This window comes from Pongo abelii, chromosome 19 (assembly GCF_028885655.2).
Source record: "Pongo abelii isolate AG06213 chromosome 19, NHGRI_mPonAbe1-v2.0_pri, whole genome shotgun sequence".
Classification (NCBI taxonomy): domain Eukaryota; kingdom Metazoa; phylum Chordata; class Mammalia; order Primates; family Hominidae; genus Pongo; species Pongo abelii.
In genome coordinates this window covers 74028770-74167627 of record NC_072004.2, presented here as the reverse complement: position 1 = coordinate 74167627, position 138858 = coordinate 74028770, and the positions used below count along the sequence as shown (strand labels likewise).

At 47.7% G+C, this 138858-nt stretch overlaps 5 protein-coding genes across 11 annotated transcripts in view; 3 read left to right on the top strand and 2 right to left on the bottom strand.

Moving 5' to 3' along the window:
• Window positions 1-9416, bottom strand: part of CD300LG (CD300 molecule like family member g) — an 11039-nt gene extending 1623 nt beyond the window's left edge. The window contains exons 1-5 of one of the 3 annotated variants that reach the window (XM_009251681.4): window positions 9325-9416; window positions 7705-8040; window positions 3605-3706; window positions 2574-2811; window positions 1294-1406 (exon numbers count right to left, since the gene is read on the bottom strand). In XM_009251681.4, the coding sequence (XP_009249956.2) occupies window positions 1294-1406; window positions 2574-2811; window positions 3605-3706; window positions 7705-8040; window positions 9325-9367 (832 nt within the window). In that variant the 5' untranslated portion in view covers window positions 9368-9416. The remainder of the gene's footprint in view (window positions 1-1293; window positions 1407-2573; window positions 2812-3604; window positions 3707-7704; window positions 8041-9324) is intronic. The other 2 variants (XM_024235197.3, XM_024235198.2) reach the window with 2 other exon arrangements.
• A 16657-nt stretch (window positions 9417-26073) lies between these two features.
• Window positions 26074-58797, top strand: MPP3 (MAGUK p55 scaffold protein 3). 3 transcript variants are annotated; one of them, XM_054537051.2, is made up of 20 exons: window positions 26074-26180; window positions 26471-26529; window positions 27341-27402; window positions 27607-27725; window positions 27963-28040; window positions 29173-29253; window positions 29492-29629; window positions 31449-31530; window positions 33457-33542; window positions 35296-35370; window positions 38224-38420; window positions 41171-41235; window positions 42598-42618; window positions 43216-43257; window positions 44941-45105; window positions 45211-45291; window positions 48087-48180; window positions 48377-48485; window positions 50219-50341; window positions 57437-58797. In XM_054537051.2, the coding sequence occupies exons 3-20, from the start codon at window positions 27378-27380 to the stop codon at window positions 57611-57613; spliced, it is 1758 nt and encodes a 585-aa protein (XP_054393026.2). In that variant the 5' UTR covers window positions 26074-26180; window positions 26471-26529; window positions 27341-27377; the 3' UTR covers window positions 57614-58797. The 3 variants fall into 3 exon arrangements, with proteins under 3 accessions (XP_054393026.2, XP_054393025.2, XP_063574906.1); XM_054537050.2 differs by lacking the exon at window positions 26074-26180 and adding an exon at window positions 27096-27208 and having other exon boundaries at window positions 26465-26529; XM_063718836.1 differs by lacking the exons at window positions 26074-26180; window positions 50219-50341 and having other exon boundaries at window positions 26474-26529.
• A 22478-nt stretch (window positions 58798-81275) lies between these two features.
• Window positions 81276-85897, bottom strand: CFAP97D1 (CFAP97 domain containing 1). 2 transcript variants are annotated; one of them, XM_002827466.4, is made up of 6 exons: window positions 85567-85876; window positions 84964-85034; window positions 84252-84370; window positions 82826-82949; window positions 82236-82292; window positions 81615-81747 (listed from the first exon to the last, which is right to left on the bottom strand). In XM_002827466.4, the coding sequence occupies exons 1-5, from the start codon at window positions 85688-85690 to the stop codon at window positions 82236-82238; spliced, it is 495 nt and encodes a 164-aa protein (XP_002827512.1). In that variant the 5' UTR covers window positions 85691-85876; the 3' UTR covers window positions 81615-81747. The 2 variants fall into 2 exon arrangements, with proteins under 2 accessions (XP_024090480.1, XP_002827512.1); XM_024234712.3 differs by lacking the exon at window positions 82826-82949 and having other exon boundaries at window positions 81276-81747; window positions 85567-85897.
• A 1232-nt stretch (window positions 85898-87129) lies between these two features.
• Window positions 87130-99981, top strand: DUSP3 (dual specificity phosphatase 3). 2 transcript variants are annotated; one of them, XR_008514920.2, is made up of 4 exons: window positions 87130-87362; window positions 91239-91465; window positions 96293-98432; window positions 99321-99979. XR_008514920.2 is itself a non-coding variant. In NM_001131657.1 (3 exon segments), coding segments are annotated over 3 exon segments (558 nt in total). In that variant the 5' UTR covers window positions 87174-87237; the 3' UTR covers window positions 96499-99981.
• A 7333-nt stretch (window positions 99982-107314) lies between these two features.
• On the top strand, window positions 107315-112125 carry SOST (sclerostin). Its single transcript, XM_002827467.4, has 2 exons — window positions 107315-107584; window positions 110340-112125. The coding sequence occupies exons 1-2, from the start codon at window positions 107365-107367 to the stop codon at window positions 110759-110761; spliced, it is 642 nt and encodes a 213-aa protein (XP_002827513.1). The 5' UTR covers window positions 107315-107364; the 3' UTR covers window positions 110762-112125.
• The last annotated feature ends 26733 nt before the right edge of the window (window positions 112126-138858 follow it).

Genomic DNA, 138858 nt, shown 5'->3' with positions numbered 1-138858 from the left:
CCCACATTTCCTCCTAGGAGCCACACACGGAAGAGACAGAAAGCTGGCCCAGGATTCCCCCGTGGCCGCCTCCATGGGGACGACATTGTGATTATCTTTCTGGCTCCACCACTTCTTAGCTATGCAAACAAAGGGCAAGCTGCTTAACCACTCTGTGCCTCAGTTTCTCCCCCTGGAAAATGGGTGTACTCCACAGTGTGGAGGAGATTAAAGGGGATAAGCAAGATAAGCTGGGGATAGTGGCTGGCACATGGTAGCTCTTATTACTGAGATTTTGGTTAATCCTTTTAGTCTTTGCCATCCAGTACAGGAGCCGGGAGCCGCACATGGCCATCAGGCACTGAAATGTGACTACTTCACATTAGACTGGGTTTTGATGGCTCAATATGAAAAACATGAAAGTAGAATATGTATCATTGATATTTTCATATTGATTCCATATCAAAATGATAATGTTTTGGATATGTTGGGTTAAATAAAGTACATTATTAAAATTAACTTCACTAGATTGGGCGTAGTGGCTCATGCCTGTAGTCCTAGTTACTCGGGAGGCTGAGGCAGGAGGATCGCTTGAGTCCTGGAGTTCAAGGCTGCAGTGAGCCATGATCACACCACTGCACTCCAGTCTGGGCAACAGAGTGGAACCTTATCTCTAAAAAATAAGTAATTAAAATAAAGTAAAATACACTTAACTGCACTCATTTCTTTTTACTTTTCTTCATGTGGCTATTCAAAAGTCTTAAATTACATTTGTGGCTTGTATTCTATTTCTGTTTGATGTATATCTGTGATTTGAGGTAAATGAGGCTTAGGGCAGTTAGGTGACTTGCCTGAGGTCACACAGTTAAAAAGTGGCAGAGCTGGGATTTGAGCCCCAGCCTATGGAAGGGACTGAGCAGCTCTAGAGACCCAGTGGCAGGAGTGGGGTTACAATGTCTGTCCTGCTCAAATTCAAGTGCTTGGTCCTGCATTGCCCCTGGCAGTTGGTTCCCACACAGGGAGCTGGCAATGAATTCCCTGGGATCAATAGGTAGAGAAGTGCTTGATCAGTTCAGACAGGCAGGAAGCAGCTGAGAACCCTTCATTCTCCCATTTCCCCTTGCGAATTGCTTTCCTAATGTTGACTACCTCGTGGCCCCTTCAGAAGGGAGGCCACAGCTCCTGATGCTCATATCTCAGACAGACACGATGAGACCCACAGGGTCTTTCCAGGGCTGGATGGGGAGCTGCAGGTCTCAGTGAGGTCCCTGGCCCAGTGAGCCTCCCGCCTTCCTGCCACCCACCTTTGCTCACCTTCCTTTCTCCACAGGAGCAGGTGGCTGCTGAAGGCGATCAGGCCTGCGGCCGACAGAAGGCTCAGCAGCACCAGGACTGGGGCCAGTATGCGGACCATTGGGATGGACACCCTGGAGACAAGACGCAAGGAGCCTAGTGGCTGTTACCAGATAAGCCAGAGTCTATGTCCTTTGGGGGTCCCAGGCACAGGCTGAGAAAGCCAATCCCTAGTGTGGAATCCAATTCAATGCAGCAGAGACTTGTGGGGGATTGTGGTGCCGGGGGGTGGTATTTAGTGCTATTGCCTCTTGACAAACGTGATTTAATTAGCGCAGACCCTGAAGTCAGGCTGTCTGGGTTCAAACTCTAGCTCCACCACCTTTCTATACCTTGGATAAGTGACTAAACCACCCAGGGTGTCAATTTCCTCCTTTGTAAAATGGCTGTGGTGGGGATAAAATGGGTCAGGATGTGTAAAGTGCATAGTTCAGTGCCAGACACATGCCAGGCACCACGTCAATGTTAGCTGTTAAATTCCACAATCCCTGTGTAACTAGGTAGGAGTGGCCCAATTCCACACTGGAGAAACTGGCACCTGAAGCAATGAGCAACTCGCTAGGTCACGCAGTGGTGTGCAGGGAAGTTCCCGGTGGCCTGTATCTGGGCTGGTGTCACTGGCACAGGCATGTGGGGCATCCTGGCATTCTTACTGTGAGTCAAGCCATGTCCTTTCCCTCTCCGAAGAAGATCAGAGGGCACTAGGGACCATGAGTCCCATCAGCCCTGTCTGGTGTGGAAGGGATCCCTGCCCCCATTGCCAACCCAGGATTCACTTTCAGCAGGGCCTGAACCTGCCAGCAGCTGTCTGGATGTCAGTAGCCAAGTGCATTTACAACTCCCAAGAACCAATCCTTCAGGCTGGGACTCCAGTTGTAAGGAAAAAAATTGTTTTCTTTTGGATTCTGAATTTTCATGCTTGGCACAGGGCTTAGTGCACAGTATACAGGCAAAAGCCCCAGAACTGGGGTGGCCGTCCCTGAGGCTGGGGCAGGGAGAGAGGTCAGGACTGGGACCCTGGTGGACCCTTCACACTGGACAGGCAGCAGAGCTGCTGGCTCCTATAGTGCAAGATGTCCACTGCTCAAGGGCCCCTGTGAGTGACCCTCTGTGCTACAGGCTGTGGCCATGACAAGAGGATGTGTCTGCTTAGAGGAAAGAGCGTTGAGTTCCTATTTTCTCAAAGGCACCTTGTGGTTTAGTGATGGCCTGAAAGGAGATGTTGGTCACCTGGGGCTCACCTGGGCTTAGAGCTGCCACTGCTGAGAGCTGGACTGGTGTCCTCTGCTGAGGTGGAGTCCAGCTGCATGGGGGGGCGGGAGCTCCCTGCAGGAGGAGAGGTCGCTGCATGAGGAGAGGTTCCTGTGTACTGAGAAGTCTTTTCGTGCCCGTACTGGGAGGTCCCTGGGAATGGAGTGGCCTCAGCCCCTGTCTTCCCCTGCTTGGCTGTGGTGATTGCCAGGTAGAGCCCAGGAGAAGCTACAAGTCCAAAAGCAATGCCTCAGCATCCTTGCTGACCCTTGCATCCCAGCATCCCTGACTTCTGACCCTTGACCCCTGAACCCTAGTCTCACTGGGACCCATTTCTCAGAACATCCCCAGCTAAAGGATACCCCAGTAAGCAAACAGATCTAGATGAAGCCATTTTGAGGAAGGAGACCGTAGATCAGGCACACCCCACAGCTGTGCGCGATGTTCAGTCTCTTTCTGTGCCCACAGCCTGTTCCCTCTGTGAGGAGGTATAAGCACTCCCCTTCCCTGCCTCCATGACCCTTTCCAGTGACCGTTCAGTGGGCACCTTCCTGCCCTCCCCTACAGTCCCAGTCAATTGTCACCTCCTTCCTCACCAGAAGGGCAGGTCCTCCCCTCACCACCATGTGCCCCCTCCCCAACCACCTGTGCCTCAGTAAGGCCTTGACTTCCTTCTGCAGCCATGAGACCAGGAAGGGCAGGGTGGCAGGGATGAGTCCAGAGGTCAGGTCCCAAGGCCTGGCCTTTCTGGCTTGCCCCCGAGACTCTGGATGGCACAGACAGAATACGAGCTTTGGGGTCAGGCTGTGACCACTTCCGGACTCTGGCACTTCCTGCGTGACCCTGAGCGAGTGACCTAACCCTGCTGAGCCTCCACTTCCACAGCTGGACAACCCAGCTCCCAGGCTTGTGGGGACATCTAGGTGGCCATAAACTATCGTGTCTGGTACCAGGCAGGCACTCACTGGCTGCTTGTGTAAGAAGGGTGGCAAGGGGCAGGGCGGAATCGCCATTCACTCACTCAATCCTGGGGGCTGGGTTTGCTGAGCCTTTGCCTTGGGTTGCAGGCGTGTTGTAGCCAGAGGCTGGAAGGTGGGAGAAGGGGAGGGAGGACAGCAGGGTCCTAGAGGAAAGGGAGAGGCTGCTCTCAGGGGCGGCACCGCTCTGAACCCCTTTTCCTTCCTTGGGAGCAGCTGGCAGCTTTCCTACCCCCCACCTCAGCACAGAGCACTGCCATCTTTCGCCTTGGCCAACCAGGAGCCATGTGGCATGTTCCAGCAGATCCCTGGTCTTCTCCTTCTGTAGCCCCCTGGCCTCCCGCCTAGCTCAGACCCTCAGCTTCCCCACCTGCCTCTCAGCCTGTTTCTTCCCTGCCACCCTTCACACTACTCCAGTTTTGTCTCAAAAGTCGGTGTTGGATCCCATCCCTCTCTGCCTTAGAACAGTCAGTGGCTCTCCACTGCCTAAAAGCCAAAGTTCAAACTTTTTAGTATGCCTTTCGAGGACTCTTAAACTCAGGCTTCAGGCCAGGCGTGGTGGCTCACACTTGTAATCCCAGCATTTTGGGAGGCCAAGGCTGGTGGATCATCTGAGGTCAGGAGTTCGAGACCAGCCTGGCCAACACGGTGAAACCCCCGTCTACTAAAAATACAAAATTAGCTGGACATGGTGGTGTATGCCTGTAATCCCAGCTACTTGGGAGGCTGAGGCAGGAGAATTGCTTGAACCTGGGAGGGAGACGTTGCAGTGAGCCAAGATTGCGCCACTGCACTCCAGCCTGGGCAACAAGAGCAAAACTTTGTCTCTTAAAAAAAAAAAAAAAAAAAGCAAAGAACAAAACTCAGGCTTTGAGGCTTTGAACCACCTTGTCAGCCTCGCCTCTTTCCCTGTTCGGTGCTCCAGCCATAGAGTCATTCTCTATTCCCGACTAAACCAGTGTCCTGCGCACCTCCGTGCCTTGGACATGCTGTTCCTCTGTGTGCGATGCCTTTCCTTTCCATCTCTGCCTAAAGCACTTCTTTCTGTCCTTCAGCACAAACTCAAGGTCAGCTCCTCTGTAATGTCTTCCCCGGAAGCAGCGAATCTCTTTTTCCTCTGTGCACTCACAGTCCCCTGTGCGTGCCTCCAGTGGCGCTAATGCTCACTTACACTGCAATTTCTTGTGTACTGGGTCTCCCTGCTAGGCTGAGACTCCTTAAGGGCAAGATGCCTATCCTTTTGGGAGGCCAAGGCAGGCGGATCACGAGGTCAGGAGATCGAGACCATCCTGACTAACACGGTGAAACCCCGTCTCTACTAAAAATACAAAAAATTAGCTGAGATCGTGCCACTGCACTCCAGCCTGGGCGACAGAGCGAGACTCCGTCTCAAAAAAAAAAAAAAAAAATGCCTATCCTCTGTGCCCAGCACAGTGGGCAGAAGCCTGATGCAACCAAACCCCCAGGAGCTACTCCGGTCTCCACTTCCCCAAGTCTATCTGTCACCTCCCCAGTCCTTGCTGACTGTGTGCCATCCTGGACTCTCCCTCTTTCTCCACCACTTTCTCTTCTACAGATTGAGCATCCCCTATCCAAAATGCTTGGGAACAGAAGTGTTTCAGATTTCAGAATATTTGCATTATATCTGCTGATTCAGCATCCCTAATCCAGAAATCTGAAATCCAAAATGCCCCAATGAGCATTTCCTTTGTGTGTGTCATGCTGGCACACAAAAAATTTCGGACTTTGGAGTATTTTGCATTTTTGGGTTAGGAATACTCAATCTGTAACACTAGGTCAGTCTATTCTTGGATTTTTCTAAGTAGATGATCAAATCTTTTGCAAATACAGAGTATTTATCTTTTCCTTTCCAACATTTATACTTCTTTTTTTTTTTTTTTTGAGACTGAGTCTCGCTCTGTCGACCAGGCTGGAGTGCAGTGGCACGATCTCAGCTCACTGCAACTTCCGCCTCCCGGGTTCAAGCAATTCTCTGCCTCAGTCTCCTGAGTAGCTGGGATTACATGCACCTGCCACTACGCCTGGTTAATTTTTGTATTTTTAGTAGAGACAGGGTTTCACCATTTTGGCCAGGCTGGTCTTGAACTCCTGACCTCGTGATCCACCCGCCTTGACCTTCTAAAATGCTGGGATTACAGGCGTGAGCCACCATGCCCAGCCTTACACTTCTTAATGTTGCATATTTCATTGCCTAGGGCCTTCAGGCAAAGATGAATAAAAGAAAATGATAGTAGGCTTGCTGGGCACAGTGGCTCATGCCAGTAATCTCAGCACTTTGAGAGGCTGAGGTGGGCAGATGGCTTGAGTCCAGGAGTTTGAGACCAGACAGGCCAATATGGCAAAACCACATCTAAAAAAAAAACAAAAAAACAAAATGTAGCCAGGCATAGTGACTTGTGCCTGTGGTCCCAGCTACTCTGGAGGCTGAGGTGGGAGGATTACTTGAGCTAGGGAGGCAGAGGTTGTAATGAGCCAAGATTGTGTCACTGCACTCCAGTCTGGATGACAGAGTGAGACCCCATCTCAGAAAAATGAATGAATGAATGAATGAATAAAAAATAAATAAATAAATAAAAAGAAAAGAAATGATAGTGGGTACATTTGTCTTTTTCTGACTTTCTTAGAAATTCTTCTCATGGTTCACCATACTCGATGGTGTGCTGGAGATGGCTCGCACTGGCTCACAAGAGCTCATTGTTAACTTTCCAGGAGTTGGTGAGATCGTTGTTAAACTGTCGATGGCTGGAAATTGGCCATGGGAATTGGACCACAGAAATGGACACCACAGAAATTGGAAAACACCACACAATGACAGCATCCCCAGCCTGTTAAACATTTACCAGCACACCACTGTCGTGAGTCTTCTTCATTTTCAACATCCCAACGGCCATCAGAGAGAGGCCAACAGAGTCCGATATAGGAGGATAATATAGCAATACACATGTCATACACAAATAAAGAATTACAAATGAGGGTAAACCTAAAACACAGGCGAACTTGATCATAACTGGTAGAAATGACATGTGAACACTGATAAGAATTGGAAGAGATGAGAATCTTGTAAATAATGAAGAACAGATTCAATGTGGTTCGATGCTGCTGCTATTTGGCAAGTTTAACTTTATTTCCCCAAATTAAAGCTCCATGGATAAAGGAATAAAAAAAAAATAGGGGCTATGGTGGTAGGGATGGGCCTGGGATTGGGATAGGTCCCAGCTATGGGGCTAGGAGAGGAATTAAAGCAGACATCAAAGCTGGAAACGACTTGTGTTTGAATCCCAGTTCCATCACTTCCTGCTGTGAGATCTTGGGCAAATCACTTAGTCTCTTGGAGCCTCAGTCCCTCATCTGTGAAACGGGGATACAAAGATGTACCTCACCCACACTGGCCAGCAGACCAAGGCTCCCACTCCCCTGGGCCCTCTCTGGCTTCTTTCTCCTTAGCTCAGCAAGTCCACTTGGGGTTCTGGGCTCCCAGAGAGGTGCTCTATCCCCTACCCAGGCCCCATAGCTCCAGCCCCAGCCCCCTAGTGTCCCTGCATTTAATGATCCCTCCTTCAGGCACCCTACCCAGAGGCTGGTTCCCAGGCACTCTAGCACCTACGGCTGGACTTCAATATCTGGGGAGGTGGAGGCCAGGAGGGGAGAGTTCAGGGCACAAGCAGGGTGAGGCCAGCATGGCCAGGGCTCAGGTGATGCTGTGGGCTGGGTCTGGAATGCAGCAATGGTTGGCCCAGCCTCGGGAGGCCTCAGGAATATCTCTGACACCAGGCGAGGAGTCTTCTTTATCCCCTGATATGTCTATCCTGTACCCAGCCTATGGAAATCTCCCTCCAGCACACCTGGGCAGAAAGGAAAGGCGCCGAGCCCAGCCCTGGACAGATCTGGGTCCAGTCCTGCTCTGACATCTACTATTGCTGTGATCTTGGGCAGCAAGAGTGAAACAATGGCCAAGACTCATGCAGCTCCTTCTGTGCCCCAAGCCTTGCTCAGCGCTTGACCCGCATGATCTCCCTGAGGACTCAGTGCCCATAAGGTTGGTACCAGGATTATGCCCCACCACCCCTCCCTCTTCCCTCTGCAGCTCCTGTCCCCAGCCTGGGGAAGGAGAGATATTTGTTACCTGGAAAGACGAACAGAGAGATCAGTAAAGACTCATCGAGGCCCCGTTTGTCGACCCCACACCAGTACTTCCCAGCGTCTTGCAGGGTGAGGTTCCACAGGGTCACAATGAGCGAGAGCTCCTGGTGGCTGTCACGGATGGACACCCTGCCCTTCGTTGTCTCCTGGCCTTCTTCTCCTGCATAGATGGTGCCAGAGCAGCGAGAGAGGAGGAACCCACCCTTCCTGCACCAGTACTTCCGGTGGTCCCTCAGCTCTTCCCTGTAGGTGCACTGCAGGGACACAGTGTCCCCTTCGAACCCGCTGATTTCCTTTGGGCCCTCCAGGGCTTCATAACCTAAAATCAGAGCAGGAGTGGAGGTTGGAATAAAAAGGCTCCATGTACCAAGGTCAAGGCCAGAGCTTCCATTGTAGGAGGAGGAAGGAAGGCTTTTCTCAGTCATCCCTTCTGGGGACAGCCTTGGAAGAGCCATTACTTCCCTCCCACTCTGGGGGAACTTGGGGCAGGGCTGTTGCTGTTTCCCTAACCCTGGCCCATTGAGGAATTGGGGTTGGGGGTGGCGTTCTAGATTCAGATAGAATCTGACAGCCAGATAGCCAGCAGGGTTTCTGGGTGTTTTGTTTTGTTTGTTTGTTTTTGAGGTGGAGTCTCACTTTGCCACCTAGGCTGGAGTGCAGTGGCCCGATGTCTGCTCACTGAAACTTCTGCCTCCCAGGTTCAAGTGATTCTCCTGCCTCAGCCTCCTGAGTAGCTGGGACTACAGCCACGTGCTACCATGCCCGGCTAATTTTTTGTATTTTTAGTAGAGATGGGGTTTCACCGTGTTAGCCAGGATGGTCTTGATCTCAGGACCTTGTGATCCGCCCGCCTCAGCCTCCCAAAGAGCTGGGATTACAGGCGTGAGCCACTGCGCCTGGCTTTGTTTTGTTTTTAGACATGATCTCACTCTGTTGCCCAGGCTGGAGGGCAATGGTACTCATGGCTCACTGTAGCCTTGACCTCTGGGGCTCAAGCGATCCTCCCACCTTAGCCTCCCACTAGCTAGGACTACAGGTGTGCACATCCATGCCTGGATAATTTTTTTGTTTGTTTGTTTGTTTGTAGAGATGGGGTCTCACTATTGCCAACTGAACAACTGACATCAGTTGTAGGATGCATACATACTGATTTTAAGTATTAGAAGGTAAAGAAAAAGAAAGCAAAAGAATTGATGAGACGTGATAATTCTTCATCTCTCAGGGTTGTGGGGAGAGGCGTAGCCGAGGTTCAACAAATATTTGCTGAGTTTAACCGGGCAACCAGATGGGATGTCTTGCCCGCCTCCAGGCTTGGCACAGGGTAGAAAAATTAAGATTAGAGAGGCAAAGCAACTCTCACAGCCACATTGCCATGAGGGGAAACCCACAGGTCTGGAGAAAACCTGACTCTAGATTCCAGAAACAGCAAGTGCGGCCCCGGCGCCACCCCCACCTCCCCCTACCCCCACCCGGCCCCGCTCCCCTAGGGCTGAGGAGGCTGAGGATAGGTGGGGTGGGGCTATCAGGCAGTCAGGAGGTCCTTTCCCTGCAGACCCCAAGGGTGAGCCCCACATCCCTCCCAAGACCCCCCTCCCCATCTCACCTGGGAGCAGCAGGCAACCCCATAGCAGGACCAGAAGCCGCATTCTGGGCGCTGGACACCGCGGGAGCAGACGCTGGGAACTGTGAGCTCCTCTTCAGTCACACGGGTCTTTAACTTCCTCTAGTAGCGTGAAACCAGGCCAAGGAAGCGAGGGGAGGGGGGTGTGGGTCATCCCTCCGCAGGCCCAGCCGGGGAGGCGCCTCTGCCTTCCCTTTTCTGAGTGCCCACGCGTGCCTACCCCGGGGCTCACCTTCCAGGACTGAAAACCCACACCAGAGCTTCTCCTAAACTCGTGCCCCTTCAAGGGGGCCTTAACATGCGGTCCGTGCGCCCTAAGGGGTCTGTAAGTCGAATTCGCATGGGAAAAAGTTACATGTTGACTTTCACCAACTTCTAATATTTAGCTTTTCCTCTTATTAAGAGTGTACTGTTAGCAGTACCTGCAACTTTGTTACCAATTACAATCACAGACACTGGCACATCAGGTTGTGGATATCTCGAAACGTCGTGTATACCCCTCACTGCTTGGAAAATAATGAGTTCCTAGACCTGCCCCTAGAGCTGGTTATTTACAATAATGAAACGGCTATTATTATATTACACATTTATAAAGAGTTTTAAGAATCATCTCACCAGTATTAGTTTTCTTTCCAGCATATGTATTTTATTTATATATTTACCCGCCATTATACTGAGAGAGGGGTCCATAAACTTCACCAGACTGCCATGTGGTCAGTGGGACAGAAAGAAGCTTGCCCCTGGGGCAAGGCCCCTGGCCCCTCCTCCGCCCTTGCCTTTTGGAGGGCGCAGTACTGCCCTTGGCCACGGGGCGGCGGTGCAGACGAGGCTGAGCAAAGCCGTAGGGCTGAGCTGGGCCGGATTCCCTGGCGCATTGGGCCTACAGCGCTGCAAGATAGGTCTCCTCCACGCCTGCAGAGTTGTTCTGGCGTTTGAAAAAGTGAATTGGTGGTTTCTCCATCGCAGACTTGAATCCTCCTTGAAAGGACCAAAACAAACATGCACACTATTGGGAGCTCTGACACACTGGCTTCAAAAATGACTCTTTTTTTTTCTTGGTTTGGTTGCAAAGTTCATACAGGTTGTAAGCAAAATTTTACACAATACAGAACGTAAAAAGGAAAGAAAGAAAAAAGGGAGTGCTTCTTGTAATTCACCTTCTGCTTTAGAAAAGCACCATTAATATTTTGGCATATATCCTTCCAAATGTTCAGTTGGAATTTTACTGACTTGTCAGGTTAATATTTGAAGCATTAAGTCAGTGGTTCTGGGAGGGGAGATTGTGTGTGTGTGAGTCTAGTAACGTGGGGAGAAATGTTTTAATTTCACAATGACTGCGAAGCACTGCTGCCATTTAGTGGGCAGGGACAGCTGTTCACGCTGGTGAAAACTCTGTTACTGTGATCTCAGCCCGTGACTCCCTTTTACATGTACAGACTACAAAAGGTGATCTGTTTTTGCAGTTTAAAAAACAACAACACAGATTAAAAAATATTTATGGCCCAGCACGGTGGCTCACGCCTGTCATCCCAGCACTTTGGGAGGCTGAGGAGGGTGGATCACCTGAAGTCGGGAGTTTGAGACCAGCCTGACCAACATGGAGAAACCCAGTCTCTACCAAAAATATTAAATTAGCCAGGCGTGGTGGCACATGCCTGTAATCCCAGCTACTCAGGGAGGCTGAGGCAGAAGAATCGCTTGAATCCAGAAGGTGGAGGTTGCAGTGAGCTGAGATCATGCCATTGCACTCCAGCCTGGGCAACAAGAGCAAAACTCCATCTAAAAAAAGAAAAAAAAGTATTTATTTACTTATTTTTGAGACAGGTCTCACTCTTGTTGCCCAAACTGGAGTGCAGTGGCGTCATCACAGCTCACTGCAGCATTAAACTCCCAGGCTCAAGTGATCCTCCCACCTCAGCCTCCCAAGTAGCTGGCACTACAGGCGTGCACCACCATGCCTGGCTAATTTTTCATTTTTAGTAGAGACAGGGTCTTGTTATGTTGTCCAGGCTGTTCTCAAACTCCTGGCTTCATGCGATCCTCCCACATTGGTCTCCCAAAGTGCTGGGATTACAGGCACGAGCCACCACGCCTGGCCTTAAAATAATACTTATTCTAGCATTTGATAGCGTATCTTTGCTCTTTTATTTATTTATTTTTGTCCTCACACAGAATAATTTCTGATCCTCTACATTTCTTAAATTCAGACTTATTTATTATATGCAAGGACAAGCATCTGACACTTCATTATGCTTTCTAGTGTCATGGGACCTGAGCACTGACAGATTGAAATATGTGTTATTTGGTTAAAAATTGCTTTCCTTTTATTTTTTCTCCCTAGTATAGCTCAGGCACTATAGTGTGATTTTAAAGAAGTAAGTGCTTGTGAAGGCATATTATTTATGATTGTCATTTTAGGAGAGTAAGCGAGGTGTTATCAAATGTCTATTTACATAAAGAGGGTGTTGAGTGGGTCCCTGCCCTCTTCCTGCATATTTGAAGGTCCTTCCCCTCCATTTCCCAGCCCCACACCTAGCCCAGGAGGCTGGCTCGAGAACTCCATTAGAAACAGATTCACCAGACTGGGAAGTGGAGCAAGGGCTGGGGAGAAGGGTGAAAGTGAGGTGCTGGCATGAGCCTCACACCTAGTTCTACCCTTAGGCCACACTCTGGGGTAGATGGGGCCAACAGACAGACCTCTGTGGTGGGCTGGGGATCTGAGAAGAGAGGACATTTTTGTCCTGCTTCCCACCAGAAGCATGGGGAGGTGCCCCACCATCACTGCACCTGGGAGAGGCAATGGGGCACAAGGGCTCCTGGACAGATCACTGGGCTCGTGGCAGCCTCATCGCCTCCTCAGGAAGGGCTCTGTGTACCCAAGAGGTGCAGTGGCAGGGATGAGGGGACTGAGCTGCTTGGTCTTCGATGGCCACCCTGGTCCAATTCCTCTCGGTTTGGACTTGGACTAAATCACTTCAGCTGCTCCAAGAGGGTCACTTGCTCCTCTTAGATCAAGGTTTCCCCAACCTCAGTACTGTTGACATTTTGGGTTAGATAATTCTTTGTTGTGGGAGACTGTCCTGTGAATTATAGGATGTTTAGCAGCATCTCCAGCTGTACCCCCTAGATGCCAGTAGTCCCTTCCCAGTTGTGACAATCAAAAATGTCTCCAGGTTGGGTGAGGTGGCTCATGCTTATAATCCCAGCACTTTGGGAGGCCAAGGTGAGTGGATCACTTGAGCCTAGGAGTTTGAGATCAGCCTGGGCAACATGACAAAGCCCCGTCTCTGCAAAAAATACAGAAAATTAGCCAGGCATGGCGGTGTGCACCTGTGGTCCCAGCTACTCAGGAGGCTGAGGTGACAGAATCACCTGAGCATGGGAGGTCGAGGCTGTAGTGAGTTGAGATCCCACCACTGCACTCCAGCCTGGGCAATGGGAGTGAGACCTTGTCTCAAAAAAAAAAAAAAAAAAAAAAAAGCCTCCAGGCATTGTCAAACATCCCACTGAGAGGCAAAAATACCCTGGGTTGAGAACAGCTGTCTTAGATGATGAATAACTCTATGGAACAAATAAGTGCACTTTTGCGTAAGTGATGTTTATTGTTCATGTAGGTCAGGGTGTTCCATCTTTTGGCTTCCCTGGGCCACGTTGGAAGGAGAAGGATTGTCTTGGACCACACATAAAATACAGTAACACCAATGATAGCTGATGAGTTAAAAAAAAATCTCATAATGTTTTAAGAAAGCTTACGAGTTTGTTTTGGGCTGCATTTAAAGCCATCCTGGGCTGCATGCAGCCTGTGGGCCGCAGGTGGATAAGCTTGATGTAGGCATAGTAACAAGGTTTTGGAAACAGGACAGTGGGCAGAACCTAATGCTGAACCCCAGAATTAGGTAAAACTGCATCCCTCTTCCCTCAGTGGAGCGGGGCCATCCTCGTAATACTCAGGGTGAGGTGTGGTGTATCAGTTTAGAACACACACTTTTTGCAGGTGGGCCAGCTCACCAGAGAAAAGGAAGAAGGGGGCCGGGTTACACACGCCTTGTTCCTCCTTCAACATTCATCAATCAAATCAGCAGAGGCATGGAGAAAGGTGTGGAGAGGCGTGGAGAGAGGCGTGGAGAGGTGTGGAGAGAGGGGTGCAGAGGTGTGGAGAGGCGTAGAGAGAGGCGTGGAGAGGCGTGGAGAGAGGCGTGGAGAGGTGTGGAGAGAGGCGTGGAGAGGTGTGGAGAGAGGGGTGCAGAGGTGTGGAGAGAGGGGTGCAGAGGTGTGGAGAGGCGTAGAGAGAGGCGTGGAGAGGTGTGGAGAGAGGCGTGGAGAGGTGTGGAGAGAGGGGTGCAGAGGTGTGGAGAGGCGTAGAGAGAGGCGTGGAGAGGCGTGGAGAGAGGCGTGGAGAGGTGTGGAGAGGCGTAGAGAGAGGCGTAGAAAGAGGCATGGAGAGACGTAAAGAGAGGCGTGGAGAGGTGTAGAGAGAGGCGTAGAGAGGCGTGGAGAGAGGCCTGGAGAGAGGCGTGGAGAGGCATGGAGAGAAGTGTGGAGAGGCGTGGAGAGGCATAGAGAGAGGCGTGGAGAGGTGTGGAGAGAGAGGCGTGGAGAGGCATAGAGAGAGGCGTGGAGAGGCGTAGAGAGAGAGGCGTGGAGAGGCGTGGAGAGAGGCGTGGAGAGGCGTGGAGAGGCGTGGAGAGAGGCGTGGAGAGGCATAGAGAGAGGCGTGGAGAGGCGTAGAGAGAGAGGCGTGGAGAGGCGTGGAGAGAGGCGTGGAGAGGTGTGGAGAGGCATAGAGAGAGGCGTGGAGAGGCGTAGAGAGAGAGGCGTGGAGAGGCGTGGAGAGAGGCGTGGAGAGGCGTGGAGAGGTGTGGAGAGAGGCATGGAGAGGCGTGGAGAGGCGTGGAGAGAGGCGTGGAGAGGCGTGGAGAGAAGTGTGGAGAGGCGTGGAGAGGCGTAGAGAGAGAGGCGTGGAGAGGCGTGGAGAGAGGCATAGAGAGGCGTGGACAGGCGTGGAGAGGCGTGGACAGGCGTGGAGAGGTGTAGAGAGAGGCGTGGAGAGGCGTGGAGAGGCGTGGAGAGGCATGGAGAGAAGTGTGGAGAGGCGTGGAGAGGCGTAGAGAGAGGCATGGAGAGGTGGAGAGAGGCGTGGAGAGGCGTAGAGAGAGGCGTGGAGAGAGACTAAGAGTTTTGTGCCAGTGGGGTTCTCTGCTTATGGAAGGAAACATCGGGAGTGGGGAAGACGTGTCCCCGGCAAAGACAAATGAGCCACAAGACAGGAAGATTTGGATTCCTGAGCTACCACTTGGAAGACAGCTGCCCTGGACAGCCACCAAGCGTGCGGCGGACTTGGAGTGAGCAAGAGTTAGACTTTTCTGTGTTTAGCCACAGAGATCTTGCAGTTTGCTGGTTGCTGTAGCACAGTGTAAACCACCACCATGCTTTTTGTTTTCTGTCATACATTCATCCTCTAGTCTCCTCGCAGCTTCCCTACCCTAGCTGGTTGCAAACTCGATTTTTCAACTTTCTCCATCAAACAAATCTGAAAACTCCCTTTCATTTTTTTTTTTTTTTTTTTGAGACAGCAGGGTCTCACTCTGTCACCCAGGCTGGAGTGCAGTGGCGCGATCTCGGCTCACTGCAACCTCCGCCTCCTGGGTCCAAGCCATTCTCGTGCCTCAGCCTCCTGAGTAGCTGGGATTACAGGCGCGCGCCACCATGCCCAGCTCATTTTCTGGTATTTTTAGTAGAGACAGGGCTTCACCATGTTGGCCAAGCTGGTCTCAAACTCTTGACCTCAAATGATCTGCCTGCTTTGGTCTCCCAAAGTGCTGGGATTACAGGTGTGAGCCACCGCACCCGGCCCCTTTCAAATTTTTTATGTTAACCAATGTAAGGTGTGAGCCACCGCACCCAGCCCCTTTCAAATTTTTTATGTTGACCAATTACTTCTGGGAATGACAGGGAAAATGATGGAGGAGGGCAGTAATGGGAGACTGGTAATGCCTCAGAAGCTGAATCAGTAAATGCCCATGTTTACTGATAGGTAAATTTCAAATCTTCTCAGAAACTTTGAAGGCTAACTGCAATGTGTTATCTTGGACTGGATCCCAGAACAGAGAAAGGATATTAGTGGAAAAACTAGTGAAAGATTAATAAAGTCTGGAATTTCCTTAATAATAACATTCCAATGTTCATGTCTTAGTTTTGACAAATGTATCATGATTATGTAAGATGCTAACATTAGAGAAAACAGGGGAGGGGGTGTTCAGGAACTCTTTGTACTATCTTTGCAACTTTTCTGTAAATCTAAAATTATTCCAAAATATAAAGTTTATTAAGAAAAAAGAAAGTATACTGGGGAGGCTGAGGTGGGAGGATCACGTGAGCCTGAGAGGTCGAGGCTGCAGTCAGCCGTGAGCATGTCACTGCACTCCAGCCTGGGTGACAGAGCGAGACTATCTCAAAAAAAAAAAAAAAAAGCTGTGAAAAGCTAAAAAGAGCATGGGGGTTCCCAGGCATAAGTCTGCATGCAAGTAGGCAGGAAGCCAGCAAGATAAGCTCAGTGTATGTGCTTGTTTTCCCTGTGGGCATTTACTGATTCCAAAGCAGCAGCTAAGAGGATGAACTAGGAGTCTAGGGCCCTCTGGGGGCAGGGAATGGAATCTGGCATATTTTTGGTCACATTAGGCTGGGACCCCAAAAGGCTGTACAAACCAGGCCACCGTGGACTTCTACCCAGCTTTCTGTCATTTAGGTGTCCCAAGAAACTTCAAGCTTTGAACTTGAATTAAAAGTGGCTCTCGTCTGGTAGCACCTTCCCCATCCGTACCCTCGGGTACCTTAAAGATATCAGTGAAAAATCCTTTCTGGAGGAAAACAGCATCAGCCTAAGTTGATCATTTTTACAAGTAATTTTTTCAAATACCATCTAATATATAATAAAAGATAACCAAATCTATGAGAAGACTCAATAAGCAAGAATATGCAGAAACAACAAAACAGACCTGTGGGGACTCCATATACTGTAAATAGCAGGATCAGCCTTAACACAACTATTCTTACTGTGCTCAAGGAGGTAAAAGTCAAGCTTGACATTTTTGGCAGGGAACTGGAAAGAATAAAAAGTGACAGCAGATTTGAAAACAGAACAACATAAGAATTCTAGGACTGGCTGGGAATGGTGGTGCATGCCTGTAGTCCCAGCAACTTGGGAGGCTGAGGCTGGAGGATCGCTTGAACCTGGGAGGCGGAGGTTGCAATGAGCCGAGATCCTGCCATTGCATTCCAGCCTGGGTGACAGAGCAAGACTCTGTCTCAAAAAAATAAAATAAAAATAAAAATAAGAGAAATAGGTAACAAAAGCCACAAACAATAGGAAAAGTTATCAGAAATCTCAAAAAACAAAACAAAACAAAAAAATCCCCAAAACCCCAGTACAGTAATTTCCCTTCTCATTGAGAAGTAAATGGAGCTGAGCCTGCTCTTTCTCCACCCGCTTCTGACTTGCGCTCTTGCTGCATGCCTGGGCACCAGCCCACTGCTCCTCTTGGAATTATTTCTGGTTCCCTGTGGTGTCTGGGCTGAATGCCAAATGCAATGACAATGCACACCTGTAGCCTGAAGCAGATTCTCTCTGTCACCTCTTCAAGGATCGTTGGCATTCTCTTTTTTTCCAGAGCATGCTTGGTAAACTCTCTTCTCCCTGTCCAGATGGACCCGAAGTCATTCATTCCTCTGGCATTGAGCTCATCTTCCTGTTCCCTGTGCAGCTGCTCTAAACGAGCACCTTGACCGAGCCCCGGATGTGTGAGGCGACTCCTGCCCTGAGCATCCGGCCATCTGGGCCAACTCCGCCCTGGCTGCACCTGCCCTATCCTAGGATGCAGCCTCTCCCAGCACTCCTGCTCCAAGCTCTTATCCACCCAAACATCTCTCTCTGCTTCTCTTTTCTTCCATTCTGCTTGCCCAAATATCCTCTGGACTAAAGGACATGTACATATAATATTTTAACAAATATTACCAGATCGTGTCCCAGAAAGTTTGCACCAAATAATATTCCTTCCAAATGTGTAAATGTGTTTTTTCCCCACATCCTTGACAGCACTGGATGTCAACAGACTTAAACATTTTTGTCTTAACAAGGGACATCGCCTCCTATTTTGGCTTAGAATTCTTTGATTATGAGTGAGGTTGTGCATCTTTTGGATGTTTTTTCCTTTTTTTTTTTAAATGGGAGATCTAGCATCAGTTTTCTGTGTTTATTGGCTATATATTTTTTGTATTAGACTATTTTCTTTGACAGTTTTAAATTTTTTCATCTTTTCTCATTTATTTATGTAAACTCTTTTAAATTGAGGAATTTAACTTTATCTTATTGCATATGATATCGTATGTTGCAAATAATATTTTTACCTATAAAAATGTTTACCCTTTTTTTAGTCACACAATCCACCTTTTCCTTTATAGATTTGGATTTGGAATTAACTTAGAAATGTTTCCCTCACTGCGGGCACGGTGGCTCACGCCTGTAATCCCAACACTTTGGGAGGCCAAAGCGGGCGGATCGCGAGGTCAAGAGATCGAGACCATCCTGGCTAACACGGTGAAACCCCGTCTCTACTAAAACTACAAAAAATTAGCCGGGCATGGTGGCGGGCACCTGTAGTCCCAGCTACTCGGGAGGCTGAGGCGGGAGAGTGGTGTGAACCCGGGAGGCGGAGCTTGCAGTGAGCCGAGATCGCACCACTGCACTCCAGCCTGAGTGACAGGGCGAGACTCCGTCTCAAACAACAACAACAACAACAACAACAACAACAACAAAATTAGCTGGGTGTGGTGGCGGGTGCCTGTAATCCCAGCTACTCAGGAGGCTGAGGCAGGAGAATCACTTGAATCCGGGAGGCGGAGCTTGCAGTGAGACGAGATCTCGACTGCACTCCCGCCTAGCGACAGAGCAAGACCCCATCTCAAAACAAAAGCGAAAGAAAGCTGTATCCCTACCTCACTTCTCACATCAAAATATTTTCTCAGTAGATTTATTTTTATAATCTTGCAGAGGAGGGCAGGTGATCTGCCCGTCTCCACCTCCCAAAGTGCTGGGATTACAGGCATGAACCACTGCGCCCAGCCTTTTTTCCTCTCTTTTTTTTTCATAAAGAGTAGCTAGTTGTAATTGTCGCCATACTTTATTTTATTTTGAGACAGGGTCTTGCTCTGATGCCCGAGCTGGAGTGCAGTGGCATGATCACGGCTCATTGCAACCTCTATCTCCTGAGCTCAAGCGATCCTCCCACCTCAGCCTCCTGAGTAGCTGGGTCTACTTGCACATGCATCAGTTTTTTTAAATTTTTTTAGTTTTAGTAGAGACGAGGTCTTGCTATGTTGCCCAAACTGGTCTTGAATTCCTGGGCTCAAGAGATCCTCCCGCCTCAGCCTCCCAAAGTGCTGCAATTACAGGTGTGAGCCACTGCACCTGGCCTGTCCCCACATTAAAAAAAATAAATAAAAATAAATAAATAAAAATTCCTCTCCTTTCACTTAAATGTCACCTTTCTCAAATATTAAAAGACAGTATACATGAGGACTATTTCTGTTCTTTCAGTTCTGTTCTATTTGTCTAGCTGTTGATTGCCTCTTTAGTACTAAACTTTATTCATTTTTTTTTGAGACAAGGTCTTGCTGTGTCACCCAGACTTGAGTGCAGTGGCGTGGTCATGGCTCACTGCAGCCTCGACCTCCTGGGTTCAGGCAATTCTGCTTCAGCCTCCTGAGCATCTGGGACTACAGGTGAGCACCACTACACCCAGCTAATTTTTGCATTTTTTGTGGAGATGGGGTTTTGCCGTGTTGCCCAGGCTATTCTTGAACTCCTGGGCTCAAGTGATCTACCTGCTTCGGCCTCCCAGAGTCCTGGGACTATAGCCTCAGTACTAAACTTTAAAAATTGTTTTCATATTTTTAAATCCCACCTCCCCTGGTCCCATAACTCTTTTTTTCCCAGAACTTTCCTATTATTCACCAATGTTTATTTTTCCTGATGAATTGTGGTAGCATTTAATAAATTCTCTGTGAAAAATACTTCTTATATTTTAATTGGAATTGCATTGGGTATAAAGATTATTTCAGAATGAATTAATATAATTGCACTATTGAACTGTTCTTTCCCTAGCCATTTGAGGTACATTTTATCTTTTATGTCCTTCACTAGAATTTTAAAGTTTTTTCCCCCAAATATCAATAGGTCTTTCATTTTTCCTATTGTTTATAAATTGGTATTTAATCTTTCTTGATATCTTAGTTTGGATTTTTTCTTTCATTATACTTTATAATTATTTTTGTTCATAGGAAAGTCATAATTTTTTTTTTTTTTTTAAGGCAGAGTCTCACTCTGTCACCAGGCTGGAGTGCAGTGGTGCGATCTCGGCTCACTGCAACTTCTGACTCCCTGATTCAAGCTATTCTCCTGCCTCAGCCTCCTGAGTGGCTGGGATTACAGGCACGTGCCACCAAGCCCAGCTAATTTTTGTATTTTTAGTAGAGATGGAGTTTCACTATGTTGGCCAGGATGGTCTCGATCTCCTGACCTTGTGATCCGCCCGCCTCGGCCTCCCAAAGTGCTGGGATTACAGGTGTTAGCCACCGTGCCTGGCCAGAAAGTCATAAATTTTTAATATCAATTGTATACTCTGCCATCTTAAATTTTTTCATCATTTCTACTAGCTTTTCAGTCAATTTCTTTGAGTTTCTAGGTATACCTGTGTATAACCTGTGCTGCCTCCTTTTTTCTAATATCTATGTCTATTGTTTCTTTTTCTCATCTGCTGATATTGGCCGACATTCAGAGTGATATTAAATGATTCATATTGGTAGGCACTTTGAGGCTTGATTATTAGATTCATACCCCCTTAGGGATTCATATTGGATTCATACACATAAGATATGCCCTCTTGATCAACTGATCACTTATCATTATGAAATATCCCCCTTTATTCCTAGTAATATTCCTTGTTTTGAGGTCTACTTTGTCATATATATTTTTTATTTATTTATTTTTTGAGACAGAGTCTTGCTCCATCGCCTAGGCTGGAGTGCAATGGCGCAATCTCGGCTCACTGCAACCTCCACCTCCCAGGTTCAAGCGATTCTCCTGACTCAGCCTCCCAAGTAGCTGGGAATACAGGCGCATGCCACCACGCCTGGCTAATTTTTCTATTTTTAGTAAAGGCAAGGTTTCACCACTTTGGTCAGGCTGGTCTCAAACTCCTGACTTTGTGATCCACCTGCCTCGGCCTCCCAAAGTGCTGGGATTACAGACATGAGCCATCGTGCCCGGCTTGCTTTGCCTTATATTAATGTAGTCATTCCAACTTATTAATTAGTGTTTCCATGGTAAATCTTTTTTTAATTCATTTTCTTTTAGGATATCTGTGTCTTTATTTTTCAAGTGAGTTTATTCTAGAAAGCACATTAAGTCTTGCTTTTTAATCTAGTCTGACAATTCTTGCCTTATAATTGGAGGATTTAGACCGTTTTCTTTCGTTTTGTTTTTGTTTTTTAGAGATGAGGTCTCACTCCGATGCCCAGGCTGGAGTGCAGTGGCATGATCATGGCTTATTGCAGCCTCCATCTCCAGGGCTCAAGCAGTCCTCCCACCTCAGCCTCCTGAGTAGCTGGGACCACAGATGAGTGTCACCACACCTGGTTCGTTTTGTTTATTATTATTATTTTTTTTAGAGATGAGGTCTCACGATATTGCCCAGGCTGGAACTCCTGATCTCAGGTTATCCTCCCCCCTTGGCCTCCCGAAGTGCTGGAATTTACACGTGTGAGCCACTGCACCTGGTCTAGACCATTTACTTTTAATAAGAACAATTTTTTTTTTTTTTGAGACAGAGTCTTGCTCTGTTGACCAGACTGGAGTACAGTGGCATGATCTCTACTCACTGCAACCTCCACCTCCCAGGTTCAAGCAATTCTTTTGCCTCAGCCTCCCAAGTAGCTGTGGTGGTGTGTGCCACTATGCCCAGATAATTTTTGTATTTTTAGTACAGATGGGGTTTCACCATGTTGGCCAGGCTGGTCTCAAACTCCTGACCTCAAGTGATCCGCCTGCCTCTGCCTCCCAAAGTGTTGGGATTACAGGTGTGAGTCATTGTGCCCCACCTAACTTTTTATCCTATTAATAGATTGTCTTACATGGAGTTATAGTAATAGCTTTCCAAATATTAAAAAATTTAATTTCCAAATATTAAATCATTTTTAGAATACACTCTACTTATTCATAGGGTGTTATTCTTTTTAGGTTCTGGTGAATTTGTTAGCTGATAAAGTTTTTAGGATTTTTGCACCAATATTTATAAATGTGACTCATTTGCAGGGTTTTTTTTTTTGGACTTTTCTGACAGGTTTTAGTATCAATGCTATTATAAAAAGAATTTTGAAGATTTCTTTCTATTTCTACCTTCTAGAAGAATTAAAATAAGTGTTTCTTCCTTAAATGTTTGGTGAAATTATCCTGCAGAACTAGCAGGACTTAATGCTTTTTGAGGGAGCAGTTGACAGTTCTACTCTATTAACATTGCTCTATTAATATTTTATCTTTCTTTTGAGGTAGTTTTGGTAATTTTTTATAATAATAAAGTGGGTTTCTGACCTAATGAAGGCTTCTGACCTCAGTCATGGCATCAAGATCACAACACCCCAGTAATCATACAGTATGTACTTTTTTTATGTTTGCCTTCTTTCATTCAGTCTGTCTGTCTGTCTGTCTATCTATCTATCTATCTATCTATCTAATTTTTGAGATGGATTCTTGTTCTGTCGCCCAGGCTGGAGTGCAGTGGTGTGATCTCAGCTCACTGCAACCTCCACCTCCCAGGTTCAAGTGATTCTCGTGTCTCAGCTTCCCGAGTAGCTGGAATTACAGGTGCCCACCACCACACCTGGCTAATTTTTGTATTTTTTTTTTACTAGAAATGGGGTTTCACCATGTTGGGCAGGCCAGGCTGGTCCTGAACTTCTGACCTCAAGTGATCCGCCCAGCTTGGCCTCCCAAAGTGCTGGGATTACAGGCGTGAGCCACTGTGCCTGGCCCAGTCAATCTATTTTGACGTTCATCCATGTTGTTGCATGGTAGGGATAGTCTTTGAGTTGTAATTTGTTTCTTTTTCTTGGTGAGTAAATATACCATTGTATGGATATACCACAAGTGAATGAATATTTATCCATTCACTTGTTGATGGACACTTGAATGGGATTAATGCCCTTATAAGAGAACTTGAAGGGAGCACCCTAGTCCCTTTGGCCCTACCGCCACATGAGGACACAGCGTTCATCCCTTTATGCCTGTCTTTCTTTCTTTTTTTTTTTTGAGATGGAGTCTCGCTCTATCGCCCAGGCTGGAGCGCAGTGGCACCATCTCAGCTCACTGCAAGCTCCGCCTTCCGGGTTCATGCCATTCTCCTGCCTCAGCCTCCCAAGTAGCTGGGACTACAGGTGCCTGCCACCACGCCCGGCTATTTTTTTGTATTTTTAGTAGAGACGGGGTTTCGCCATGTTGGCCAGGGTGGTCTTGATCTCTTGACCTTGTGATCCACCCGCCTTGGCCTCCCAAGGTGCTGGCATTACAGGTGTGAGCCACTGGGCCCGGCCTATGCCTGTCTTTCTCTTCCACCATGTGAGGATACCTATCCAATGCCATCAGTGAGGAACAGGCCGTCACCAACACTGAACCGGCTGGCCCCTTGATCTTGGACTTTCTGGCCTCTAGAACTGTAAGCAATAAATTTCTATTACTTATAAATTACTGTGGTATTTTGTTATAGCAGCAGGAACTGACTATGACAGGTTTTAATTTGCATTTCCCTGATGACAAATGATGTTGGATGAGTGCTTTCTCATATGCTTATTGGTTATTTGTATATCTTCTTTTGTGAAGTGGATGTTCATATCTTTTGCCTGTTTTTTGATTGGGTGGTTTGTCTTTTTATTGAGTTACAGGAGTTCTTTATTCTGGATACAATTTCTTTGTCAGATATATTTCTTCCTAGTCTCCCAGTCTGTGGCTTGCCTCTTTTCTTTTCCTTTCCTTTTCTTTCTTTTTTCTTTTCTTTTTTTTTTAAAGACAGGGTCTTACTCTGTCACCCAGCCTGGAGTGCAGTGGCACAATCATGGCTCACTGTAACCTCTGCTTCCCAGGCTCAAGTGATCCTCCTGCCTCAGTCTCCTGAGCAGCTGGGACTACTGGCACAAGCCAACACGCCTGGCTAGTTTTTGTAATTTTAGTAGATACCGACGGTTTTGCCGTGTTGCCCAGGCTGGTCTCAAACTCCTGGGCTCAAGCCATTCACCCGCCTTGAACTCTTAAAGTGCTTGAAGGGATTACGGGTGTGGGCCACTGCACCTGGTCCCTGGTCCTATTTTCTTAATAGTGGTTTTTTTTTTTTTTTTTTTTTTGAGACGGAGTCTCACCCTGTCGACCAGGCTGGAGTGCAGTAGCGCGATCTCCACTCCCTGCAACCTCTGCCACCACGCCTGGCTAATTTTTTGTATTTTTAGTAGAGACAGGGTTTAACCATGTTAGCTAGAATGGTCTCCATCTCCTGACCTCGTGATCTGCCCGCCTTGGCCTTCCAAAGTGCTAGGATTACAGACGTGAGCCACCACGCCCAGTCTTTTTATTTTTGAGATGGAGTCTCACTCTGTCACCCAGGCTGGAGTGCAGTGGCCTGATATTGGCTCACTGCAACCTCTGCCTCCCAGGTTCAAGCAATTCTCCTGCCTCAGCCTCCTGAGTAGCTGGAACTACAGGTGTGTGCCACCATGACTGGCTAATTTTTTGTATTTTTAGTAGAGATGGGGTTTCACTGTGTTAGCCAGGATGGTCTCAATATCCTGACCTCAGGTGATCCACCCACCTCGGCCTCCCAAAGTGCTGGAATTACAGGCATGAGCCACTGCACCTGGCCAATAGTGTTTTTTGATGAGCAGGAGTTTTAAATTTTGATGAGGTCCATTTATCAATTGTTTTCAGGGTCTATGCTTTTTTTTTTATTTTTTCTTTTTTTAGAGATGGTGTCTGTCACCCAAGCTGAAGTGCAGTGGACCGATCATAGTTCACTGCAGCCTTGAACTCCTGGGCTCAAGCAATTCTCCTGCCTCAGCCTCCTGAGTATGTGGGATACAGGCTCATGCCACCATGCCTGGCTTTTTTGTATCCTTTCTAGGAAATCTTTGCATACCCCAAGATTTAAAAGATACCCTCCTGTTTTCTTCTAGTAGCTTTATCAATTTGCTTTACGTTTAGTCCAATGATCTCTCTTAAATTGTGTTTTGAATATGGTGTGAGGTAGGGATTGGGTCCCTTCAGGCACATAAATATCTACTTGTTCCAACACCACTTCCTGGTGTTCTTGTCCAAAATCATTTGACCCCATATCAGATGGTTCTCATTATCTTTCCAACAGTAAGCATTGCAGCTAAAAATGTGTCTCATGCAGTCTCTCTCCACTCAAAAAGTGTGGTCTGTAGACCAGTGGCATCACATCACCTGGGAGCTTGTCAGAAATTCAAAATCTGGCACCACTCCAGCATTACACAACCCCCTAGTGAGTCTCAGGCATGTTACATTTTGAGGAGCAATAGTGTAGATATTTTTTGAAGTATGAGGATAATTTTTGAGGAATGAGGGGAAACGTCATCATGCCTTTTGCTGCCTCTCACAGCTCCCCATGCACTACAGCCTGTGGGGCCTGCCAACCCATTTTCCCTGGTTCCTGTGCAGGGCTAGATTTACTTCCAGACTTAACCTCTGGGTCCACCTCTCCTGACATGTGCTGTGCTGTTCTTTGCTGCTGGGATTGAGGGAAGGGGGTCCACTCACTCACCCACTCCTCACCTTTTAATTCCCACAACCACCTGCTCACTCGCCCAGCAGTTCCTATGCTCTCCCCTATACACACTCTTTCACCCGGAACCTCAGTTTCCTCAATTGCAGAACCAAAATAAGAATGGTCTTGATATCAGGAACTACTGTGAAGGGAAGTGATCTGAGGAGTACCTGGGCATGGAGACAGCACAATAGAAGTCAGTTATCGTCATGGCCATTTCAGAGCTCTTTTTCCAGTAAAGCCCCTGGATGCTGCTCGCCTCTGCTATGTAGCCTCACTCCCCTGCAGCCGGGCAGAATGGAGTCCCCCTTCTCTCCAGCCTGACTTATCCTCCCCTGCTCCGCGCCCCCAAGGCAGCGTGCACCGATAAATCTTTCCCAGCGCGTTGCATTGTTACAGCGAGTTGCCCTCGCATCCGACCGGCCCCCCCACCCCAGCTCTGGAGATCTTCAAACCCAGGATCTCCGCCTTGGTCGTCTTTGAAGCCCCGGCCCCTGACACAGCGCCTGGCACCTGGAGGGCGCTCAATAAATGTTTGCAAAATCGAATTTTCTGTTGAGCAGGTGTCCACCCCTCCACTCGCGGAGGGTGGGTTGCGCGGGCGGAAGGGAAGGTTGGCTGTGTGCCAGGGTGCGGGGGGACACAGACAGGGGGCTCAGGGAGCGGGAGAGCGGGAGAGCGGGAGAGCGGGAGAGCGGGAGGGGGTACCACGCTGGCTAGCGGAGCCCGGCCCGGAGGGTGCGGCTGTGCCACACGCGGAGGGCGGCCTCCGCTCCTCCCCGCGCCGCGCCTCCTCCTCGCGCCGCACCTCCTCCCCGCGCCGCGCCTCCTCAGGCTCCGCCACCCCCGCCCGGCGCGGCAGCCGCAGGGAGGGGTCCGGGAAGGCGGAGCCAGCAGCGGCCCTGGCTCGGGGCACTCGCGCGGCTCCCGTTCGCGGAGCACACATCCCGGCGCGACGAGGTAGGAGGCGGCGAGGGGAACGGACGAGGGAGCTGGGCGCCGCGGCGGGAGGGGCGGGAGGGGCGGGAGGCCGGGCCGAGACCCTCCTCTCGTGCTCCCCGGCAGCCTAGCGGCCCACCGAGCCCACCGCGGGAGTCTCAGCCCCGCCCCTCGGCCCCCGCCTCCCTCTTCCCGCGCCGGCCCCGCCGCGCGCCCCCCGCTCCCTGCTGCTCCGCGTCCTTCGGGACCGCCCTCCGAGGTCCCCCGGGGTCGCTGCTCCTGCGGCCAGTGCGCTCCTTGTTCTCCCACAGGTTCCTTCGGAGAGCGAGCGGGAGTCGGTGCTCGGCCTCCTGCGGGGAGCAGCCCGAGGGTGAGTCCGGCGTGGCGTGGCGGGGCGGGGCGGGGCGGAGGCTGGAGGGCCCGGGGCCGCTCTTACGCCTCTTAGTGGCACCGGGGCTCGGCGCTGCGGGCTGGCTCCATGTTTGCGGAATGAATCAATCATGACTCTCCTTCTCCTTTTCCTAAGGAGGACTTTTTGAGGTCCACGTGCTGCAGAGCACCTTTGGAGGGCCTCCTGAGATAGGGGTCCCCCCTCCTGCATAGTGGAAGCCCGACTCCCATTTTTCCCCCTCCTCTCTGCACTCCAGTCTGGAGGCTCTCTTTGGGTTGGGTCTTGGAGGTTCGGGGAGAGGGGGCTTGTAGGCCCAGCCAGGTAGTTGTGGAAGGTGTGTCCCAGCAGGAGACTTGAGCCAGGGCTCTTACAAGGTTACAGTGGAGGGGGCGCGCTGCGGAGGACAGCAGACACTGTCAGGCAGGGTCACTTGGCACCTCCAAGGCCAGCCTGGAAGAGCCTGCTTGAATATGGATTTTGACCCACAACTTACTGAACCCTTCCACGCCGCTGTTTCTTCATCAATAAAATGGGAACATTCGCAGTCATTTCTCAGGACTTTGTGCAGACAAAAAGTTGATCATAGAAATCACCCCACACAATGCCTGGCACATTGAGGACACTCAGCACATCTTAATTTCCTTCCTCTCTGAAAAAAGTAAGCAGAGTTATTTGTTCCCATACTCTCTGTCCACAGCTTGGTCTCAGAGAACACAGTAGATGTGTAGTCAGTTTGTTGAATAAATATGCTTGTTGGAGCTTCAATACCCACCTCCACCCCTTCTCTCAGAATCTGCAGGGAGTGGTCGGGAGGTGACAACGCCAGCATGCCAGTGCTATCGGAGGACTCTGGTAAGTACCTCCCCCGGGCTGGACCTGCCACAGCCCTGAAGACAAGAGCCTGCCTGGCAGCCACCAGGCCCTGGCAGTGAGAGCCTGGGGAGAGAACGTCCTCATGGCAGGACTGAAGTGCTGTTTGAGGCCTCACTCGGGCTCCTCCGGGGCAGGGAGCACCGACTGCATTTGCTATCCTTTGTTTTTCTCACCTCTCCCCAGGTTTGCATGAAACCCTGGCCCTGCTGACCTCCCAGCTCAGACCTGACTCCAACCACAAGGAGGAGATGGGCTTCCTGAGGGATGTTTTCAGTGAAAAAAGCCTCAGTTACTTAATGAAGGTGAAGTCCCACGTCATCCTGCCTGGAAGGGTGTCTAGAGGTCTTTCTAGCTGTCTGTGGCCGTCTGAGGTCATCCTAGTCATCTCCGTGCCCCAGGAAGGCCTTCACTTACGCACTACACAGGACTTTCTCTTATGGTGCCTTGTCAGTGGCCCAGTCTGCTGCCCCAAATGTCCCCACAGCCGTGGGTGGGATGTGTGGTGTCCAGGGTGCATCTGAAATACTCTGTCTTTGCAGATTCATGAGAAGCTTCGCTATTATGAAAGGCAAAGTCCAACCCCAGTTCTGCACAGCGCTGTGGCCCTCGCTGAGGACGTAAGCCCCAGGTTTCTCCTTACAGTGTCCGCCCCACTCCCCACCCTGTAGGGCTCCTTCATCTTGCCTCGTTTGCTTAGTGTGGGGACACCGGGAATCAGGAGCCCAAAGGTGAAGAGGTGTTTTCTTCCCCTGTCCTCCTCCTTCTCTTCCTCTCTCTGGGTTCCCCGAAAGGTGGGGAGGAACCCGTGAGCCTTGGACTGGGCTGGGAGACACTGTGACATGGAGCTGTCCACTTACTGTGTGTTCTTTAGCAAGTCTGTTTTCTCTGCTGTAAAGGAGAGCATTGGATTGGCTCAGCAGTTCCCAAACTGCCCTGAGGACTGGTGATTTGAATAGGTCAATAAGACATTGTATCTGTGCTTTCCTGAAGTCAAGGGACCTACAGTGTGTCCCCGCATACTGGCTCAGGCTTCTCATTTTTTAAAGGAACGCTTCTTAATTTCTTGTAGACCTAGTCGTCTGTGTTGTGTGGTTGGGGAAAACCCATTCTGGTTGATTACTAAGATCAGTTCCTGAATAAACTCACCTAACCCCAGGAGACTGGGGAGGGATGAGTGCAGCCTGTGGGTGCAGAGCCCTGGGCCCTTCTCCACTGTGGAATGTGATTAGGGGCACATTAGATTGCCTGGCTCCCAGGCTCAGCGCTGCCTGTCCCACCAGCTCTGTGATGTTAAGTAGGCCACTCAGCCTCTCTGAGCTCCCATTTCCTCATTCATAAAATAGCATCTGAGAGCCAGGTAAGCCCAGTTTCAAATCCTAGCTGTGCTGTATATGAGCTCTGTGACTTCGGGCAAAATATTTAATCTCTTTGAGTCTCAGGATTCTCATCTGTAAAATGGCAAAGTAACAAGACCCTCTGCATCAAGTTGGTTGCCAGGGTTCAGTGAGAAGATCCACATAAAGCAGAAAGCACTTAGGGCTTAAAACAGTGGCTCCTTAGATGATGGCCCCATAGAGCTGCTCCTGACCCCTGGTGTGATGTTCCCAGGATCATCGTCGTCGGGTGGCTGAGGGTCTGGTGTGCCCCTGGGGGCTGCAGCTGGGTGGGCCTTTCCAAAGAGGAAGGACCCAGCAGATGTGGGGCAGGGTCACCTCCAGCCATCAGTGGCGCCTGTCTCATTCTCTGCAGGTGATGGAGGAGTTGCAGGCCGCCTCTGTGCACAGTGATGAGAGGGAGCTGCTCCAGCTGCTGTCCACCCCGCACCTGAGGGTAGTCACACACAGCCCCTGCCCAGCCATGCCTCTGGGTCTCCTGGGATGGGGGCGGAGGGAGCTCTCCTTGTGAGGCTGAGGAGTGGAGACTTCTGAGGGAGCGATCCTCAGCACTAGTGTCTGGGCAGTTGTCTCTCTGGCATGGCGTCTGCCACCCTCCAGACCACCGGCCAGCTGCGGCCTGCTGACCCTGTGAGAGGCGGGCCAGCCTTCCTTTTCTCTGACTTTCCCGGCAGGCTGTGCTCATGGTACATGACACGGTTGCCCAGAAGAATTTTGACCCTATTCTCCCGCCTCTGCCTGACAATATCGATGAGGATTTTGATGAGGAATCGGTGAAGATCATCCGCTTGGTGAAGAACAAGGAACCCCTGGTAGGTTCTGCTGTCTGCCTCTCTCTAACCCACTCTTCCCCTGCCTCTCACCCCCACCCAGAACACTGGACAAGACCCTCCCCGAAGTCTTCAGAGTGAGTGACGGCAGCTTTGCCGGGGCTGCTGCTCATCCCTGTGGTGCCTCTGTGTGCAGGGCACCCCTTTCTCTAGGTGGATACAGCCTCTCTCAACTGTGGCCAACCCCCTTTGTGTAGTTAATAACCTGCACAATTGTACAGGGTGACCCTGATCATGCTTTAAGCCAGAAATGGACAAACTACAGCCCAAGGGCCAAACCCAACCCACAGCTTATTTTTTAAAATAAAGCTTTTTTGGAGCACAACCAGGCCCATTCACTTACAGATTGGCTGTGGCTGCCTTTATAGTGTAATGGCAGAGTTGAGTCGTTGTGACAGAGACTGTGTGGCCGGCCTAAAATATTTACATGTGGCCCCTTATAGAAAACGTGTGACAATGCCTGCTCTGAATGTTGAGGAAGCACAGGGCATTCCTCTCCCCAGCAGACAGATTGCTATCACTTTGGTCCTGGTTCAGCATTGATTTACCGAGCAAAGGGACAGCGTTGTTTATGAGATGCACAGAAGTGGTGGAAGCCCAGAGAATTGAGATTGGCTCCAGAGGATCCCACAGCTGGCATTCTCTATTTCCAACTTTCCCCAAATGACCTCCGACGAGCCTCTTCTGCAAACGGACGAGGATCTCTCCTCTGCCTGTTTCCTCACCTGTAAAATGGAGCGGCCATCCATTGATTTAGCAAACACATTGTGAGCCCTCCTATCCAGGCTCTGTATTGGGTGCTGGCAGTTCAGAGCTGAATAAATGATGGATAGCGATGCTGGAAAGTTCTCAGGTCTGGGGGGCTAGAAGTCCTGGGGTTCTTAGTTGATGGCCTCTCTTTCTAGCAATAATTATCTTACGTACTTCAAGTAGATGGCACAGATGATGTTAACAATAAGTGTGCAAATGTGTTTGCAGTTACAGCCACTCATAAGTGGTTAACATATGTTGAGTGCTTACTGTGTACTAAGTGCCTTGCGTGGAATCCTTGCAACAACACTGTGAGTTAAATGCTGTCCCACATCTCACAGGAAACAGGCTTGGAGAGGATAAGAGATTTCCTTGCGAAGGCCACATGCTTTTTGTAAACGGCAGAACTGTGTTCACACCCAAGGCTGTCCAGCCCTAGAGCTTAGCTCTTAAGCTTTCTGCTGTCCTGCTGCAGTCCGGCCTGTGTGGTGCAGGAAATCGAGGGCTCATTAGTGCCTTTCTCATCCTAAGTGTCATCTCTGCTGTGCTTCTTGGGCCAAGTCCTGGTCCCGAAGCCCTGGCTGGGGTGCATAATTGGTTTCCTTCAGCAGCAGCAGAAGGCCCAGTAACCCTGTGATTGGGTAGAGGCAGGGTGAGAATTAGCTGGCACGTATCATCCTCATTATTAAATGTCTTTGCAAGTGGTAGGAACTGTGATATGACAGAGATGTGATGGAGAATGTACTGGATTTGGCATCACAAAAAGCTTTCCCCTTTACCAGCTGGGTGACCTTGAGGATATTTAACTTCTCTGAGCCCCAGTCCCTCATCTAAAATGTTGCAGCGTTATTGCGCCTTGTAAACTGTAAAGTGCAGGGCTGTATTAATGGGGGATGTTGGTTTTGTTTTGTCTTCAGCTTTGGGAAGGTCCCCACTGATCTCTCTGGACTGTCAGAAGGAGGGACTGGGGAGGCTGTGTTGGGCCCAGAGAGTAGGGGTCTGAGGTTTGGAGCTGCTGCTTAAGAACCTGTCTCTTCTGTCTCGGGTTCAGGGTGCCACCATCCGGCGGGACGAGCACTCAGGGGCTGTTGTGGTGGCCAGGATCATGCGAGGAGGCGCAGCAGACAGGAGCGGTGAGTGGCGGCAGTGCAAAGCTGGCCCAGCCCCGATCATGGCCATTGTTCCAGAGCCCTCCACCTTTGCTCATAGGTCCCCTTACCTCCCTCCTATCAGGTCACCTGTTTGGGATTTGCTTTGCTTTCTGGGGTTGTGGCTGGAATTCTCATCTCCTTCCCAAGTCAGTAGAAATTTTAATAGAAAATATAGGCCAGCTGGGCATGGTGGCTCACACCTGTAATCCCAGCACTTTAAGAGGCCGAGGCGGGCGGATCACTTGAGGCCAGGAGTTCGAGACCAGCCTAGCCAACATGGCGAAACCCCATTTCTAGTAAACGCACAAACCTGGGAGGTGGAGGTTGCATTGAGCCAAGATCATGCCACTGCACTCCAGCCTGGGCAACAGAGTGAGACTGTCTCAAAAAAAAAAAAAAAAAAAAGCCGGGCATGGCGCTCACGCCTGTAATCCCAGCATTTTGGGAGGCTGAGGTGGGCGGATCACCTGAGGTCGGGAGTTCGAAACCAGCCTGACCCATACGGAGAAACCCCATCTCTACTAAAAATACAAAATTAGCTGGGCTTGGTGGCACATGCCTATAATCACAGCTGCTTGGGAAGGCTGAGGCAGGAGAATTGCTTGAATCTGGGAGGTGGAGGTTGCAATGAGCCGAGATCGCACCATTGCACTCCTGCCTGGGCAACAAGAGTGAAACTCCATCTCAAAAAAAAAAAAAAAGAAAGAAAAAGAAAGTATAGGCCATGCACGGGTGGCCCACACCTGTAGTCCTAGCTATTCGGGAGGCCCAGGCAGGAAGATTGTTTGAGCCCAGGAGTTTGAGGTTGCAGTGAGCCATGATTACACCACTACACGCTAGCGTGGGCGACGCAGTGAGACCATCTCAAAAAAAAAAAAATATATATGTATATATATAATAGTCATAGTCATGGAGTACTTTGGGATGATTGAGAAGAAGCTCATGCGTTGGTTTAGTCCAAGGACTGTGACAGTTAAGAATATAGCATGGGCTTGCGGGATTACTAACTGTGGGACAGGGATGACACCCTTCCCCACCACCCCAGGTCTTGTCAAGCTGCTATTACAAAGAGAATGTTTGTGCCCCAGATTCATTTGGGTGGAAAGGTTGAGAATCACCGGTGTGTCGAAGAGCTACTAAGCTGGGAGACAAACCTCCTGGTATAGGGGAATGTTACCCCCAAAGTCTGGGGGGGGTCATCGTTGCAGAGAATCCTAGACCAGCACTTTGCAAACATTAAAGAGTACACGAATTCCCTGAGCATCTTGTTAAAATGCAGACTGATTCAGCAGGTCTGAGCTAGGCTGAAGATTCTGCACTTTTAACCCGCCTCCAGGTGATGCTGATGCAGCCAGGCCAGTGCCTACTTTGAGTAGCAAATAGGGCCCTAATATGCAGAGACATTAGTCATTCAGGCAGAGGCTCATAGTGTGTTTACACTCTTAATGATGTCTTCATTGGTGCCTTTGTCTTTCCTTATTAAGACTTAAGAACGCCATTCTAGGAATATATCTGTAAACCTAGGAAAGCAAAGAGTTAATGATAATTTTAAAGAAGCAGAGGTTATAGCAAAAGGAACACAGGCTTTCTACATCAGAATAACTGTGTTTGAATACTGGCTTCATTATTTCTTAGCAATGTGGCCTTAGGCAAGCTGCTTGATCTTCCTGGGTCTCAGGTGCCAACTTGTGAATTGGAGATTTTACTGGGTGATTTGAGCCCTCCATGCTGAGTGAGGTACCCAGCGCTTAGCGGGGCTTAGTTCGCCCCAGTCCCACCCATCAACTTTAAACCTTGAGTTGGCCCTGCAATGGGCTCCTCAGGCTGGCCCCTGTGGTGCTTGGAGCTCTGAGCGAGGGGTGCTCAGGTCCTCCTCCTGTGCTGATGGTCAGTCCCTGTGTCTCCTAGGCCTGGTCCACGTTGGAGATGAGCTCCGAGAAGTCAACGGGATTGCAGTCCTGCACAAGCGGCCCGACGAGATCAGCCAGATTCTGGTCCGTGCTACAAGCCTGCTAGGGATGTGCTGGGTCTTCAGACACCCAGAGCAAGGCACTTCCTGGAGCCAGGACAGATTCTGGCTTAGCCTTGCTGTTGTTCTGAGGAGGTGGCAGGCAAAGTGGCCTTATGGTGTGCCCCTAACAGTGTGCCCGGGGTATGGGGTGGCGGCAGGAGGAGGGGAACTTCCCTTCCATCTGCCTCTCTTAGACCCTCTCCTCAGCATAGCCTGCCTTCCTTCCCCTGGCTCCCTTTCACATGGCCCCTCCTGGGTCCTGGATCCTGGTTGTGAATCCTGGCTCTGCCTCCTTCCAGCTGTGCAACCTTGGACAAGCCATCAGATCATCTGAGTTTCCATTTCCTTTCCTTTAATGTTGGGATAGAGATTCTTTCTCAACCAATGTGTGGTTATCATTGGGATGCTAACATCTGGAAAAGGGTAAAGCCCTTCAGAAGTGTAAGGGGATTTTAAGGTATTAAATGCTTGGCTGAAAACAACCTCCATGGTCCATTCTGGGGAGTTGAAGTCAAAACTGAAATTGTGAAAAGCCCCAATCATAGCTTGGTCCCCTTTATCCTCAGGATTCCTCCGCTGACCTGACACTTTGCTAACTTCTGATGGTTTTGGGGGCAGAAACAGGATGAGATCTGAAAAGAGGAGGCCAACTGTTTAAAGCCCTCTCTGGGCTGGGCTTGGTGGTTCACACCTGTAATCCCAGCACTTTGGAAGGCTGAGGCAGGTGGATCACCTGAGGTCAGGAGTTCGAGACCAGCCTGGGCAACATGGTGAAACCCCGTCTGTACTAAAAATACAAAAAATTAGCTGAGCGTGGTTGTGGGCCCCTGTAATCCCAGCTGCTTGGGAGGCTGAGGCAGGAGAATTGCTTGAACCCAGGAGGCGGAGGTTGCAGGGAGTCGAGATCGTGCCACTGCACTCCAGCCTGGGCAACAGAGCAAAACTCCATCTCAAAAAACAAAAAAACAACAACAAAATAAAGCCCCCTCTGTAGAGGATGCAGATTGCAGGCAGGCCTTTCAGTCCTTTTGCCCAAGCTTGCTTTTTTGTGGCTTTGGGTGCCAACTTTCTTGTGCTCCAGAGCAAGGGTCTGGGCTTTCTGGGTAGTGGAGAGGCCAGGAGGTGATTTTTGGGCCCTGCTGTCCTGGTCCGACTGCATTCTTCCTTGTTGGGCCCCTGGCATTGCGCTGCAGGGTCTCTATAGATGGGGGTGAAGGGAGCTCCTAGAAAGCTGGGCATGGCCTGAGCTTGGGGAGATGGAAGCAAAGAGAGAAGTATTAATCAGAGACCAGCCCCAAATCAGGCAGGAAAGAGGCAAAGGAAACCAAAATGGGTTGTTCAGATGACCCAAGAGAAAAGCAAGGAAGGGAGCCCTCTGGGGCCCTAGCAGTCAGGAGGGATGGAGAATTGGAATTCAACACGTAGTGTCCTTGGGTTCTCATGGAAAGTCTTCCATCCCTTTGTCTTTTGAAAATACAGTTACCAACCCCCCACTGCTAAATTTGAACTGGCTTAAAAATAATAAAAATACTAAAAAATACAAAAACGTACAGTTACTTGGTTACTGAATTTTGTTTTAGTTCATTCAACCAGGGCACCATCCTAGAAGGGTGGGCCTCAGGGGAGGCTGCAAGTCGGACTTTCTGAACATCAGTTTTTAGGCCTGGGAAGTAGGAGTTGAACTCTTGGAGGGTTAGACCTGGTAGGCGAGAAGCTTCTGTTCTCTTTCGTTTCAGGCCCAGTCCCAGGGATCCATCACCCTAAAAATCATCCCAGCCACCCAGGAGGAAGATCGCTTAAAAGAGAGCAAGGTATGGGGAGGTGGGTCCGTGGTGCCCTCTCTCAGCTTGAGAGATGCAGCTCGCTGGCTGGGGGCTGGATCCAGTCCAGCCTCTTGTAACAGTCATTTGGGAGCAGATCATAGATCTGATCCTAGTAATCTGTGCCCAGTGGAGGACTTTAATTCCGTCACAAAGTGATTCATTTGTTTGTATCCTGCCTCTTTCTAAACAGGATTTGACGTGACTTACTAATAAAAGACAAGGTTATTTTAATTGAAATAGAAACTCAGGGCCATGAAGAGGAGGAGAGGGTACCAAATGTGCTGAATTCTGAACCAATTAAGTAACTGCTATTTGTTTAATTGCTGCTGAGCCTGCCTTATTTGGTCACCTCCTCTGTGCCAGGCACTCTGCCAGATGCTGGAGACAGGGACTCTTGGTAGCTTCAAGGCTTCCTGGTGCAGAAGGGCAGCAAGTCTTTCATTGCTATGTGATAAGTGCTTTGCCAAGATTCTGTACAAAGAGTTACAGTCATCCTAGAGGGTGTCACAGAATGGGGGTGTTGGAACTGAGGCCTGAAGAAGGTAAAGACAAGTAGGACCTTGGTGGGGTCTGCCCATACAGAGGCTCCCTGGCACTCTGGGGAGGAGCACGTTAAGGGCAATGTGGTGGGGCTTTGGGGGGAGGATGGTGGTGGGTTTTGCTGGGGAGGTGGGTTAAGCCTATGTTCTGAATGGCCTCGAATGCCTTGTTAAGGGTTTTGGCATAATCCTTGCTTAGTTTGGGGCCTCTTAGAAGCTGACCCTGAGACAAGGATTGAATGCAAATGGTTTATTTGGGAAGTGGCCCCAGGAAATAGCAGTACAGGACTGGGAAAGGGAAGACAGCCGATCTGACTAACGGTGTGTTATCAAGCAGGTTACCACTATGGGCAGCTGGAGCTTAGTCCTGCTGGAAACTTGGGGAACTACTTCTTCCCCTGTAGAACACACGCCTCCATCATCCCACCCAGGGGCCCTGGGAGCTGGGCGATCTATATACCAACTCCTGCCAGGCTGCACCCAGGGAATTAATTCCTAGTAACTTCTGCCTGCTGGACTAGAGAAGAGTAGGTTCCAGTGGCCAGAGAAAGTAAGTCCTTAGGCAAAGAGATGCAGGTGCTGGCAGCTGGAAGTCAGCCCAAGCTGCACTGAATGGTCCAGCCCTGGGGCATATGGGAGGGCATCCCACAACCCAAGAGATAACAGCTTATTATTTTTTTTTTTCTAGGATGGGAGTGGTGCAGTTATATTTGTGTTTTAGAAAGCTCCCTGAGGCAGCCACGGCGGGGAGGGTGGAGTGGGGAGAGGTTGGAGGCAGGGAGGCCTGGTAGAAGACTCTTGTAAAAGCCCAGATGAGACATTATTAAGACCTGAACTGTGAGATGGTGGTTGATGAGATAGAGAGGAGGGCATCACTTTGATTTCACAGTACATTTGGGTATGAGTTTCCTGGCAGCCAAGGCAAAAAGGAGAGCATAATGAATTACATCCTGTTGAGCAGAGAATGGAAGGAAGCATGCCAGTTTTTCAAGATTGATTCCCATACCTGCCTCTCAGTACTTAATGCATGAAAGAAGAGACATTACAGCATCTAGCACAGAGGAGATGTCAGTCGATACTTTGAAGAATGTGGATTTGTAGTGGACTACATCTTCAATGACGGTTTTTTACAGCAAGTGAAGAAATAATCTTTATATAGCTGTTTCTTATTTGTGCTCTTTGGTTAAATCCCAGGGCATAATATTTCCTCTTACCTGGTGGAAAGTGATTCTTCCTAGGACAAGCGAATGTGGTCCCCATATGCAACTTTGAGGGTTCTGACTTGAGGAACCCTCTTTGAGGAAGAGAACTTGGTTTTCCTAAAGGACAAAATGAATAGCCTGTCCCCCAGCCCATCCTTCTTGAATATTTCTTCTTGATCCAGATGCTTGATTTGGGCTGGCCACTTAAGATTACACTCTTCTGAGTGCTTAGGACCCTGGTAACATCTGTGGCTGGTTAAGGGCATCTGTCCCCACAACATATACCAGAAAGTCCTTACTATTGTCTGATGGAATATTTTCTGGTTGGCATATAAAGGTATACAGTTTGTGTCTGTCTGAGGAAGACCCTTGATTGCTTTTTTTTTTTCCTGTTTGCCACTGAAGTGATTGGGCCCTAATGGTCTGAAAATAGAAATAAATAAAATTAACTATGCCACTAAATTATCGAAGAGAACAGGGAAGTGTGAAAAATGCTGTGTCCTCACACCATCTTCTCCAGGGGGGAATTAGGGCTTGGCTGAGTCTATGGCAGATGAGGCAGGATTGAGCCGTAAGAGCTGTGGGTGTCAATTACCCAGTGAAAAGTGATGGTGAGGAGTCAGTAACAGTAGTTTTGTTGATATTTGTGTTCTTACCCAAACATCTAGATTACTTATATAACAGATGGCTGCTGCCTTCCGTCAGCGCAGTTGGCGTATCAAAAATAACACTTGAGTTAGAAATTGTGCTTGCCTCTACTTTTTGTTCCCAGGATTAGTTGTTGCTGTGTGTATGCTAAGAGGCTGTTATGAGGACAGCTGGTCAAGTAAATAAGGAAATATTTAGGTGGGAAAGAGACATTCAGTCATGGGGCCTATTAATTTTCTGATTCTTGATGGACTTCCTGACTATAGTATCCCAAATGGTTGAAGAACAGTTAAGAACATATGTGCAGTGTATTTCCAAGTAGCTTTCTATTCGAAAAGCCACTTGGTCCTCCTAAGTGTGGATGGTCGTTGTCATGGGGCCTTTTATGTGACAATGACCTGTCTGTGCTCACTTGGGGGAAGGGCCGCCTCACCAGAGCCCTCCTTGTGCAGGTGTTCATGCGCGCCCTCTTCCACTACAACCCTCGGGAGGACCGGGCCATCCCTTGCCAGGAGGCGGGCCTGCCCTTCCAGTGCAGGCAAGTCCTGGAGGTAGTGAGCCAGGATGACCCCACGTGGTGGCAAGCCAAGCGAGTCGGGGACACCAACCTTCGAGCCGGCCTCATCCCCTCCAAGCGGTTCCAGGAGAGGTGGGTCTGGGGTGTGTCGTGAAGGGCTGGTTCCAGCGTGGCAGAGGGACAGGTACATTGCAGATCCCCAAGTCTCTGTCCTCACAGCCAGAGGGGCCTGCTGAGCGTTGTTCCCCCAAGGTAAGTACCAGTTGCACTTGTGTTTGGTCTTTGCCCATAACTAGTAATGATGGTTATTTGAGATTTAAAGGAATCTATGGAAATTTATGTTATTAAGTTAATATGTGTGTGTGTATATGTGTGTGTGTGTATTTTTTTTTTTTTTTTTTTTTTTGAGACAGAGTCTCACTCTGTCACCCAGGCTGGAGTGCAGTGGCGATTCTTAGCTCACTGCAACCTTCACCTCCTGGGTTCAAGCAATTCTCCTGCCTCAGCCTCCCGAGTAGCTGAGATGACAGGCGTGCACCACCATGCCTGGCTAATTTTTGTATTTTTAGTAGAGACAGGGTTTCGCCATGTTGGCCAGGCTGGTCTCAAACTCCTGGCCTCAAGTGATCCACCTGTCTTGACCTCCCAAAGTGCTGGGATTACAGGCATGAGCCACTGGGCCCAGCCTAAGTTAATGTATATTTTATAATGCATGCTTAGAGAATGCTGAGAAATAAAATATAAAAACACAGAAGAGAGGCTGGGCATGGTGGTGGCTCATGCCTGTAATCCCAGCACTTTGGGAACCCGAGGCAGAAGGTTCCCTTGGGCCCAGGAGTTCCAGACCAGCCTAGGCAACATGGTAAGACCTTGTCTCTACAAAAAATAAAAAATTAGCTGGGCATGGTGGCACACACCTGTTGTCCCAGCTACTCGGGAGGCTGGGGTGGGAGGATCACTTGAGCCCAAGAAGGTCAAGGCTTCAGTGAGCTGTTATCACACCATTGCACTCCAGCCTGAGTAAGAGTGAGACCCTGACTCAAAAAAAAAAAACAGAAAAAAAACAGAAGAGGAGGACTATGAAAGAAAATTCACCACATCTCACCCCTATCTAAACTGCATAGTTTATTTCTTTACTGTGCTTTTTATGTGAGTGTTGCATACAGAATTTGGGGTCTTGCTTTTTTTTTTTTTTTTTTTTTAAACATTTTTGGCATGAGTATTTTCCATATTATAGCATCGTTTTTGTAGTGTGATTTTAGTGGCTGTATACTAACTCATCAGGAGCTGTGCCATTCATTCCTAGGCGGCAGGTATTTAGGATGAATTGAGCTGGCATGTGCTGGGCATCTTGTGGGCTGCTGTGAACCCAGGGTTTCTGTCCTGGAGGAGCTTACAGTTCAGTGGAAAAGCCAGACACTCTTCAAACACACAATTTTTATAAACATGATGGGTGCAAGGGAGGAGGACATGGTGCTGTGTGAGTTCATATTAGGAGGCTGCGCCCTCATCCAGGAATGCAGGGAAGGCTTCTGGGAGGAACTAGCTAAGTGATTTCACTGCTTTCCTGTGGCTGCACTTCTATTAGATTGTTCCCAATTCTTCACTTTTATAAAGCTGCAGTACTTACCTTGCACATAGACTGTTCCTCATGTTTCAAATTATTTCTTTAGACTTCCAAGAAGGTCAGTCTTGGGTCAGAGGGTGGCAGTTGTGACTACCACTGTGGGTTGTAGCCCTCACATCTTTTGGTGTGTGGACTGTGGTAAGGACAGAACCTCAGGGTTCACCCATTTCAGTGGCCCTCAAGGTGTGGCCCCCTGGCCGGGGGCTTCGGCGTCACCTGGGGACTTGTTAGAAATACAGATCCATGGGTCCCGCCCAGAAACCCACATTCTGACAAATGTTCCAGGCAATTCTGAGGTGCTGAAGTCTGAGAACAAAGCTCTGTCTGCTCGGGAACCCCAGACCCATCTCCATTTTAGGGTTCACAGGTCTTGGCAACATCTTACCAGAGGATGTGGGGGAGAGCTCTTCAGCTGCATTTTTTTTTTTTGAGACATAGTTTCACTCTGTTGCTCAGGCTGGAGTATAGTGGTGCTAGCTCAGCTCACTGCAACCTCCGCCTCCCAGGTTCAAGCGATTCTCCTGGATTCTCCTGCCTCAGCCTCCTGAGTAGCTGGGATTACAGACGTGCACCACCATGCCCAGCTAGTTTTTGTATTTTTTAGTAGAGAACGGGGTTTCACCATGTTGGCCAGGCTGGTCTCGAACTCCTGACCTCAAGTGATCCTCCCGCCTCGGCCTCTTAAAGTGCTGGGATTACAGGTGTGAGCCACCACACCCGGCTCTTCAGCTGCATTTAAATGTGGAAATCTAGACACCTCTGAGAGCCCCAGCTCTCCCTCATAGCCACATTGGACAGTCTGCCCGGGCTGAGCCTTCTGCTGAGGGGAAGGTGTTAAATTAGGGTCACTTCTGTCCTCGGCCTCTCCTGGGAGTCGTTCTGCTAATTCCCAGCTCCCTCAGAGATGGGGAGGCTGGGGAGTAGAGAAGGGGCTGCCTCTCCTTAGAAATTGGCCATAGGAGAGTAATGACGAGCTGAGGATCGTATACCGGGCTGGATCCCTGTGTGGCCATCTTGAGCTGGATGAGCTATTTCTGGAGCAAGAGACTCAGTTTCTTCCTCCTGGTGAGCCAGTGAGCCCTGTGAAAGTGTTCCCTTCGTTGGAACTTAGTGCGAAGCAGGAGGCCCTCAGAGTGTCCAGTGTGTGCCCACCTGTGGGATCCAGGCCTTGGCTTCCCAAGTTTTCCAGAAGGTTCCTTTCAAGTGGTTCTCTGGCCCAGCTCACGGGCCCGCCCATCCCCTTGTGTCCCTGCAGACGACTAAGCTACCGGAGAGCCGCGGGCACCCTGCCGAGCCCCCAGAGCCTCAAGAAGCCCCCCTGTGAGTAGATTGTCAGGGATGGCACTCCAGGGAGGGCCCGGGGTTAGGGCGAGGGAGGATTCAGGCTGGGAAGAAGCAGGCAGTGGGCTGGAGGGGGCATCAGGGATCTTGTCTGAGCTCATGGACTTCAGAGGAAGGAGGGGGTGGGAAGTAGGAGGTGGGGGGCAGCTAGTCCCTGGAGAGGAGCTTGTATATTTGGAGTCCATAGATGATGCTGGGGGGTATGTTAACAGCTTTCCCAAAATGATGTGCAGATGTATGTGTGTTCACACGTGTGTGCATGTGCGTGTGAGGATCCACAGCTTTCATTAGATTCCCAAGGGCTCTCTGACCCTGAAAATGGAAGCAGCACTGGCGTTGGAAGGGAATGGAGAAGGCCGTGTGTGACCCGGTGCCTCTGGTAGGGCTGCCAGGTTGCCAGACTGGGCAAATGCAAATAAAGGATGCCCAGTTGAAGCTTGAATTTCAGATAGATGACAGATTGGTTTCTAGTATAAGTATGTTTTTATTTAGTTTTTATTATAGTATAAGTATGTCCTGTGCAATATTTGAGACATACTTATATTAAGAAGTTACTTGTTGTTTATTTGAAATTCAAGTTTAAGTGGGTGTCCTGCGTTTTATCTGGCAACTCTACACCGTATAGCACTTTACAGTTTAGAATATACATCCACCTACTTCTTGGAACCCTGTGAAGTCAGTAGAGTCAGGTATCTTTTCTAAGCTGGGAATATGTAGGGTCACAAGGTTAAGTGAGCAGAGGTGGGGTCACATTTTCTGAAGGCCTGTGATCTGAGCCCCAGGGTAGGGCCCCGTGTAGAGAGGAAGCTTTTCCAGGGCATGGTCTCTCTGGTACTAGAGGGCAGACTTGTAACTGAGTGAGCGGCCTGAGCAGGTGCCAGGTGACCAGAACACAGATGGCCTGCAGCTCTGCTCCACCCCGCTCCATCCTCAGGCATCTGCATTTTCCAGGGCCAGACTCCAACCCAGAAAAGAGAGAGTGGGTCCTATTCCCACTGCGGGATCCCAGAGTAAGCTGCTCCCTGGGCCCCTGACAATGGCCACTTTTCCAGACTTGCTGTCAGGTTAGAAGGGCCACTGAGTGCAGTGGCCTTGAGGCTGCTGCGCCACTGATGAGCTGGCTTTCTCTGGGCTGCTAATGAGACACACACAAGAAGACTAATTAGAGCAGGTCTTGGGGATTAATAATGTGCCACAGCTCAGATCACAGGTTCGTTGGAGGAAAGGGAGAGAGGCCAGATGGTGGGCTCCTCAGGCACTCGGGCCATGGCTGCCCTCAGCCGCAGGGTCCCCGCTTCCCTCCACTAATGCTGTTCCATCTGTCTTTTGTGCAAACCGCAGATGATCAGCCTTGTGACAAAGGTAGGCCCAGTATCTATCCGCTGTCCACAGGCGTGGCCCCTTTTCCATGGAACGTCTGGGGCCTGAGGGGCTCATGTTCTTTCCCTATCTGGGCAGCTGTGCCCCTCCCACTGTCTGCACACCTCTTCCTGCCCTGCCAGCCAGACTGGGCTGTTCCCTTGAGGCAGGCAGAGCTGGTGGGGACAGGGTTCAAGGCCTTAGGGGCACCTCCCTGCCCTCCTGACACGCGGGGCCCAGCCTTTCCAGGACTTGGCTGTGCTGTGATGGGGCTGGATAGGAGACAAGGGGTGGGAAGGCAGGGCAGGCTGGAGTGAATCCCTCCCTGTTCACACTGCTCACACTCAGGGACTGGGGAGGCCTGCTGGCCTAGAATCCCCCTCAGGGCCTGGAAAGGCTGTTAGGGGCCTAAGCATGAAGAACTGAGCAAAACAGAGGACCTTGCTTTCTTGGGGTGTCCAGGACACGGGATTTCCCCTGAGCTCCCCACAAGACACCATCCCAGGGGCTCTTCCTGCCCGGCCATCCAGGGGCTGGGTGCCCTGGGCCGGATGTGTCTGGTGGGACTCACTGGCTTCCCTCCCTCTGTTTGCTTCCCAGAAACCTGTGACTGTGAGGGCTACCTCAAAGGGCACTATGTGGGTAAGTAGCTCCCCCTGACACCCACATGCACAACCTGCCCCACCCCAGGCCCCAGAGTCAGGGAGAGGTCAAATCAGGGTGATCTGAGCCCGAGGAGTCCTTCTGGAGTAGCGGAGCCTGTGGGACCCCCCTCTCTCCTCAGTTCTCTCAGCCTAAGCAGGAGCTGAGCATGTCCAGGCGTTGGGCCCCCACCCAGCTTTTACCCAGCCGTGGGGCACACTGCCCTGGCGGGAAAGGCACACACACCCCTACATTAATACTAATTAAAATACTAATTATTATCACCATCATCGCAATTGGAGTTTATTCAATATTAACACCACTACCACACAGTGAGGGGTGTTTGCGGCTCTCCAGAGCCCCTTTTCACTTCTTTTGTTTTGGTCAGTTTTTTCAAAGGTCTTAGAGATAGGCAAAAGGTTTTTTTTGTTTTTTGGTTAATTTTTAGAGACAGGGTCTTGCTCTGTCACTCACACTGGAGTGCAGTAGTGTGTGACATTGCAGCTTGCGGCAGCCTCAACATCCTAGGCTCAAACAGTCCTCCCACCTCAGCCTCCTGAGTAGCTGGGACTGCAGGCACCTGACACCATGCCCAACTGATTAAAAAAATTTTTTTTGTAGAGGTGGGGTCTCGCTATGTTGCCTAGCTGGTTTCAAGCTCCTGGCTTCAAGCAATCCTCCTTTCTAAAAAGTTTTTAAACTTTTTTTTAAATTATTTTTTGAGACATGGTCTTGCTCTGTTATCCACACTGGAGTGCAGTGGTGTGATCACAAATCACTGCAGCCTCAGCCTCCCAGGCTCAAATGATCCTTCCATCTCAGCCTCCCTAGTACCTGGGACTACAGGTGCATGCCACTACACCTGGCTAATTTTGGTATTTTTTGTAGAGACGGGGTTTCACCATGTTCCCCAGCTGGTCTTGAACTCCTGAGATCAAGTGATCCGCCTGCCTCGGCCTACCAAAGTGCTGGGATACAGGCATGACCCACTGCACCCAGCCCCTTAACTTTGTTTTGAAGTAATTTCAAACTTACTGAAAAGGTGTAAGAATTATACAAAGAACTCCCATATACTCCACACCCAGATTCACCAGTTGTTGCTCCTTTGCCATGTTTGCTCAATTTCCTTTCCCACATCTCTGCATTTTTTTTCCTGAGTCATATGAGACTTCGTTGTAGACATCGTGTCCCTTTAACCCTAAATCTCTCAGCATGTATTTCCTAAGGCCAAAGACTTTCTCAGGGCAATGATCAAATTCTGAGAATTTAAAATGTATCCAAATCTATTGTATGCTGTTATTTAAATGTTAACAGTTGTCCCCATCATGTCCCTTATGGCATTTTCCCTTGGTCCACGATCTAATCTAGGACCACACATAGTATTTGTAGATTCATATCCTCATTTCACAGATAAGGAAATTGAGGCTCAGAGAGATGAAGGGACTTGTTCAAGGTCAGTCACATGCCAAGTAAAACAGTGACCTTAAGCCCTAGTTTGTGAATGCAGGGGTCACCCTTTCATCTTATTATTGTATTTCCCGAACAACCTCTTCCAGTAGCAGGAGGAGGTTGGGAGAAGTCAGTGGGACTCAGTCCCATCTCCAGGTCTGGCCAGGTGGAAAAAGTCTCTACTGGGAGATCCTGGGACAAATGCCATGGTGTCCCTCTGTCCCTCCTCCCAAGCTGGTCTTCGGAGGAGCTTCCGGCTGGGCTGTAGGGAGAGACTGGGTGGCTCGCAGGAAGGGAAGATGTCCTCCGGAGCTGAGTCTCCGGAGCTGCTGACTTACGAGGAGGTGGCCAGGTACCAACACCAGCCCGGAGAGCGGCCCCGCCTGGTGGTTCTGATCGGTAGGTGCCATCCTGGGTTTCCAGGAAGTGATCTGGTTTCCTCCCTGGAGCAGGTGGGGAGGTAGCTCAGCAGGGACCCTGGTCAGCCTTCCTCTTGTTTCCCAGGGTCTCTGGGAGCCCGACTGCACGAGCTGAAGCAAAAGGTGGTGGCTGAGAACCCACAGCACTTTGGCGTCGCTGTTCCACGTAAGAGGGCCCATGTGGGAGTGCGTGTTTGTCTGCACACACACAAATATTTCATGGGGACTTAACACCCCAGATTCATCCAAATCCTTACTTTGGGTTTAAAGGATCACTAGGCACTGCCTGCTATTGGCAAATTGGGGGACAAAGGCATGATGGGAAGAAATCCACTCTCAGTGGTCCTCTGAGACCCTCTGAGGCAGAAGTTGGAGGACCACTTGCTTGGTTCCTGCTTGGGTGGGAGGTGAGTCCAGAGCACATTGTAGGCAAAGTGGCATCCTCAACCTGACATCAAGGGGCCCCCACAGTAGGGGGCATTCCTCCTCATCACAGTGAATTTTGACTCCTATGGCCCCTGCCCTCTGCTTGGATGAGAGGGCGGGTCAGAGAAGCCACAGAGCCCTGCGAGTGGTATTTCTCGGCACTCCCTTATAGCCAGATTCCAGTTTGTCAGGGTGGCTGGGTACATTCCTGTGTGATGCCTCCCCTGCCAATTCCTGGGGCTTACTGCTGCCAGGGGCACCCTGGGATGTCAAGCGCCCGTGGGCAGAGGATCCTGGTTCTGAATGTGATAAGGAGGATGAGGATGAGGAGAACGAAGGTGCCAGGTAATGCACCAAGAGCTTTTATGTGTAGTGCCCTGGGTCAGCCCTCCCAGTACCCCTGAGAAGAGAGATTGTTATCATCTTATGTGGCAGAGGAAGACATTGAGGGTCAGAGAGGTTAAGTAACTTGTCCAATATCACACAGTTGGTAAGTGGTAGAGCCAGGATTCAAACCCAGGCAGCCTGCCCCAGTCATGTTTTTAATGAGGATGCACAATGGCCTCTCACCTGCCGCCTCCCACTTCGTGCCCTTGGCTGCCCCTTTCCTTTCTGGGACTCACTCTCAGTCCCCCTGGCCTCAGAGGGATGCAGTGTGAATGCCTGGTGGCTACTGAGAGGGGTACTGTGGCAGCGGTAATGGGGCCTCCTCAGAGTGTTCTGGGGCAGAGCAACCGCGAAGCCTTGCTTTGATCACACCACTCTCCCTGGGCCCCTGGACCCAGCATCTAGTCTGTGGGTTGTCAGAGCTGTCTTCCAGAGCCCAATCTGAAGTGGCAGGGATGTGGGGGAGGTGGTGGCCCTGGGGAGGCCATTGTGGCAGCACACCTGTGATGGACCTGGAGGGCTTCAGGGAGCTACAGCCTTCGAAGTTTCAGGTGGACTGAAACAGGACATGCAGAGGTTGCTCACACACTGATCGCTCAGAACCCCCTGGATCCATCCCCTGGGGAAGAGGTGCCTGGATGGTCAGGCCCACCTGCTTGTAGGCACTGCACAGACAGGAGACTTTCCTCCTTTGTTTTAGAAACTGGGGGAGTCAGGGAAGGCTTCCCAGAGGCAGTGACTTTTATGCTGGGTTTTGAAGAGTAAATAGGAGTTTTCCAGGCAGAAGAGAAAGGAATAATTCTCTGTACAGAGGAAACAACATGTGCAAAGGGACAGAGCAGTGTTAGGGACTGGGGAGGTTAGTGTGGATGATGTGCTGGAAAATGGAGCTGAGAGGTTGGGCAGATCACGCAGGTCTCATATACTCAGCTAGGGTGTTTAGAATGTAACCCATAGATAAATACAAGTTTTTAAGCAGGGGGATGACATGGTTGGAAAAGTGACCCTAGCACCTCTACCGGAGGTTGGACTAAGATGCCACAGAAAGAACACAGGACATCCCCTGGGTGGTTCCCATGGGCCAGAAGACACAGTGCCTCAAGATCCTATTTTATCTTTTGGAAAATACTGTGTGTGTAGCTTTGTGTGTGCCCTTGTTCTGTGGAAGACCTGATTTTCCTCAGAAGTGTGCATCCCGATTCTGTTATGGAAATCAATGAGAAAACACCATGTGTTTTAACATTTTTATTTGAGAGCCAGCCTTGCTGAAACACATCTGATCCACATAGGGACGGTCTGTCTTCCTGTCTCCTTTTTCTGGAGTTGAGAACTAATTGACTAAAGAATTAAAAGCATACATCAGGGTCAAGTGTATGTGTGGCTCCTTTGCTCTCAAAAAATAAAAAACAATGAAGAATTAAAAGTTAGGACTAGGGGTCCCTTAAGTGATTCTTTAAAAGCCACAGCATCTGCTGGGCGCGGTGGCTCACGCCTGTAATCCCAGCACTTTGGGAGGCTGAGGCGGGTGGATCACCTGAGGTCGGGAGTTCGAGACCAGCCTGACCAACATGGAGAAACCCCATCTCTACTAAAAATACAAAATTAGCCGGGTGTGGTGGTACATGCCTGTAATCCCAGCTACTTGGGAGGCTGAGGCAGGAGAATCGCTTGAACCGAGAAGGCAGAGGTTGCGGTGAGCCGAAATCATACCATTGCACTGCAGCCTGGGGAACGAGCAAAACTCCGTCTCAAAAAAAAAAAAAAAAAAACCAAAAACCACAGCATCAGGGAGTCAGTTAGCAGAGTGGTTAAGGGTATAAGCTGGGCATTTGGCAGAGAGACTGATTCTGGCTGTGCTCTCTACTGGTTGTGGGTCACTGTGCACGGTGCTGAACCTCTCTGTCCCTCAGTTTTCTCAGCTGCAAAAGGAAAAGCCTCCTTTTGCCTACATCAAAGAGTTGTTGTGTGAATCAGTGATACGCCTGCCTGGAAAGGCACAGTGCCTGATACAGGGACATGCAATGAGGTGGAAGTGCTTGGTTTAGACACAGCAGCAGTGAACTCCCAAATGAGTGCCTAAGCCTGCTGCTGTCCCTGCGTGCTGTGATGTGACATCTCTTTGCCCAGCTTTCCTTCTTTCTTTAAAAGATACCACGAGGCCCCGAAAGAGTCATGAGAAGGAAGGAGTGGAATATCACTTTGTGTCTAAGCAAGCATTTGAGGCCGACTTACATCACAACAAGTACGTTGCTTGATGGGCCCGTTGGCCCTCCAGGCAGTTGTGTGTTTTTGTATCTGTATTCCACTGGAGCTCCTGGGAGGGCTCCCGGAAAGGATGGGGGAAGCGGGAGAGAAGTCATGTTGGGAGGTCCCCTTTGCTTTGCTAATTTAAGAAAGCTGAGGAACTAAAGGCCTTTTCCCCTTTGGTGGTGTTTTAGGTTCCTGGAACATGGTGAATATAAGGAAAATCTCTATGGAACCAGCCTGGAGGCCATTCAGGCTGTTATGGCCAAAAACAAAGTTTGTTTGGTGGACGTGGAGCCGGAAGTGAGTTGCTGGGCCTACTGGCCATTTCTGGTTAACGGAATTTATAACTAGGGGATTGTACATTTTACACAACACTTAACCTCAGTCTAAGGAATTTTTAGTCTAGAACACTGGCTGCTCAATTTCTTTGGGTCTTCCTTTGAGAATCAAATGAAAGCCTTGTACCCCAAAACATGCCCCTCTATCCACAAATGCTGCATTAATTGTAGGGAGCTTGTGGACACTCTGGTGGCCCACAGACCCAGGCTAATAACCGCTGCATGGAACAAATCACACAATAGTTGGTGGTGCTGACTGGCCATTGCAATGTGCCAGAGAATTAGATATCAGTACCCAGGTGAAGCTGGGGCTGAGCTCTCGGTGCCAGGCCTCCCCGTCCCCAACCAGGGCAGGTGGAGTCAGTGGCTTAGAGAACCACTCAGGGAGGCAGTGAGGAGAGCAGTTTAAAGGGGAAAAAGAGGGAGGGAGACATGGCCCTGTGAAGTGCTTCAAAAACATTTCCACTCCTTCACACCCAGCATGCTGTGGGCTCAGCAGGGGCTTAACCATCTTTTTAACCTTGTCTTTTAGAAAAACTTCCAAGCTTTGAACTCAATCTAGGGATTTTTTTTTCCCCTCTATAGAAACAGATCTCTGATTTTATGGTATAAACTATAGGCTTTATTTTAAAGAAGTTTGCTTGAAATATATTCCAAAAAGCACATTATGCCTATAAAGGAAAACACTCACTCATTTGGACTTACAGGGAGTTAGTGATCAAAATTAAAAGTCTGAGTTTCAAAATTTTCTTTGAAAAGTGATTTTATTGATCACTTTATTGATCAAGGGTACAGATAATGCATATAGCAGTTTAATACTAGTGTTTCCAAGTGGTGCCCTTAATTCTAGATAAAATGCATTAATCAAGAGTACAATTTCTTTTTCTTTTTTTTTGAGACAGATTCTTGTTCTGTCACCCAGGCTGGAGTGCAGTGGTGCGATCTCGGCTCACTGTAAGCTCCGCCTCCCGGATTCATGCCATTCTCCTGCCTCAGCCTCCCGAGTAGCTGGGACTACAGGTGCCCCCACCACGCCTGGCTAATTTTTGTTATTTTTAGTAGAGACGGGGTTTCACCGTGTTAGCCAGGATGGTCTTGATCTCCTGACCTCATGATCCACCCGTCTCGGCCTCCCGAAGTGCTGGGATTGCAGGTGTGAGCCACCGCGCCCGGCCCAAGAGTGCAATTTCTACAGTCTACAGTTTAAGTGATCTGTTCAGTAATCTCATTTGCTTTGCAAACCTTTTCTTCTTTGAATACCAAGAGGAGATGTAATAGCACAAAGTTTGTAATAATGTAGTCCAAAATTGATGACATTTGACTAAATAGATACACACTGACTCATGCTTCCTCACCCTTCAGAAATGGAAAGTGGAGAGGAGCCTAAGAAGGTTAATTATAGCCGGAGGGGTCAGAGCTAAGAGAGACAGCAACTGTCTCTGAGCTGAGGCTTAGGAACCTTCTATTGGCAGTGAGTGTGACTTCAGGGCCCCGCTGAGTTCAATGTCAAAGTGAAGGACGAGAAAAGGAGCAGTTGGTCTGCCCAGCTGAAGTCCATTGTCGTGGGACCCATGTAACCAGGACCTTTGCTGTTGAGGTTATGGGATCGAAGCACACGATTATTGAGCTTTCAAAAGTATATTTCACAACAAAACACTTCAAAAGTATATAATATTCCTGAACTTTCTTTCTCAGGCACTGAAACAACTGAGGACCTCAGAATTTAAACCCTATATTATATTTGTAAAGCCTGCAATTCAGGAAAAAAGAAAAACGCCACCTATGTCCCCAGCTTGTGAGGACACGGCAGCCCCATTTGTAAGTTTAAAGATTGTTTCTTTTCTGAAGGCCTAAGGGAGGCTGTTACAGGAATGCTTCTAGCTGCATAAGGGTGCTTGCAGCTGAAGAGGGATGCGGGACACACCTTCTACATGTGATTGTCTTTCCATTTTGCCTATTGAAAAACTTAAGAGAAGATGATTACATGGCCAGAAGGCTCAAGGTGAACAGCTAGAAGTGCCTCCTAAACCAGGCAGGTGGCTTTGCCTGGGCTCACTCCCCTCCACTCCCTCACATAAGCACCCTCCCCCAAAATGTGACACCTGTCAGGGACCTCATCTGAGTGTGACAGACTGTACTCATCAAACTATACTCCTAGGCCAAATCCAAGTATTTTAAATTGAAACCCCAACTAACAAGGTCATTATCACTGCTATCAAACCAGTTTGAATCATCAGTGAATGAAGGGATTTCTAAAACTAGTGGATGAGATCATCTGATGTGTCCTAAATGAACTTCTGTTTCACTGTCATAGATTCTTTGTTCAGCCCAGTCTATGTCAGGATGGTGAGACCCTCACCCAAAACCTAAATATTTGACAGAGTTCTTCCAGGAGTTATGGGCTTGGTGACTCATCTTTTTTGGTTCTTAACAGGGTCAGTTAGCAGAATGAGTTGGAAGTTGTTATGGGTGGTGGGGACAGTCAGAAGCAACTCAGTCCCAGAATAGACTTTGCTTGCTGTCCTATATAGCTGGTTTCATCTGAAAGCGGCCTTCTCGGATCCTTCCCCTTGGTCAGGAAGCTGCCTCTGAGTCAAGATTTTGATGCAATCCTAGTTCATACTAATTCTCAGTTTTAACTGTCCACATTGATACACTTTTTATTTTATTATTATTTTTTTAAAGACAGGGACTCACTATGTTGTCCAGGCTGGTCTTGAACTCCTGGGCCCAAGTGATCCTCCCACCTTGGCTTCCCAAAGTGCTGGGATTACAGGTGTAAGCCACTGTGCCCAGCCTTTTATTTTTTTTGGGACAGGATCTTGCTGTATTGCCCAGACTGGAGTGCAGTGGTACAATCATGGCTCACTGCAGCCTTGAACTCCTGGGCTCAAGCAGTCTTCCTCAGCTTCCTAAGTAGCTGGGACTACAGGCGTGTACCACCAATGCCCAGCCAATTAAAAAAAAAATTTTTATAGAGACAGAGTGTCTCTGTGTTGCCCAGGCTGGTCTCAAACTCCTGGCCTCAAATGATCCTCCTGCCTCAGCTTCCCAAAGTGTTGGGATTACAGGTGTGGGCCACCGTACCTGGTCTCAGTAAATTATTTAGAATGGCATACATACAAGGAACATTAGAAATTCTCTCTTTGGCCAGGTACGGTGTCTCACGCCTGTATCTCAGCACTTTGGGAGGCTGAGGTGGGCAGATTGCTTGAGCCCAGGAATTCAAGACCAGCCTGGGCAACTTGGTGAAACCCCATCTCTACAAAAAAATTACAAAAAGTAGCCAGGTGTGGTGGCACACACCTATAGTCCTAGCTATTCGGGAGACTGAGGTGGGAGTGGGAGGATCACTTGAGCCTAATAGGTCAAGGCTGCAGTGAGCCATGACCATGCCACTGCATTCTAGCCTACGTGACAGAGTGAGACTCTGTCTCAAAAAAAAAAAAAAAAAGTAGAAAAAAGAAAAAAATTTTCTCCTTTAGAAACTCTAAGGGGGAGACTGGCATGGTGGCTCACGCCTATAATCCCAGCACTTTGGGAGGCTGAGGCAGGCAGATCACCTGAGGTCAGGAGTTCGAGACCAGCCAGGCCAACATGGTGAAACCCCGTCTCATACTAAAAATACAAAAATTAGCCAGGTGTGGTGGTACATGCCTGTAATCCCAGCTACTCGGGAGGCTGAGACAGGAGAAACACTTGAACCCAGGAGGCAGAGCCTGCAGTGAGCCAAAATCACGCCACTGCACTCTAGCCTGGGTGACAGAGCAAGACTCCATCTAAAAAAAAAAAAAAAACATAAGAAACTCTAAGGGGAATAGGGGAATATCAGCTTAAGTCTAGAGTCATTTAGAAACATACAATATTGGCTGGGTGCAGTGGCTCACACCTGTAATCCCAACACTTTGGAGGGCCAAGTCGGGTGGATCACCTGAGGTCAGGAGTTCGAGACCAACCTGACCAACATGGTGAAACCCCATCTCTACTAAATACAAAAAATTAGCTGGGTGTGGTGGCACGCGCCTGTAATCCCAGCTATTTGGGAGGCTGAGACAGGAGAATTGCTTGAACTTGGAGGCGAAGGTTGCAATGAGCCGAGATTGCGCCATTGCACTATAGCCTGGGCAACAAGAGCAAACTCCATCTCAAAAACAAAAAAAAGAAACATACAGTATGCCCATCATATAACAAAAAAATCAGAGACAACCTAAATAATGTTCACTGTCGGGACTCAGTTCAATATACTCCATTACGTGACACTTACAGGGTGTATTGAAGTATTATAGCCAGTTAAAAGCCATATGTTGGGGCCGGGAGTGGTGGCTCACGCCTGTAATCCCAGCACTTTGGGAGGCCGAGGTGGGTGGATTACCAGAGGTCAGGAGTTTGAGATCAGCCTGGCCAACATGGTGAAACGCCGTCTCTACTAAAAATACAAAAATTAGCTGAGCGTGGTGGTGGGCGTCTGTAATCCCAGCTACTTGGGAGGCTGAGGCAGGAAAATCACTTTAACCCGGGAGGCAGTTTTCAGTGAGCTGAGATTGCACCACTGTATTTCAGCCTGGGCGACAGAGCAAGAGTCTGTCTCAAAAAAAAATAAAATAAATAAAATAAATAAATAAATAAATAAAAGCCATGTGTTGGGGGAATATTTGATGACATAGCTAAATACGAGAAAAAATAAATCAGAAAATAAAAAATCAGGATTCTAATTTTGTGTTACACACAAAATACACTAAAATGCTAAAGGCAATTCTCTCTGAATAGTGGGCTCATGACTAAATTTTGTTTTGTTTTCTGTGTTTTTTGGAGGGGGAGTTAACAGCTTTACTGAGATAAAATTTACATACCGTACAATTCACCCATTTAAAGCATACAATTTAATGATGTATTCACAGAGTTGTTGCAACTACCACAGTCAATTTAAGAGTATTTTCGTCACTTCAAAAAGAAACCTTGAGCCCATTAGAATTTCCCATTATCTGTTTTCCTCCAGCCCCTTCCTAGCCACAGGCAACTGCTAATCTACTGTCACTATAAATTTGTCTATTCTAAACATTTCATATAAATGGATTAATGCAATGTAAGACCTTTTGTATCTGGCTTTTTTCACTTAATATAATGTTTTTAAGGTTCATTCATGTATCAATACTTCATTCTTTTTTTATGGCTGAATAATATTCCATGGTGTAGAGTACCACATTTTGCTTACCCATTTATCAATTAATGGACATTTAGATTGTTTCTACCTTTTCAGCTATTATGAATCATGTTATGAATGTTCATATTCAAGTTTTTGTGTGAACATGTTTTCATTTCTCTTGGGTGTATACCTTGGTATGGAATTGCCGGGTCATAGGGTAGTTCTATGTTTAACTCTACTGTGGCAGCTGTACCATTTTACATTCCCAGCAGCAGTGTTCAAGAGTTCCCATTTCTCCACATCCTCACCAGCCCTTGTTATTGTCTGTCTTTTTAATCATAGCACTACTAGTAGGTGTGAAGTGGTATCTCATTGTGGTTTTAATTTGCATTTCTGTAATCATCAGTGAAGTTGAGCATCTCTTCATGTGTTTATTGGCCATTTTTATATCTTTCTTGGAGAAATGTCTATTCAAATACTTTGTCCATTTTTAAATGTCCATTTTTTATTATTGAGTTGTAAGAATTCTTTATCTATTTGGATACAAGTCCCTTGTCAGATGCATGATTTGCAAATATTTTTTCCCATTCTGAGTTGTCTTTTCACTTTCTCTTTTTTTTTTTTTTTTTTGAGACAGTTTCGTTCTTCTTGCCCAGACTGGAGTGCAATGGTGTGGTGTTGGCTCACTGCAACCTCCACCTCCCAGGTTCAAGTGATTCTCCTGCCTCAACCTCCAAGTAGCTGGGATTACAGGCGCATGCCATCACGCTCGGCTAATTTCTTTTGTATTTTTAGTAGAGATGGGGTTTCACCATGTTGGCCAGGCTGGTCTCAAACTCCTGGCCTTGGGTGATCCACCTGCCTCGCGAGGCCTCCCAAAGTGCTGGGAGGCACCACGCCTGGTCCTTACTTTCTTGATAGTATCCTTTGAGGCATAACATTTTAAAATGTGATAAAGTCCAATGTATCTATTTTTTCTTTTGTCATTTATATTTTTGGTGTCACATCTAAGAAATCATTGTTGAATCCAAGGTCATAAAGATTTACTCGTTTGTTTTCTTTTAAGATATTTATAGTTGTAGCAGTTACATTTGGGTCTATCATCTATTTTGTGTTATTTTCTGTGGATTGTCCAAAGTAGGGGTCCAACTTCATTCTTTGCATGTGTATAGCCAGTTACTCCAGCATCACTGGTTGAAGAGACTATTTTCTCATTTAATTATTTTAACACCCTTGTCTAGAATCAATTGGCAAGAAAAGTAAGGGTTTCTGTCTGGAGTCTCAGTCCCATTCCATTGGTCTACATGTCTGTTCTTACGCCAGCACCACACTGTCTTACTTTGATTACTAGCTTTGTAGTAAGTTTTGAAGTCAGGTTTTTCAAGCTTGTTTTGGCTATTCTGGGTCCTTTGCATTTCCGTATGAATTTTAGGATCAATCTGCCCATTTCTTTTACTATATTGGCTTTGTTTTGTTTTGCAAATATTTCAGGATTGAATAAGCAGGGGAAATGGCTCATTTTTCAGAGTTAAGAAGTCATAGGGAGAATAAGAGGCAGCTTCCTAGGACTCAAGGCCAAATCATGAGGTCCACAGGCAGTGCCAGCTTTCTAGGAGTCAGAACCCTCCCTGGCCCATGGTTGTTATTTCAGGAGAAGCAGCTGCATTCTATTGCCAGTGTCCTTCCAGCCTGGCTGGTTTTGTCTTCTATCCCATCTCCTTTATTGCCCACCAGAATGCTGCGTTCCAAGCAGGTGGGCTGATGATGAAATGCAGCTGGCCCGTTCATGCTCCACCACCCTGCAGCTGTGAGTAGGCAGCAAGGTCACAGTGAGGCTGTTCAACACAGAGTCCCCGGTTCTACTCCCAGAGATTCCGACCTAGGGGTTTGGAGTGGGGCCCAGGCACTCCATTTTTAACACACAGCCTTTCATGTGGTTTTGATGTATGTTGGCAGACCCCAGATGACATTGGGAGAAATTCCTCACAAAGGCATGGGTTTTGTGTAACATTAAATATCTGTCCATTGTCTGGCACCTGAGTTCCTGGTAAGGGACCCAAAACATCCTCTGTTTCCTTGCTGACCACAAGTTAATGGGGCTTCTGGCTTCTGACTCGGCAAAGCTGATCCAACCTGGGGGTGATGGACAGCATGGGGGAATCTTTCCTATGTGATCTTCGGGACTGTGACTCTTGCTGAAGACACAGGTGGGCGAGTTCCATCGTTACAGGCCAGGAAAGGGGTTCAGGAGATTTATGACTGCTAAGCAAATGTCACACGTTTTTACTCCATTAGAGATTTACTTAAGTTCTTTCCAGATGCAGATATTTATTAGGAAGATTATGGTTCTTTGTGGCAAAAATTTTCCTTCTATAATTTCTCAAATAGCCAAATGCTTCCAGGATGAACCATGTCGGTGCCTGGAGGAGGGGAAACTGGAAGCAGCAGACAGGTCTATAGGATGGGTGTGTGTCAGGGAGTGGGGAAGGTGGGGTTGAAGAACCAGGGGGCAGTTATGGGATAGGGCTTCTGAGTATGAAGGTAGCCCTGCAAGAATATTCTATATAGAATATAGAATTGAGAAGTGTCTCCCAATTTCATCGAATTTTTTCCCTCCTGGAGGAGAAAAGGAGAAGAAATTATCTCAGCCTTCTCTTACATTTCTACTATCTTTGAAGTAGCATGCCAAACCCTTTTCCTGGATCTTGAGGACTCGAATCCTGAAATTTCAGATTCTCTCACTAAAGTAGGAGTTGGGTTTTGACTGGTGACAGAGAAGAGGGGGGATTATTTGGAATGTAGGTCTCTTTGGGAGAGAACAGAACTCACCCTTTCCCTGTGGCAGCATGAAAACACTGAGCCCCTAGAAGCAGAGGGGAGACAGCAAGAGAGGACTAAAAAGGGCAGTGAGTGAATGCCAGTGACAAATTTCATTTTGTAATTTTACTTAGAATGGGCCTGCCACTTTCCCATTTTCCAAAACCAGGCTAATTGTCAGACAACTACTCACCCGAAATAATACTTATTAGAGGTTCTTTTGAATGAAGATGCAAACAGTGCCCACATTGGGTAAGATGGAGTTGTTGCCTATGCCTTAACGTTAGGTGTCAGAAAAGCAATCTGATTAAAGAGATCAGCTGCCCTAAGGAAATGGGGAATTTGATTAGAATTGTCCAGTGCTTTCTTAAATAACTCCACTTTGCTGTGCTAGTGTTTGGCTCTGGTGTGAGGAAATGAAAAGAATTGAGTTCTACACTGTGAATTTAGGAGTCTTCAGGAGGGCATTAGAATGATTTCTTCTCCTTCTGCCAGTTGATTGCAGAAATGTTTGCTCTGTTTTTATATAGTTATTATTTATAGTTCTTTCTTATAATTATTTAACCTGTGTACTAAATGTCGTGCAGCACAATACTACTTCTTTGGAAGTACTTCTGAGGCAGGAAGTGTGATATTGACATATATACACAGATATAGAATCAGCATCCCCAATGCACTTCCTATCATGGCTTTGAGTTCATAGGTCCTCAGGAGGTATTCTGTGAGTGAATGACTGAACAGTGATTGTGTCTACTGCCCATTAACTTTCTTTGAAGCTTGACATGATGTTGTCCCTACACTCTGTTCTTGTGTACACGGTTGGTTATCAGTGGGACCTAGTCATCCACTCATCACTTAAAAGTTAAAGGTTGGAACATTGCTCAAGACAAAGGCTATAGGTTTGTTATAGGAGAACAACCCAGTTGCTCCTTTTACCACCCCTTTCCTTGCAGGATGAGCAGCAGCAAGAGATGGCCGCTTCTGCCGCCTTCATAGACCAGCATTATGGGCACCTGGTAGACGCTGTGCTGGTGAAGGAGGATCTCCAGGGTGCCTACAGCCAGCTCAAAGTGGTCTTAGAGAAGCTGAGCAAGGACACTCACTGGGTACCTGTTAGTTGGGTCAGGTAACTTTATCCCAGAACATCCAAGCTGGACGGGACCTTGAAGATCATCTAGTCCAGACTCCCTCATTTTACCATCAAGGAATCTCAAGTGCAGAGAGGGGGAGAATTCTCCACAAATTCCATCATCGAGAAGAGTATAAGTGGGAAGTCTTGTTTGTTGTTGGTTTTTGTCTGTTGTTTTTCACTGCACCTCTTTGGATCATGATTTGAAAGGGGCATATTAGAAAACAACACATTTCCTTTATTAAAGTATCACAGGCAAGCTGACCCTGATTCTTTGTACCAAAGTTAAGTAGCCACTGTCTTTTGTGGGTGGTAGTGGTTAATTTATACAGTACTGATTTGCAGAATGTTTAAGCTTTTTAAACATAGTGACGCTTAGTAGTTTTTTTGGAAGCTAACTTGTTTTATCCCAGGGGATTTTACATGTAACTGAAGTTCCCCTGTCTTCAAGCACTAAAATGTTGATCTTAATCTTTTTTTGAAGTGCTTGCCTGGTAATAGAAAATGGGTTCTCTGCCTATTTTAAAATAGTGAATATACGTAAATTTTCTCTGGAAGGCTGAGGCACACTTCACCATCAACATGAATTACTGTACTATCCTATACTGCAGTGGTGCCTTCAGGGACTCGAGGAATGTAAGGTTGCCTTTTCCCTTTCTAAATACCCTCAGATTCCTAACATCGAGCCCTTGCTTTGTTTGATTTGTTCTATTCCATCCATTGTCCCTTTTGTTACTGACAGTTGCCTTGGTCCTAGCCAGTCCCTGCCGTGAGATCACAGGGGTTCCCATTGTGCTAGATCTTGGGAAACCAGATGACTCTCCCTGTCAAAACTATGGCTACGTCACTGTAAACCATTTCTGTCAAGAATAAAAGTATGTAGACCCAGAGTGTGGGCCTAATGGGTTGTCTCTGAGCAAAAATGATTATCACCCAGGATTCATGATATATCTTAGGTGCTCAGAGAATTTTTTTTTATTATTAATAGCCAACAACAGTTTTTATTCTGTGCTGGATGCTATGCTAAGGCCATACATTACCCTGATAAATACACCAAGCCAATAAGGTAGGATTCTTATCATCTCGTTGTACAAATGAGAAAAAAAATAAAGCTTAGACAGTTTAAATAATGTGCCCAAGCTTGCACAGATTTAAAAAAAAAATTGCAGGCCAGGCACTGTAGTACATGCCTGTATTCCTAGCACTTTGGGAGGCCGAGGTGGGTGGATTGCTTGAGCTCAGGAGTTCGAGACCAGTCTGGGCAACGTGTCGAAACCCCATTTCTACAAAAAATACAAAAACTAGCCGGGCGTGGTGGTGTGTGCTTGTAGTCCCAGCTACTCAGGAGGCTGAGGTGGGATGAACGAGGAGGTCGAGGCTGCAGTGAGCCATGATTGCGCCACTGCACTCCAGCCTGGGTGACAGAGTGAGACCCTGCCTCAAAAAAATTTTAAAAATAAAAAATAAATTAAAAAATGCAGAGCTATGGTATTTGAGCCTAAATCGCCCAAATACCAGAGATGATCGTTAACCACGATACTATACTGGCTCATTCTTTTCTGGTCCCATAATCAAGGCTACTCACTAATATAATTCACTTATAAGTGATGAACGTGTTTACAGCTAGAATTTATAATATGAAGTGTGGCCATAACTTCTAAGACTGAACAGAGGCTACATACACATGTGTACATTTTCAACTTCTTTTATTCATGAAAGGAAAAGGAGGCCAAGTTGAAGGTGAAGCACCAGGGAGAAGGTTTGCCACCCATTTAGAAATTTCCATTTTACCTTCTACATAAGGATACCTTTGCAACTCTAGCTCATGAACCTGGTAGGTCCACGTAACAGGATCACATTCTTCAGAACTTTCTAGTAAAAAGATGGAGACTTCTTTGCACTTACAGAGTATTGGATTCTTATCAAGTGAAATTGGTCTTGAGCTGATCCAGAGAGCCAGGCCAGGGAGGGCAGCTGCCCCTGAAGTGTGACTAGCACATGCAAAGTTGTTATGCAGGATAATGCTTGTAATCCTAGCACTTTGGGAGGCTGAGGCGGTGGATCACTTGAGGTCAGGAGTTTGAGACCAGCCTGGCCAAAATGGTGAAACCCCGTCTCTACTAAAAAAAAAAAAAAAAAATTAGCTGGGTGTGGTGGCGGGCGCCTGTAATCCCAGCTACTTGGGAGGCTGAGGCAGGAGAATCACTTAAACCTGGGAGGCAGAGGTTGCAGTGAGCCGAGATTGTGCCACTGCACTCCAGCCTGGGTGACAAGTGAGACTCTGTCTCAAAAAAAAAAGTTGTTATGCAGGAGAGCTGGGATCTGAAGTCTGCTCACAGGCAAAAACAAAACAAACCCACATACGTTAAAAATTACTTTTGAAGATCCCCTCAGGAGGCACCATGGTGGACATCCTAATCAAGTCTCAAAGTCCCATGTAGGTGGTTTTCCCTCCAGTGTAGGAACACAGTGGTTGGATACCTGATGACGTTCTTTCTGCATTTTATACCACTCCACAGGCATTTTCTGCTGCTTACATAATATTTTTACATAATTGTCAGATTAAATGATGGTAATTCTCTTTACATGTATTATGAAACAGAGTATTAAAAAGTGATCCTTAGCCAAGTGTGGTGACTCACACCTATAATCCCAGCACTTTGGGAGGCCAAGGCAGGAGGATCACTTGAGCTCAGGAGTTCAAGACCAGCCTGGGCAACATAGCGAGACCTTGTCTCTATTAAACATAAAATTAGAGCCGGCAGCATTGGCTCATGCCTGTAATCCCAGCACTTTGGGAGGCTGAAGCAGGCAGATCACTTGAGGCCAGGAGTTTGAGACCAGTCTGGCCAATATGGTGAAACCCTGTCTCTACTAAAAATACAAAAATTAGCCAGGCGTGGTGGCACACGCCTATAATCCCAGCTACTCAAGAGGCTGAGGCACCAGAATTGCTTGAACCTGGGAGGCAGAGGTTGCAGTGAGCCAAGATCATGCCACTGCACTCTAGCCTGGGCAACAGAGCAAGACTGTGTCTTAAATAAATAAATAAAAACAATAAAATAAAAATTTAAAAATTAGTTGTGGGGGAGGTTCCAAGATGGCCCAATAGGAACAGCTCCAGTCTGCAGCTGCCAGCATGAGCGATGCAGAAGATGGGTGATTTCTGCATTTCTAACTGAGGTACTGGTTTCATCTCACTGGGGCTTGTCAGACAGTGGCTGCAGCCCACGGAATAGGGTGGGGCATCGCCTCACCCTGGAAATGCAAGAGGTCAGGGAATTCCCTTTCCTAGCAAAGGGAAGCTGTGACAGATGGTACCTGGAAAATCGGGACACTCTCACCCTAATACTGCACTTTTCCAACAGCCTTAGCAAACGGCACACCAGGAGATTATATCCCGCGCCTGGCTCAGAGGGTCCCATGCCCATGGAGCCTCGCTCACTGCTAGCACAGCAGTCTGAGATGGAACTGCAAGGCAGCAGCAAGGCTGGGGGAGGAGCGTCCACAATTGCTGAGGCTTGAGTAGGTAAACAAAGCAGCCTGGAAGCTCGAACTGGGTAGAGCCCACCGCAGCTTAAGGAGGCCTGCCTGCCTCTGTAGACTCCACCTCTGGGGGCAGGGCATAGCTGAACAAAAGGCAGCAGAAACTTCTGCAGACTTAAATGTCCCTGTCTGACAGCTTTGAAGAGAGTAGTGCTTCTCCCAGCACGGAGTTTGAGATCTGAGAATGGACAGACTGCCTCCTCAAGTGGGTCCCTGACCCCCGAGTAGCCTAACTGGGAGACACCTCCCAGTAGGGGCCAACTGACACCTCATACAGCCGGGTGCCCCTCTGAGACGAAGCTTCCAGAAGAAGGATCAGACGGCAACATTTGCCGTTCTGCAATATTTGCTGTTCTGCAGCCTCCACTGGTGATACCCAGGCAAACAGGGTCTGGAGTGGACCTCCAGCAGACTCCAACAGACCTGCAGCTGAGGGTCCTGACTTAGAAGGAAAACTAAGAAACAGGTCATCCACACTAAAACCCCACCTGTACGTCACCATCATCAAAGACCAAAGGTAGATAAAACCACAAAGATGGGGAGAAACCAGGGCAGAAAAGCTGAAAATTCTAAAAACCAGAGCACCTCTTCTCCTCCAAAGGAATGCAGCTCTTCGCCAGCAATGGAACAAAGCTGGATGGAGAATGACTTCGATGAGTTGAGAGAAGGCTTTAGATGATCGGTAATAACAGACTTCTCCGAGCTAAAGGAGGATGTTCGAACCCATCGCAAAGAAGCTAAAAACCTTGAAAAAAGATTAGATGAATGGCTAACTAGAATAAACAGTGTAGAGAAGTCCTTAAATGACCTGATGGAACCGAAAACCATGGCATGAGAACTACATGACACATGCACAAGCTTCAGTAGCCGATTTGATCAAGTGGGAGAAAGGGTATCAGTGATTGAAGATCAAATGAAGGAAATGAAGGGAGAAAAGAAGTTTAGAGAAAAAAGAGTAAAAAGAAATGAACAAAGCCTCCAAGAAATATGGGACTGTGTGAAAAGACCAAACCTACATCTGATTGGTGTACCTGAAAGTGATGGGGAGAATGGAACCAAGTTGGAAAACACTCTTCAGGATATTATCTGGGAGAACTTCCCCAACCGAGCAAGGCAGGCCAACATTCAAATTCAGGAAATACAGAGAATGCCACAAAGATACTCCTCGAGAAGAGCAACCCCAAGACACATAATTGTCAGATTCACCAAAGTTGAAACGAAGGAAAAAATGTTAAGGGCAGCCAGAGAGAAAGATTGGGTTACCCACAAAGGGAAGCCCCTCAGACTAACAGCAGATCTCTTGGCAGAAACTGTACAAGCCAGAAGAGAGTGGGGGCCAATATTCAACATTCTTAAAGAAAAGAATTTTCAACTCAGAATTTCATATCCAGCCAAACTAAGCTTCATAAGTGAAGGAGAAATAAAATCCTTTACAGACAAACAAATGCTGAGAGATTTTGTCATCACCAGGCCTGCCTTACAAGAGCTCCTGAAGGAAGCACTAAACATGGAAAGGAACAGTCGGTACCAGCCACTGCAAAAACATGCCAAATTGTAAAGACCATCAATGCTAGGAAGAAACTGCATCAACTAACGAGCAAAATAACCAGCTAACATCATAATGACAGGATCAAATTCACACATAACAATATTAACCTTAAAAGTAAATGGGCTAAATGCTCCAATTAAAAGACAGACTGGCAAATTGGTGAAGAGTCAAGACCCATCAGTGTGCTGTATTCAGGAGACCCATCTTATGCGCAGAGACACACATAGGCTCAAAATAAAGGGATGGAGGAAGATCTACCAAGCAAATGGAAAACAAAAAAAAGCAGGGGTTGCAATCCTAGTCTCCAATAAAACAGACTTTAAACCAACAAAGATCAAAAGAGACAAAGAAGGCCATTACATAATGGTAAAGGGATCAATTCAACAAGAAGAGCTAACTATCCTAAATATATATGCACCCAGTACAGGAGCACCCAGATTCATAAAGCAAGTCCTTAGAGACCTACAAAGAGACTTAGACTCCCACACAATAATAATGGGAGACTTTAACACCCCACTGTCAACATTAGACAGATCAACGAGACAAAAAAGTTAACAAGGATATCCAGGAATTGAATTCAGTTCTGCACCAAGCGGACCTAATAGACATCTGCAGAACTCTCCACCCTAAATCAACAGAATATACATTCTTCTCAGCACCACATCACACCTATTCCAAAATTGACCACACAGTTGGAAGTAAAGCACTCCTCAGCAAATGTAAAAGAACAGAAATTATAACAAACTGTCTCTCAGACCACAGTGCAATCAAACTAGAACTCAGGATTAAGAAACTCACTCAAAACTGCTCAACTACATGGAAACTGAACAACCTGCTCCTGAATGACTACTGGGTACATAACGAAATGAAGGCAGAAATAAAGATGTTCTTTGAAACCAATGAGAACAAAGACACAACATACCAGAATCTCTGGGACACATTTAAAGAAGTGTGTAGAGGGAAATTTATAGCACTAAATGCCCACAAGAGAAAGCAGAAAAGATCTAAAATTGACACCCTAACATCAGAATTAAAAGAACTAGAGAAGCAAGAGCAAACACATTCAAAAGTTAGCAGAAGGCAAGAAATAACTAAGATCAGAGCAGAACTGAAGGAGATAGAGACAAAAAAAACCCTTCAAAAAATCAATGAATCCAAGAGCTGGTTTTTTGAAAAGATCAACAAAATTGATAGACTGCTAGCAAGACTAATAAAGAAGAAAAAAGAGAAGAATCAAATAGACGCAATACAAAATCATAAAGAGGATATCACCACCGATCCCACAGAAATACAAACTACCATCAGAGAATACTATAAACACCTCTATGCAAATAAACTAGAAGATCTAGAAGAAATGGGTAAATTCCTGGACACATACACCCTCCCAAGACTAAAACAGGAAGAAGTTGAATCCCTGAATAGACCAATAACAAGTTCTGAAATTGAGGCAATAATTAATAACCTACCAACCAAAAAAAGTCCAGGACCAGACAGATTCACAGCCAAATTCTACCAGAGGTACAAAGAGGAGCTGGTACCATTCCTTCTGAAACTATTCCAATCAATAGAAAAAGAGGGAATCCTCCCTAATTCATTTTATGAGGCCAACATCATCCTGATATCAAAGCCTGACAGAGACACAACAAAAAAAGAGAATTTTAGACCAATATCCCTGATGAACATTGATGCAAAAATCCTAAATAAAATACTGTCAAACCAAATCCAGCAGCACATCAAAAAGCTGATATACCCACCATGATCAAGTTGGCTTCATCTCTGGAATGCAAGGCTGGTTCAACATACGTAAATCAATAAACGTAATCCATCATATAAACAGAACCAAAGACAAAAACCACATGATTATCTCAATAGATGCAGAAAAGGCCTTTGACAAAATTCAACAGCCCTTCATGCTAAAAACTCTCAATAAACTAGGTATTGATAGGATGTATCTCAAAATAATAAGAGCTATATATGACAAACCCACAGCCAGTATCATACTGAATGGGCAAAAACTGGAAGCATTCCCTTTGAAAACTGGCATAAGACAGGGATGCTCTGTCTCACTACTCCTATTCAATGTAGTGTTGGAAGTTCCAGCCAGGGCACTCAGGCAAGAGAAAGAAATAAAGGGTATTCAATTAGGAAAAGACAAAGTCAAATTGTCCCTGTTTGCAGATAACATGATTGTATATGAAGAAAACCCCATCATCTCAGCCCAAAATCTCCTTAAGCTGATAAGCAACTTCAGCAAAGTCTCAGGATACAAAATCAATGTGCAAAAATCACAAGCATTCCTATACATCAATAACAGACAAGCAAAGAGCCAAATCATGAATGAACTCCCTTTCACAATTGCTTCAAAGAGAATAAAATACCTAGGAATCCAACTTACAAGGGATGTGAAGGACCTCTTCAAGGAGAACTACAAACCACTGCTCAACGAAATAAAAGAGGACACAAACAAATGGAAGAACATTCCATGCTCATGGATAGGAAGAATCAATATTGTGAAAATGGCCATACTGCCCAAGGTAATTTATAGATTCAATGCCATCCCCATCAAGCTACCAATGACTTTCTTCACAGACTGGAAAAAACTAAAGTTCAAATGGAACCAAAAAAGAGCCCGCATTGCCAAGACAATCCTAAGCCAAAAGAACAAAACTGGAGGCATCATGCTGCCTGACTTCAAACTATACTACAAGGCTACAGTAATCAAAACAGCATGGTACTGGTACCAAAACAGAGATATAGACCAATGGAACAGAATAGAGCCCCTGGAAATAATATCACACACCTACAACCATCTGATCTTTGACAAACCTGACAAAAACAAGAAATGGGGAAAGGATTCCCTATTTAATAAATGGTGCTGGGAAAACTGGCTAGCCATATGTAGAAAGCTGAAACTGGATCCCTTCCTTATATCTTATACAAAAATTAATTGAAGATGGATTAAAGACTTAAATGTTAGACAAAACGATAAAAACCCTAGAAGAAAACCTAGGCAATACCATTCAGGCCGTAGGCATGGGTGAGGACTTCATGACTAAAATACCAAAAACAATGGCAACAAAAGCCAAAATTGACAAATGGGATCTAATTAAACTAAAGAGCTTCTGAGCAGCAAAAGAAACTACCATCAGAGTGAACAGGCAACCTACAGAATGGGAGAAAATTTTTGCAATCTACTCATCTGACAAAGGGCTAATATCCAAAAGCTACAAAGAACTTAAATTTACAAGAAAAAATCAACCCCATCAAAAAGTGGGCAAAGGATATAAACAGACACTTCTCAGAAGAAGACATTTATGCAGCCAACAGACACATGAAGAAATGCTCATCATCACTGGCCATCAGAGAAATGCAAATCAAAACCACAATGAGATACCATCTCACACCAGTTAGAATGGCGATCATTAGAAAGTCAGAAAACAACAGGTGCTGGAAAGGATGTGGAGAAATAGGAACACTTTTACACTGTTGGTGGGTTTGTAAACTGGTTCCACCATTGTGGAAGACAGTGTGGCGATTCCTCAAGGATCTAGAACTAGAAATACCATTTGACCCAGCCATCCCATTACTGGGCATATACCCAAAGGATTATAAATCATGCTGCTATAAAGACACATGCACACATATGTTTATTGTGGCACTATTCACAGTAGCAAAGACTTGGAACAACCCAAATGTCCATCAGTGATAGACTGGATTAAGAAAATGTGACACATTTACACCATGGAATACTATGCAGCCATAAAAACGGATGAGTTCATGTCCTTTGTAGGGAAATGGATGAAGCTGGAAACCACCATTCTGAGCAAACTATCGCAAGGACAGAAAACCAAACACCGCATGTTCTCACTCATAGGTGGGAATTGAACAATGAGAACACTTGGACACAGGGTGGGGAACATCACACACCAGGGCCTGTCGTGGGGTGGGGGGAGGGAGGAGGGATAGCATTAGGAGATATACCTAATGTAAATGACGAGTTAACAGGTGCAGCACACCAACATGACACATGTATACCTATGTAACAAACCTGCATGTTGTACACATGTACCCTAGAACTTAAAATATATTTAAAAAATTAGCTGGTCATGGTGGTGTGCCCCTGTGGTCCCAGCTACTCGGGAAGCTGAGGTGGGAGAATTGCTTGAGCCCAGGTAGATGGAGGCTGCAGTAATCTCTGATTGCACCACTGCACTCCAGCCTGAGCAACAAAGTGAGACCCTGTCTCAAGAAAAAAAAAAAAGTGATCCTTGCTTTATTTCCTGTCAAGGCAGCCCCTAATCCCCAAGACAAGCTGTGTCTACAGCTGTTTATTGGCTACCAGATTTATGGGAGTAGGAAGGGTAGGACCCCAGAGACAGAGGTCATTTGGAAGGCATTTTTGCAGTTCATGCAGAAAACTATTGTTAAAAAATGCACCTGTGTTCAAATATTTATTGGTGGAATGTGTGTAAATGTAATTCCAAGCCCCATTTCAACTAGCAGTCCATATGTTCTGAGCCCCTGGGCAAAATGTTGGAAAAACTCCATCCATCACTCTGGGCCCAACACTAATAAATCTCCTTATTACAAACCCCTCAAGATGGACCTTTTTTAATCCTTGGGTCTTCAAACAGATAAGCTGGCTGCCTGTATCTACAGCCAGAGAGGACGTGCTCTCTAGAGGAATTTTCTAGGTCAGAAGTGTTAAATAGGTGGCATATGTGCAGCCAATGCCCATTCCTGCACCTGTGGAAGACATTACTAATTGATCACAGCACTCTCTTATTGTGATCACAGCACTCTTATTGTGATCAACTAAACTCAACAGGAGAGTGCTGTCATCAATTAGTAATGTCTTTGGCACTTTCCGGACAGTGTTCAGTATCAGCTGGGCAGAATTAGTGGTGAGTTATTCCTGTTTGCCATTCTCAATCCACTGATTTGTAACCTTCCCTGCTATCCACTTTACTCCCTGTGGAAGACGGGTTTAAGAAAGTTAGAACCATCTGTCATTTACAGGCAGTGCTCAGATATATTAGCCAATTGTATGTTCAAATACATGCTTTAAAACATGTGGCCAAATTTTGTATCCACTTATCCAGTATCACATCATTTATGCTACCAATCACAGGACCATGCATTGAAACAATGATAACACTTGATGATTTCTTTAATAACTGCAGAGTTCAGCATATGCACAAAGCCCATTTTTAATCAGATAGTTAAGAACCAATGAGCAGCATTTCTCTGTTTGGTGGAGTTAATATTGATCGATTTCTTTCTTTTTTTCTTTCTATTTTTTTGAGACGGAGTGTCTGTCGCCCAGGCTTGAGTGCAATGACATGATCTCGTCTGACTGCAACCTCTGCCTCCCGGGTTCAAGCTATTCTCCTGCCTCAGCCTCCTGAGTAGCTAGGATTACAGGCATCCACCACTATGCCTGGCTAATTTTTTTATTTTTAGTAGAGACAGGGTTTCACCATGTTGGTCAGGCTGGTCTTGAACTCCTGACCTCAAGCAATCCACCTGCCTTGGCCTACCAAAGTGCTGGGATTACAGGTGTGGACCACCGTGCCCAGCCACTGATCAGTTTCTTACTCCATTTTTCTTGCCCTTTGAATACAGTCACCAACCACTGCTTCCTTTAAATGCCAGGCTTATGGTTTCAGAACAAGATGGTATAGGATCACTTTTTCCTCCTCTTCAAATGGCAGGGCTAAAAGAGCTGTAACACAAATAGGGCTGAAACACCCCCCTGCTGCCACCCCTGCTCTCCATGTTGTGGGTGACAAGAAGGATAGAAGAGCTGCAGCTCCCTGAACTAGGGCTGTGACACCCTCTTTGGGGCTCTGCGATTTCTGGCATCTCCAAGCTTCTGGGTGCCACCGTGTTCCCCTCATCCAGACGTGGATGCCTGCAGTGGAAGCCGTGTGCAGTACATCTGGTCCAGCCACAGCCTTGCATGGAGCTGGCATCTGTGCCAGCACCTGAGCTCCCCACCCCACCACAGCAGCCAGCATGCCTGGCTGTGCATAGTGGCCAGACCCTGCGCTCACTTGCCCACACACGCCTCGCCACTCCATGCCTGGCTCACCCCTGGCAGGTGTGGGATCTGGGCCTGTAGTGTGAGCTGAGCGCAGCCTGCTGGGCTGAGTGGGCAGAACAAGCCCAGCGGCCACAAGCAATACTCAGGCAGAAGGTGCCACTAGCCACAGAGGTTTCTGGCTGGCAAAGTGACACCCTAAGGATCCCGTGATAGAGTTACTAACATTTGTATCATCAGAGTCTTTGCAGGAAAGAAGAAAGTGTGAGACTGAAAAGTATTCAGAGAAATAATGGCTGAAAACTTCCCAAATCCGGTGGAAGACAAACACCTACAGATTCAAGAAGTTGATTGAGCTCCAAATAGAGAAAACAGTCCAAAGCCATACTGACACATCATAATTAACCTTCTAAAAACTGGAGATTAAGAAAAGAGAAATCTTTAAAACAGTCAGGGAGAAACAACCAGGAAGGAATGTTAATTCAAACTGTACTTTTTGCACTACCTGTAAAAGAAATGATGGAGGCCATCTGGAAGTGGTCCAACACTTATCAAGTGCTGAAAACAAAACTATCAATCTTGAATCCTGTTATCAGGTGAAACTGGCCTTCAGGAATAAAGGGAAAAATGAAGACATTCTCAGATGAAGAGAAACAGTTTGTTGAGACCTACCCTTAAAGAATGGCTAAAGGAAGCTCTCCAAACAGAAATAAATTAACAGGAGGCTGGGACCTAAGAAAAGGAAATAAGGTAGAAGGAAGGGAAGGGAAGGGGAGGGAAGGGGAGGGGAGGGGAGAGGAGGGGATGGGAGGGGGAAGAGAAGGAGGAGGGAAGGGAAGGGAAGAAGGAGGGAGGGAAAGAAAGAAACAACACAATACATAAAAATAGAAGTACAGATGCTCCTTGACTTATGATGAGGTTATGTTCCCAATAAATCCATGGTAAGTTGAAAAACATTCAAAGTCAAAAATACATTTAATACATCTAACCTGTCAAACATTATAGTTTAGCCAGGCCTAAATTAAATATGCTCAGAACACTTATATTAGCCTATAGTTGGGCAAAATTACCTAACATAAAGCCCATTTTATAATAAAGTATTGAATATGTCATGTTATCTGTTGAATACGGTACTGAAAGTGAACAACAGAAATGGTTGTATGGGTACTTAAAGTATGATTTCTACTGAATGTATATTGCTTTTGAACCATCATAAGGTTAAAAAAAAAAATCATGCCAGGCACGGTGGTTCACGCCTCTAATCCCAGCACTTTGGGAGGCCGAGGCGGGCAGATCACGAGGTCAGGAGATCGAGACCATCCTGGCTAACATGGTGAAACCCCATCTCTACTAAAACTACAAAAAATTAGCTGGGCATGGTGGCGGGCGCCTGTAGTCCCAGCTACTCGGGAGCCTGAGGCAGGAGAATAGCGTGAACCTGGGAGGCAGAGCTTGCAGTGAGCTGAGATCGCGCCACTGCACTCCAGCCTGGGCAACAGAGCGAGACTCCATCTCAAAAAAAAAAAAAAACATTTAAGTCAAACCATTGTAAGTCAGAGACTGTCTGTATCTGCTATCTGCAAGTATATGTTCCTTCAAACATGATGAGACAGGTAGGTTGAAAGTTAAAGGATAAAAGGTAATATAGCATGCAAACACTAATTTTAAGAAAGCAGTACTGAGTATGTTAATATCAGATAAAGTAAGTTCAGAGAAAGAAAATTACTAGGGACAAAGAGGGACATTATATAATAATAAAGAGATCTCACGTCTGTTATCTCAGTACTTTGGGAGGCCAACATGGGCAGATCGCTTGAGCCCAGGAGTTCGAGACCAGCCTGGGCAATATGGTGAAACCCCATCTCCACTAAAAAAAAAAATACAAAAATTAGCTGGGCACGGTGGTGCATGCCTGTAGTCCCAGCCACTTGGGAGACTGAGGTGGGAGGATTGCTTGAGCCCAGGGAGGTGGAAGTTGCAGTGAACTGAGATTACACTGCTGCACTCCAGCCTGGGTGACAGAATGAGACCCTGTCTCAAAAAAAAAAAAAAAAAAAATCAATAAATCAATCCACCAAAAATATATAGCAATCTTTAATGTGTATGTGCCAAACACCAGAGCTTCAAAATATATGAAGCAAAAACAGAGTTAAAAAGATAAATAGACAAATCCACAATTACAGTTGAGGATTTCAACACCCCACCCTTAGCAATTGATAGAACTACTAGAGAGAAAATCATCAGGATGTAGAACTGAACACCATCAACCAACAGGACCTAACTGATATTTATAGAACACTTTGCCCAATAACAGTGCAATACACATTCTTTTCAAATGTCCATAAAATATTCACCTTGATTAAAAAAAAACCTTAACAAATTTAAAAGAATTGAAATGATAGAGTATATTCTCTGGACATAATGGGATCAAATTAAAAATTAATAACAGAAAGATAACTGGAAAATCTCCAAACATTTGAAACTATAACTAATATAACCTGAGCAGTTCATGGGCTGGATCATGAAAAGCCTTGTATGCTCTATTTAAAGCTCCAGCCCATTATGCAAGAATGGCAAATCACTGAAGCCATTAAGCTCGAAAGTGATATGGATATATTTTTGCATTAGTAATACAAGTTGCAAATCACAAGTGCCTGAAATATGGCAGTAGCTCATATAGAGATTGAGACATAAGACTTGTAGCTTTAAGATCACCTCCATAGACCATACCCTGGGCAAGAGAGTGACTCTGTCTTTAAACAAACAAACAAACAAAAAAAACAAAGATATGTAGGAGGGGGATAGGAGGAAAGAGAAAGAATGAAGTAAAAGATGACCTCAGGTTTTTAACGTGGGTGTCTAGAAGAATGGTTGTTCCTCAAACTGAGATTAACTGGAACCAGTTAATAATGAATTTGTATTTAGGCATGTTTTTTTTTTAAGCTTTTTATTTTGAGATAACCGTAGATTCACATGCATGTAGGAAATAATACAGAGAGATCCTGTAAACTCCTTACCAGATTCCCCCAGTGGTAGCATAGTGCAAAACTATATGGTACAGTATCACAACAAGGATATTGACATTGATAGAGTCAAGATACAGAACAGTTTCATCATTGATATATTGGATTGTCATCAAAATAAAAATATCTTGCTCTGTCAAAGACCCTGAGGATGAAAAGACAAATTATAGACTGAAAGAAAAATACGTGCAAGGTGCATAGCAGGCAAAGGACTTATTTCTATAATATGTAAATAACTTTCAAAATTTGCTACTTAAAAAATCAGGCCAGGTGTGGTGGCTCATGCCTGTAATCCCAGCACTTTGGGAGGCCAAGGCAGGTGGATCACCTGAGGTCAGGAATTTGAGACCAGCCAGGCCAACATGGTGAAACCCTGTCTCTACTAAAAATATAAAAATTAGCCGGGCCTGGTGGTGCATGCTTGTAATCCCAGCTACTCAGGAGGCTGAGGCAGGAGAATCGCTTGAACCCCGGAGGTGGAGGTTGCAGTGAGCCAAGATTGTGCCACTGCACTCCAGCCTGGGCAACAGAGCAAGACTCTGTCTCAAAAAAAAAAAAAAAAATCAAATTAGGAAATGAGCAAAAGACATGCACAGGCATTTCACTGAAGAGGATATACAGATGAGATTTCACCACACACGTATCAGAATGGCTAAAATAAAAAAAAAAGTGATAACATCAAATGTTGGTGAGGATGTGGAGAAACTGGATCACTCATCCATTGTTGGTGGGAATATAAAATGGTATAGCTGCTCTGGAAAATTGTTTCTGTCAGGCCTCTGAGCCCTAGCCAAGCCATCGCATCCCCTGTGACTTGCACATATATGCCCAGATGGCCTGAAGTAACTGAAGAATCACAAAAGAAGTGAATATGCCCTGCCCCACCTTAACTGAAGACATTCCACCACAAAAGAAGTGTAAATGGCCGGTCCTTGCCTTAAGTGATGACATTACCTTGTGAAAATCCTTTTCCTGGCTCATCCTGGCTCAAAAAGCACCCCCACTGAGCACCTTGCGACCCCCACTCCTGCCCGCCAGAGAACAAACCTCCTTTGACTGTAATTTTCCTTTACCTACCCAAATCCTATAAAACGGCCTCACCCTTATCTCCCTTCGCTGACTCTCTTTTTGGACTCAGCCCACCTGCAACCAGGTGAAATAAACAGCCATGTTGCTCACACAAAGCCTTTTTGGTGGTCTCTTCACATGGACACGCATGAAATTTGGTGCCATGACTTGGATCGGGGGACCTCCCTTGGAAGATCAGTCCCCTGTCCTCCTACTCTTTGCTCCGTGAGAAAGATCCACCTACGACCTCAGGTCATCAGACCGACCAGCCCAAGAAACATCTCACCAATTTCAAATCCAGTAAGCGGCCTTTTTTACTCTCTTTTCCAACCTCCCCCACTATCCCTTAACCTCTTTCTCCCTTCAATCTTGGCACCACACTTCAATCTCTCCCTTCTCTTAATTTCAATTCCTTTCATTTTCTGGTAGAGACAAAGGAGACATGTTTTATTTGTGGACCCAAAACTCCAGCACCAGTCACGGACTGGGAAGGCAGCCTTCCCTTGGTGTTTAATCATTGCAGGGATGCCTCTCTGATTATTCATCCACATTTCAAAGGTGTCAGACCATGCAGGGACGCCTGCCTTGATCCTTCACCCTTAGCGGCAAGTCCCGCTTTTCTGGGGAAGGGGCAAGTACCCCAACCCCTTCTCTCCTTGTCTCTACCCCTTCTCTGCTTTTCTGGGGGAGGGGCAAGTACCCCTCAACCCCTTCTCCTTCACCCTTAGCGGCAAGTCCTGCTTTTCTAGGGGAGGGGCAAGTACCCCCAACCCCTTCTCCTTCACTCTTAGCGGCAAGTCCCGCTTTTCTGGGGGAGGGGCAAGTACCCCCAACCCCTTCTCCTTCACTCTTAGCGGCAAGTCCCGCTTTTCTAGAGGAGGGGCAAGTACCCCAACCTTGTATCTCTGTGCCCCAATCCCTTATTTCCGTGCCCCAATCTTGTATCTCTGTGCCCCAATCCCTTATTTCCACACCCCAACCTCTTATATCTCTGCACCCCAATCCCTTATTTCCATGCCCCAACCTCTTATCTCTGTGCCCCAATCCCTTATCTCTGTGCCACGACCCCTTATTTCCATGCCCTGACCCTTATTTCTGTACCCGACCCCTTATTTCTGTGCCCCATCCCTTATTTCCATGCCCTGACCTCTTATCTCTGTGCCCCGATCCCTTATTTCCGTGCCCCAACCTCTTATTTCTGTGCCCCGACCCCTTATTTCCATGTCCCGACCCCTTATTTCTGCACCCCATCCCTTATTTCTGTGCCCCAACCTCTTATCTCTGCACCCCAACCCCTTTTCCCACTTTTCTGGAAAGTAAGAACCCCCGAACCCCTTCCCTCTGTTTCTCTACTCTCTCTTTTCTCTAGGCTTGCTTCCTTCACTATGGGCAACCTTCCACCCTCCATTCCTCCTTCTACTCCTTTGGCCTGTGTTCTCAAAAACTTAAAACCTCTTCAACTCACACCTGACCTCAAACCTAAATGCCTTATTTTCTTCCGCAATGCCGCTTGACCCCAATACAAACTCGACAGTAGTTCCAAATAGCCAGAAAATGGCACTTTGAATTTTTCCATCCTGCAAGTTCTAAATAATTCTTGTCGTAAAATAGGCAAACGGTCTGAGGTGCCTGACGTCCAGGCATTCTTTTACACATCAGTCCCTTCCTAGTCTCTGTGCCCTGTGCAACTCGTCCCAAATCTTCCTTCTTTCCCTCCTGCCTGTCCCCTCAGTACCAACCCCAAGTGTCGCTGAGTCTTTCTAATCTTCCTTTTCTACAGACCCATCTGACCTCTCCCTTCCTCCCCAGGCTGCTCCTCGCCAGGCCGAGCTAGGTCCCAATTCTTCCTCAGCCTCCGCTCCTCCACCCTATAATCTTTTTATCGCCTCCCCTCCTCACACTTGGTCCGGCTTACAGTTTCGTTCCGTGACTAGCCCTCCCCCACCTGTCCAGCAATTTACTCTTAAAAAGGTGGCTGGAGCCAAAGGCATAGTCAAGGTTAATGCTCCTTTTTCTTTATCCCAAATCAGAAGCGTTTAGGCTCTTTTTCATCAAATATAAAAACCCAGCCCAGTTCATGGCTCGTTCGGCAGCAACCCTGAGACACTTTACAGCCCTACACCCTAAAAGGTCAAAAGGCCATCTTATTCTCAACATACATTTTATTACCCAATCTGCTCCCGACATTAAATAAAACTCCAAAAATTAGAATCTGGCCCTCAAACCCCACAACAGGACTTAGTTAACCTCGCCTTCAAGGTGTACAATAATAGAGTAGAGGCAGCCAAGTAGCAATGTATTTCTGAGTTGCAATTCCTTGCCTCCACTGTGAGACAAACCCCAGCCACGTCTCTAGCACACAAGAAATTCCAAATGCCTGAACTGCAGCGGCCAGGCGTTCCTCCAGAACCTCCTCCCCCAGGAGCTTGCTACAAGTGCCAAAAATCTGGCCACTGAGCCAAGGAATGCCCGCAGCCCGGGATTCCTCCTAAGCCGTGTCCCATCTGTGTAGGACCCCACAGAAAATTGGACTGTTCAACTCACCTGGTAGCCACTTCCAGAGCCCCTAGAACTCTGGCCCAAGGCTCTCTGACTCCTTCTCAGATCTTCTCAGCTTAGCAGCTGAAGACTGACACTGTCCGATCGCCTCAGAAGCCCCCTAGACCATCACGGATGCCAAGCTTCAGGTAACTCTCACAGTGGAGGGTAAGTCTGTCTCCTTCTTAGTCAATATGGAGGCTACCCACTCCACATTACCTTCTTTTCAAGGGCCTGTTTCCCTTGCCTCCATAACTGCTGTAGGTATTGACGGCCAGGCTTCTAAACCTCTTAAAACTCCCCAACTCTGGTGCCAACTTAGACAATACTCTTTTAAGCACTCCTTTTTAGTTATCCCCACCTGCCCAGTTCCCTTATTAGGCTGAGACACTTTAACTAAATTATCTGCTTCCCTGACTATTCCTAGACTACAGCTATATCTCATTGCCGCCCTTCTTCCCAATCCAAAGCCTCCTTTGCGTCCTCCTCTTGTATCCCCCCACCTTAACCCACAAGTATAAGATACCTCTACTCCCTCCTTGGCGACCGATCATGCACCCCTTACCATCTCATTAAAACCTAATCACCCTTACCCCACTCAATGCCAATATCCCATCCCGCAGCACGCTTTAAAAAGATTAAAGCCTGTTATCACTCGCCTGCTACAGCATGGCCTTTTAAAGCCTATAAACTCTCCTTACAATTCCCCCATTTTACCTGTCCTAAAACCAGACAAGCCTTACAAGTTAGTTCAGAATCTGCCCCTTATCAACCAAATTGTTTTGCCTATCCACCCCGTGGTGCCAAACCCATATACTCTCCTATCCTCAATACCTCCCTCCACAACCCATTATTCTGTTCTAGATCTCAAACATGCTTTCTTTACTATTCCTTTGCACCCTTCATCCCAGCCTCTCTTTGCTTTCACTTGGACTGACCCTGACACCCATCAAGCTCAGCAAATTCCCTAGGCTGTACTGCCGCAAAGCTTCACAGACAGCCCCCATTACTTCAGTCAAGCCCAAATTTCATCCTCATCTGTTACCTATCTCGGCATAATTCTCATAAAACACACGTGCTTTCCCTGCTGATCATGTCCGATTAATCTCCCAAACCTCAATCCCTTACAAAACAACAACTCCTTTCCTTCCTAGGCATAGTGTGGTCAGAATTCTCACACAAGAGCCAGGACCGCACCCTGTAGCCTTTCTGTGCAAACAACTTGACCTTACTGTTTTAGCCTAGCCCTCATGTCTGCGTGCAGTGGCTGCCGCTGCTTTAATACTTTTAGAGGCCCTAAAAATCACAATGTTCAACTCACTCTCTATATTTCTCATAACTTCCAAAATCTATTTTCTTCCTCATACCTGATGCATATACTTTCTGCTCCCCAGCTCCTTCAGCTGTACGCACTCTTTGTTAAGTCCCACAATTACCATTGTTCCTGGCCCGGACTTCAATCCGGCCTCCCACATTATTCCTGATACCACACCTGACCCCCATGACTGTATCTCTCTGATCCACCTGACATTCACCCCATTTCCCCAAATTTCCTTCTTTCCTGTTCCTCACCCTGATCATGCTTGATTTATTGATGGCGGTTCCACCAGGCCTAATCGCCACACACCAGCAAAGGCAGGTTATGCTTTAGTACAAGCCACTAGCCCGCCTCTTAGAACCTCTCATTTCCTTTCCATCGTGGAAATCTATCCTCAAGGAAATAACTTCTCAGTGTTCCATCTGCTATTCTACTACTCCTCAGGGATTATTCAGGCCCCCTCCCTTCCCTACACATCAAGCTCGAGGATTTGCCCCCGCCCAGGACTGGCAAATTAGCTTTACTCAACGTGCCCTGAGTCAGATAACTAAAATACCTCTTAGTCTAGGTAGATACGTTCACTGGATAGGTAGAGGCCTTTCCTACAAGGTCTGAGAAGGCCACCGCAGTCATTTCTTCCCTTCTGTCAGACATAATTCCTCTGTTTAGCCTTCCCACCTCAATACAGTCTGATAACAGATGAGCCTTTATTAGTCAAATCAGCCAAGCAGTTTTTCAGGCTCTTAGTATTCAGTGAAATCTTTATATCCCGTATGGTCCTCCGTCTTCAAGAAAAGTAGAATGGACAAAAGATCTTTTAAAAACACACTTCACCAAGCTCAGCCACCAACTTAAAAAGGACTGGACAATACTTTTACCACTTTCCCTTCTCAGAATTCAGGCCTGTCTTCAGAATGCTACAGGGTACAGCCCATTTAAGCTCCTGTATAGACGCTCCTTTTTATTAGGCCCCAGTCTCATTCCAGACACCAGACCAACTTAGACTGTGCCCCAAAAAAACTGGTCATCCCTACTATCTTCTGTCTAGTCATACTCCTATTCACCGTTCTCAACTACTCATACATGCCCTGCTCTTGTTTACACTGCCAGTTTACACTGTTTTTCCAAGCCATCACAGCTGAAATCTCCTGGTGCTATCCCCAAGCTGCCACTCTAAACTCTTGAAGTAAATAAATAATCTTTGCTGGCAAGACTATGCTGAATCTCCTTAGGCACTCTCTAATCAGATATCCTGAGTCGTCCCAATTCTTAGACCTTTTATACCTGTTTTTCTCCTTCTGTTATTCCATTTAGTTTCTCAATTCATCCAAAATCGTATCCAGGCCATCACCAATCATTCTATACGACAAATGTTTCTTCCAGCATCCCCACAATATCACCCCTTACCACAAGACCTCCCTTCAGCTTAATCTCTCCCACTCTAGGTTCCCACGCCGCCCCTAATCCCGCTTGAAGCAGCCATGAGAAACATCGCCCATTCTCTCTCCATACCACCCCGTGAAAATTTTCGCCACCCCAACACTTCAACACTATTTTGTTTTATTTTTCTTATTAATATAAGAAGGCAGGAATGTCAGGCCTCTGAGCCCAAGCCAGGCCATCGCATCCCCTGTGACTTGCATGTATACACCCAGATGGCCTGAAGTAACTGAAGAATCACAAAAGAAGTGAATATGCCCTGCCCCACCTTAACTGATGACATTCCACCACAAAAGAAGTGTAAATGGCCAGTCCTTGCCTTAAGTGATGACATTACCTTGTGAAAGTCCTTTTCCTGGCTCATCCTGGCTCAAAAAGCTCCCCCACTGAGCACCTTGCGACCCCCACTCCTGCCCGCCAGAGAACAAACCTCCTTTGACTGTAATTTTCCTTCACCTACCCAAATCCTATAAAACGGCCCCACCCTTATCTCCCTTCACTGACTCTCTTTTCGGACTCAGCCCGCCTGCACCCAGGTGAAATAAATAGCCATGTCGCTCACACAAAGCTTGTTTGGTGGCCTCTTCACATGGACGCGCATGAAAGTTTCGTAATTCCTTTTAAAACTAAAATTGGACTTACCATACAACACAGCAATTGTACTCTTGGGCATTTATTCCAGAGAAAACATATTTTTGTGCAGAACCTTGCACACAAATATTCACAGCAGTTTCACGTATAATATTCAGGCCAGGTGTGGTGGCTCACGCCTGTAATCCCCGCACTTTGGGAGGCTGAGGCAGGCGGATCACAAGGTTAGGAGTTCAAGACCAGCCTGGCCAATATGGTGACACACTTTCTCTACTAAAAATAAAAAATTAGCCAGGTGTGGTGGCACGTGCCTGTAGTCCCAGCTACTTGGGAGGATGAGACAGGAGAATTGCTTGAACCTGGGAGGCGGAGGTTGCAGTGAGCCGAGATCGTGCCACTGCACTCCAGCCTGGGCAACAGAATGAGACTTCATCTCAAAATAATAATAATACTACTACTAATAATAATAGTTTGAAAAATTAGAAACAACCCCAATGTCCTTTGATGGATGTATGGTTAAATATATTGTAGTACGTCCATACCATGGAATACTACTCAGCAATAAAAAGGCACACACAACTTGGATGAACATCAAGGAAATTATCCTGAGTGAAAAAAGCCAATCTCAAAAGGATGGACATACATTGCATGATGCCATTTACATAATACCGTGAACTAACAGAGAGGTGGAAAACAGATTGTGATTGCCAAGAGTTAGGCTTGAGGGTCTGAGGTGACTGTGGCTAAAGGATGGCACAAGAGTGTCTTTTGATAATAGTGCTTTTAAGTATCTCGAATGTGGTTGTGGTTACACAAAGCTATACATGTGGGAAAAACCGCATGGAGCTATACATATATGTTCGAAAATGAGTGCATGTATAACTGATGAAACCTGCATAGGTTCCATGCATCATCCCAATGTCAGTTTCCTGGTTTTGATATTGTACTCCAGTTATGCAAGATGCTAACATTGGTGGAGACTGGGTGAAGGGTGCAGGAGGCCTCCGTGTTCCTTTATGTGTAACTACCTGTGAATTTTCATTATTTCAAAATAGAAAGTTTAAAAAGTCAGTGCGATGGTTAATTTAAGGTGCCAACTTGACTGAATAGAAACCTGGTAAATCATTATTTTTGGGTGTGTCTGTGAGTGTTTCCAAGGGAGATTAGCATGTAAGTCTGAGTGAACTATGTGGGAAGATCCACTCTCAATGTGGAGAGGCATCATCCAACTTGTTGTGGGTTCAGAGAGAACAAAAACAGGCAAGAGGCGAATATGTCAATCTATCTACTGGAACTAGAATACACTCTTCCTCTCCTGTTCTGGGACAACAACTCTAGGCTCCTTGGCCTTTGTACTCCAAGACTCACACCAGCACCCTTGTCCCCCTTGTGGGTTCTCAGCCTTTGGCCTCGAACTGAGAGTTACACCACCTTCTTCTTGGTTCTGAGATTTTTGGGCTTGGACCAAGCCATGCTACCCGCATCCCAGTGAGGTGGGAGGCAGGCCTTGACTCCAGAGGCGGGGCTTGGACACAGGATCCAACTGAGGACTAGCTAAAACAGGAAAGGGGTGGAAGCAGCTTTCCATAAGACACTCCCACTAGTGTGCCATGTCAGTTTACCATTACCATAGCAACACCTAGGAGTTATCACCCCTTTCCAGGGCAATGACCCAAGGACCCAAAAATTACTATCCTTTCCTATAGGCCAGACATGGTGGCTCACGCCTGTAATCCGAGCACTTTGAGAGGCTGAGGTGGGCGGATCACAATGTCAGGAGTTCAAGACCAGCCTGGCCAATATGGTGAAACCTCGTCTCTACTAAAAATACAAAAATTAGCTGGGCGTGGTGGTGCGTGCCTGTAGTCTCAGCTACTTGGGAGGCTGAGGCAGGAGAATTGCTTCAACCCAGGAGGCGGAGGTTGCAGTGAGCTGAGATCACACCATTGCACTCCAGCCTGGGTGACAGAGTGAGACTCCATCTCAAAAAAAAAAAAAATTACTACTCCTTCACTAGAATTTCTGCACAAACCGCTCCTTAATCTACATGTAATTAAAAGTACGTATAACTATGACTGCAAAACTCTCTGCCTTTGGGGTAGCCCTGTTCTGCAGGAGCAGTCATGGAGCTATAACACTGCCGGAGCTGTAACACTGCTGCTTCAATAAAACTGTCTTCTTCTACCCTACCACTGGCTCACCCTTAAATTCTTTCCTGGGTGAAGCCAAGAACCCTCACAGGCTAAGCCCCACTTTGGGGGTTGTCTGCCCTGCTCCACCAGGGTCTCCAGCTTGCAGATGGCCTGTGGTGGGACTTCTTTAGCTTCCCTGATCTTGTGAGCCAATTCCCCAAATAAATCCTCTCCTCTCCTCTCTCTCTCTCTCTCACTCTCTGTCCTATTGAGTTTGTCTCTTTGGCAAATGCTCACTAATATAGTTGGGCTGAAAACTAGCATGACCAGTCGTAGCAGGCCTGCAACATTGTCTCACCGTATGTTTTGAGACATTTTCACTGCTGCTGCTCCCTATAAATGAACAGAGTCCATGGAAACTTCAATGAGGCATTCTTTTCCGATTGTGTGTATTCACAGAGGAACTAATGGCATTTGTTCCTTGTGTTTTCTGAACGTTGATGTTGTCATGTGATTTTGTTTTCCATTTTGACAGTGCTGTACTTGTGGCTGGATGATCTCACCCCAGCTTTTCTTCTTCCATGGGATGGTGATGATGGTGTATGTTTTAAAGAGTTCTCTCAGATTTCTCTCTCTCTTTCTCTCGTTAAAACTTCTTTTCATAGTCCCAAATAAAAATGCTCATTGCATCTTTCCTTCTGCCTGCCCCATTTTGGAATGAGAACGTAAAGCCTTTGAGTCCCCTAAATGTAACTTATTCATTTTATGTTCCAAGCTTTATTGAAGCATCTGAAGATGGAGCATTCAGCCACTCAGGAGTGTCTTGAGATTCTAAGCAGCCAAGAAATCCTAGGGCCTTCTCTTGTATCTTTTCCATGGTGAGTAACCTTGTATTCAGTGGAGAAGAGAGAAGGAGACACATCAATTATACAGAACTATTCTTTGGAACGCCTGAATGTCCATTTATCCTTCTCCCTTGGGTGGGGGAAATCACTTAGTCATTACTAATAATGTTAAATAATACAAAATGACAACATGCCGGTACTTTTGAATACTGACAGAGACCTGGAATGTAACTTTGGCACAACTTTAAAGCCACAGGTCTTCCAGTTTATGTCTTATTGGAACAAATCACTTCCCCTTAGACTCCCACAAAGCCTCAAAGACGATGACAAAAGACAATGTCATTTCCTTCTTGTATGGAGAGAAGAAATAAAGTCAGAGAGCCCCAGGTTTCCCGAATGGAGGACTAGTCAAATTATATGAGAAGAGCAAAATCTGTCTCCTTAACTGGGCCTCTCATTCACCATTTATGGGGTTCTCAGGGCTTTGGTATCAGCTGTGGTCACAATGTTTGATAGTAAGAGAGACATACCTATTCATTTTGGGAGAGAAGATATCTCGTGGTATTTCTGATATAGCGCCTTGAATTCTTGAAGGAAAAAAATTGGTTTATGTCAATGCCAGGGCATTGGTGCTATTACTGAAGTTCTAAATCCCAGGGATGACTTAGAAAAGATTTAAAGACCAAAGTCGGTAAGTGGAGGTTTTTTAAAACACCACAGATGGTTTCCCCTCCCCTGGCCTTTTTAAGGGTCATTCCTAAATGAAGCAAACCAACCGCATACTGACTGAATCTTATACCCTTCATCCTTGTACATTCAGCCTTTCTTAATGAATTAAGGGGTGAGGGAAGATGCTACTAGATTATTTTTCTGAAACTGACACATAATTGTTATGTTATGAAACTGACACATAATAGCCTTGCTACCAAGCTGTTTTAGCTGTTTGTTTGATTGTTTGTGCCTATTAGCTTTATTTGCTTTGGATGGTTTCTCTTTTAACGACTGTTACATTTCATGTGATCTGACTCTAGCTGTTTAGGGATCTTTCTGAGACTGTCTCTAGGCTGAACACGGACAAACTCTGTGTGTGACTGGGAGTATAACATGAGTGCCCACGTGCCTGCCAGTCTATCTCAGATGCCCTGCGGTCATAGTGGGGTTTGCGATCAACAAGCCTCTTCAGAATGCCCTGGTTTTCCATGGTGATTCTCACTAGCTCGCGGTTCCTTGCTTCTCTGTTTAAGCTGAAAAACACAAAACCCCAAGATGGGTGAAGAAGAAAATGCTCATCTTGACGAATGGGGGAGATGAAGTCATGAGATCGTAAATGCCAGACTGTCTAAGTGCAGGGAGTAAACTGTCCTGCTGAGCCCACAGGCCCCTGGGGCAGCCTGTTGGTTCACACTGCACTCGGGGAAACATGCTCCGCATTCGCAGGTTTATATCAGTGGTCCTCAACCCTGTTGCCCATGAGAAGATTCTATTTCATTGATCTGAGGTGAACCGTGCACACTGACATTTTGTTAAAATTCCCCAAGGATTATAGTGTAAAACCAGGATTGAGAACTTCTGGTTGGGGGAAGGTCTCCCTGTGGATAAATCACAAATGGCTGGTGACAAGTTTTGGGTCACCTCACTCCTCTCAGCTTTCAACTTATACCAGAATATACCAGGATATAGAATGGCATCTTGCCCATCTCCTCCCCACCAGCAAATTCTTTCTCTTGCACGCGCTTCTTTTGTATCCCTAATCACACTGCATTGTCATTATTTCCATAAATATCTCCCCTATAAGACCTTGAGTTCTTTGAGGTAAGGAAATATACATCTCATTTCATCTTTATTATTCCTGGTACCTAGCACATAGCAGTTGTTCAGGAAAGATTTCTGGAACTGATTTTAACAATGTCACATCATAGCCCCAGCCACGGTGCTATGGTCCAGATGCCTGTGTCCCCCAAAATTCTTATGTTCAAATCCTAAGCACTAAGGTGATGGCATTAGGGGGTGGGCCTTTGAGAGCTGATTAGATCACCCTAATGGAATTAGTGTCCTTATGAAAGAAGCCTGAGAGAACCCCCTTGCTCCTTCCGCCATGTGAGGTTACAGTGAAAAGATGGCTGTCTATGAAGCAGGCCCTCATCAGATCCCGAATTTACTGGCACCTTGATCTTTGGACTTCCTTGCCTCTAGAACTATGAGAAATAAATTTTTGTTGTTTATAAGCCACCAGTTTATAGCATTTTGCTATAACACCCTATAATGGACTAAGACGCATGGCCACCATTTTATAAAAGTAGGCAGTGCATTCTTGTGACACACTGAATAGGACTCTGAAAAGTCTCTTAGATGAAATAAAAGCTCTTTAATGCTAGAGAAACGTCCCCATTTTTAAAGTTTTCATTCTGTGTAACATGGTCTGTTTGGTTCTCTCTCAAGATAACTTCCCTTAAGTACTCCTCTGGCTTGGGAAAACCTCACACTAAAACCCAAGAGGAAAGCCAATTTTGACTTTTCAAAACTGAAATGAAGACAAAGAACATTACCTCTTGGAAAAATATTCATTCCAGCAATCCACCTTGGCAGGGCCACGATGGGCATTTGCGATTTTCTGACACAGTTGCTTGTTTTCATACTCGATTTTGTTGATTTTCTTTTGTTCACCCTGGTAAGAAACCACACCTCACCATGGTGACACCATCAGTGCACTGCCCCAACACACAATGACTTAGTGTCCCCCTCCTCTGAGATCGTGGAAAAGGGGTGCATTGAAGGCCACAGTGGAGACTGGGAGCAGAACTTAAAAGACTGGGCGGCTGGGCGCGGTGGCTCACGCCTGTAATCCCAGCACTTTGGGAGGCTGAGGCAGGCGGATCACGAGGTCAGGAGACTAAGACCATCCTGGCCAACACGGTGAAACCCTGTCTCTACTAAAAATATGAAAAATTAGCTGGGCATGGTGCCACATGCCTGTAATCCCAGCTACTTCAGAGGCTGAGGCAGGAGAATTGCTTGAATCTGGGAGGCGGAGGTTGCAGTGAGCCGAGATTGTGCACTCCAGCCTGGGCAACAGAGCGAGACTCCGTCTCAGGGGAAAAAAAAAAAAAAGACTGGGGGTGACTTGTGGGGAGGAGGAGTATTAACAAATCTTTGAGTAGATGGGTATTTAGAAGGCTCTGGGAAATTGAACCTCTTTAGGAAACAGACTGGAAGTCAATAAAACACATCTGCACATCTGCAAGCAGCAAGAAAAAATACCTGTAGTTTGCTCAATTTTAAAATGTGATTTGTGTGCGCCACTGGAGGTTTGGTATCAACAGTAGGCTTCACTAGAGAAGGGGGATAAAAGGGAACAATGTTACATCACAGGAATTCCAGTAGCGGCCTCAGAAAACCAGCACCAGACAATGTCCTTGACTAATGAACAATTTTGAATTAGGACCTTAATGCGACTCAGGAAGTTTGGTTTGATTTATCAGATGAACATCTCTGGAGAGTTTTGAGCAGAAACAAAAGAATAGTGACAGTAAAATTTACAGAGATAAATGTCCTTTTAATCCAATGAAAGAGCCTCTCTTCCAATCTTTTTCCAATATTATTAGCCTGTCTATTGGCTTCTAAAGTCTTATCCTCTTTCTAACGTACTTCGGCTTTAAGGAGTTTAAAGGAGTATTTCCATCCAGTGAACTCCCTGGTGGAAGATACATTTTGTTATTGGTGTTAATGCCCTCTTCCCCAAACTCAGCAGATAAGGCCATATCATCCCAAAGCTGTGACCTGGTCTGGTTTACTGTCGATCTCTTTATGGGGTACCATTCCAAAATCCCTAATAGCAGTGTCCAGCCCAAACTGCCCACATACCTATTTGTATTCTATTCTTGTGAGATACGTAGTGGCCAAAGTCCAGTTTCTTTCTGAAGGTTGTGCTTTGCCTGTGATTAGAGACGATAACAGGGTAGGCCAGATAATCCAGGGAATTGTTCATCTTCTCTTCCTAGTCTCACTTCAGAAATGAGGTACCCAGACTCCTGTGTGACGTGCCTAGCTGTCCCCATGACAAGCTGTCATAGTTACCCAGTTATGACATCAGGGACAGGTCCCGGGAAGGGAGTAGGAGCAGCAGAGCATGGCTGGCTGCCTCTGGGCTTGTGTTTTTAATGCTAACCTAGGCTCAAGTCAAGATGAAGGTCAAGGAACTCGAAAGCTTTCCCACCTGCTTAGAATGCAGATGCTGCCAGCCAACACCAGAAGGAAAGAAGTGGTGCACTGGGAGGGGTGGGCAGGCACGGGGTGGGGTGAGGGATACAGAAATTCCAGCCTTGGTTACACATCTTGGGCTATCAGCTAAGTAGTCTCCACTGCAACAGCTCCCCTGAAGGTGCAAGACCACAAGTTTCGGGGGAGGAGAAAGTTGACCCTAATGATAATCTGATCCAATTCCTTTTGCAAATGAGGAAACTGAAGGCCACAGCAGCAGCAATGTTACTCAGGAACAAAGTTGGTGGCAGGGCTAGGCTCAGGATGTGGGGTTCCTGAATTCAAGGCCAAATTTGCCCTTTTGCAGGAAGGGAACTGCCAGTTTTTCATGGCAGTAGGGGAGGGCGGCTTTCCTCCAGTACAGAGACTATCTTTTGTACTTACTGGGAGTTCAGGAAATGCTGAGTGGCTTATGGTGGGCTGGCATCTGCTCCAGGAAGGGCTGCAGGAGTCTGATTTATCTCCACCCCAGCACAGGGTATAGCACCCACTGGGTGCTCAACGCATTTGTTGATGGACCAACACTTATTGAGTGCTTGCCATGCAGTGCTGGGTGCCTTCTTTGAATGTCACGTTTAACCCTTCCAGCAACCTTAGAATTAGGTACTATTACTATCCCCCCCCACTTTTTTTTTTTTTTTTTTCTGCAAACAGGCTCAGGTTAAGTAATTCCTCAGAATTCCAAACCTGACTGCTTTTAAGCACGGCGATGACTGACAATGAATGTTGAAAGCAGATGCGCCCCAGAGTAGGGCTTCTTAGACTTTGACCTTCGTAGGGACTTCCTGGGGTCCGTAAAATGTCCACTCCGATCCAGCAGGGCTGGGCTGGGACGGGGATTCTGTCAAGCGCCTGGGTGGTGCCTCCACAGCAGGGAGCCACTCACGAGCCGAACCCGGCGGTCCGTGTAATCCTGAAAGACTGAAGCGACCCCTAGGTGTACCCCCGCCACAGAAATGTTTATTGGGCCCTGCATTTAATTCAGGGAAGGAAGTTACCGCGCTTCCCAGTTTACAAAGATACACAAACGGCCTGGACCGGGATGGGGCGAGGACACCTGAGACTCGAGGGCGGTGGCGTCTTCCCCCCGGGACGCGCCCAGGAGTGGCGCGCGGGGCCGCCGCGTCACGGCGCCCGCGCTCCGCAGCTCCCGGAGCCCGGCGGGCCCGCCCCAGGGGCGGGACGGGGCGGCTCCCGGCGCGAGCCCCCGCCCAGCTGACCCGCCGCTCTCCGCCTCGCTTGCTACTGCCGGGCGTGCAGGGCCCCGCCGCCGCCATGTCGGGCTCGTTCGAGCTCTCGGTGCAGGATCTCAACGACCTGCTCTCGGACGGCAGCGGCTGCTACAGCCTCCCGAGCCAGCCCTGCAACGAGGTCACCCCGCGGATCTACGTGGGCAACGCGTGAGTCCCCTTCGCGAGCCCTGCCTCGCCGTCCCTCTCTGGACGCCCCGCCCACCCGAGGCTGGGGTCGGGGTGTCGCGAGTCTTGGGTTGGGGGAGCCCGGGCGCGATCGCCCGTCCGGGAGCCACAGCGGGGGCTTGGGAGGGGGCTGGAGTCGACGCCTACTCCCGCGCGTGGGGCCAAGGAACTGGAACCCTGCCTGGCCGGGCGCGGCCCTTCCCCGTGGCGGGGTGCACGGAGCCCGGGGGGCGCCTGCCCGGGTCCTCAGCAGCCACCTGCTTGGGGCTTGGCCTTGGGCGGGGTTGGGGCTACCATGTTCACTTAACAGGTGGCCCTCGGTCGCCCGGCCGGTCTCCTGCCCGCGCGTCATGTGACAGCTGCCTGGTTCTGCAGTGAGGTCACCGCGGAATGTCTGCCTTCGCCGCCATGGCAACGGGCCGACGTCACAATTCGGGCATGGAATTTTCCCGGCCCGGCAGTCCCGGATCAGGGAACCTAAACACCCCCAACGAGCGAGTCCGGGGAGCTGGGCCAGGATTTCCAGGCCCCCCACCTTCCAGATGTGGTTTGATTTACAGGAGATTCTGGAACGGTCCAGTGATAACCCCACTAAGGACCTGAGCCACCACCTGGAAAAGGCTCTTGACCTTTCACCCCCGGTCTCTGTCACCCAGGCTGGAGTGCAATGGCGAGATCTCGGCTCACTGTAACCTCTGCCTCCTGGGTTCAAGCAATTCTCCTGCCTCAGCCTCCCGAGTAGCTGGGATTACAGGCGCCCACCACCACGCCTGGCTAATTTTTGTATTTTTAGTAGAGACGGGGTTTCACCATATTGGCCAGGCTGGTCTCTTGGCCAGGCTGGTCTCAAACTCCTGACCTCGCGATCCGCCCGCCTCAGCCTCCAAAATTGCTGGGATTACAGGCGTGAGCCACCGCACCCCGCCAGTAAGAAATTTTTTTTTTTAATTTAAATTTTAAAATTTTTTTCTAGTAAGAATGTCTAATCAGCAGGAGAGAACCAGTGTTAACATTCTGAGATGTGAAACAGGAGCCACAAGAAAGAATAGATTAGCATGCCTGTACAGCCTTGGAAAGGCTCAGGTTGGATTTTCATGAGACTCTGAGGACCCAGTTACCAAAATCCTAAGCTTCATGGCTCAGCCCAAGAATGGCATGTTGAAAACTCAAAACTAACCCTCCTCCCGTTTTACAGAGGAGGAAATGGTGGCTCAGAGTGTGTGAGGGACTACAAGGACAGGGTCAATGTCTTGTTCATGTATGTATTTCCTGACCTCCACTATGACCTGCTGTTTAGCCTGCCAAGGACTGCCACAGAAATGGGGGTCATCGTGGAACTAGAAGGGGTCCATCAGGCCCCAGCCTCATGGGGACAGTTCTCATCCATTCCATCATTCATTCAGCAGTCTGAGCACCTGCTTTATGTCAGGCACTGTACAATGTTCATTCATAGTAGGGATAGTAATAATGATAATAGTACATTTTTTGAATGTTGAATTATTAATAGTATTAGAGGCCTGGCGCGATGGCTCACGCCTGTAATCCCAGCACTTTGGGAGGCCGAGGCAGGCGGATCACCTGAGGTCAGCAGTTCGAGACCAGCCTGACCAACGTGGTGAAACCCTGTCTCTACTAAAAATACAAAAATTAGCTGGGCATGGTGGCCGGTGCCTGTAATCCCAGCTACTCGGGAGGCTGAGGCAGGAGAATCATTTGAACCCGGGAGGTGGAGGTTGCAGTGAGCCAAGATCGCACCATTGCACTCCAGCTGGGCAACAAGAGTGAAACTCCATCTCAAGAAAAAAAAAAGTATTAGAGAAGGGAGATGAATGGGAGTGACTCTTCAAAGTGTTTTTTTCTATCAGCCACTGCTTCACAGTCTTGTGCGGTGTCCTAAGCAGGAATAAACAGAGTCCCACAGTGTCAGCCAAAGGCTTCAGGAATTGGAAAGCTCTAGAGACACCCTTCCTCTTGCCCCAAGCAGCAGGCAGGCCTTGTTAGCCTCAGGAATCCCACTTGCTTGGGCAGCTTGGCCTTTCAGCTGTCATCACTTCCCAAGTGGAAACCAAGGTTGTACACGTCTGGTGTCGCCAGAGTGGCAATTGCTGATGGCCACTGTAGAAAATACATCCCTTGCCCTCTAAGCACCTCTGACCTTGACTTGGCCAGGGGTGTGGGGGTTCCTCAACAGGGAGGACCAGTAAGCACCAAGCACCAAGAGGACTTGGGCTCCATCCCCTTAACAAAATCGGGGCCGCAGCAACGTCCTCACAAGGCAGAGCCAGAGCCTGTGTGAGCCACATGTGCCAGGCCTTGGGAGTTTTGCAGCAGATGTGGGCATGAGGGGCAGAGTGAGGTGGAAGATAGAGCAGGGCTGGATGTCGGGAGAAAGGAGGTCTTCTCGCAGATCTGCCACCAGCAGCACACGGGGCCTGTGCCCATCCCTCTGCCCATCCTGTTGGGCCTGAGTTCAAGCTCTGTTAAGCAGGGATATTGCCATCCTTGTTCCTCACAGGGCTGCTCGCAGTGGGCAAACAAGATCACATAGGAGGTGGCATTTTATAAAGTATAAACTGCCATTTGGACTGGGATGTTTTGTGAGATGAAATAAAGGGGCCTTTTCACCATTCAGACCAATTATTATTTTAATTTTAATTTAATTTTATTTTATTTTTCGAGACGGAGTCTCACTCTGTCACCCAGGCTAGAGTGCAATGGCACAATCTCGGCACACTGCAACCTCCACCTCCCGGGTTCAAGTGATTCTCCTGTCTCAGCCTCTGTAATTCCAGAGTAGCTGGGATTACAGGCATGTACCACCACACCCAGCTCACTTTTGTATTTTTAGTAGAGATGGGGTTTCACCATGTTGGCCAGGCTGGTCCCGAACTCCTGACCTCAGGTGATCCACCTGCCTCGGCCTCCCAGAGTGCTGGGATTACAGGTGTGAGCCACCGCACCCGACCTTAGATAAATTATTTTGTAACCTCCCATAGTTCTGTTGGGGCCACTTACTCCCCAAGTACTAAATCTCCCAAAAGAGCTTTGGAAATGTAGCCAGTGGAATGTGGCAGGTAGGATCCCTCTGGGGGCAGGGAGGGGGCTGCCTGGCACGTGACAAATTTATTCTTCTGCACTTATTCACCGCTTATTTATTCAGCACCTACTATGTAGCAGGTGCTATAGCAGATGGTGGGGAAACAGACTTTAAGCAGACATGGTTCCTCTCTCAAGGAGCTCACAGCCTGGATGTCTAAACACAGAAGCACAATCAAGCATTAGAATCATAGTGCTCACTACCGTGTCTGGCTCTGTCAACGGAATAGCCCATTTAATACTCATAACAACCTCAAGGAGAAGGCACTGTTATCCCCATTTTACAGAGAGGGAAACTGAGGCACAGAAAGGTTAAATGGCTTGCTTAAGGTTGCCTGGCTAGTACCTGGGCTGGATGCAGACCCAGTTAGTCTGGTCCCAGAGCCCATTTGTAACCAGTTGGCTATGTACACCCCCACCACAGCTTAGGGAACATGGGGCCAAATGAATGGAGGGGAGACAAACACTGCGGAGGGTGTGAAAGATGAGAGGGCACATTTCTCCAGAGAAGGTGGGCAAGAGCATTCCAGACAGAGGGGACAGCATGGCTGTGAAACCACCAGTCTATTTGGGGAAGCTGCTGGCAATTCGATATGGCCAGAGTGAGGGAAGAGGTAATAAGATGAGGCAGGAGAAGCTGGCAGGGGCCAGAGCATGGAGGGTTTCTTTGCTTTGCCAAGAGGCTTAAATCCTTCTCCATCTTCCTCCCCCTGGGGTTGCCATTTGGTTGGTTAATCATCCCCACCACTGTCTCCTGTCCAGGTCTGTGGCTCAGGATATCCCCAAGCTGCAGAAACTAGGCATCACCCATGTGCTGAACGCGGCTGAGGGCAGGTCCTTCATGCACGTCAACACCAATGCCAACTTCTACAAGGACTCCGGCATCACATACCTGGGCATCAAGGCCAACGACACACAGGAGTTCAACCTCAGCGCTTACTTTGAAAGGGCTGCCGACTTCATTGACCAGGCTTTGGCTCAAAAGAATGGTAAGGGACCTCCCACCAGGAAAAGATGGGAGGCAGCTCTGACTGGACTGTCCCTCCAGAAAACAGGCCCACAACAGGTCTCTTCTTGGAAACCCCCTTGTTTCCCATCTTCTGGGGTGAATGACAGAGCTGTAGGTCTCTCTCTGCTCACCTGGCTGCCTGTCAAGTGGCCCCATGTGTCAGAGGATGTGCAACTCATTCACACCGTGGCAGCCCCAGGGTCCTTGCGTTTGATTGTACTTTGGCTAGAGGTTGGTTTCTGGTTGCTTACACGTCCCCCATTCAAACAGCTGTAACGGTGAGGAAGATGTGTTAATGTGTTAATGTGCATGGCAAGAAGTCCTGAGGTGAAGGAGCATGGGGGCTGGTTGATTAAGGGGCTGCTTGATTCAGCAGCTCCATGGTGGCATCTGGACCAGGCCCTTTCCCTTTCTCTCTTCTGCCACCTCAGTGTTGGGTGCTCCCGTCATGGTCCCAAGATGGGATCCGGTCACCACATCCAAGCAGGACAAAGTACAGCAGATGAGGCACTGCAGCCATCTCTTCCTACTTTTTTTTTCCTCTTCTCTCTCTCTCTTTTTTTTTTTTTGAGATGGAGTTTCACTCTCGTTGCCCAGGCTGAAGTGCAATGGCACGATCTTGGCTCACCGCAACCTCCACCTCCCAGGTTCAAGCGATTCTCCTGCCTCAGCCTCCCAAGTAGCTGGGATTACAGGCATGTGCCCCCACGCCTGGCTAATTTTGTATTTTTAGTAGAGATGAGGTTTCACCATGTTGGTCAGGCTGGTCTCCAACTCCCGACCTCAGGTGATCCACCTCCCTCAGCCTCCCAAAGTGCTGGGATTACAGGCATGAGCCACCGCGCCTGGCCACTCTCTCTCTCTTTTTTAAAGAGACAGGGTCTTGCTATGTTGTCTAGACTGGTCTCCAACTCCTGGGCTCAAGCAATCCTCTCACCTCAGCCTCCTGAGTAGCTGGGACTACAAGCACGTGCCACCATGCCCGGTCTCTCTCTTTAAGAACAAGTAAAACATTTCCCAGAAACACCACTCACATCTCATTGGCTAGAGATTCACGTGACTGCTTGGCAAGGAGAAAAGGGGTAGCTGTGGTCGGCTTAGGTAGGCAGTCAGCAAACCACAGCCCCCCTGGCCAAATCTTTCAGCCACTTACAAAACACTTCCTGTAGCCCCCAAATATAAGATAAGACTGAAGGAGAACTACCAAGGCGCTGGCAGTCACCAAGGCATTCCAGCAAGAAACCCTAGAAGGCCACAAAGCAGACATCAGCTGAGCAGGCTGGGCCACTTGCCCTTTCTCCCTTTCTGCTTTTAGCTGTTTCTCTCAGCTCCTCCCTTTACCTCTTCCTCCCTCCACACCCCAAACCCTCCCAGCGGAGGGGACCCCCATGAGGTGTGAACAGCCTTGGCTCTACTACACTGATGATTCTTGGGCCCAGCAGGCTCACTGTCTGAATGATTTCCAGTAAACAGAATTTTCTAGACCACTGGACAGTGAACGCTCAGGGCTCAGAGAGAAGCTTTACTGCGGAGTATCTGCAGACTTTGCTGACAGGCCCCCTCATGGTCCTTTCTGGTCACTGTCACCCCCCGACCCTGCTCACCCCCTCCACTCCAGCTGTACTGAGTTCCTCACCCTGTGTAAACATAGGCTGGGCGAAGGGGAAGGATTTTGTTATTCTCATGTAATAGCAATTGGTTATTCATTCAGGGAATTTCAAGCTCTCTGACTTTGTTTCCTCTTTCCAAACAACTAGGAACATGCCCTTTTTTTGACCTGTCTCAGTCCAGGTGTGCTGGGTCTTCAGTCTGAAAAGTTCTCTCTGCCTCTCCCTACCCCTTCCTCTGGCAAACTCCACCGTGTCCTTGGCATGGTGTCCTCTCTTCCATGAAGCCTGTCCTCAGGCTGGGTCCACTTTGTTCCTTGTCTGTCTCCTTAGCACCTGATGTAGCATGAGGCACATAGTAGGTACACTGCAAATGATTAATGAGCAAGTGATGAAGAATTCCGTGGGCTCTAATGCCAAGTATAAATGCTTCTAAGAATGAATGGCGAAGTGAGTCTACAGAAACATGCTGGCCTCCGACAGTGTGTGGGGCCCAGGGACCCATCACTGAGAGCTGGGTGGGATGGCTGAGGGTGCTCAAGAGGGAGCAGTCACTTCCAGCTGGGAAAACAGCTTCATGGAGGAGGTGGCATCTGGGCTGAGCCTAGAGGAATGGGAGGTTGAACTGGCCCCTTTCCCAGTAGGCTCTGTGTGCACTGGGCATGCAGAGTATGTTCTAGATGGTAAGGTGGCTGCTCTGCAGAGGGTCTCATTCCTAGGGTGGGGCAGGGGAAGCCCCACTCTGAATATTTCGGGCATACAGGCCAGAGGGTGAATGGGCAAGAAAGTGGAGGACTCCTGCTTCCTGATTTGGAAGGCATTGGGAAAATAGAGTGGTGTTTTTGGGGGTAGGGTAATAGGAGCAGAAGAGACTCTGTTGGACTCTGGGCGAGCAGATTCCTTGCCAAACAATGGCCTTACAGAGGTGGTAGTAGGTAATAATTCACTCAGCTAATCAGCAAATATTTATTGAGCACATAGTGTATGCTAGAGATTGTAACGCATCCAAAAATCAATGCCCCACATTTCTTGCCTTTTTTTTTTTTTGAGACGGAGTCTCGCTCTTGTCACCCAGGCTGGAATGCAGTGGCTCAATCTCAGCTTACTGCAACCTCCACCTCCCAGGTTCAAGTGATTCTCCTGCCTCAGCTTTCTGAGTACCTGGGATTACAGGCGTGTGCCACCATGCCCAGCTAATTTTTTATATTTTTAGTAGAGACGGGGTTTCGCCATGTTGGCCAGGATGGTCTTGAACTCCTGACTTCAGGGGATCCACCCACCTCGACCTCCCAAAGTGTTGGGATTATAGGTGTGAGCCACCATGTCCGGCCATTTCTTGCTCTTAAAGAATTCATCCTCTGGGAGAGAAAAGTCGATCTGCGCATGTCTGGCAATGACACAGGACCAGGGCTGCTGTAGTTGAGGGTGTACTAGGTGCCATCAGAGGTTGCCCAGTATTGGGTAACATTTATTGAGTGCACATGGATGCCAGGTGCTAACCTAGAGGATTCATGTGTCATCTCCTTTAATCTTCTAACCACCTTGTGCAATGGGTACTATTGGCCAGATAAGAAAACTGAGGCACCTTGAGGTTAGGTGGATCATGAGTTAATAACCAGTGTATTGGTCAGGATTCTCTAGAAAAAACAGAACCAATAGAATATACAGTTGGTCCTCCATATCCGTGGGTTCACATCTGTGGATTCAACTAACTGCAGTCTGAAAAATATTAAAAACAACATAAAAAGATGTTATGTCTGTACTGAACATGTACAGACTTTTTTTTCTTGTCATTATTCTCTAGATGATACAATCTAATAAATGTTTACATTGTCTTGGGTATCATAAGTCATCTGGAGATGATTTAAAGTATAGGGGAGGATTTGCTGTGCAGAGGTTATTTGCATATATGATGTCATTTTATAATCAGGGACTTGAGCATCTGTGGATTTGGGTATCGGCAGGAGGTCCTGGAACTAATCTGCCCTGTGGATATTGAGAGATGGTGTCTATTTATATATATATATATATACACACGCACACACACACTATGTTAAAATAACCCCATCTCTACTAAAAGATACAAAAAAATTAGCTGGGCATGGTGGCATGCTCCTGTAGTCCCAGCTACTCAGGAGGCTGAGGCAGGAGAATTGCTTGAACCTGGGAGGCAGAGGTTGAAGTGAGCCAAGATCATGCCACTGCACTCCAGCCTGGGCAACAAGAACGAAACTCCATCTCAAAAAAAAAGAAGCAAAACACTACCAGTACCCTGGAAAGCACCCCCACTCTCTATGCTCCACCACCCCCATCCCCAGCTCCCAGGGCCTCTGCCATGCAGGCTTTTTTTTTTTTTTTTGAGACAGTCTCGCTCTGTCACCCAGGCTGGAGTACAATGGCACAATCTCAGCTCACCGCAACCTCTGCCTCCTGGGTTCAAGCAATTCTCTGGCCTCAGCCTCCTGAGTAGTTGGGATTATAGGCTCACGCCACCACACCCGGCTATTTTTTTGTATCTTTAGTAGAGACAGGGTTTCACTATGTTGGCCAGTCTGGTCTCGAACTCCTGACCTCGTAATCCACTTACCTTGGCCTCCCAAAGTGCTGGGATTACAGGCGTGAGCCACTGTGCCCAGCCCCTTGCAGGCTTCTGACAGCACAGATGGGTTTTGCCCACTTTCCTACTCTGTGGGCTCATCCACCTCATATGTGTGTGCTGCCTCCGTGTTGCTTCTGCTAAGTGACAGGCTGGTCATTCTTTGTATTTATCCTTTCTACTGTGGATGGGCTTTTGGGGGTTTCTAACTGCGGGCCATGATGTACAGTGCTGCCTATGAACATTCTGGCCCATGTCTGTGAATGTGAATGCATATCTCTATTGGACCTGGGCCTGGGAGTGGGATTGCTGGGCCAGAGGGGATGCACGTGTTCAGCTTGAGGAGATACCGCCGTGCCGCACAGCTTTCCAAAGTGGTTGTGCCAATTCACGCCCCAGCTCCCCCAGCCACGCAGAAGAGTTCTAGTTGCCCCATATCTTCACCAGCACTTTGGGTTTTCCATCCTTTTCATTTTAGCCATTCTGGTGGGCACACAGTGGCATGACATTGTGCTTTTAAGTGGCACTTCACGGAAGAGTCTTGACCAACGCCATGGTGTGATGGGACGCCCCCAGCTCACGGCGTCTCCCCTGTTTCTTACAGGCCGGGTGCTCGTCCACTGCCGGGAAGGTTACAGCCGCTCCCCAACGCTAGTTATCGCCTACCTCATGATGCGGCAGAAGATGGACGTCAAGTCTGCCCTGAGCATCGTGAGGCAGAACCGTGAGATCGGCCCCAACGATGGCTTCCTGGCCCAGCTCTGCCAACTCAATGACAGACTAGCCAAGGAGGGGAAGTTGAAACCCTAGGGCACCCCCGATGCCTCTGCTCGAGAGGTCCGCGGGGGAGGCCGTGGGCAAAGGTGTCCCGAGCTGCCATGTTTAGGAAACACACTGTACCCTGCTCCCAGCATCACAAGGCACTTGTCTACAAGTCTGTCCCAACACAGTCCTGGGCCACTTTCCCCACCCTGGGGAGCACATAAAGAAGCTTGCCAAGGGGGGCGTCCTTGCTCCCCAGTTGTCCTGTTTCTGTAACTTACGATGTCTTTTCCCTGAGATGGGGGCTCAGAGGGGGAAGGCCTGTGGCCTGCATGCTTCCCGATGGCCCAGGGCAGGAGGTGTGTGGAAGTGTAAGGCCTAGGACGCTCACAGAGGTCCCTCATGACCTCCCTTCCCCAACTCCCGAATCCTCTCTTGAGTGGGGACCTCAACACCTTGAGCCCTAGTAAAGGAACTATGCAAATGCAGGCCACTCTCCCCACCACGTCTGTGCCCCGCACTGTCCCCACAGCCTTCCACACCCTGTGCATAGGCAGCCCTCTCACGTCTTGAGGTCTGAAGCTGGGGCGGGGGTGTCCGTCAGTTATTAGTGGATGGAGATTCCCACAGCAAGGCTGCATTTGAATGATTTCCTTAGGATGAATGGTCCCTACACAAAGAGGCCTTGTGTGGGCAAACCTGGAGAACCCTCCTAAATCCATAGAGTTTTCAAAATGTGAATCTTTGGAAGCCTTGAGTTCAGAATCTGCTGCTCTGGAATATTTCCCTTCGATCTTATCTCAGTCACTTCATTTTTGAGAAGAGCAATGCCTTGGGCATGCCTTTTTTTTTTTCTTTTTTAGAAAACAGGGTGTTGAAGTCCAACCTATTTAAAAACCCCACCATTTGGAGAATTACAAGGGTTTTGTCCTGAATTATAGTGTTGGCAAGCCCAAGCCACTCGTGCTAACTGCTTTTTGTCTCGGTTGCTATTCCAAGAACAGAAGGAGGAAGTTGGCCAATTACAGCGTGCGTGCATGGGTGTGTGTGGGGGGTGTGCCTCTCAGAAAGGCGGCCAGAAGACGAGCAGGGAAGTGAAAGGTCCCAGGCACACACCCTGCCCATTGCAAGTCGCTCTTACAGCTCTCTGGTGCCAGCACGGGATCCCTGAAGTGACTCAGCCAGGCAGACATGAGACATGGAGGAGTGTCCAAATCGATCCTTTATTGGTAGAGCAAAAAAAACCAAACACGATAAACCTTTCAAAAGACTTTCAGAGGATGATATTGGAATGCACTAGCCCTCACATGTGTGTGCACATTTGCCAGAATATAAGAGTTTTGTTTTAAACACAGTCTTGTTAGGATTTTACATTATTGTTATTATGGAAAGTGATTGTGATGCTATTTATCTTCAGGGTCACTCTGGGCAAAGAGAAGGTCCTCAGCCACGCCCCCAGCACCTTGCACATAGGTGTCTGATAAAAGTTTAAGAAATTAAACACTTTTTTGAGCACCAAATATATATAGGGCATTGTTCTGGTGGGTGTGTCACGCTCCCAGAAGACTGAATTCATGGTAGGATCACTTGCAAGGCCTTGTGAAGGAGTCTTACCTAAAATGAAAGAAATATCAGGGACTTTTGTTGACTATTTACAACTCAGTTTTACATTGAAATTCAGGCAGTGTTAATATGCCAAGGTAGGGAATGTGCCTTTTTCAGAGTTGGCCAGGAGCTCCTGGCTGGGACACGGAGAAGCAGGTGTGGCGTAAGGCCTCACTCCCGGCTGTGAAGGTCTCTGATCACACAGGAGCAGCCCTGCCCACCCTGGTCATTTGCTGTCTGCTTTTCTCTGCGACCACAGCAGCCCTGAACAAGCAGTATGTGTCTTTTTCTCCAGACAGTGAAAAAGGTGTCCAGATAAACCCACCTAAGTGAAACGGCCATCCTCTAAACTGGGTACCTCACTGCACAGCTTCCAGGTAGCCTTCCAACTTAATCTAACTTGAGCCTCACAATAACCCTATAAAGTTAGTAGAGCTTGTTCTTGTATTGTGACCTTTTTAAAAAAAGGAACTGAGGTTCAGAATGATTAAGGGCCTGGCCCCCAGGGTTGTCCAGCTCCATAAGGTGGAGCTGGGCAAGATTTTGGATTTGCTGCTCCCTGAAGCTGGATTCTTTCATACGATACTCTTTCTCAAGAACGGGGCTCCCTGGGATTTCCAGGTGTACTGCACCTGCCCTCGATCCAGCCGCGGAGAAGCAAGTAAAAAGGGTGGGTCCCTCATAGGCTAGAATGTGCAGCTCTTTCTCCAGGTGGGATGTAGCACCCCAAAGTAGAGCTTTCTGCTCTGCTCCTGGAAAAGGCTAGGGAGCTGGGGCTGGGGCTCCCCTCCCATGCCCAGGCAGTGGTCACCCCATGGGACAGGCACAACTACTTACGCAAACACAGCAGGTTGGTGTGGCTGGCTAAGTAGGACCTCTCGAAAGTCTCTGTGGGGGCATGAGGGAGAAAAGGCCATTGGGAGAATTACTGCCTTTACTTTGGGACTACTTTTATGCTGATAACTTGGGATTTCTTGATAGTCCTTCACCCCCGAAACCCCGTATTTACTTAACGAGATTTAGCTCTTAGTTCTTCAAGTAAAATTAAAGTCTCTTGTGTAAGAGCCAACACATGCCCAGTTGTGGATGGGAGCTGTTCCTGGACAGCCTTCTACCGCCTGGGAAGTGATGGAACAGGAACTCAGGGTGCCCTTACCCCCTCCCCAGACCTGTTCCCTTTCTTTGACTGACAGAGCGCCATCCAGGCAAAATTAGAGCGCCAAATGGTTTTCTTCTCAATCTTAAAGCACTATACCTTTCCACAGGCTGGTCTGTGTCCCTGCCACTCTGAATTATCCAGAAACCAGCACCTACAAATGAGAGGACTCATCTAGAAGACCTCTAAGGTCCCTTTTGGCCCTGAGGGGTCTCTAATAATCCCCACTTGGAATTCAGCACCGCAAGGAAATTATGGGTATGTGAGTCATAATATGATGGCCAGCAGGTGGCGCTGCCTTCCACCCATGGTGATGGATGGTTCGGAAAGGGAATGTTGGTGCCTTTTGTGCCACAAGTTAAGATGCTACTGTTTTAAAGAAAAAAAAAAAAAAAAAAAAAGCACTGATCTTCAATATGAAGACATGAGCTTTTCTCGCAGGAAATGTTCTTTTTCACAGAACTGTTATCAGGAATCACTGAAGGGCTAACCGTGATGGTCCTTGCAAGTCAAGGTGTTATCCTGATTGGAAATAGAAGACATTTCAGGTTGAGAGAACAGATTCGTTGGAAGCTTAACTTTTGTTGCCTCTTAACTCCGCCAAATTTTAGGGTAATTTGATTGTGAAAGAGTGAATTTTTCTGGACAGAAAAGAGAGAGCTACCAAATTGTTTTTTTCTTTTTTAAAGGAAGTTTAATGTCCATTGTATCACAAATCAGTGTTAAAACACCAAAACTTTAGCCAAAATAAATGTCTTACATTACAAAGGTATTGTTTTTTTGTCCTTCTTATCATAGTTGATTTTCTTTTACGTTTTTATGCTTAGCTTTTTTTGTTTGGGCTTAGCTTTTATATTTGCTATTTCTAACTTTTTAAAAATAATCTAAAACGTAGCTGTTCTGAGCTAGTTATAGGTTCCATAATGGCACTGTTTATGCAGTAGATATTGATGAACACCTCTCCAGTATCAGAAATGTTCTGGTAGGAATATTCTTAGGTAAAATGGCCCTAATGGTCCTGAATAAAGGAGGTAAGATTTGTGCTTCTAAGAAAGCAGGGGACTAGGGTGTTCATCTCAAGGTAGCCTCACGTGATGACTGGGTGGCATTTTGAGATTTGAGTGATCCTGCAAATGAACAGTCCCTAAACATATCCCCTTCCCCCAGATGCCTTAAATTCCACTATTGGTGCTATGTTCCTTTGAATAAAAAACCTTAGAGAAAGTGGGTGCCTTTTCTCCCAGACAGAAGTCTGGGCAGAGAAAAAGCCTCTCGAGGTTCCCATTCCCTCTATCACATGAAGCAACTGGACTTGCTTACTATTTGTCAAGCCTCTGACAACATAATCTTTATGGCTCTACACAAAATCTTAAGGCAGAGTACTAAAATATAAAACAGGTAAAAGTTTTTAAGTATAATTTAAAAAAAACATTTTCATTAAAAATAATACTATATGTACATAGTAATACACTTAAACAATGCAAAAGGCTTATACGGGAAAGTGAGTCACTTGCTCCTTCCATCTCTCTCCCCATAAGCATATCCTTAAAGGAAAATGTCAAGCATATATAAGCACACATATGTGCATACGTATGTATATACAGAGATATCTCTGCTTTGTTGTTTGTTTGTTTTGCTTAGCTTATATTATGGTTATTGTTTTTATTGTTCTACCCCCTTCATCTTAACAGCTGCATAGCATTTCATTGTGTATGGATGTGTAAATAAAGACAAGGTGATTTGGACGTCCGTCAATGCAGGCTACTGCCTAAAAGCAGAAGTTTGCCCTCCCAATCCAGATATTTCCTTTTTACCACCTACCAGTGGGAGCAAAATCTGTTTTAAAATGCAGTCAATAAGGAGAATCCTCAGTTTCCATTCAGTAGAGATAGGGGTCTCCTCCAGAACCAAGTAAGAGAATGAAACCAGATGACCTTTGAGATTCCTTCCAGATCAAAGATTCTATGATCCCAAGGAGTCAAAGGAGCATAATATACTTTCCAAATTTGGCCTGTCATTCAAAGTCTGGTCCAAATGCCACATCTTACCATAAGGATCCCAGATCCTCCCCATGGGAAAGAGATTGTTCTCTCCTTTGAAGGCCCATAAGAAAATTGTCCTTTTGAAAATGCATCTGGTGAGGCTGTGGAACAACAGGAACTCTTTGTTTCAGTGGGGAATGCAAAATGGTACAGCCACTTTGGAGGACAGTTTGCAGTTTAGTTTCTTGCAAAACTACACATACTTTTATTGCACAATCCAGCAGTCATGCTCCTTGGTATTTATTCAAATGATTTGAAAACTTAACGTTCATATAAAAACCTGCACACAGCTGGGCGTGGTGGCTCATGCCTGTAATCCCAGCGCTTTGGGAGGCTGAGGTGGGCAGATCACTTGAGGTTAGGAGTTCGAGACCATCCTGGCCAACATGGGGAAACCCCTTCTCTACTAAAAATACAAAAATTAGCCAGGTGTGGTGGTGCTCACCTGTAATCCCGCCTACTCGGGAGGCTGAGGCAGGAGAATCACTTGAACCCAGGAGGCGGAGGTTGCAGTGAGCTGAGATCACGGCACTGCACTCCAGCCTGGGAGACAGAGTGAGACTCCGTCTTAAAACAAAACAAAACAAAGAACTTGTACAAAATGTTTATACCACCTTTATTAATAATTGCCAGAACTTGAAAGCAACCAAGATGTCCTTCAGTAGATGACAGTAGGTGACTAGATAAACCGTGATACATCAAGACGATGGAGTATTACTCAGTGCTAAAAAAAAAATAAGCTGTTCATGCCATGAAAAGACATGGAGGAACCCCAAATGAATATTACTAAGTGAAAGCAGCCAATCTGAAAAGACTATGTATGGCTATATTCCAACTCTATATGACATCCTGGAAAAGGCAAAAATAAAGGTACAGTAAAAAGATCAGTGGCTGCCAGGGGTTGGGGAAAGTCGGGGAGGGATGAATAGGCAGAGCACATAGTTTTTTTGGACAGTGAAAATACTGCCCATCTGTATGATACTATAATGGTAGATGTATGTCATTACACATTTGTCCAAAGCCACAGGGTGTACAACACTAGTGCTGTGATGTAAAGCATGGACTTCAGGTGGTAATGATGTGTCATACAGGCTCATCAATCATAGCAAATGCACCACTCTGGTGGCGGGATGTTGATAACGGGGGCAGCTATACATGTGTGGGCACAGGACGTAAGTGAGAAATCTCTGTATCATCCACTCAGTTTTGCTGTGAACCTAAAAGTGCTCCAGAAAAAAATAAAGTTTTTTTTTAGAAAAAAGCATCTGAACCTTTTTTTCAGTGGCATTGATCACCTTCCATCTGGTAGTGGAGTTGTTTGGATGCAGAAATTATTTCTTCCATGGTATGCGAGCTCCTGGAGAGGGAGTACATGTCCCCCTTGCTTTATTAAATGTTTGGCAAGTGAACATTGGAAGAAGCAACTCGATAGAAACAAAAGCTAGTAAAAAATCACGTGGAAGAGCAGCTTTTCTAGAAATTAAGGTTCAACTATTAAATTCAATGTTTAAAAAAATCGGCTGTGTGCGGTGGCTCCCACCTGCAATCCCAGCACTTTGTGGGATTGTGGGAACACCTGAGGTCAGGAGTTCAAAACCAGCCTGGCTGACATGGCAAAACCCCATCTCTAAAAAAAAAAAAAAAAAAAAAATGCAAAAATTAGCTGGGTGTGGTGGCGGGAGTCTGTAGTCCCAGCTACTTGGGAGGCTGAGGCAGGAGAATTGCTTGAACCCAGGAGGTGGAGGTTATATGAGCCGAGATCATACCACTGCACTCCTGCCTGGGCGACAGAGCGAGACTCTGTCTCAAAAAAAAAAAAAAAAAAAAAAAAAAATCAACAGCCCAAACCCAGTGTTGACAGTCTTGTTTATGGGTTGAACTACATTTCTCCCAAATGCATATACTGAAGTCCTAAGTCGCAGTACCTGAGAATGTGACCTTATTTGGAAATAGGGCTATTACAGATGGAATTCGTTAAGATGAGGTCATTAGGCTGGGCCTAATCTAATATGCCTGACATCCTTAGAAAAAAGGGAAAATTCGAACACAGAGAGAACACCATGTGAAGATGAAGGCAGGGATTGGGGGTGACACTTCTGCAAGCCAGTGAATGCCAAAGCTTGTCAGCAGCCAGCAGAAGGCAGGTAAAAGGCCTTCCTCACTTTCCTCAAAGGAACCAACTCTGCCAACGTCTTCAACTTGCACTCCTAACCTCCAGCTCTGTGAAACGACTTCTGTTGTTTATGCTACCCAGTTTGTGGTACTTAGTTACGGTAGCCTCATCAAAGTGCCGCCTATGGGAGCCTCTATTTTGCGGGTAAGGGCGGGGACTGGGCTGGATTTTCTGGAAAACAGCCCTGCAATACCCTCATCAGACCCACCAAACTCTTCACACTCCCTCAGACACAGCATTCACTTCTAGAAATAACTCTAAAGTTTTTTTTTTTTAACTTTGTGGAATACTACTCAGCCAAAAAAAAAAAAAGAAAAAGGAACATGTTACTGATATGTACAACTTAGATAATGGAAATAATGCTGAGTGAAAAAAAGATCCCCAAAGGCTACATACTAATTGATTCCATTTACATAACTTTTTTTTTTTTTTTTTTTTTGAGACAGTCTCACTCTGTCACCCAGGCTGGAACACAGTGGCGTGATCTCAACTCAACTCACTGCAACCTCCACCTCCTGAGTCCAAGCGATTCTCTTGCCTTAGCTTCCCAAGTAGCTGGGATTATAGATGTGTGCCACCATGCCCAGCTAATTTTTGTATTTTTAGTAGAGACAGGGTTTTACCATGCTGGCCAGGCTGGTCTCGAACCTGACCTCAAGTGATCTGCCTGCCTCGGCTTCCCAAAGTGCTGGGATTACATGAGTGAGCCACTGCACCCGGCCGCATTTATGTAACAATTTTGAAGTGAAAAAAAAAAAAAATGACAGAAATGGAGATTAGATGAGTAGTTGCCAGGGGTTAGTTGTGGGAGGGAGGGAAAAGGAGGGAAGGAGGTGGGCAACAGGAGAAAGACTTGTGGTCACAGAGCTGTGCTTTATCTTGACCGTGGTGGATCCCCAAATTTACTAGTGACAAGATTGCATAGAACTAAGTATACACACACGTGAATGCATGTGCACACACACACAGTACAGGTTAAACCACAGGAGATGTGAGTAAGATTGGTAAATTGTGTCAATATGAATATCCTAGTTGTGATATTGTCCTATAGTTTCGCAAGATGTTATTGTTGTGGGCAACTGGATAAAGGATACACAGAGTCTGTATTTTCTTTTTTTTTTTCTTTTTTGAGACAGGGTCTCACTCTGTCATCCAGGCTGGAGTGCAGTGGCACAAGTATGGCTCACTGCAGCCTCGACCTCAACCTCAAGTGATCCTCCCACCTCAGCCTCCTGAGTAGCTACGACCACAGGTGTGCGACCCCATGCCCAGCTAATTTTTAAATTTTTTGTAGAGACTAGGTCTCACCATGTTGCCCAGGCTTGTATTTCTTAAGTATATTTAAATTTATAATTATATCCACATTTTAAAATTTTAATTTAAAAAATTACTCCGAGGCCAGGCGTTATGGCTCACACTTCTTATCCCAGCACCTTGGGAGGCCGAGTTGGGCAGATCACCTGAGGTCAGAAGTTCGAGACCAGCCTGACTAACATGGAGAAACCCCCGTCTCTACTAAAAATACAAAATTAGCCTGGCGTGGTGGTGCATTCCTGTAATCCCAGCTACTCAGGAGGCTGAGGCAGGAGAATTGCTTGAACCCAGGAGGTGGAGGTTGCAGTGAGCCAAGATTGTGCCACTGCACTCCAGCCTGGGCCACAGAGAGAATCTGCCAAAAAAAAAAAAAAAAAAAAAATTTCAGCCGTACAAGGATGTTCATAGCAGCCTTGCCGAAAATAGGAAAAAAAATTGGAAATAACCTAAACTACTCACAGTAGGAATCAGCTAAAACCCTGGGGGTTTAATTCCAGGGAATACTGTGAACAAAGACAAGTTTGTGGACTGAGTAAAAATAAAGAGCTGTCAATGACTTAACATTAAATGAAACGGCAGAAGATGTCACAGCAGGTTCTCGCTGAGCCATTCAGAGGGGTGGTGATCATTTAGAGGTTCAAGTCCACTGGATTCTTCTTCTTCCGTTTAATATTACTTCACTTCCAAATAAGGAAAGGAAAGGAAAGGAAATCACGTCCGGTCCTGAGCCTTGCCATCCTGCAGTCACCCCTCCTTTTGTGTCCAGCAGGTGGCAGACGCGTTCCAGCGATGAATCCCACTGCCTCTGTTTAATGCAGATGGTCCAGCCGCTCCCAACAGCAGGTGGGGCTGTAAGCATCCATCCTACCTGCTCAAGGAACCCAGGCATCAGAACTGCTCTCTTCCAAGTCCATTGCGAAAGGCAGTCGTCTGGCCACGAGAGGGTTAACAGTCCACATTCCAGAGCAAGGGAAAAGGAGGCTGGAGGGTCATAGACAAGGGGAAGGGGCGCAGAGGGCCAGCTTCTCACAACACTACCGGCTCTGCTGGGAGAGATAGATCACCCCCAACAATGACCACAGCTGTTTTCATCTGCCCTGAAGGAAACTGACTTAGGAAGCAGGTATCAGAGAGGGCCCTTCCTGAGGGGGCTTCTGTCTGGCTTGTAAAACTGTCAGAGCAGCTGCATTCATGTGTCGGATGATGGATGATGGAAAGGAGGACAGTCGGCTGCAGATGGACACAGTGACTTGCAAGTTGAGGCAGGTGGCAAAGGGCTTGCAGAGGCTCTGCAGGTGGGGCATACTGATTCATCGCCCAGTTAAAATACCAGGAGGATCTGGGCAGCCTCTTCACAGGAGCTGCTTGTCCTCAAACAATCTGTCTTCAATGAAAGATTCCTCTGGCCTTCCTTTCTCTTCTTGCACCTCAGGTGTGAACCCTTCTCCCCCATGCCTCTGCCTGCCCACCGCCCCGACCCCCGCCCCTGGCCCTGCATGGCTCATTATATGCAGGGCCAAGGCAGCAATTTCTCTTAGCTTCTTTGTGACCAGTTGGTCCTGGGATGGCTTCATGGAACACATCTTGTGGTGTGCACCAATGAAGCTTTCCATACACGACTCAAAACGGTTTTTGAAAAATGTAACCAGCTGGAAGACAAGAAAATAAAATGTCAGCACTAAAAACGCTGGCTGTGGCTTTTGCTAAGGAAAGGAATTTGGTGTTGTCTTCTCGCACACACAGCCTGGTTGAGGAAATGACTGTCTTCAGCACATCACCCTGCGAGCCACAGTGAGTGCCCTGGCTCAGAAGTGCCTGTTACAGTGCACAGGATCCCTGAAGAGCATGAGCTGGGATTTCCTCTGTGCTGTCCATCACAGGAGCCTGAGTGACCAGTGCATCCTCGATTTGTAACCAGAATCCTGCCCCCTCTCCCAAGTGGGCACCCTTGCTCTGACCCTCTAGTTCTCTCTCTTGCCTTCCAGAGAATACCAAGAGAGGCTTTCTTGGTTAGGACAATGAATGCTGAGACTTGTGGAGTTGGGGCCAATGGGATTTCTTTAAAAGCATCTTTTTGCCTCTGGCTGGGTCTATGGGGGTCAAACAGACACCCCTTGGGCCATTTGTTGGTGGGGGGACAAATGAACTTGGCCTGAGAAATGGAATAGGCCGGGCCAGCCCCGTGAAGCACTCAGAACTGCACATTTTCTTTGTTGAGCGGGTCCACAGTTTGTTTTGAGAATGCCCGAGGGCCCAGGGAGACAGACAATTAAAAGCCGGAGCTCATTTTGATATCTGAAAACCACAGCCGCCAGCACGTGGGAGGTGCCGGAGAGCAGGCTTGGGCCCTGCCTCACACGCCCCCTCTCTCTGGGTCACCTGGGAGTGCCAGCAGCAATTTGGAAGTTTGCTGAGCTAGAGGAGAAGTCTTTGGGGAGGGTTTGCTCTGAGCACACCCCTTTCCCTCCCCCCTGGGCTGAGGGAAACATGGGACCAGCCCTGCCCCAGCCTGTCCTCATTGGCTGGCATGAAGCAGAGGGGGGCTTTAAAAAGGCGACCGTGTCTCAGCTGGAGACCAGAGCCTGTGCTACTGGAAGGTGGCGTGCCCTCCTCTGGCTGGCACCATGCAGCTCCCACTGGCCCTGTGTCTCGTCTGCCTGCTGGTACATGCAGCCTTCCGTGTAGTGGAGGGCCAGGGGTGGCAGGCCTTCAAGAACGATGCCACGGAAATCATCCCCGAGCTCGGAGAGTACCCCGAGCCTCCACCGGAGCTGGAGAACAACAAGACCATGAACCGGGCGGAGAACGGAGGGCGGCCTCCCCACCACCCCTTTGAGACCAAAGGTATGAGGTGGAGGAGAGAATTCTTAGTAAAAGGTCCTGGGGAGGTTTTAGAAACTTCTCTTTGGGAGGCTTGGAAGACTGGGGTAGACCCAGTGAAGATTGCTGGCCTCTGCCAGCACTGGTCGAGGAACAGTCTTGCCTGGAGGTGGGGGAAGGATGGCTCGCTGGTGCAGCCTTCAAATTCAGGTGCAGGGGCATGAGGCAACAGACGGTGGTTAGAGCCCAGGGCAGGGAGGAGGCTGGGGTGGTGAGGGTATGGCATCAGGGCATCAGAACAGGCTCAGGGGTTCAGAAAAGAAAAGGTTTCAAAGAAACTCCTCCTGGGAATATAGGAGCCACGCCCAGCTGCTGGTACCATTGGGGAGGGAACAAGGTAAGGGAGCCTCCCATCCACATAACAGCACCTGCAGGGCACCGGACACTCTATGCTGGCGGTGGCTGTCCCCACCACACAGACCCACATCATGGAATCCCCAGGAAGTGAACCCCCAGCTCGAAGAGGAAGAAACAGGCTCCAGGCACTCAGTAACTTGGTAGTGAGAAGAGCTGAGGTGTGAACCTGGTTTGATCCAACTGCAAGATAGCCCTGGTGTGGGGGGGGTGTGGGGGACAGATCTCCACAAAACTGGGAGAGGAAGGCCAGAGAGGCACCCCTGCAGTGTGCATTGCCCACGGCCTGCCCAGGGAGCTGGCACTTGAAGGAATGGGAGTTTTTGGCACAGTTTTAGCCCCTGACATGGGTGCAGCTGAGTCCAGGCCCTGGAGTGGGGGCAGCATCCTCTGTGCAGGAGTAGGGACATCTGTCCTCAGCAGCCACCCCAGTCCCAGCCTTGTCTCATTCCAGGGGAGGGAGAAGGAAGAGGAGCCCTGGGTTCCTGGTCAGGCCTGCACAGAGAAGCCCAGGTGACAGTGTGCATCTGGCTCTACGGTTAGCAGGAATCACGAGGCCATGGGGGGGGGGTCTGGAATGACACTTCAGACTAAGGGCTTCCCTGTCCTCTGGCCATTATCCAGGTGGCAGAGAAGTCCACTGCCCAGGCTCCTGGACCCCAGCCCTCCCTGCCTCACAACTGTTGGGGCTATGGGGTGCTAAAAAGGGCAACCACATGGGAGGCCAGCCAGGACCCTGTGTCTTTGAAATGGAGGACAAGGGCGCCTCCTCCCACAGCTCCCCTTCTAGGCAAGGTCAGCTGGGCTCCAGTGACTGCCTGAAGGGCTGTAAGGAACCCAAACACAAAATGTCCACCTTGCTGGACTCCCACGAGAGGCCACAGCCCCCGAGGAAGCCACATGCTCAAAACAAAGTCACATCTGCAGAGGAAGTGCCTGGCCTAGGGGCACTATTCTAGAAAAGCCCCAAAATGCCCCCTTCCCTGGGCAAATGGCCCCCGACCACACACACACCCCAGCCCTGCAGAGGTGAGGATGCAAACCAGCCCACAAACCAGAAAGCAGCCCCAGATGATGGCAGTGGCCACATCTCCCCTGCTGTGCTTGCTCTCCAGAGTGGGGGTGGGGTGGTGGCCTTCTCTGTCCCCTCTCTGGTTTGGTCTTAAGACTATTTTTCATTCTTTCGTGTCACATTGGAACTATCCCCATGAAACCTTTGGGGGCGGACTGGTACTCACACGACGACCAGCTATTTAAAAAGCCCCCACCCATCTAAGTGCACCATAGGAGACATGGTCAAGGTGTGTGCAGGGGATCAGGCCAGGCCTCGGAGCCCAATCTCTGCCTGCCCAGGGAGTATCACCATGAGGCGCCCATTCAGATAACACAGAACAAGAAATGTGCCCAGCAGAGAGCCAGGTCAATGTTTGTGGCAGCTGAACCTGTAGGTTTGGGGTCAGAGCTCAGGGCCCCTATGGTAGGAAAGTAACTATAGTAAAAAGCAGCCCTCAGCTCCAACCGCCAGCCCAGCCTCCCATGGATGCTTGAACGCAGAGCCTCCACTCTTGCCGGAGCCAAAAGGTGCTGGGACCCCAGGGAAGTGGAGTCCGGAGATGCAGCCCGGCCTTTTGGGCAAGTTCTTTTCTCTGGCTGGGCCTCAGTATTCTCATTGATAATGAGGGGGTTGGACACACTGCCTTTGATTCCTTTCAAGTCTAATGAATTCCTGTCCTGATCAGCTCCCCTTCGGTCCCTCGCCTCCACAGCAGCTGCCCTGATTTATTACCTTCAATTAACCTCTACTCCTTTCTCCATCTCCTGTCCACCCCTCCCAAGTGGCTGGAAAAGGAATTTGGGAGAAGCCAGAGCCAGGCAGAAGGTGTGCTGAGTACTTACCCTGCCCAGGCCAGGGACCCTGCGGCACAAGTGTGGCTTAAATCATAAGAGGACCCCAGGAGAGAAATGATAATAATAATACATAACAGCCGACGCTTTCAGCTATATGTGCCAAATGGTATTCTCTGCATTGCGTGTGTAATGGATTAACTCGCAATGCTTGGGGCGGCCCATTTTGCAGACTGGAAGAAGAGAGAGGTTAAGGAACTTGCCCAAGATGACACCTGCAGTGAGCGATGGAGCCCTGGTGTTTGAACCTCAGCAGTCATTTGGCTCCGAGGGGACAGGGTGCGCAGGAGAGCTTTCCACCAGCTCTAGAGCATCTAGGACCTTCCTGCAATAGATGTTCAGGGGCAAAAGCCTCTGGAGACAGGCTTGGCAAAAGCAGGGCTGGGGTGGAGAGAGACGGGCCGGGCCAGGGCAGGGGTGGCCAGGCGGGCGGCCACCCTCACGCGCGCCTCTTCCACAGACGTATCCGAGTACAGCTGCCGCGAGCTGCACTTCACCCGCTACGTGACCGATGGGCCGTGCCGCAGCGCCAAGCCCGTCACCGAGCTGGTGTGCTCCGGCCAGTGCGGCCCGGCGCGCCTGCTGCCCAACGCCATCGGCCGCGGCAAGTGGTGGCGACCGAGTGGGCCCGACTTCCGCTGCATCCCCGACCGCTACCGCGCGCAGCGCGTGCAGCTGCTGTGTCCCGGTGGTGCGGCGCCGCGCGCTCGCAAGGTGCGCCTGGTGGCCTCGTGCAAGTGCAAGCGCCTCACCCGCTTCCACAACCAGTCGGAGCTCAAAGACTTCGGGACCGAGGCCGCTCGGCCGCAGAAGGGCCGGAAGCCGCGGCCCCGCGCCCGGAGCGCCAAAGCCAACCAGGCCGAGCTGGAGAACGCCTACTAGAGCCCGCCCGCGCCCCTCCCCACCGGCGGGCGCCCCGGCCCTGACCCCGCGCCCCACGTTTCTGTCCTCTGCGCGTGGTTTGATTGTTTATATTTCATTGTAAATGCCTGCAACCCAGGGCAGGGGGCTGAGACCTTCCAGGCCCTGAGGAATCCCGGGCGCCGGCAAGGCCCCCCCTCAGCCCGCCAGCTGAGGGGTCCCGCGGGGCAGGGGAGGGAATTGAGAGTCACAGACACTGAGCCACGCAGCCCCGCCTCTGGGGCCGCCTACCTTTGCTGGTCCCACTTCAGAGGAGGCAGAAATGGAAGCATTTTCACCGCCCTGGGGTTTTAAGGGAGCGGTGTGGGAGTGTGAAAAGTCCAGGGACTGGTTAAGAAAGTTGGATAAGAGTCCCCCTTGCACCTCGCTGCCCATCAGAAAGCCTGCGGCGTGCCCAGAGCACAAGACTGGGGGCAACTGTAGATGTGGTTTCTAGTCCTGGCTCTGCCACTAACTTGCTGTGTAACCTTGAACTACGCAATTCTCTTTCGGGACCTCAATTTCCACTTTGTAAAATGAGGGTGGAGGTGGGAATAGGATCTCGAGGAGATTACTGGCATATGATTCCAAGGACTCCAGTGCCTTTTGAATGGGCAGAGATGAGAGAGAGAGAGAAAGAGAGAGAATGAATGCGGTTGCATTGACTCAGTGCCAAGGTGACTTCCAGAATTCAGTTGTGATGCTCTCATCTGACAGCCAAAGATGAAAAACAAACAGGAAAAAAAAAAAAAAAGTAAAGAGTCTATTTATGGCTGACATATTTATGGCTGACAAACTCCTGGAAGAAGCTATGCTGCTTCCCAGCCTGGCTTCCCCAGATGTTTGGCTACCTCCACCCCTCCATCTCAAAGAAATAACATCATCCATTGGGGTAGAAAAGGAGGGGGTCCGAGGGTGGTGGGAGGGATAGAAATCACATCCGCCCCAACTTCCCAAAGAGCAGCATCCCTCCCCCGACCCATAGCCATATTTTAAAGTCACCTTCCGAAGAGAAGTGAAAGGTTCCAGGACACTGGCCTTGCAGGCCCGAGGGAGCAGCCATCACAAACTCACAGACCAGCACATCCCTTTTGAGACACCGCCTTCTGCCCACCACTCACAGACACGTTTCTGCCTAGAAAACAGCTTCTTACTGCTCTTACATGTGATGGCATATCTTACACTAAAAGAATATTATTGGGGGAAAAACTACAAGTGCTGTACATATGCTGAGAAACTGCAGAGCATAATAGCTGCCACCCAAAAATCTTTTTGAAAATCATTTCCAGACAACCTCTTACTTTCTGTGTAGTTTTTAATTGTTAAAAAAAAAAAAAAGTTTTAAACAGAAGCACATGCCGTATGAAAGCCTGCAGGACTGGTCGTTTTTTTGCAATTCTTCCACATGGGACTTGTCCACAAGAATGAAAGTAGTGGTTTTTAAAGAGTTAAGTTACATATTTATTTTCTCACTTAAGTTATTTATGCAAAAGTTTTTCTTGTAGAGAATGACAGTGTTAATATTGCTTTATGAATTAACAGTCTGTTCTTCCAGAGTCCAGAGACATTGTTAATAAAGACAATGAATCATGACCGAAAGGATGTGGTCTCATTTTTTCAACCACACATGATGTCATTTCTGTCAAAGTTGACACTCTTCTCTTGGTCACTAGAGCTCCAACCTTGGACACACCTTTGACTGCTCTCTGGTGGCCCTTGTGGCAATTATGTCTTCCTTTGAAAAGTCATGTTTTTCCCTTCCTTTCCAAACCCAGACCGCGTTTCTTCACCCAGGGCATGGTAATAACCTCAGCCTTGTATCCTTTTAGCAGCCTCCCCTCCATGCTGGCTTCCAAAAATGCTGTTCTCATTGTATCACTCCCCTGCTCAAGAGCCTTCCGTAGCTCCCCCTTGCCCAGGATCAAGTGCAGTTTCCCGATCTGACATGGGAGGCCTTCCCTGCTTGACTCCCACCTCCCACTCCACCAAGCTTCCTACCGACTCCAAATGGTCATGCAGATCCCTGCTTCCTTAGTTTGCCATCCACACTTAGCACCCCCAATAACTAATCCTCTTTCTTTAGGATTCACATTACTTGTCACCTCTTCCCTCAACCTTCCAGAGATGTTCCAATCTCCCATGATCCCTCTGTCCTCTGAGGTTCCAGCGCCTTTTGTCTACACCACTACTTTGGTTCCTAATTCTGTTTTCCATTTGACAATCATTCATGGAGGACCAGCCTGGCCAAGTCCTGCTTAGTACTGGCATGGACAACACAAAGCCAAGTACAATTCAGGACCAGCTCACAGGAAACTTTATCTTCTTCGAACTGTGGATTTTATGCCTCCCAGGTAGAAATGTAGGATCTTCAAAAGCGGGCCAGCCTCCTGCACTTCTCTCAAAGTCTCGCCTCCCCAGGGTGTCTAATAGTGCTGGATGCTAGCTGAGTTAGCATCTTCAGATGAAGAGTAATCCTAAAGTTACCCTTCAGTCGCCCTAAGGTGGGATGGTCAACTGGAAAGCTTTAAATTAAGTCCAGCCTACCTTGGGGGAACCCACCCCCACAAAGAAAGCTGAGGTCCCTCCTGATGACTTACCAGTTTAACTACTAATAACCCACTTGAATTAATCATCATCAAGTCTTTGATAGGTGTGAGTGGGTATCAGTGGCCGGTCCCTTCCTGTGGCTCTAGCCCCCGAGGAGGCCTCCGTGAGCCCCTGCAGAAAATCCATGCATCATGAGTATCTCAGGGCCCAGAATATGAGAGCAGGTAGGAAACAGAGACATCTTCCATCCCTGAGAGGCAGTGTGGTCCAGTGGGTGGGGACATGGGCTCTGGGCCAGGTTTGTGTAGTTTGTTTGTTTGTTTTGAGACAGAGTCTCACTCTGTTGCCCAGGTTAGAGTGCAGTGTCACGATCTCGGCTCACTGCAACTTCTGCCTTCCCGGATTCAAGTGATTCTCTTGCCTCAATCTCCAGAGTAGCTGGGATTGCAGGTGCGTGCCACCACGCCTGGCTAATTTTTATATTTTTAATAGAGACGGGGTTTCACCATGTTGGCCAGGCTAGTCTCGAACTCCTGACCTCAAGTGATCTGCCCACCTCGGCCTCCCAAAGTGCTGGGATTACAGGTGTGAGCCACCACACCCAGCCCCAGGTTGGTGTTTGAATCTGAGGAGACTGAAGCACCAAGGGGTTAAATGTTTTGCCCACAGCCATACTTGGGCTCAGTTCCTGGCCCTACCCCTCACTTGAGCTGCTCAGAGCCTGGTAGGCACATGGGCAATAATCAGGTCACACTGTTTCGTACAAAGTGTTATGGGAACCCAAGATAGGAGTAATTTGCTCTGTGGAGGGGATGAGGGACGGTGGTTAGGGAAGGCTTCACAAAGTGGGTGCTACCTAGAGATTTTCCAGGTGGAGAAGGGGGCTTCTAGGCAGAAGGCATAGCCCAAGCAAAGACTGCAAGTGCACGGCTGCTCATGGGTAGAAGAGAATCCACCATTCCTCAACATGTACCGAGTCCTTGCCATGTGCAAGGCAACATGGGGCTACCAGAAATTCCAAGCAGTGCCCAAACCTAGGGTCTGCTTTCTGGGACCTGAAGATACAGGATGGATCAGCCCAGGCTGCAATCCCATTACCACGAGGGGGAAAAAAAAACCTGAAGGCTAAATTGTAGGTCGGGTTAGAGGTTATTTATGGAAAGTTATATTCTACCTACATGGGGTCTATGAGCCTGGCGCCAATCAGAAAAGGAACAAACAACAGACCTAGCTGGGAGGGGCAGCATTTTGTTGTAGGGGGTGGGGCACATGTTCTGGGGGTACAGCCAAACTCAGGGCTTGTATTAATAGTCTGAGAGTGAGACAGAGGGATAGAAGGAAATAGGTCCCTTTCTCTCTCTCTGTTTCTCTCTCTCACTCTCTCTCTGTCTCTCTCTCACACACACACACACACACACACACATGCTCTGTAGGGGTCTACTTATGCTCCAAGTACAAATCAGGCCACGTTTACACAAGGAGGTAAAGGAAAAGAACGTTGGAGGAGCCACAGGACCCCAAAATTCCCTGTTTTTCTTGAATCAGGCAGGACTTACACATCTGGGAGGGTGGAGAGCCTGCAGAAGCCACCTGCGAGTAAGCCAAGTTCAGAGTCACAGACACCAAATGCTGGTGCCATGTCCCACACCCGCTCACCTCCCACCTGCTCCTTGACACAGCCCTGTGCTCCCAGATCATTGATTATAGCTCTGGGGCCTGGTTCCCAGATCATTGATTATAGCTCTGGGGCCTGCATCGTCCTTCCTGCCACACCCCCACCCCATTCTTGGAACGTGCCCTCTGTCTTCTCCCTTGTCCAAGGGCAGGCAAGGGCTCAGCTATTGGGCAGCTTTGACCAACAGCTGAGGTTCCTTTTGTGGCTGGAGATGCAGGAGGCAGGGGAATATTCCTCTTAGTCAATGCGAACATGTGCCTGGTTTGCCCAGGGTGGTCTCGTTTACACCTGTAGGCCGAGCGTAATTATTCACAGCTCCCACTTTTACTCTAAAAAATGACCCGATTTGGGCAGTAAATTATATGGTGCCCATGCTATTAAGAGCTGCAACTTGCTGGGCGTGGTGGCTCACACCTGTAATCCCAGTACTTTGGGACGTCAAGGCGGGTGGATCACCTGAGGTCACGAGTTAGAGACCGGCCTGGCCAGCATGGCAAAACCCCATCTTTACTAAAAATACAAAAATTAGCAGGACATGGTGGCACGCACCTGTAATCCCAGGTACTCGGGAGGCTGAGACAGGAGAATGGCTTGAACCCAGGAGGCAGAGGTTGCAGTGAGCCAAGATTGTGCCACTGCCCTCCAGCCCTGGCAACAGAGCAAGACTTCGTTTCAAAAAAAAAAGGATACTGTCAATCACTGCAGGAAGAACCCAGGTAATGAATCAGGAGAAGAGAGGGGCTGAGTCACCATAGTGGCAGCACCGACTCCTGCAGGAAAGGCGAGACACTGGGTCATGGGTACTGAAGGGTGCCCTGAATGACATTCTGCTTTGGAGACCGAACCTGAGCCCTGCAAGTGCATGCCTGTTCATGGGTGAGAGACTCAATTCATCATTCCTCGGCATGTACTGAATCCTTTCTTACCGCTGCCCTCCAATGCCCAATTTCCCTACAATTGTCTGGGGTGCCTAAGCTTCTGCCCACCAAGAGGGCCAGAGCTGGCAGCGAGCAGCTTCAGGTAGGAGAAATAGGTACCCATAAGGCAGGTGGGAAAGAGAGATGGAAGGAGAGGGGGGCAGAGCACTCACCTCCCTTGCCTGACAACTTCCTGAGGGCTGGTCATGCCAGCAGATTTAAGGCAGAGGCAGGGGAGATGGGGCGGGAGAGGAAGTGAAAAAGGAGAGGGTGGGGATGGAGAGGAAGAGAAGGTGATCATTCATTCATTCCATTGCTACTGACTGGATGCCAGCTGTGAGCCAGGCATCACCCTAGCTCTGGGCATGTGGTTGTGATCTTGGAGCCTCATGGAGCTAACAGTGAGTGCTGGCAAGGAGATGGATAATGGACGGATAACAAGTAAACATTTAGCACAATGCCTGGGAATGGAAAGTTCTCCAAAGAAAAATAAAGCTGGTGAGCATATAGACAGCCCTGAAGGCGGCCAGGCCAGGCATTTCTGAGGAGGTGGCATTTGAGCTAAGACCAAAATGTGGTGGGAGAGGGAGCCACACAAGGATCTGGGGGTGTGTGCACTGGGAGGGGGAGCAGCAAGTGCAAAGGGCCTGAAGGTATGTAGGGGGTGGAGAAGGGACACCACTAATTGCCTTGGGTGCCTTTCAGGCGTCTCCATGCCAAGGCTCTAACCCCTGATCTAGAAGCCAACATAGTAATTATAATTATAGTGAAGAGGGGTGTGTGTGTGTGTGTGTGTGCGTGTGTGATTGAAAGAGAGAGAGAATGAGTCTCTGTACCTTCTCTTGGGTCTGTATGTTGAAGACCCAAGTGACCCTAAAGAAGAATATTTGCATATTATTAATTATGTAGCTATACACTTTTTTTTTGAGACAAAGTCTTGCTTTGTCACCCAGACTGGAGTGCAGTGGCAGCGATCATGGCTCACTGCAGCCTCTGCCTCCCAGGCTCAAGCCATCCTCCTGTCTCACACTCCTGAGTAGCTGGGCTACAGGCAGTTGCCACCACGCCCGGCTAATTTTTGTATTTTTTTAGAGATGGAGCTTCACTTTGTTGCCCAAGCTGGTGCACATCTTTATTCTTTTTTTTTTTTTTTTTTGAGACAGAGTCTCACTCTGTCGCCCAGGCTGGAGTGCAGTGGCGTGATCTCGCGGCTCACTGCAACCTCCGCCTCCTGGCTTCAAGTGATTCTCCTGCCTCAGCCTCCTGAGTAGCTGGGACTACAGGCACATGCCACCATGCCCGGCTAATTTGTTTTTGTATTTTTAGTAGAGACGGGGTTTCACTATGTTAGCCAGGATGGTCTCAATCTCCTGACCTCGTGAATCCCCCGCCTCGGCCTCCCAAAGTGTTGTGATTACAGATGTGAGCCACAGCGCCCGGCCACATCTTTATTCTTTAGGCTCTTGATAGGTTTGCTTAAGTAACGCTGCTAGCACTGGGCAGATGTATTACAATAGGAATATTGATGCCCTTGAACTCCTTCTAGCACATACAGATGTGACACAATTCATATGCAGTTGCAGAAATGCCTGTAGTTTTCTTTAATGGATGCCTATAAGATCCAGGCTGGGCTGGAGGCAAAGGATTATCTTGGCCTGGGAAAGTGCAAGCACTTTCCTGCTGTGAATTCTTCCCTGCTGTGGCTCTAAGCCAGATGTATGAATATATGTGGATGGATACACGTTGATGCTATTCAGCCGAGACTCTAGGTCAGGCGATGGAGATCTGAAAGGTAAGAAGGAGTCTAGAAATGAATTCCTTCTAGAAAGATTCATGATTCATTCTGACTTCTCTGAACTGTAGAAGAACATCCTCATCAGTGAATGTATTCGTCACTGCATCCACTGCAAACCCCCTTGGGGAAGACTCACCTTCACTGTGCTTCTGGATTTGCACATGTGCTCGCATGTACACACACACACATTCACACCATCTTTACTCTGAATATACAATGCCAAGCTTTCCCAGGTATTCTAAAATCCTCCTGTTTCTAACCCTTGGTTGGCAGGTGTCCAAAAATGATACTGACATCCCAGGTCAGAATGGTTGCCAGTTCCAATCAAGACAGAGCCCCATATCTTCCAGGGACACCAGACAAAATGCCAGGACCACGCCTCTGCTTGCCCAGAGGCCAAAAGCAGCCTAAGAAGGTGAGGTGTTCTCTGTATGCATTACTCCCTGGGTCCCCCAAGATCGGCCTCCAGCTCTCCTCCACCCAGGAGGAGCTGTGTGGAGACAGAGACTGGCTCGGGGTCCCGTTCCCCAATCCCCTCCCTTCCATCTGCTATGCCACTGCCAGATGGACTTTGCTTTCTCTGTTTTTTTAAAAAGCAAAGTTCAAAAAATATTTTAAACACAGGAAATTTAATATGTTAGCATTTTAATTCCATCTACAGTATTTCTTTATTTTTTACACAGGGTTTCACTCTGTTGCCCAGACTGCAGTGTAGTGGCACAATCATAGCTCACTGCAGCCTCTATCTCCTGGGCTCAAGTGGTCTTCCTACCTCAGCCACCCAAGAAGCTGAGACTACAGGTGTGCACCACTGTACCTAGCTAATGTTTTTTATTTTTATTAGAGACAAGGTCTCACTATGTTTCCCAGGCTGGTCTTGAACTCCTGAGCTCAAGTGATCCTCCTGCCTTGGCCTCCCAAAGTGCTGGGATTATAGGTGTAAGCCACCATGCCCCACCCATATTTCTTTTTTATATAAAACCAATAGAAAAATTCTATGTATTTATCTCTTTCCACGCCTTTCCCTCCATGGATTGTTCCCAAAGGCAACAATCCATGTTTTCGTACAGTCCTACATATATTATTTATAATCAATATACAAACGTGTGTTTTTAAATTTCACATGCATTTTATCATACCATACATATTCTGAAACTCACCTTTTTTTTTACTCAAAATTATGCTTTTAAGATCTAGCCATGTTGGATTATTTTAAAATCTTGAATGGTATTATATTTTATGACTATACCACTATTCGCTTATCTACTTTTCTTTTTTTTTTTTTTTTTTTTTGAGACAGAGTCTTGCTCTGTCACCCAGGCTGGCGTGCAATGGCGCAATGTCGGCTCACCGCAACTTCTGCCTCCTGAGTTCAAGCAATTCTCCTGCCTCAGCCTCCTGAGTAGCTGGAAATACAGGTGCATGCCACCACATCCAGCTAATTTTTTGTATTTGTAGTAGAGACGAGGTTTCACCATGTTGGCCAGGCTGGTCTCGAACTCCTGGCCTCAGGTGATCCACCTGCCTCGGCCTCCCAAAGTGCTGAGATTACAGGCGTGAGCCACTGCACCCGGCCTGCTTATCTATTTTTCTACTGATTTAGTTTGTTTCCAGTGTTTTCACCATCAAACCCAACGCACTAAGAAAGATGCCTGAATTTGTCTCCTGATGCGACATATACTAGAGTTTCTTCGGGACAGAGAGGAGTGAGTGTTCTAATATAAAAATCTAATCATGCTATTTCCCCGCTCAAATTCCTCCATGGAATTTATTACCTAAAAGGTCAACTCTAAACTCCTTAGCTTACAAGTACATGATCTGGTATCTGCCTACCTGTCCAGCCACACATTTGACCACTGACTTCCTTAGCACTTTGTTCTCTGCAATATCGTATTTCTCTTAATTTCTAAATTGCCCAGGGGGTTTCAAGCCTCTGCTTTTGCACATTCTCCTTAGTCTGCCTAGGATCCCCTCCTCCAATTCCTCTGGCCTGGAAATTCCCCTTCAAGTCTCCTTTTGAGGAGACTGCCTCCTCCACAGAGCTGACCACACCACATTCAGGCTGTGTTACAAGATTGCCACACAGGCTGAACCTGGCCGTCTCCCCTCTGGACTATGAGGCTATTGAGGACAGGACCCCAGCCTTCGTACATTTGTAGCCTCAGTGCTTTTGCACAGGGCTTGACCAGAATCCGGGCACCATAAATATTTGTTGAATTAATGGATGTTTGGCTGCTGGGGCATGATTTGAGCAGCAGAAATGAAAAGCCCAGCTTCCTCCCAGCTCAGCAGCAGGCAAGAACTTTGGGACAACTTTTCCAAAGCACTTCTTTCATTCAAGTCCCTCTGTAGCTTTGCAACCATGGTGGGGAACAGGGCCCTTCCCAAGAAACCAGGTCCATGATTGTTTACCCTGGACGTTATTAAGCACCCACATTACAGATATCTCTGTCATTTGGCCAACAATTTGGTGTGTGATGTTAGGTTATTTCTATGTCTGAAGAAAACAGCTCAGCTCTGACTAAAGAAATAAATGATACCGTTTTTCTTTCAGGCAACCAGATTCCTTGGTACAAAAGGCTCCCTGGGGAGAAATGCCGGGACAGTGTGGCTCCTCTGAGGCTATTTACATCTGTCAGCTTCTCTAATCTCTTGCCTTCCTTCCTCTGTCTGTTTCCTTCCCTTTGCACAGAGCCCTGCGTTGAGCCTGGTACTTACAGGGAGGGTGGCGGAGCCATCGTCCTCACGTATGCTCTGGGGATCGGGGTTGGTGGGGGGTGGCCCAGTGGCATTTGGGTTTTTTTTGTTGTTGTTAGAAACCAGCCTCAATTTAAGATAATAACTCTTCTTGTTTGCCAGTGATCACTATTTGTAGGCACTTATTTTCCCTGGTCAATTTGGCTAAGATAAATCGAATCTAAAAGGGAACATTTTCTAAAAATGCTGTGGGGAAGTTTGCAGAAATTGGACCAAGGAACATCTTCCAGGTCACCTGTTCCATGATGGACTGGATGTCCCCCTTCTTGAATGAGATTGGGGGCATAGAAACAGACTCCCCAGACTTTTATGACAGCACCTTTAAAATGCCATTGAAACCTGGGGGAACAAGGACCCTGAAGAATCATTTGGTCTGGCCTTCACTGAAAGATTCCAATTCCTGCATGGTCAGCCCCCACCCCCTCTCCAACTGATCTCTTGTCAGTGTCCTCACAACCCCCAGCCCGGCCCTGGCTCCCACCCTCCACCCACCCTGCCTGTCTGTTAGTTCCTCGAAAGCACCAGCTCCCGATTATGACGACGCTGTTCCCTCTGCCAGGGACACTCTTCTTGCATTCTCTGCCATCCATCTGATGTCGGCTCAAATATCACCTCCTCAGAGGCCTTCCCTGACCATCCTACCTAAAACAGGATTCCACTATTCTTTTTCCTAACCCTTGTCACAAGTTGTCATTTTGTATTTGTCTCATGGCAGGTCTGCCTCCACTGCCCAGTTGTAAGCTCTATTAGACAGGGACTGAGCTGGCTTCTTCCTGAGATCTGAGACTACAGAGCCTGGCCTGCAGCAGGTGCTCAGTATATTAGTATATGCTGGCAACTCAGTGAACCAGCAAGGGGCCGGTTGGCCCTGGCACAATTGCTCTGCTACCGCTAACACCACCACTAAGAATGTCATTTAAATACCAGATCATAAATACCAACTTTAGTTCCAGGCAGCCTTCCTCCTGGAGTGGCAGTAAGATACTCTCTCCACCTCATCCCCCAGGCCTGGAAAAATGTTTTGAGCTTTTCAGTTGCTTGTTCTTTGCTTCTTTATGCACAAGTTGTTTTCCTTTCCTCAATCGCTTTATTTCCCTTTTTTCTAATAGTCACATCTTCATTAGAGATTTTATATTACAGTATCAGTCATAGACTCCCTTTTAAATTTTCCCTGGTCCTTCTATTGCTGTCTGGGGAGACAGAGGTCCACGCTTTGAAGTAAGTACAGGACGCATTCACACTGCCCAGCTTCTGTGTGGCTGACCAGCCTGGTGTCTCCAACCCCTCAGGGGCTCCACCAGACCCTTGGAATCAACCCCCTATGGTTCTCCCTTGCGCCCCTATCTATCTCCTGCGTGCATTCAACTCACCAACCACCATGTGCGCGGTTTCTGTTTTCTGTCCATTCGCCTAACGTCTCTTGAATCCATCCATTTCTCTCCAGTGCCACTTCCCTGGTTTGGCCACTGTCTCCCTTGTCCTGGCCTCTGATGTTCTCCTGGCCTCTGGACTCACCTCCTCTAAGCCAGTCTTCCTCTGAGCACAGAACCTGATCCTGTCCCTCCTCTGCTTCCTGTGGCCTTAGGATGGAGAGCACTCACCTCAGCCAGGCCCCCAGGCTAAACCCGATCCGTTGCTCCCAGCTCTCCAAGCCCTTCTCTTCTCAGATGCCTCTCTGGGCTTCTCTTAGTTCCTGCAGGTCCCACACTCTTTCCCACCTCCGGCCTTTGGGCAGCGGGTCTTTCAGCTAAGTGCTTTTCCTACACCACCTGCTACTTCCTGCACGGCTCTCATACATCCTCCTGGATGCCCCGCTGAGCCTCCCGGGCCAGTTAGGGCCTTCCCCTGTGTTTTCCTGACAGTGTAGTTTCCCTCATATTGCCTTGGCAAAGTGCCCTCTAATTGCCAATTTATTATTATTATTTTATTATTATTATTATTTTGAGATAATAATCTCAGAGTCTTTCTCTGTCACCCAGGCTGGAGGGCAGTGGCGTGATCTTGGCTCACTGCAACCTCTGCCTCCCAGGTTCCAGCGATTCTCCTGCCTCAGCCTCCTGAATAGCTGGGACTACAGGCACATGCCACCACTCCTGGCTAATTTTTGTATTTTTAGTAGAGATGGGGTTTCACCATGTTGTCCAGGCTGGTCTCGAACTCCTGACCTCAAGTGATCTGCCCACCTCGGCCTCTCAAAGTGCTGGGATTATAGGCATGAGCCGCTATGTCCAGCCACCAATTTATTATTTCTTCCCTTAGACTGGGAGCTTCATGAGGGCAGGGGCTGGCTGTCATGCTCAGGGGTGCAGAGAAGATCCTGACTTCAAATTCCTGTGACTTGGACATGCAGGAGAAGCCAGACATGAAGGATATAAATGGAACCAACTTGGCCTGAAGATCCCAGCCAGGAGGCTCTGGTCCCCCAGGAAGGAACTGATTTGTCCTCGAGGCTCCTGGGATAGGAGAAACCACAGCATCCTGTTGTTTGATCTTCTTCTCTTCAAGCAGGCATGACTTGGTTCCAGAAATACAAGCCATAAGATAGACCTCCAGACTCCTAGAGACAATCTGAAGCTGCAGAAGCCCTCCACTGAAAGACCGGACCCACTGCCTACTCCTCCTGGCAGGTGCCCTGGACAAGGGCACAGACTTCACAGCGTTCAAGTGTGAAGGGATTCTTTCTCCAGCCCTGGATATTAAAAGGTCTACCCCTGATGAGCCATGGAGGGACTCTGAGCGTGTGCGTGTGTGTGTGTGTGTGTGTGTGTGTGTGTGTGTGTGTTGGAGGAGTTGCTTATGGAAAATATTTTTCCTGCTCTTAAAAAGGGGCTCCTGCCAGGCGTGGTGGCTCATGCCTGTAATCCAAGCAGTTTGGGAGGCCGAGGCGGGTGGATCACCTGAGGTCAGGAATTCGAGACCAGCCTGACCAACATGGAGAAACCCTGTCTCTGATAAAAATACAAAATTAGCTGGGCATGGTGGCACATGCCTGTAATCCCAGCTACTCAGGAGGCTGAGGCAGGAGAATTGCTTGAACCCAGGAGGCAGAGGTTGCGGTGAGCTGAGATCGCTCCACTGCCCCCCAGCCGGGGCAACAAGAGTGAAACTCTGTCTAAAATAAAATTTAAAAAAAAGAACAAAAAGGGACTCCTGGCTGGGCATGGTGGCTCATGCTTGTAATTCCAATACTTTAGGAGGCTGAGTCAGGTGGATCACTTTAGCCCAGGAGTTCAAGACCAGCCTGGGCAACATGGCAAAAAATACAAAAAAAAATTAGCCAGGAATGGTGGTGTACACCTGTAGTCCCAGCTACTAGGGAGACTGAGGTGGGAGGATCACCTGAGCCTGGGAGTTTGAGGCTGCAGTGAGCTGTGGTTGCACCACTACACCCCAGCCTGGGTGACAGAGTAAGACCCTGTCTAAGAAAAAAAAAGGTGTGTAGCACTTCCCTCCTCTCCCCCATTATCTCCCTTGCTCCCCCTCTCCATGTGAGGTGCTGGCTTCCCCCTTCACCTTTTGACATGATTGGAAGCTTCCTGAGGCCTCCCCAGAAACCCAGCAGATGCCCAGCACCATGCTTCCTGTACGGCCTGCAGGACCACGAGCCAATTAAACCTCTTTTCTTTATAAATTACCCAGACTCAGGTCAGTCAGCCTTCCTCCCTTCTTTCCTTCCTTTCTTCCTTCCTCCCTTCCTTCTTTTAAATTTTTTAATTTTGAGACAGAGTTTTCCTCTGTTGCCCAGGCTGGAGTGTAGTGGTGCAATGTTGGCTCACTGCAACTTCCTCCTCCTAGGCTTAAGTGATCCTCCTGCCTTGGGCTCCCAAACTGCTGGGATCAGAGGTATGAGCCACCGCACCTGGTCTCAGATATTTCTTTATAGCAATGCAAGAATGGCCTAATACGGGTGACAAGTCAGAGTTTGCAGGGAAGCCCAAGAAGCAAGCACATCAGCTGCCTGAGTGAGACCGTGAAGGGAGCTGGGGGACAGGTCTGCGGGCAGCTGTGGCTCAGCAAGTCCAGCTGGCCAGAACACGGGCCGGACAGGGAGCCAGCAGCCCAAGAGGTGGATTGGCCAGGCATATCTCTACCTCGGTGTCATCACAGCACATGACCGTGACAACCCTCTGAGAGTCAGGATGCTGCTTCACTTTTATTTTCCAAATCTCATGCAAGCTCCTCTTTTGACCAACTCTACCCTAGACCCCTCTGGAGAAGGGGATTCTGGGAAGTATTATTCCCAGATTAGCCAAATGGACAAAACACAAACCAGCAGGAGGACCAGCCCCACTCATCTCTCTGGCCTCCTCCCCTCTACTCCCTACGTGTGCCTGGGCCCTAAACTGTTTACAGCTCCCCATTATGCCTCTGCCCATGCTATGTCCTCAATTTGGGATACCTCTGCTCTCTTCTTTAACTAGTCAACGCTACTGAGCCCTCAGGAGCTGGCCCCAGAGACTCATTTCCTGAGACATCTTCCCTGTCTGAGAACTCCCCTCTCCTCTGTGCTCCCCGAGAACTGGGTACAAATCCATATTGCAACTCCTGTTACCCACCGAGTCTTCCTCCTCGCCAGGTCTAGGAATCTCTTGGGAAGGAGGACTGTGTCCGTGCTGGCCAGCCTCCCAGCAGCTAGTGCTGGGAAGGCAGAGTTCTCAGGGAGGGCGCAATGCCCTCCTGGCATGGAAACCACTAAACCACCGGTGCAGTGTGCTTCAGAATCATCTAGGGAACATGTTACACATTCCGATTCCCAGTCCTCACCTCCCCAAGATTTTGATCTGGTAGTTCTGGAGCTAGGCTCAGGAACCCGCATTTTTCTTTTTTTTTTAAATTGGGCAGCCTCTCGAGCCAGAGTAGGCTCAGAGACTCCCAGGAACCAGCATTTTTTAGCAAACACCATGAGTAATTCATGAGCAATTTGTCTACCACATCAGGCTGACTCTGACAGAGCTGAATCTTTTTTATTTTTTTAAGAGTTTAAGTCTAACTCTTTTTTTTTTTTTTTTACCTTAGCTTCTAGTTAGATTAGAAGGTCTGTCTCTTTTATAGATAAAAGCTCTATTAAGACCCTATAGGTCATATTCTGCTTTTATTGGAGGCCCTGAATCCCAGACTATGGGATTTAAAAGTCTCTGAAGGGTGACAGAGAGGACCAGAGAGAAGGCAGTAGAGTCGAGGCATGGAGCCTGCCGAGGGCCTGGCCGGGACAGAGAGGCCCAGCAACGCCTTGGCCCCAAGAAAATCTTCTTGTCTTTCTGGAATGATGAGAAGCCCTGAGGAGGTCCTGGGTGGGAAGAGCTAAGTCATAGTAGGTGTGCTGAGGCCCACGGGAGGGGACTCAGCATGTGCCTCAGTAGCCCGTGACGCGGGACCTCCCACGTGGATCTCCTGAGGAGCTGGAGAGAAGCTCCAACTCCTCCAACGTATCAGTGAGGTCACCTTGGGCCCAATTGGCTGGGGACGGGATGACAGCAGAGGAGCTGGCACTAGGACAGGAGCCACAGCAGGCTGGGTGCCACAAAGCGGGGCCTTGCCAGTTTCAACATCTGCCCCCAGTCCCTGCCTGGTCATCCAAGGAATGTGGCTTTAGATTTGTGGCTCGGGACCCCAGGAGAGGGAGAGGGAGCCTCTCAGCCTGTCTAGATCTTTTTGGCCAGGTGGTGGGAGGTGGCTTCTTCCAGGGGCCCCAGGGGCTGCTGGATGAGACGCTGACTCAGTTATCTTCTGAGTTGAGCCATTGTTTTATTTAAAAATACAGAGCAAATAAACCCACAACATCACTCCACCCCATGGACACAAGCACTGCTTATATTTAGGTGTAACCCTTTCCAGTCTTGTTTCCTCTGTGTATGTGTGTGTGTGTGTGTGTGTGTGTGTGTGTGTGTGTGTGTGTGTGTGTGCGCGCGCGCAGGCACATGCATGTGTGTGTACCATAGGTCCATAAAGTTCTGTATTCTGTATGACACCATTAGCATTTTCTATGTGCCACAGAGTCTTTGTGACCATCATTCCCAAAGGCTGCCTGGTCTACTGAGATGATGGGCCATAGTTTCCTTAAGGATCCTCTGTTGTCTTCTGACCCACACAATGACACTAAGTTTTACCTGGGGCCAGACTCCTGCTCCCTGAAGTCAGCCCTGTTCAGACCCCAAATCTTGGCCCTCTCAATCCAGTCCTTCACTCCCTGACCTCTTCCTGCATTCTTCTGCCTGCTCCAGACTTTTTGATTTACCTCCCAATTTATATATCACACTCACCACCCCCCTAGATCTGACAACTTAGATAATGCCTTCTCAAATACTGGAAAAACCTGAGTTGCCATCAATTTTTGAGGTTCTTAGTATACTATAAAATGTAAATATGCCTAAAGAGGGTTATAAAGGTTGTCAGCTATTTTAGGCTGGGTGTGGTGGCTCACACCTGTAATCCCAGCACTTTGGGAGGCCAAGGGGGGTGGATTTCTTGAGCCCAAGAGTTCACGACCAACCTTGGCAACATGGTAAAATCCCATCTCTACCCAAAATACAAATATTAGCCAGTCTCATAACCCAGTCTCAAAACAAATAAATAGATTAAAATTAAAAATAAAAGATTGTCAGCTATTTCACTGTTTACACTGAACAAATTAACATTCGTTTCACCAGTAATGTGGTATAACATTGTTATGAAACTCACAAGAAATGTACAAATAAGGTACCACAGGTGATACCAACTCTCCAGATGTAGAGACAAGGTCAAGGCCAAATGACAAATGTTCTCTTTGGGTCTTGTCAGAGTCACTCTCTGAGACTAAATATGCAATTGCACTTGGAGAAAAAAAATAGCAGAAGTCTAAATTTGAGACCCATTGAGACCTGAGCCAATGGCTTTCCATACTCCCCTTGTGTCTGCACCCAATTAAAAACAAAATAAAACAGGTTATCCAGGCTGCTTCTCTAGAATTGGCCCTTGGCCTACCTTGTCAGGTTGAGCCTGGCACCCATCCTCAGATCTGATGCCTTGTTGCCTGGAGTGCCTCCCCCACCCACTCAACCCTAGCTCCTGGGATCCTGCCTTGGGTCAGCCCCCTTGGCTGGTACAAGAGGTGTCTGGAACATCTGATGGCTTCTAATGTTTTCACTATCGTAAATGTGGTGGATGGGATTCTCTGGCTCTATCAGCTCCTTTTCCCTCTCTATGCTCATCCTTACTGAGGAGGGAACATTTTAAGCTCACCCCTACTGAGGGGGGAGCCTTTTAACCTCATAAATCATTAGAGTGATACATCAAGAATCCACTCTAAGCAGAGAAGTAGATTATCTCAAGGCCCCTCCACTCAGAAGATGGGAGGATGTGGAGCAGGTGGTTCTTTCTGCCTTGAGCACAAGGGCCACGGGGAGCAATCCAGATTTGCTGGCTACTGACCGAAGGGGATGAAGCTCCTTTTCTAAGAGAAGAAGGTTAGACAAGGAAGGAGACGAGAGAGATCAAGGGACACAGAGATTACCGGGCATCATGGAAGCTGTTTTCTGGAAGGCAACCCAGTGGGAAGGGTGGGGACCCTCTGCATCCTGAATGAGTGGAGGTGGTACTTGCTGGCAGGAGATTCAGCTTTTATCCAGTTCTGCCCATGGAAGGGCAGAATGCCGCCATGAACAACTTTGCTCAAATACATTTTTCTCTGCTTAGGATTATTTCTTTTCCCCAAGGGGGGAAATTTCTGTGGCTCTTCTCATATATTGCTGGATTGCTTTCTAGAAGATGGGTATCACTTTACAACAGGGCAAGAGAGGATCCCATTTTTGGCACATATAAGTATGCAATAAATAAGTGATTAATAGCAAGCAGAACAGAAAATCCCCAGGCTGTGGGGCAGTGGTGCTGTTGCTGGAGGGAGAACATCCAGATCTTTAACCTCTGGGGCCACTTCAAATACACTTGCCCAGGATTTAAGCGTCATTAGTAGATGTTGCTGAGCCAAATCGATAAATGGATATGGCAAAGGCTGTGTAGATTTTAGAGCAGGGGCAGATGGGATGCAATTCTCAGGAATCCCACAAGGCCTAGATGTAACAGTGTGATCCTCAGGGCAGGACTTAATTCAGGGCCCTGCCATCAGAAGTGAAATGAAGCACTAATATATCCCACGACATGGATGAACCTTGAAAACATGCTAAGTAAAGAAGCCAGACCAAAAGACCACATATTATATGACTACACTTACATGAAGATTCCTGCAGCTTCTACACTCCACCACTGATAACTCCCTCCAGATTCAAATTCCTGTGGGCCTGCCTGCTGTAGCTGGGGCCGGGATGGGAGGTACCAGAACCCCATAACTGACACCCCCAACAGGGCTGTCAGGAGAGAGGTAATTTGCTCAAAGAAAAATTGAGATGGAGGCAAAAGCTGCAGCTTTCCACTAACCACACTGCTAAAACTTTGGGGGCTGCTATGCACCAGAACTAGTTGAAACCATAGAGCCACAGGCCAAATCTGGCCCACAGCTTATTACTTTACAGCCCATGAGGGAAGAATGGTTTTTGTTGGTGTTGTAGTAGTTTTGAGATGGAGTTTTGCTCTTGTTGCCCAGGCTGGAGTGCAATGGCGCAATCTCAGCTCACTGCAACCTCCACCTCCCGCGTTCAAATGATTCTTCTGCCTCAGCTCCCAAGTAGCTGGGATTACAGGCATGTGCTACCATGCCCAGCTAATTTTGTATTTTTAGTAGAAACGGGGTTTCTCCATGTTGGTCAGGCTGGTCTCGAACTCCCTACGTCAGGTGATCCGCCTGCCTCGGCCTCCCAAAGTGCTGGGATTACAGGCATGAGCCACTGCGCTGGCCGGAAGAATGGTTTTTACAGATGAATATCTGCAATTGATTTGATGACGACAGGGAACACCAACTTTGAATCCCAATTAAGTAAAATGTTGCCCTCCCAACCCTGCAAAAAACAAAACAAAGCAAAAAAAAAAAACAAAAAACCAAACACATTCTTCTCATTAGTAAACCTGCATTACACAAAACTGTTCCTGGCAGGACTCAGTGACTCATGCCTATAATCCCAAGCACTTTGGGAAGCTGAAGTGGGAGGATCGCTTGAGCCCAGGAGTTTGAGACCAGCCTGGGTGACATAGAGAGACTTCATCTTTACAAAAAATTTAAAAAGTAGCCAGTGTGCTGGTGCATGCCTGTAGCTCCAAGGTACTTGGGAGGATCACTTGAGCCCAGGAGGTCAAGGCTGCAGTGAGCTATGCATTCAAGCCTGGGAGACAGAGTGAGACCATGTCTCAAAAAATCAAAAACCAACAAACAGCAACAACCCTGTTACCAATGATTATGATTATATTTTTCAATTTGTCAATAAAAATGTTTGGAAATTTGTTTACAATCTTATCAAGTAAGTGCCTACCTAACATCCTCAGCTTTGACTCTTGGCCTGCAAACCCCAGTATTTACTATCTAGCTGTTTACTGCCCCTTACTCTAGGGCAGTGCCTCTCAAATTGTGGTGATCATAGAATCACCTGGTGAGCTGTTAAAACAGATTGCTGGGCCCTAGTCCTAGATACTCTAATTCAGTAGGTTAAACATAGAGTTTACTATATGACACGTCAATTCCACTCCTAGGTATATACCCAAGAGATTTGAAAATATGTCAGTACAAAAACTTACACATGAATGTTCATAGCAGCATTATTCATAATAGCCAAAAATTGGAAACAATCCAATATCCATCAATTGATGAATGGATGTACACATTATTGTATATCCATATGAGGTAGGAAGTGAGACTCGACTCCAGAGATGAAGGTCAGACACCAAAATGAGGACTAGCTAAAACAAGGAAGGGGCAGAACCAGCTTTCCATAAGATATGCCCACCAGTGTGCCATGTCAGTTTACCATTGCCATGACAACACCTGGGAGTTACCACTCCTTTCCATGGCAATGACCCACTGACCCAAAAATGACTACCCCTTCCCCAGAAATTTCTGCATAAACCACCCCTTAATCTATATGTAATTAAAAGTAGGTATAAATATGACCGCAAAATGCCCTGAGCTGCTACTGTCTGCCTATGGGTAGCCCTGTTCTGCAGGAGCAGTCACAGAGCTGTAACCACTGCTGCTTCAATAAAGCTGTCTTCTACCTCTGGCTTGCCCTTGAATTCCTTCCTGGGCAAAGCCAAAAACCCTCATGGACTAAGTCCCAATTTGAGGTTCATCTGCCCTGCATCACATGCAATAGAGTATTATGCAACTCTGAAGTGAAATGAAGTACTGATATATCTGATGACATGGATGAACCTTGAAAACATGCTAAGTGAAAGAAGCCAGACCAAAAGGCCACATATTATATGACTCCACTTATATGAAATGTCCAGAATAGGCAAGTACATAGAGATGGAAGAGAGATTAGTTGTCAGGGAATGTAAGACAGTGGAAGTGGAGAGTGACTGCTAATGAGGACTAAGTTTCTTTTTTGTGCCATGAAAATGTTCTGGAATTAGTGGTGATGGTTGTACAGTCTTTTGAAATACTAAAACCACTGAATTGTATACTTTAAAATGGTGAATTTTACAGTATGTGAATTATATCTCAATGAGAAAATAAATAAATAAGACACACAACCCATGACATTGGACGCAATCTGGAACTAGTTCTCAGAAAATGATTTTGCTTGATGCATAATATATATTAAAGAAAAAAGACTGCTACTTCTTTGAGGGCAATTAAATTTTTTCGCTAGCATCTCTCTACATTTTCTTTCTCATCAAAGTCAATGAGAAAACAAAATTCCTGAAAAGAAACTTTGCTACTAACAATTAAGACCTAAAACCATCAGTAAGTTAAGGACACGACTATGGGGCTCTTGGAATCAATGACAGACTCGGACTGGCTGTTTTAACTGACTTATCATGAAATGAATGATGACAGAAACAATACAATGGAAATTATTTTTCATGGAAAGAATTCATAGCACCCTTTGTGTTTGTGACTGGAATGACCACGGATGTGGTTCAGTCTGAATGTGTATCTGCAGCCACAAAACAGATTTGAGCTTTTGTCTTGCAAAATCCATCTGAACATACTGGCTGCATTCACTCAGCCCAGAGATTAAGTCATCATCTTGGGCAGGGTTTCAGTGAAGGCTAAATCAGATCCAGGGAGAGAGAGAGCAGGCAGTGCCAGTGCCTATCTTGCAGGGGATGCCCCAGAAAGGCTGAAATACAATGTCCCAGTGGCTAGCTGTTGCTGGAAAGAAGCAAGCTGGAGGGCACAGAAGGTTTAAAAAAGGGGGCTCCTGAATGTCACCAGGTTCCCCAAACCTCCAAGAGGAAGCTGTACCCAGATTCTGCTGCCATCCTCTTACAGTGGAAAGCAAAGGCTTGGGCTGTGTATGCCTCCAGGACTCCTCCATGAGCCCTAGTGTCTGCAGATGGTGTAGTCCAGGAAGAAGCAACTGACCTTCTGCTTCCAGAAGTGAGGATTTCCTGTAGCTCCTAGGCCTGGCCTGCCCTGGGATGGCTCCAATCCTACCAATATATGTGAGTTCCTTTATAGCTGCTGTTTATTTTTGAAAAGAAGCATATTTGGTGACCAGCATCACATGTCAAAGTTGAGAGTGCATGACCAAAGGATCCTGTGACTCAGGGAGAGCTCTAGATAGCTTTTATCTCTGCCCAATTATTCTTCCAGAATCTCAGTTATCAATCCTGTCATTCATCTGCTCATAAACCTTCTATGGCTCCCCACCACCAACCAAATTAAATCCAAGTCTGGAAACAGGCATTCATGAATCCAGCTCTGCAATACAGCAGTATATACTTTTGCAGTGTCAACTGCCTGGAGTTAGTACAGACTCCACAGGTTAAGGACATAGTCTTCAACAAGACTGCCCTCACACTTCAGAGACCCCACATAATATGGGGGTCCCCAGGCTACCTGCACTTATGAGCAACTGGCTACAAATTTGGGGGTTCCCACAACCCCCTCATATTTGATAATTTGCTACAATGACTCACATAACTCAGCAAAGTGCTATACTTACCATTACACTTTTATTACAAAGGGTACAAATCAGGACCAGCCAAATGAAGAGATCCATAGGGTGAGGTCTGGGAGGATCCCAAACACAGAGCTTCCATATCTTCTCCCCATGGAGTCAGGATGTATCACCCTCCTGGCACATTGGTGTTCACCCACCAGGAGGCTCAACTGAGCGTTGATGTCCAGAGTTTTTATTGGTGTTTCATCACGAGGCATGATTGATCAAATAATTGGCCATGTGATTGAACTCAATCTCTAAACTCCTTCCCTCCCTGGAGGTCAGGCTGATGTAATCTGGCTCAAAACCCCAACCCTCTAATCATTTGATTGGTTCCTAATAGCTAGTCCCCATCTTGAAACTATCTAGGGGCCCACCATGAGTCACCTTGTTAGTATAAACTGAGGCATGGTCCCAGTGGCTCACTATGAATAACAAAGACATTCCTATCACTTGGGAAATTCCAAGGGTTTAGAAGCTACCTCTCAGAAACCCAAGACAATTGGAGAAATTATTATACAACAAATGCCAGCCTATCTTCACCACAGTGTGCCCCATGACCCCTTTTCTATGATCTTGGCTTAGGTCAGGCAGAGCAGCTTGCTGCTCTCCATGTGGACCTGGAGATTTTTCACCTCGCTTCCTTTGCTTGCACTGATTCCTTTGTCTGGAATTGCCTCCATGAGGGTACCCATCCTTCATGTAGATATAACTGTCCTCATTTTAGATGAGAAAGTTGAGGACTAGAAGATTAGGTCACTTTTCAAAGACAATTGGTTCTATATGATAAAACCAGGACATAAATACAGGCCTATCTGAAGCCCCAACCTGTGTGATCCCACTTCCCCGTGGGCAGTAGGATTGGCTGATATTATTGAAATCCCTGAAAGATCATTCTGTAATTATTATCTCATGAAAAAATGGCTTAAAGAGGGCAAAACTTGCCATCACTAACAATGCCACCTTGGGGAAGCTAAACTCCCAAACTAACAGATACCCTCAACTGCAGGTAATAGAAAGGCCCACAAAAAGACCCTTAGACCAGGAGCTGGCAAACTTTTTCTGTAAAGGGCCAAGGGCCAGAGAGTAAATATTTGAAGCTTTGCAGGCCATAAGGTCTCTGTCATGACTATGCATCCCTGCCATTGTAGCACTAAACAATACGTAGACAATACATAAACACATGGGCGTGGCTGTATTCCAATAAAACTTTATTTACAAAATCAAGCAGTGGGCCAGATTTGGCTCCTGGGTCATAGTTTGCCAATCCTTGTCTTAAACCAGGAGGACATTTATTCATCATATAACAAGAAGTCTAGAAATAGGGTGGATCTGGGTGAGCTACTCAGGCAGCTCAGCAGCATCTTCAGATCCTAGGTTCCTTCCTGTCATTTGCAGATGACAACATCCAGAAACAGAAAACTTCATGCCTCCTTGGTCAGAATAGTTCACAGGCTAACCCCTGGCTAATGGGAAAGGAGTTATCCAGATTGCCTTAGACAAATGGTCTCATCCCTGGCTGCAACATTAGAATCACCTGAGAGCTTTTTAGAACCACCTGGGCCCAGCTGGGCACGGTGGCTCACACCTGTAATCCCAGCACTTTGGGAGGCGGAGGTGGGCAGATAATGAGGTCAGGAGATTGAGACCATCCTGGCTAACAAGGTGAAACCCCGTCTCTACTAAAAATACAAAAAATTAGCCAGGCGTGGTGGTACGCAACGGTAGTCCCAGCTACTTGGGAGGCTGAGGCAGGAGAATCTCTTGAACCTGGGAGGTGGAGGTTGCAGTGAGCTGAGATTGTGCCACTGCACTCCACCCTGGCGACAGAGAGAGACTCCGTCTCAAAAAAAAAAAAGAAAAGAAAAGAAAAGAAAAGAAAAGAAACACCTGGGCCCCTACCAGAGCTTTGCATTTAATGATTATGAGGTGGGGCCTTGGCATTGATATTTTTTAAAACCATTCATAGCTGGAAAGGAAAGGCATTGGCAGACCAGTCAAAACTCACTGTACACAAAGGCCAATTCATGATCACCATCAAAAAGGTATTTTAGCAAGGAGGAAGAAGGGTCTATTAATCCATTTTCACACTGCTGATAAAGACATACCCGACATTGGGCAATTTACAAAAGAAAGAGGTTTAATTGGACTTACAGTTCCATGTGACTAGGGAAGCCTCATAATCATGGCAGAAAGCAAGGAGGAGCAAGTCCCGTCTTACATGGATGGCAGCAGGCAAAGTGAGAATGAGGAAGACGCTAAGTGGAAACCCCTGATAAAACCATAAGATCTCGTGAGACTTATTCACTATCACGAGAACAGTATGGGGGAAACTGCCCCCATGATTCAATTATCTCCCACCAGGTCCCTCCCACAACACATGGGAATTATGGCAGCACAATTCAAAATGAGATTTGGGTGCAGACACAGAGCCAGACCGTATCAAAGGGCTAAGGCTGAAGGGCCACATCTCAATGTGATGCTTTTCACTTGCAAAATGGAAATCAAGGTAGGATCTACTTCAAAAGTCCCTGCAAAATTTAAATGAAGCAGCGTGCCTGGTACAGTGCCTGGAAAAAATAAGCACTCACTGCATTAGCAGTTGATTGCTCTTAATCGTTATGAAGTCCTCCTAGCTGTCTTATGTACATTTTAGAGAATGTACCAATTGAATGATGTTGGTTTTTTATGGGATTTGAACCCCAGCTTTCCTCAGCTATCTGGAAAACTGGGAGTGGCAGGTATTAAAAAAAAAAATACAAGTAACTCACCACAACCCTTCCCTCCCAAATATTTCATGTAAGAACACAGCACAGAGACTGCTTGATCTCCACTCTCTCCTGAAAAGCATCATGGCACAAACACTTTCCTGAGGGCCGTTTAGAAGCCTCACTCTTCCTTAATCATAGAAGACTTTCTCCCCCGTTCCGCTCTGGGCCATCTTCTCCCTGTTTCCCCATCTATTTCTAGCCACTTTTCAAAGCAAAGTGGGAAATCTCTCTTAATGCTCCTTTTCTTCCTTCTACTAGTTTTCTATGGCTGCTGCAACAAATTACCACAAACTTAGAGCCTTAAAGCAACACAAATTTATGACCTTACAGCTCTAAAGGTCACAAGTGTAAGATGGGTCTCATGGGGCTAAAATCCAGGTTCCAGCAGGGCTGTGCTCCTATCTGGAGAGACCACGTATCCTCGCCTTTTGCGGATCCGAGAAGTGGCCTGCATTCCTTGGCTTGTGACCCCTTCCATCTTCTCTCATGGCACTCCCTTGACTCACCCTTCTACCCCTATCTTCCACATCTAAGGACCCTTAAATGTGATGACACTGGGTTCCCCCAATCCACCTGGATTAATCTGGATAATCCAGAATGATCTTCACATGTCAGGATTCTTAACGTAATCACACCTGCAAAGTCCCTTTTGCCACATAAGGTAAGATAAGGTAACATTCACAATTCCAGGGATGTGGATGTGAACATCTGGGGACCACTATTCTGTCTACCACATTTTGTGATCTCTAATGCTCCCCATTCCTCTCCAGCCTCTCGTTCCTCCTTTTCGCCTACGGGGCTCTGTTTGTCCTCTCCCATTTGCCCTCCTGCAGGATCCAGTGGCCTTTCCTGAAATAGAGGCACGGGTGTCCTGGCATGTGGGGCTGTTGGGAGGTTTAGATTAATGTTTATGAGTGCTTAGAACAGTGTCTGGGGCACAGTAGGGCTACAAAAGTGGTTGTTAGCTGCCACTGTTGCCATTAACGTGCTCACAGGCCTGCCCTCCTTGGGAATGGGACTTCTACTTCACAACTGGCCTTCCTAAAGGGTGCCTACTTTTTTTTAAGCTTGAACAATTCAAAAACAGCCAGTAACTTGGAACAGCTTTCTAGAAACTATCAACCATGGCCGGGCGCGGTGGCTCACACCTGTAATCCCAGCACTTTGGGAGGCCGAGATAGGCGGGTCACCTGAGGTCAGGAGTTCGAGACCAGCCTGGCCATCATGGCAAAACCCCCTCTCTACTAAAAATACAAAAATTAGCTGGTCATGGTGGCGCACGCCTGTAATCCCAGCTACTCAGGAGGCTGAGGCAGGAGAATTGCTTGAACCTGGGAGGTAGAGGTTGCGGTGAGGTGAGATGGCCCCACTGTACTCCAGCCTGGGCCACAGAGCGAGACTCCATCTCAAAAAAAAAAAAAAAAGAAAGAAAGAAACTTTATCAACCAGTGTTTCTTCAAGTGTCCACCCACATCAGCATCTCCTGGGGTGCTTTTAAAAGCACATTTGACTTTAGTTCTGCCCTCTAAAGTTTGTGAACCTCAGTCTGAAACTCCAGCATTTGGGGGTTTATAATTTGCAACCAGAACAAAAAAGAAGAGCCCCATCACACTGCCTCACTCAGCCCCTCTGCTGCTAACAACACACTCACTGCAGGGCCAGGGGCTGAAGTCTTCCTTCCTTGAAGGATGTTCAGCAAGGCTGGGGCCTTCCTCAGGGACCTGCCATTGAATGCCAGCGAAGGCCTTGTCCCAAGAACAGGGGTTGAAGGCAGGAAATGGATGGGGGGGGAGGTAGACAGTGACTATCTGACCAATGGCATTTATCCTTTTGGAGGTCCCTGACCCTCTCAAGAACCTGGTGAAAGCCAAAGGTCTCTTCCCATACCTGGGAACCAGGTATGGGCAGCTGGCCTGATGACTACTGAGAGGAAAAGAGGAAGCTGGAGCTCCCGGCCAGACCATGGTCCAACCTGTCGCTCTGCTGGCCTTAGTATGAGCAGCGGATGCAAAAGCCAGAAAGAGGCCCAACTGTCAAAGCTTGGGACAGGCGAAGTAGAGCTTGGTGTGAGCTCAGCTCCCACCCTGGGACTCCTCAGTTGGTGTTAAGGAAACTTCTAAGCCCTAGAACCTGCAAAGACCCCAGGCCCTGCTGTTTAATGAATGGAAAGAATCTTCTTCCCTCCTTTTGAGGCATTCCAGGCCTTTCCAGAGCCCACCCGATACTTAAATAAGCACCCCATGGGGATGGTGTGTATCCAGAACTAAAATAAACTTAAATAATATCCCAGAAAATTATAAATTATGTATTTAGGAATCGGAATGTGCGAGGCAGGGTTTTCTCTTCCTCTATTATAGCTTTCATGAAAGGGAGACAAATAATAAAGCTCCCCCGGGCTAAAGTTAGAGTCGACATATAGTTTACACCAGAAAATATACACTTAGGTATCCATTTCGAATGCATGTACTTCCAGTGCAAAATCCTCTCAGTGACCACAAGCTCCTTAAAGCCAAAGCCAAGAGCAGGGAGGTCTCTGTGTGGTCCAAACGCTCAGGAAGGAAGGAAAGTAGCATCTATTGAACGTTTACCACCCACCTGGTACATAACTCACGCCCTCTTACAACGTCCTCAAAACTACGCTGTGAAATCTTTTTTTTTTTTTTTTTGAGGCAGAGTCTCACTCACTCTGCACTCACCCAAGCTGAGTGCAGTGGTGCGATCTCGGCTCACTGCAACCTCCGCCTCCCGAGTTCAAGCAATTCTCCTGCCTCAGCCTCCCGAGTAGCTGGGACTACAGACATGCGCCACCATGCCCGGCTAATTTTTTGTATTTTTTTTAGTAGAAATAAGGTTTTACCACATGGGCCAGCCTGGTCTCGAACTCCTGACCTCAGGTGATCCATCCACCTTGGCCTCCCAAATGCTAGGATTACAGGCATGAGCCACCACGCCCGGTGAAATCATTTTTATTAGCTCCATTTTTCAGGTGGGGGAAAATGAAACTTGGAATGGACAAGTAACTTGCCCAGCATTGTGGGGCACAATACCACGAGCCTGAAGCCAATTTCCCTAATGATTTATTTGCCTAGTCACCTATTTCATCTTTTAGCATCCTAGTTTTCCCTAATCTTTTGGGTATTTGAAGAACTCTATTAAAAGCTCATCTAAAGATATATATTTTTGGCAGAGTACGGTGGCTCATGCCTGTAATCCCAGCACTTTGGGAGGCCGAGGCAGGCAGATCGCTTGAGTTCTGGAGTCCCAGACCAGCCTGGCCAACATGGTGAAACCCCATCTCTACTCAAAATACAAAAATTAGCTAGGTGTGGTAGCAGGTGCCTGTAATCCCAGCTACTCAGGAGGCTGAGGCAGGAGAATTGCTTGAACCCAGGAGGCAGAGGTTGCAGTGAGCTCAGATCGCGCCACTGCACTCCAGCCTGGGCAACAAAGCAAGACTCTGTCTCAAAAACAAAAAACAAAAAACAAAAAACCACAGATGCCTGGGCTTCGCCCCAGACCAAATGAACCCATATCCCTCAGGGTGGGGCCAAGCATCAGCATTTTCACCTATTCTCCAGGTGCTTC

Bases quoted from the DNA above. Each gene is read 5' to 3' on its own strand.
- MPP3 (XM_054537051.2), top strand. From the start codon at position 27,378: ATGCCAGTGCTATCGGAGGACTCTG. The intron at 33,543-35,295 runs GTCCGTGCTACA...CTTTCGTTTCAG, and splicing joins ACGAGATCAGCCAGATTCTG to GCCCAGTCCCAGGGATCCAT. The intron at 42,619-43,215 runs GTAGGCCCAGTA...TTTGCTTCCCAG, and splicing joins TGATCAGCCTTGTGACAAAG to AAACCTGTGACTGTGAGGGC.
- CFAP97D1 (XM_024234712.3), bottom strand. From the start codon at position 85,690: ATGAACAATTCCCTGGATTATCTGGCCTACCCTGTTATCGTCTCTAAT. The intron at 84,371-84,963 runs GTATTTTTTCTT...GTTTCTTACCAG, and splicing joins TAAAATTGAGCAAACTACAG to GGTGAACAAAAGAAAATCAA. The intron at 81,748-82,235 runs GTATGTCTCTCT...ACTGAATACAAG, and splicing joins TTCTCTCCCAAAATGAATAG to GTTACTCACCATGGAAAAGA.
- SOST (XM_002827467.4), top strand. From the start codon at position 107,365: ATGCAGCTCCCACTGGCCCTGTGTCTCGTCTGCCTGCTGGTACATGCA. The intron at 107,585-110,339 runs GTATGAGGTGGA...CCTCTTCCACAG, and splicing joins CCACCCCTTTGAGACCAAAG to ACGTATCCGAGTACAGCTGC.